This window comes from Rhea pennata, chromosome 5 (genome assembly GCF_028389875.1).
Source record: "Rhea pennata isolate bPtePen1 chromosome 5, bPtePen1.pri, whole genome shotgun sequence".
Taxonomy (NCBI): Eukaryota; Metazoa; Chordata; class Aves; order Rheiformes; family Rheidae; genus Rhea; species Rhea pennata.
This window is the reverse complement of record NC_084667.1, coordinates 40,002,443-40,107,756: the sequence shown is the minus strand read 5'-3', so window position 1 is coordinate 40,107,756 and position 105,314 is coordinate 40,002,443. Positions and strand designations below refer to the sequence as shown.

The window sequence follows — 105,314 nt, the reverse complement described above, 5'->3', positions numbered from 1 at the left end:
CAGCGTTAACACTAGAGGGCTCTAGGCTCCCAGTTTACAAGCACGTCTGGAAAGGTTTATTTCAGAAAGGTTTCTTTCACAGTTCAATGAGAGACATATTATAACTGTTGCATTAGTTTCAAATCACTGGCATAAATTATGCCCTTAATTAACTCTTGAATTTGAAAACATCTGGTTTAAATAGCATAGAGAGACTTGCTTAGATATCTAAGACAGAATCTGACATGTCCTATAAGCTATCAGTATTACTTCGTCCCGTCCCCCCACCCCCATCTGATCATCTTTGGAACACAAATAAATCACAGTGAGGAACCACTGACTTAGCTCACAACTTATTCCAGCTGTACAATAAGCATTGCAAGGTTTGGGGTCTAATTTCAATACTGGCTATAAAGGTCCTTCCTGGAGCATTCCACACGCTTCCTCTCCTCTCCGGACTTTTGTTAGCCTATTGGATGACCAGTTTATTTTTTTTTTCCTTTTCTACACAGTGTTCTAAAACTCAGTAGTGTAAACCACTGATCACTAAGAATCAATTTGCAACTCCTCCTTGAAACAATGAGTAATATGAAAAATATAACCTGGTCATTACCTGAAATTCTGTGCCTATATAGATTTATTACATAGGAGTCCACTCTGGGTAATTAATTTGATTCTTAAAACATATGACAGTCAGCTTTTAAGCCATATTATATTCTGAAGACAGCTATGGTAAGAGTTAGGATTGTTCATAGCACAATTTGGCTGATTCTCTTATTTTATTTTAGTGATTTTATAATCTCATGTGATTTCAACTGACTAAGGAAGCAGCACTGATAAAAGACAAATTGAGAATGGCAGCCACATTTAATAATAAGCAAAATCCAACTGGAAGCAGGGAGTGCTCATCCTCCCCAGGAGATTTTCTATCATTGCAAAAGAAAAGTAGTTCTGTTGGAACTAGGTGAATTAAAACAGACTTTTTTTCAGATATAGTAGAAGAGAATAAGATACTAGTTCTATTATAACATTAATAAATAACAATTCTGAATGCACAAGGAAAATGCATTTTTGCAACTACGGTATTCGTGATTGTGAGATTTGATTTTGCTTTTTACTCTCAGTTTCAAAAAGTACCTTCCTGACGCTCAGATTTCTTTTGACATTCATTATAACTCTCATTTATATCTACAGTTTAGTCATAAGCAACCAGAAAATGCTTGCACTATTACAATGACTGTTGTTACTATTACTCACATGGTTAAAATTTTTACAAAAGGGAACTTACCCTGTCAGCTTACTCATCTTCTGCTGTATTCTGATGCATTTGTCATGAGCAAACTATAGATATCTCATATGCTACGTCTCACAAAATGCCCTGGTCAGCTAAACGAGTCCAGCAGCCAATCCTGAAACTACTGCTTCACTAATCGCACCAGTTTAACTGCAAGGATATCCCAATGATTGTTTTTCCTTTTCACTGATTCCAAAAAAAACCCAAACACCAGAAATACTTGAGGCGAACCAAATTCCAAAGCAAACTTGGCACTGCTCTCAATTTTGGAGGATATCAGACATGGCCTCTGCAGCTGTTCCCTGTCTCAGCGAGCAGTTAGTAGAAACTTCTCAGTTCCACTTCATTGAACTTCAGGGAGGTTTGGGGCCAAAGCTGAGCTTTTTCACATGGTTCCATGTTGTAACTGCTGAGTCACATGACTCACTGCAACATAGACAAAATATGAGAATTGCCAGACAAAATAGGGCAGCAGACAATATGAAATCTGCAGAAAAGGTGCAATAAATGCCGTCAGGGACATGGCGTGACCTCTTACTATAGCAGAACTAACTTTCCAATTCCCATGAATTGGTGGTTGCTCAGTATTCTGGAAAGTAAGATTATTTTACCTGATGCAATTCTATCACTTGCTCAGTTGTTAATCCTTTCATGCTTTATGAATTTGCTGTAATGGAAATCCAGGTCCATGTTCACCTATCTGTTATTTTACAGGAAATGAACATTATAATTGCATAGAATTTGTGTTGACTGAAGATACGTAAGACAGTACTGAATACCTTGTGGCAAGATGCAGTTACATAGCATTCATAGTAGAGAATTTGTCACAGTCTACTTGATCTGACCAAAATATGTAAAAAAAAAAAAATTACTTTGTCTTTAGCAAGGAAGCTTTGAGATCAATATAATCTATCCCTGAGTAATCCTAGACAGGGTTTTAATGACTAATATTCCAACACACAGTCTTTCAATGTTAGTTGAGATTGCACCAGAGGTAAACATAAACCATTCTCAGATTTCAAATGTACTTTAAAAGCAAATAAAAAAGTTTGTCAGTCATACATATATACATATATATATGTACCTATATTTGTGTGTGTGTGTGTGCACAAGTGTATACACATACATATAGAAATATCAGCAAAGGGATATAAAGGACTCATTCTTCTACAATCTTACCTCCTATTTATCTTTTACCTTCAATCTAAAATGGTTAGCTGGGCCGCAGGAACCAGAAGCTTCATATACAGCATGCTAATTCAGAACAATTGCTAACTAGAAGTAACAGAAAAGCTTACCATTTTGTTTCAATCAGCAAGCTGGAGGTACTGAAGCAAAGGCATCACAGAAGCAAGTTTCCCAGCAGAACAGAAGCATTTAGCAGAGAAATCACAAAATCTGGCTTTTTATGTAAACCAAGAGTAGCCTCTTACCCACCTTTGCATCACCATCTTTGTGCCAGCAGCAGTGGGTTGGAAAGAAAAAAAGGAATCGTAGAATCATAGAATCAGTGAGGTTGGAAGGGGCCTCTGGAGATCATCTAGTCCAACCTCCCCACTCAGCAGGGTCACCTAGAGCATGTTAGACAGGGTTGCATCCAGGTGGGCCTTGAATATCTCCAGAGAACGAGACTCCACAGCCTCTCTGGGCAACCTGTTCCAGTGCTCTGTCACTCTCTCAGGGAAGAAATTCCCCCTCACGTTCAGGTGGAACTTCCTGTGCTTCAATTTCTGTCCATTGCCTCTTGTCCTGTCACATGGGGCAACCAAAAGGAGTTCGTCCCCATCCCCTTGACACCCTCCCTTCAGATACTTACACACATTGATAAGATTCCCCCCCCCCCCCAGTCTTCTTTTCCCCAGGCTAAACAGGCCCAGCTCTCGCAGCCATTCCTCATAGGGCAGATGCTCCCGCCCTCTGATCATCTTTGTAGCCCTATGCTGGACTCTCTCCAGTAGCTCCATGTCTCTCTTGTACTGGGGAGTCCAGAACTGCACATAGGACTCGAGATGAGGCCTCCCCAGGGCTGAGCAGAGGGGCAGGATCACCTCCCTCGACCTGCTGGCAACACTCTTCCCAGTGCACCCCAGGATACCGTTGGCTTTCTTGGCCACAAGGGCACATTGCTGGTTCATGGTCAGCTTGTCATCCACCAGCACTCCCAGGTCTTTCTCTGCAGAGCTGCTCTGCAGAAGGTCAGCCCTCAGCTTGTACTGGTGTGTAGGGTTATTTCTCCCTAGGTGGGAACTCCCACAGCAGAGCAACCACAGCCTCATTTGCATCAGTGTAAAAGAGAAGTAGCTCCAACAAAATCAGCACCATCCCCACTGAATTGCACCCTAGAAAAGAGAGGCTTCTACTCTATGAGAGCCCTTGGAGAGCCACCAGAAAAGCCAGAGAGCAGAGAGAACATCATAAAAAAGCACACCATAGGAATACTTATCTTACTGCTTGTCTTATTGTGTTAAATGCATTCTGCCTGTGGGATGTTTCACAGGGATAACATTTATTTATGAATTTGTGCAAAGTCTGGGCCAAAGATCCTCCAAGTCCTCCTGTGATCCAACAGCCCTAAGGGGACATACCTGCCACAAGGAGGACTTCAGCTGATTAAAATACCACATGGTGTCCTTTGTTTTGCCCCCTCGTGGCACTCACCTGGAATTATACAGAGCACACATTAGGATGATGCACTTTCTTATGTTTACAGTGGCCACAATAAAGAAATGACCCTCTTCTTATAGATAATTCCAGTTTTTCAAATTACAATTCATTTCAAGCAATTTAAGATTAAGCTGACTGCCAATAAAAATAAATAAATAAATAAATAAATAAATAAAGCTGCCTGGGAGCAAATTGCTTCAGCCTAGAGTCTGTGTTTTTTAAAGATTACATCGAAGACAGAATTGGTATAATGCATTAAAAACCATTTCTCACACACACTTTAGTCACTGGTGCTATTGAACCAAGCCTCACTGAGCCTCCCCAGTGCCCTTCAACAGCTATTTTTACAATAAATCCATCCCCATAGAGGTGCCACGGTACATTCACTTATTTTATATGTATAATATATATACATACATATACATACATATACTCATACACATATTATATATATGTTGTGTGAGAGAGGGAAGAAAACCACTATCCGCTGTCTTTGGAGACACTTTCAGCTCAAAGCACGGCCACCGCCATTGCAACAGCCAGCGAGGATGCCGCAGGAAGATGGTGGCAGGCCTGCGAGGGGCTGCGCCACCCGCCCCGCCCCGCCCCGCCCCGCACGCACCCAGCGAACCCAACGGCCACAGGACAGGCGGCCATTTTGAGCTCGCTCTAGAGACCTCAGGGCCTCTCTGCTTTATATGCCCTCAGCTGACCTAAAATGAAAATAAACAGCAGGGAGGCTTTTTTTTCTTCCCTCCCCCTCAACTTTTCAGGGGGTCACGGTGGTAATGGGGCCAGAGGGGGGGTGTGTCACACCACACGGTTTCACACTACTTCATCCCCTCCTGCCACTGCCACTGGCCACCACTGCAGGGCAGCCTGGACCCCCTCCCCCCAGAGACCTCAGTGATGCTAGATGAAGCAAATGTTTGGGTGTTGGTTTCTTCCTTTTTTTCCTTTCTTCTTTTTTCTCTTTTTCCCTGTTTTCCCCTTTTCTCTTTTTTCCCTTTCTCTCCTTTTTCCATTTTTCTCCTTTTCCCAATATTTTCTTTTTTTTTCTTTTCCTCTTCTTTCCTTTTTTCTTTTCTCTTTTTCTCCTTTTTTAAACCTTTCCCCATTTTTCTCCTTTTTTATTTTTTCTCCTTTTTCCTTTTTTTCTTCTTTTGTCTTTTTCTCCTTTTTCTATTTTTTCCCTTTTCTCCCTTTTTTGTCCTCCTTTTCTCTTTTTCTTTTTCTTTTTCTTTTTCTTTTTCTTTTTCTTTTTCTTTTTCTTTTTCTTTTTCTTTTTCCTTTTTTTTTTTTTTTTACCTTTTAATCCTCTCTTGCAGAATCAGGGAAGCCAAGGCTGCAGGTTTCATTCCCATCTTTCCTGCAAACCTGAAGCAGCTTCTTTTGCTTATTGGCTTTTCCAAGGCATTGCCTGAATGGTGGTTCACCCCATGCAGGCAGTGTCACCCCACAGTCCCAGCCCCGACCACATGCTTTGCCTCTAGAGTCATCCTAAATCTTCATATTTTTCCGCTTAAATGGGCCCTTGAGTGACAACCACGTCACAGCTTTCTGCCTCGTGAGGCCCTGGCAGTGTGCAGGCTACACTGCAGCAAGGTAGAGCTCTGGTTGCTTGCAGGATTCAAGGAGGAGAAGAGAGCAAGGTGGAAAATGTCCCCAGCTGTTCCTTGAAGGCCTTTCTTCATTTTTTTCCCCATCTCTTTCTTTCCGTGGGCAATTTGCTGTCTTACTAACACACCAATTCTGTCTTCACTTAAATTTCTTGAGGCCATCTCTTCCTTCTCATTATTTATTCTTCATTTCATTCTTCGTGTCAGTTTGTCATTCAGCTTTATGCCTATTTGTGGTGCTGTTTGTACTGCATTTCTTCTGCCGCATGAGATGGACCACCAGCTGTTTGATTGTGTCTACTGACATGTAGATGTTTGGTAAAAAGTTTCCAAATAAATATCTTAAGCATTTTTTTTTAATAATAATAGGTGTTTATATTTTAAATAAAACACCTGAACTTTCAGTTTTCTGAAGATGCTGAAAGCATGTTGTGAGGATTCAGGAAATACAGCTAACTGCTTTCAGACCCATATATGAAGTTTCACAGCTATGCATTTGCTTTATTCACCTACTAGCACTTGCATAGAGGACTATTGTTCTGTCCCATCAAACTTAACTTTTGTACAACATAAAAGAAAATCAAGCATTTTGTTTGAGGGAACAGATTATTTTGTTCCCTTCTCCCTAAAAGTCCTGTGTAATCTAAGATGCAACTCGGATATCTCAGCTGTCCGGCAGTCTGTATCAATCTATTTAAATTTTCATGTTAAAAATACTTTCTGTGGTTAACACACAATGAACTCCTCAAAGGTGAAAGGATCTACAGAGAAAATGTAGGTTTGTTATCTCTTCAGATCTGTTCTATCAACCACTCACCCCCAACACTTATTTTTAGTAATCAATCTAGAGATACTTTTACCATTACTTTCCTGAAATTTATCTAGTCTTATCTGCCTCAACTGAAGGTCATAGGCAGCGTAAGGTTTCTAGGTAGACATAATATGTTTTATTGGCTTGGCTGGTATAATTAGAAAAATTAGGCAAGCTTTTTGGCAGACAAACCTTTCAGTCAGTCAGACTTGCCTATCTGAGGAAATGGATGAAATCCAGCCAAATCCTGTGCTTCTAGCCCATTCAGCTGAAGCCAGGAGGACTGAATTTGTGCAGTCAGGACAGAGTTTGGCCACCAGTAAGGATCACTTGCATCATTGACGCCTGCAGAGGAGTTCTGCACTACTTTAGCAATAAGTGTAAAGGGTTGCTTCCTCCGCATGTTTTTATACCACTACAGACACTCTAAATAAGCAGTAATGCTACTGCAGTTCTGTAACATATTTATGCTGCTAGATGTTGAAGGGACTTGCAGGTCTCAATCACACCAGCTGTACTAGTGTAAGGATTTTTTCTTTTTTTTAATTCCAGTTGTACAGTAGTTTTACATTGACATGACTCTATGCTGCTAGTAAGACATATATATGCAACAACCCTTGTAGACAAATTCTAAGCAAAAGCAGCCAGCATTTTATCTGTAAGCACATCCTAACAAGGTTCCTGGCCTCCTAAGGGCCTGTTCCCAGTGAAGGAATTTGGTCCCTTTGGCATTGACATTGGGGTGGTTGGGAACGAAAGGGATGATTATTATTTCTACTGAATCTGGTTTCTCAGTAGCCTGTTTCAGGATCCTCCATCCGTGCTGGTGATATCATTAGTTGTTAGTAATGGACAAAGTCCTCATCCTAACAGGAAAAACTGCTTTGCCCTCGAGTTCTGCAAAGGTTGAGAGTAGTCGTCATTTTATTCCTGCTAATAAATCTCCTATTCGTTTTCACAAAGGCTTAGATATTTAACAGGCGTCACACAGACCGAATCCATACAGAACAAACAGTCAGACAGAGACTGCCATTGTGGAAAAGTTGCATGAGCTTCAGCCTTGTGCCTAGAAATGTCCTTGAGGTGTGGTGTTGGCTCTGCCCCAGCACAATGCCCACATTGACAGTTTGCACACCTTGTAAAGTAATCACTGGCAGCTAACGTAAATCCTCATCAAAAACGTGCTCTCTGATGAAATGATCACAATGTGAGTAATGGGGATAGCTCAGAAACTACGTGAAGGGTACAGAAATACAAGACAAGGACTAGGAGTTCTGTCTAGAGTTTTGTTTGAAAGATTTCCATAAAAATTCATGCAACAGCTTGAGTAACATTCCTTTATAGGAGGGACTGAGTAGCAAGAAAACTGATCTTATTTTTTTCTCTCTCCTTCTTTTTTTTTTTTTTTTCTTACTTCCCTTGTGCATTTATTTTTGCTTGTTTTCTGATTCATATTAAGAATATTCTCATTTTGTGGGTGTGGGGTTTTGTCTTTTGCCTCAGATACTGTCTCTCAGCTGATGGGTGCTCAGCAAAGTTCTTAATAATTTATTAAACTGTAAACTTACAACAGCCATTCTAAAACAAATGGGATTACTTTGATCTGTAGCCAGATTACACTTCACGCCCAATTCCATTTTGCGTAGTTATTCACAAAGATTGTTTAGGCACATATGCATCTCAGAGTAAACTAACCCTTTTTTGGCATTTCCATTACTCTAACAGCTATGAATCCTACTCACACAGACCAGGATTTTCCTGTGCTGTAGGCACCATAATAAACTATGCTCTGAATCAATTTTTTTAAAACTTGTACATATACACTCTGCTGAATTAGATTAGAGTTAATTTTGCTTTCATCTCTCTGCATTGTCAGTGATTATTTATCCAAATATTTATTATGCCATGGTAGCGCTGGTAGTAGAATAGCATAGGATTAGGGCCTGCTGTGTTATCCAAACATTAAATGTGAGAATTCTTAGCGATGAAAGGTAACATAAAGATACGGAAGAGAGGAGAGGGAGAACAGTAATAGGCATCTAAAGTTACATATGATATTTATAAAGCTTAAACGGAAGAGACAACTACCTGGAACTGTGATTTTGCAAGTTTTTTCTGTAGTAGTATGGCCCCTGCTCTCCTAATTCTGGGACACAAGTTACAGTGTTTGTGCAGTGGACAGTTGTCAAAAAATGGGAGGGAGTCAAAGCTAACTAGGGACAGAACCTTTTCTTAAAGTCCAGCAAGCAAGTCACTTAAAGGAGACTCCAAGCTACAAGGATGTCCGCACACCACCTCCAAGACAAATAAAATTCAGTAGCATGACATCCTCTCCATGGGTTGCCCAGAACAGTATTGAAAGGAATCATTTACAGAAAGATATTTAACTCTTTCAGTCACAATGGCCAGCTAGTAACTTTGGCTGAGTTTCATTTAGTTGACCTCCAGGATCTGGAGGTACAAATAGCTGTACTGTCCCATTCATTTTCTAACTTGCTACCTCATACTCATTCTCAGCTTCTCATTTATCCATACATACCTATTCTCCTCCAGCACCTCTCTGCTTTCTGTTTCCTCACTTACTCTTCATAGGTATTCTCCCTTCATGATCCTCAAACCTCACTCTCTTCTGCTCTCCCACACAGTGCTCTACTTTCTTTCTCTCCTTGGCTTCTGTAGGATGAAGTTGCCACCCTCGTGGTCCAGCACTGATGGCAGCAGCAACAGCAAAGGGAGAAAAGAAAAGGAGCAGCGAAGAGGAGGCTCTTCTGCTGGCAGCAGCTGAACTGCCACGGAAAGTCATAAACAGATGAAATTGATCAGTCTGTAAGGAACTTTAACTCAAATTTTAAGTTTGCTTTTCCTCCATGTTGACTGTAACCATGATCCATATGTTCTTTTAAATTAAAAATAATACTAACAACAACAGAAAGCCCTAGAGATAGCCAGCCCAAAGGCACAACATCAGAATTCCCCGAGCCACATGGAATCTGGGAGGGTACTACCCAGAATTACCAGTTTGTGCTTGTTCAGCTCTTCCCTTGACATCCACCATTGGTCACTACCACCAATAGAGTATTGGCTTAGATGGACATCTTCTCTGATCTACTGTGGTCCTCCTCAAGCTAAATGAACAGAATGAATGTCCCTGTCATGGTGGGTAAAAGCAGCAACCACTTATCTGCTATCCTTATTTTACATTAGCATCGGGGAAAAAAATCCCAACACATTAGCAAAGCAAACAGATATTTACCGGAAAGATTTGATTTTATTTCCTATTATCTGGGGTTTTTTTTCCTCCCACTGAGTTACAGAGAGGTTGAAAGTTTGACTTGGCATCCATTAAATGCTTTAACACACAAAAGAAAAATCCAAGATCTCTTTGAGCTTGAAACACCTTAGGACAGCACCAGAAGCTACATGAACAACTTGAATTCCAAAGTTTCCTAGTAAATCAGTGTTTTGCTTTGCCAGTATAATTGTTAAGCTATCCTTTCTGAACAGAAGGAAAAACCCCCCAAATTCCCCTGTACTGCAACATGTTGACAGGTTAAACAATGAATCAAGCTATTTCTTCTTTTACCACGTTCTGAACAGCTGGATCATTCCAGCTGAAGTATTTCCCTCTTTTCCTTCCAAAAAAGAATTTGCCCATGTAGATCAAAAGTTTGTAGAAGGTCAGCTAAATGACGAAATGCCTGACAAAGTCATAAGCAGTTGGAAACAGGATCTTATCACGGAAAATGTAGTTTAATCAATGCTGGCAGTACTAGAATGTAAATGTATAATAAGAACAATTCAGGAAAAAATCAAAATTAGAATCATTCCTCTTCTAGTTTAAATATAATTGATGGTTCAAGATAATAATTTGTATCAGCAGATACCCTCTCATTCAGCTTCAAGGAGTCTGCACAATACTCTGCCTCAGGATAGGAAGAGTTTTGCCTGCTTAGTAAGCCAGTCTGTGAAAAGATATGATTGTTATCCAAGTATATATTTCTATCAGCTTTCACAGAAGTCTCTGCATTGACTAGAGTGAGAATTGAATAATATTCTATATAGATATCCTCTATTCTTCACAGTTTGGCAAAAATTTAATCTAAAGCTAATCATTACAAATACAAGTGCTAATTATTACATTTAACAAATTAGCATCTTAAGAAAAAATTTTAATTTGCATACTTTTTTGTCATCCCTTTCATTATCTGGATCTCTGGTCCATGGAAAAAGTATCTGTAGACAGTTCTTCTCCCAAGTGTTCTTCCGTAAATCAATTCAGCAAATGTTCCTGCCTCTAAACCCATGGGAACAACTTTACTATACTAAAGACTATTGAATAAAAAAGACTTAGGAAAATGATTTATTTAGTAAGTTTTAATGTAAAACTGTCTGAATTTCATGCATAAACGCACTTATGTTCCTTTCTGTTATGAGCAAATATTAGCTAAAATAGTGACTGATTAGCAGTTACGTTGAAAAGAACAATCATGGGAGTTTCCTGACATTCTATTCTACTCTCCTTGGTTTCAAAATATAACATACCAAATACTTTACTCCATTCACAACTTTTATATGGTTTTGAGTCAAAAATATCCTAGCAAATAATTCTAGAGTCAGAAGTCTCCTCAGGTGCATTAATGTCTCTGATATAAAGAATGAATTATTTTATGAATGGTCAAACTGGAAACGCCTTCCCAAAGCCTTAGTTGCACTTGTCTCTGATCTTGATATATACAGGGTATTGCTTCTGTTAGAAACAAAGTAGCTCAAAATGGAAAAACCCGTTGGATTTTCCAAAGTGTGTATAAAGCATGCTCAGTGGTTAAGAACAGTATAGTCTTCACACTTAAGGTGCTTTTGATAATAATCTAACAATATACTTCATCACATACCAGCATCCCAAAAGATTACCTGACAATTGCTATGATTATGTTCAAACTGAATGGTAAAACTCCTTAAAAAGGAGCAGAAAAGAATTCGTGTTACCTTGAATGTATAAAATGCACCTAGCATGTCCTTGTGTTGACAAAGTTTATGCTTTAAGACATTAAATATTATTTTGAAATCATGTAGTAAAAGTGAAGTTTTGAAGTGACATTGAACCACTGTATCGAGAGCAGGTCTGGTGTGATATGGACCTATGAAGTACAAAAGATTAAGGTGATGCATTGCACACAGTTCCATATATAGAAGGACACGGCAGGGCAGACATTTGGCTTCATCTGAGGATCACTCAATCCAAGAGGGAGAGGGAACACTGCTTCCATGAGTGCAGCCAGAAAGGACTGGTTCCTCTGCTCAGATTAGAGCCAAGGAAAAACATAAAGATGTTTTAATTTGCTCCTAGTGCCAAGATACAACAAAGTCATTGCAGATACAAGAGCCCAGTCATACCTTCTCCATACCAAAAGCTGGAAAAAAGAGGTTAGTATTTTTAATTAGTAATTATTAATAATTAGTATTTTTATTCCAGTAGCAACCAGGACTCCAACTATTAGTAAGTTCCTACTGTACTTGTTGCAGCATGTAAATGTTAAATTTGTAAGCTCCTTCTCAAGGCATTTATAATCAAATTAAATTGGACAGACTAAATACAGATGGGTAATAAAACACACAGAGTAGTCTTGTCCAATGGCATTCTGCAAGTGAATCATAAAGCTGAAAAAAATCCAAGGACTCCTGACTCTCAGCAGGAGTGTCCTTCTAAAGGAGACCATATAGATCTCCTTCCATAGAGGATTATAGCCCCCAGCAGATTCCTGTGAGGATTCATGACAGTACTTTAATCCTAAATTAGAGCCAATTTATTTTGTTATTTTTTCTAGGAATACCATTTTTTCAAGATACATCAAGATGCTTACTGTAAGTTGCATCCTGTCTACCTCCATGCTCAGGCAGAAGTACCCAGCTTTTGTTTCCTAAATCCTTCCAGTGAGATGCAAGTGGTTTGAAACTCAGTTCAACTGTTTCACCTACCCCATCAACAGATGTGTTGGGAGAGCTTTGCAGGTTGTTTAAAACACTTCATATTGGTCCTAAGCACTGGGCACATGAATTTAAATATTATGCTCAGCATATACAATAAGCTACACCATCACATGATAGTATGGATATGGGACACCGTAAGAAACATAGTGAAAAGATACGTATCCTCATTTTTTCGTTAGGAAGGAAAGTTTCATGTAATTTTATATGTGACACTAGTTAAATGAGCTATTTTGCATACTTACTTATGACTTAGATGTTCTCAAAATAGTAGAGTTACTAGTTTTTGAGTAGTTCGTTGAGCTATAATATGCTACTGCTGGGAGCTGTTGTGAGGGGAGCTGGAAAAAAACGTCTTTATGGGACAGAACTGTATTTCTTTTTCTCCAATTCCTTTCTCCTAATATTTCTTCTTCTCTTGTCCCCAGATTATACCCCTCTCCACTTCCGCTTTCCAGAAGGGCAAGACCTTGTGTGTCTACAGTCAGAAACTGATTTAGAAGCAGAGAGATTGTTTTAAAAGTATATGCAGGGCATATATCCAGGGATCTTGTTTCTATGAAGGGTGGGAAAGTATGAGACACTGGTGTGGAGGGACTTAAGCAATAGACAGGATGAGTACTGGAGTACAAGGACTGGTTTTGCAGCAGCCTAGCTTTTGCTGGGGGTTGGAAGGATGAATAAGTCAGCACAAAAAGCTTAGCAGTGCAGAGGAGGCTGTTTGCTGTGGGACAGCACTTGTGGCATTGAAGAGTTAGGTGTGAGGGCTGCTGTAGAGTATGTGGCTGATGTGCATAGAAATGCATCAGCAAAGAAAAATGAGACAGTGCTCGAAAAAAACCACAGCAATGTGTTGCCCTTCATACCACTGGCCATTGTTTGTTGACAGAAATCCAATAAGCAAAACAGTGAGATGGCAGAAAGACTTTTATTCCCAAGGACTGGTTTCAGTTAGTCTGCCCCTTCCCCATGGCAACCAAATACCAAATATCCAAGATATATCCAGATATTCTGTGATATTTTCACCTGCAAATTTGAAGAGATCCAGTGTGCAGGGACATGAGTTTGCTAAAGAGGCCTGTGATGGAACAGCTATTTGGACCTCAACGTCCAGGATCTCAGGCCAGCTCCTAAACATTTTGTAATCTTCTGTCTGCACTAAGCCACTTAATATCACACTATCTGCATTTAATCTTATTCTCAAGTTTCTTACCTGTCAGCAGGGTATCCGAGCACCCTTGGCTATAAGGTACAAGAATGGAATTATGATCAGAATCTGGCTCATAAAGTTTAAAAAGCCACAAGAGTAGGTTTTACTGTTCTTAGTAGTGTTTTTCCAGATCAGCCAGCATTGTTCTTGAACTTGGTCCTGAAGTACAGCTGGGTTTGGATGAAATGCAGTTATCATCAGAGATGTTAATATTGCCTTCTTTGCTAATGTATGCCACAGGGATGAGAACAAATGAAGACTGGTTTATTTCAAATTATCTTTGGGAATTTGAAGCTAGAAATGAAAAAACAAACTCTCTTACAGCTATTAGGTTTGTTGCCTACAGCAGTTGCAATGTGTTAGTTATGGGAAACTAGCAGAGCAGCACGTATATACACACATATACCAAAAGGTAATGATGTGCAAATACTAAATAAAATGGGTGACCTACAGCTTCACCCAAAGCAAAGCCTGATCACGTAAGATCCTGTTGACATTCTGCTTTGGCTGGTCCTTAAATACCATAAGAATCATAGAATCGGTAAGGTTGAAAGGGACCTCTGGAGATCCTTTAGTCCAACCCTCAAACAAGTGACCCATGTGGAGATCAGGCCTGTGACACTGGCATTTTTTAGCACCATGCTCTAACCAACTGAGTTAAATCTAACCCCTAAGCAGAATGGCAATTAATTTAAACCAAGTTTGAGTTGCTATGCATGTTCTTTCTATTTGTAAGGTAAGATATTTAAAAACTCATCTCAGTAATAAATAGTAGTAGCAATTAATACGTATTTTTGGAGCTTTTCTCTACAATTGGAAACAATCAAACAGGGCAGTGTGAGGAACATCCTGAGCAACAGGATTCCATTCCAACCACATTCTTCTTGCTTGATCTCAAAATAAAGGATAGTGCTGCAGTCCACAGAAAGCAGAAGTTTGCTTACCCTTATACTTGCTTGGCTTCTTTGTCTGATTAGACTGGGGCAGGAGGAAGAACACCAAACTCTCATCCAATCCTTTACTCTCTTATTCTTGCTGGTTGCAGAGCATATTCAGAGAGCAGGGCTGGACTCAGTACCAGGCTGGACTCAGCAGCAGGCTGGACTGTTCTAATGGTTAATCCTTATTCCTGTTTTAACAGATAGCATATGGAGAACACTGTAACAGGATAATGTATATTATAAAATAACACATAGGGATTTGCAGTGAGGAAGAAAGAAATGCTGAGATTTGCTGAGCCAGTGTAGTGTGTAGGCTCTCCTGTTATGTGATGCAGCCACAGCTGCATAGATCACAACCCTCTTCTCCATGGCTATGGAAGCCTTTATGATGACTTACACACAAGACAATGCCTCGATATTCAGAAAAACATATTTTTTGGAAGTGTTTGATGAAACAACACTGTATATGTAGAAAGACAAATAAAACCAGAATGTTGATTCCCTGTCCCTGAGCAGACAGACATGCACTTAATAATCTCATGGTGATTTTTAAACATTAAAGAGGAACTCCAAAATTGCAATAAGAATGAGTAAGGAATAAAAAAGACTGATACAGAAATTGTTGGAAGGTAAAAAGTCTTACACATGCTTATACAGCATCCAGGTGTGCTAAGAGCAGATTGGGAAGACCTGGATGAAATTCTAGAAGATGTCCAAAAAAACTTGCAAACCGCAAATATGTCATCTACAAAAGGTGTATTTTCAGTGTGTGTACTCAAGAATCTGGAGAAACAATAGATTGCTGTATTGGCAAACCACACAAAATGATTGATTGCTATGACTGTCAAACTTCAGAAAATAATTGAATTCATGATGGATAAACTTGCTCAAAAGTGCAATGAAATTTTGGAGCCAGGTCATTCACTGAGCTGGGTCTCTGTGAGGGCCATAAGAGTGCCAAGGCTGGAGCAAGGGAGGAAGTTGATACATGTGGCCAGTGCAGGGGAAGAGGAAATCACAGCAGCTTTGCCTTAGGTGAGTTTGAAGTACTGTCGAAGCCCTTTCTTAAGAAAAGGATATCATGGAGGAGAGCAGCTGGAGGAACCACACTGTGGATGTGTGCACTGATCAGACATCCTCAAACATGGTCTCCATTGCACACTTGGTAACCCACAACAAAACTATCTATGTTCTGCCTTTATTTGCAAACTGGGGCTCTTTAAGGAGTCCATCTATACAAGACTTTTCTCCACTCTCTATGGGCATCAGAGAGGAAGAGAGAGCAGACAAGCCATGAACTGAAAAATATAGAATTGCTTGTGTGTACAGCATGGATGCCCAGATAGCTTCCAGTAATCTAAAGAACAAGGCAGACAAGGAGATAAGGGATAATAGGCCTGACTTATGCAGGAGTTCAGCTGAGCTTCTAGACTCGTTCAATGGTATAGACAGGAGTCAACCTGAAAGTCTGGTCCCTGCATACAGTTTTCAAGCTGAACTTAAAGTTACCTTTCAGTACTGGCATAAACCTATTCTGTCACAGGTTATGGGTATGTGCAGCACTAACAAGCACACTCAAATCTGGACAGTTTTTGCTGGAGTGATGCAGAAATGAATCATCAAGTCGCATTAGGAAAGCCTCACAGTACAAGGGAAAATACACCAAAACATTCCCAAAACATTCAACAGCAAATTCTGAAGTGGAAAAACAAATTCAAATGAAAACCTGAGAGTACTTAGGGGGAAAAAATAATGAAAATGATGTGTACAAAGGGCTACATACAATTACTGAGGCAGGAGAAATAATTATGCCAAAGCTTATGGAGAAGAAAGAGGGAAAATAGACCATATCTAAGTTACCATCCATGGTTCAAAGAATCAGATTTTGCTCATGTGTGATACTAGTATCCCACAGAACAAAGACAGCAACATACAACAGATAAGCTATGCTTTCAGCTGAACTATATCTGTGTATGAACTGTTCACACACATACATTTTCTCAACTGAAAAAATAGTACCCAAGACCCAAAAACCTAAAATGCCAAGACAAGGCATTGCAGCTTCCTAGGAACAAAGCTATTGAAAGATTATCAAGATGATTTTGAAGTACTGGGAATAGATTAAAAAAGATTCAGACAGTAGAACTGAGTACTCATAGCATTAAAACCCAAGAGTGAGAGTCACGGAGAGAGAGAAGGTGTTGAGCTCACTTTGGATCTATATTGGCCACATAGAAGCTAAAGAGGCAGTACACCTTAGAAGAGCTCCTGGCACTGAAGCAGACAGCTAGCAACCAAGTGCAACATAATGAGACTTGACCAGGAAGACTTACTAAATTTGAAAACCACAAGGTGAATGAGTACATTTTGTTACTTCAAGCTGAAATGCAGAGGAAGGCATTGTTATCAAAGTATTAGGTAAGAGTTTCATTTATTTTTCCTGCATCTTTCTTTCCCCTTAGTTCGGGTGAGCAGAGTAAGAGTTGGGCTCTTTCTTGTCTATCAATATTTTGTAATTCCAGTTATAGACTCCTCCTCTAAAGACTTTAAAACACAAGCAAGAAAAGGGAAGACATCATAACTGCACTTAAGGTATCACTCTGCAATTAAGAAGCTGTGACTACTGTCATGGACAAATCAGCCAAGTTACTTCATTTCCTCTACACTTCATTAGTCTCAGTTCTCACTTGCTTTCCAAACAGATGATCTAATCTCCACAGTAAGAGTTTTCTTCCACTTTCCACAGTACCTTGCATAAGCAGATCTAAAGCTCATTTGGGGTCCACCAGTACTCCTGTAATAGACTACAGAATGATAAGAATTATCTAAAATATGCAGCTCATATAGTATTCACTGTAAGATTTTAACATTCTCCTCAAAATGCTCTTCACCATGAGGCGAAAACACAGCTTTGTTTTCATGAATAAACCTCCCAAGAGGTGTGACATTATATTAACCAGGCAAAAGGCTGCATCACCTATTCCAAAAAACAACAAGGGGTATCTATGGGCAGAGCATATGTCTACCATATCCTTTCACAGTGGCAGTGCATATATTTACTAAAGGGAAGTCAACAGGCTATTTAAAAAAGGGTGGAGAGCAACGCATGAATCCCTGGGTAGGGCTGAGAAGCACAAACCCTAGTGAATCAGCTGTAGATTGATGGTAGGCAAAAATTATGGAACCAACAGGGGAAGGTGAAAATATTGTGAGCAGGACAAGTCAAGGAGAGCAACCAGATCTGGTAAGAGCTAGGTTGGAAGGGTGTGCCGGATCCTCTGCTTAAGTTAACACCAACTCATTTTACATTAATTGTAGCGCCTGATTGTCACTTTCATTGCTCTCTACACCATAATAAATATTCTCTTCTTTTGACTCATCCAGCTAGTCACTCCTTTTCCTAGTCCACATAGCAAGTAAGGACTTCACAAGTTTGTAATGCAATATAACATTAGTGAGGTCCCAGATATGCCTGTTCACTCACTCCCTGTGATGGAAAGGGAGAAAGAGAAAGAAGCTGGGTAATGTGGCTGCTGGAACACCACTTGAATGTTACTGTTCTTTGGAGACCTGTGAAGTAGCAATCATAGCAATTGCAGATTAGGTGAAGTTTTGAGTAAAATAGATGAGCAACATCTTTGGAAAAATGCCTACAAGGACAGCTGGGACAACTTTTTCAACAGTTATACAGTGTAGATCACTTTTAAATGCTTGGGGAAGTAGAATATTCAAGGTCGATATGTATTGCTCTAGTCACAAAGAGTTATGATAAGCAAAGACTAAAAATTGCTTAAGAAGTGCTTGATGCCAGCGTGCTGCTTAGCAGCAACTCCATTAAAAAAGACAAATCAAAAGAAAAAACAGTCTTGACTCCATCCTAGGTAGTGAAACCTTCCCCAGATGAGTATTGAGACTGCTAATTTATCCATCAGAAAATTCCTCCCTTTAACAGCACTCTATTATACATGGTAGGAAGCAAGAAATCTCTCCAGGTGTTCTAAAGAAACCGAAGACAATTCTGATTTGTTACTCCCCTTTGCAGAGCTGAGGTGTAGCTGAGATGGGGAGTCCCTGTTCTGGGGATCCTTACGAAGTGAACAAGATGAGAAGCATTCACTGGCCTTTGAAGGTTCATTTCTTTTCTGCATTTAACTCTTAAATCTTTCTCTTCCTTGCTGAGATGCTGGGCCACACCAGGGTAAAATAAATACAAAAATAGGACAATGCACAAGACACAGGACAATGTATAATATGGTCTCTGCCCTGTATTTTTATGAACATTTTTGTCTTCATGCTAGAAAGACATGACAATTATCACCTTTTCCACTACACAATTAATATTATCTTATGAAGTACAAGGATCTAAATCACCTCCAAGAATATCTTTACATGAATGCCATCAACTTCCATATTTTTAAATAAAATCTTCTGTTCATGAATGGTGTGCTTGTATTTTCTCATGATTTTCTGCATTTTTGGCTTTACTCCAACAGAATTCTAATGCCTAGAATTTTCTGCTTTCTTAAGTGTTTGCAGAGTCTGCTTTACTGGAATAAGTTTATAATTATCTTTCAGAGATTAAAAAGAAAAGGATCTGCTGCTCAGCTGTGCAGGGGACGTCAAGTATGATGAAGAAAACCTCTACCACTTCTGAGCATTATGTGTAGCCCATTGCTATAGGTATATGCAGAGAAATAGCTGAAAGCCTAGGTTGTTGCATAGCTTGTTTAATTGCTTAAGTGAGACTAGTGTATATTTATTTAAAACATCTAACTGGTCACGTAAACAAGATATCATTTGCTTTCTCTATGTACAGATGAATTTACATTCATTATGAGTACTGGCACAGAATAAAACAACATTCTATGGGCAGGAAATCCAGTCTTTTCTTTTCTCCTGGTTTTCTGAACCATGAAGATATAAATCTAGGGTGTGTAAACAGCTTACTACTGATTCTGAAGATGTAACTTCATTAAACATCCTGGATATTTTGATAGGGATCATATTCTGTGCTATAGCAGCCTAATATGTTGATTTAAGTACCCTAACTTGCCACAGTAAACTGCCACTGAGTTCAACTGAAAAATTAAATCCAGGTAACACTCGAGAAAGGTGCTCTTTTTGGTTTCTTTTATAATAATAAAATGAGTGAGTATCCAATATGTTCAGTGTTAAGCAAAAGTGGAAGTAGGGGCAGTAAATGATCTGGAAAAGATCGACAAAATTCATTCAGTAACATCTGAATTTAATATGCTGTTATATTCCCCTGTTCTTTTAGGAAAATGTTTCTTAACTTATAATTGCAGGCTAGGATTTTGATAAGAGCACAAGTGAATTAGGCATCCAGCTGTGATCGTATTTTGTCTTCAGGACACATAACTGTCTCCTTCACCTGTTTCAGCAGTAATGACAAACATCAGTAGTTCCAAAATTCAGCAGGTGTGCCAGGAATGCCAGAGATCACTGATCTGAATCTTCTTAAATGTGCAGAAAATGAAACTGCCCCATTTTATTCAAAACATGTCCTTTCTGCCTCTCTACACAGTTTGATATACATGATTTTTTTTTCTTTTGCTACTTCTCATGTGGCAACCTCTCCTTCCCAGTCACATGTCCCAGCTGCCTTGTACTAACTTCCCCACTAAACAGCAGTCTTCTTGTTCCATTTTTTATGGTGAAGATTTCTGGATCCATCAGCCATCTTCATTCTTGTAAACTAGAAGGAGGCTGAAGATGAACTAATGGGCAAATGCACACAGTTATATGTATACCAAGTGCTGAACTGTGCACTTTTTTGCCAAACTTAACAGCTTTTTAAAAGAATGGTATCATTCACTTTGAACATTTTCATTCATCTTTAACCATCTTAATGTAAAACTTCTAGTCTAAATTAGTTGTCTATTCACCTTGGAAAGAGAGAAATCGGCACAGAGTAACTTATCCTGCCTACCTTTAATGCCAATCGAAAACAGAAGGATAAAGGGACATAAAATAGCAAGCTGGCTGTGTTTTACAAAGTATACATTCATTTATGCTTTTGAAATGATAACCCCATAAAACAAAAAAAGCAAACTTTCAGAAAAAAAGAATGTGTTAAACACATTTAGTGGCAAGCCTTATATGCCTAGTACATTGTCTGTTTCTCCAGTTTGTAGTCCCCATGACCCAATGGATATGAATAGAGTTACCAGGACCGATGCTCGGATAATATGATTGTGGTTGGAGGTCATTAACAGTTTAACTTTTCTCTCCCACAAAGCTGGTATAAGGCTGGTTGGACTGGTCAGAAATTACTCCTGATATTTTCTACCAGAAGGCAAAATCAGATTCTGAGGAGAATTCAGAACTAGATTTCAAGGTTTGAGTCCATCTGTAATAAACGTAGGATACAATCTGGATAAAGCTGGATTAATGTTCATCAGAACTGTGCCTAATGCTTGCCAGTGCCACACGAAGGGGTTTTCACAGCATGCACTCAATGTAACTGAATGACAGTGCAGGATCCTTCAAGGGTATTAGTCTGTTCTTTTTACAAAAAGATTAGCTGCACCAAGAGGCACAGTGACTTCTTATTGCTGTGTCCCCACACATGAAGTACTCTACCTCTCCTCAGATTTAAGAAATCCTTTTTTTTTTTTTTTTTTTTTTTTTTTTTTTTTTTTTTTTTTTACAAAGGAGGTCCTGGCATCACTTCCAGTATTGAAAACCTTTAATTAGTTACTTATATGCTGCCCGCATAACTGCAAAGCAACCCTAAACCCAGTTTGTTCCAAGACCTGTTGTTAATCCTGTTGTTAGTGGAGGAGAAGCTGTATTTTATTTCAAATCAAGTTATGTTTCCTTATTAGGCTGAACCTTAAATATATATATATGTATGTATACACACACACATATATGTATTTACTCCTCCCAAAATGCAAATACCATCGGCCAGTTGCTGAGGAAGGAAGAGCATCCTCTGTTTACGTATTCATCCACTAAAATCCCCCAAACCCCACCTTTCTAGACTCTCTGAATCAATCCGGGAGTGATGCCAAAGTCACCTGCTATATAATACCAAGAGAGCACAGGTGAACTAATCCTCCTGACCAACTTCGAACCCAGTATCCTTTTGCCAGACTCCACTCAAGATGGGGTTTGGCAGGGGGATACGGGTACCAGAATGGGCTTTCCTGCTAGCAGTTTGCTGTATCCATCAGATAAGTAAGGACTCATTCTCTTTTTTATGGCGAAAAGAAAAAATAGTCTATTTAGCTTTATTAATATGTTTTAAAATACGAACTCATTGTTTCATATCACCAATGCCTGCACTTAGATGAAATTTCTTTGTTCTTTTAAATGAGATTTCTTTATACTTATTTCAATTTTTGTTAAATATTTAATATTGGCCTATCAATTGGATAGATTTGATTTAATATTGCCTCAAGCCACTGTATATGACTGCATTTGGAAGGTAGCCAAAGAATCATTATTCTTCTCTCAAAATGTCACTTTTTCAGTATCACTTATACCTTTCAAAATCATTTTATTTCTGTTGCATTTTGTATTGATTTTGAATGTTATGTTTTCTGTGAAATCAACATGCTGCATTTTCCAGTCGCTGGATCAGACCACTGCTCGGTTTTTTCCAGTATCTTGTCACCTATCAGGAGCTAATACCAGATTCCTCAAGATTTCTTGCAACATCCATTGAAAAGGGAGATTAGAAGGGAACTCCATGATATTCTGTGGCAATGATTTTCACAAACTAATTGTGACTGTTAATACATTATATATTATATAAATTATTGTTTTTTGAGTATGAAAAGGGACTAGCAGATTATCTGATGCATGCAATCCATCATTTTGTATGTTTTTTTCTCTTGACAGTATTATATGGATCAGGGCCAATATTGGCAGTTTTTATTAATAGAAGTAGTCCTATTAAGTCAATGGGACCACTCAAATAGAGATTACTTGCATGAGTACTGGCTTGACAGCTCAATCTCATTCATGTACAGTACTTACTTTGCCTATGTAAATTTATCTATTTATTGTTTTCAAAACACTGACAAGTGCAAATACAATTTTCAGTTATTTTATATTTCATGAAATAAGCACTGAAATACTGGTAAGCTGATTTAGCACAAAGTATAACAGGTACAATGTAAGTTTACATTTAGAGTTATGCAATGTCAATCAACAGCATCCTTATACATTCAGCTATAATGTCCTTGAATAAGAAAGTTATTTGTACTGCATAATGCTAAACTGATAAATTGTTTTGCAAAATGGATAGAGGTTAGACCTAGTCCATCCAACTCCTCTTTACTTGAATCACACGCTGTGGAAAATATTTCAAATGTCCTGGGTGACTACAAAATACTATTCCATACTATTTCCACAAACATTCTGTGCTTGACTCTGTATATTGAGTCAAATTCTAATATATGTATATTGACTTCGATGTGAATTGTATATGTGGACTGACAGTAGGATACAGACCTGGCAAGGTGCATCCAGAAATATTCTTAAATATTAGTTCAGTTCCCAAATACTCAAATAGTGAATTTTCCTAGACATTCTTGCAAGTAAGATTGTGATACTTAGAGGCACTTACCTTCATAATGGTCAACAACGTGTATTGTGCAATTGCTAAATAAACTAATGCAGCTAGAATTTCCTTGGGAATGATATATTTGCTAAATGAACAAAAGCGCTTGCTATTTCCTTGAGAAAAATTAACAGACCAAAATACATATATACACTTTTTTTGCTCTGTTACAAAAGTTCTTGTGCTAGAATAAACAAACATTCAAAGTATTTTGAAGACTGTTGTCTTCTTATATGAATTCAGAATGGATCTATGCCTGCTGAGATTGCTATAGATATATTGAGAGCCATATCTGGCCTATTACTAAGACTTGCAGAGGCATTTGTTAGATTTTCTCACCCGATCAGTATCTATTATAATGATATGAATGTATTTATCTGGTGATATTATCTATGATGTTGAGAGACCAACAGGAAATTGAAATTGCTTAAGTTCTGTCCCAGCTACTTTTGTATACACCACCAGTGGCCACACATAAAGGTAAATGAGAAAAGAGTGAAAGCTCAGGTCCAAAAAGAAAATTCTGCAGAAACTGCAAGGACTTCTAGAGGAGATGGTGAGGCTGCCCAGAGCTCTGTCCTCCAAAGCTGGCTGTCTTCTGGGGGCTTCTCATTGATTAGGGGCTTCAGAGAGGTGTTTTCCACCTCTGGGATAGAGTAAGCAACCTGCTGGCATTGTAGCATTTATGTTGGGGGAAAAATCTACCTCACTCCAGTTATATTTTTGGCAAAGGTAGTTGCCCAAATTTCGTGCAGGTATCTGGGCTGAGATTTGTCAGTGGAGGAAATACTTGCCAGTTGAGCTCAGTAAGGAACGCAAACACCAAATGGGAACGACATTTGCAACCCAGCCCTGACTTCAGCACTTCACTCCCTCTGCCTCTACGGCTTCCCACTCAACGAGACAAGTTTTGGGTATCCAGTTTGAGCCTGTGACCTCTCTCCATCTATTGTATAAGGAAAGAAGAGGCTTTACTTTGGGTTAAATTACATATACAGTTTCTCTTTGACTGCGAAATTACCCAGATACCTAGAACACTCAGGTGGATAATCCTAATCAGGAGCCAGGTATTAGTCATTTTGCTGCCTAACTCCTCTGAGGATTTAGACTTAGCAAGTGTGCAAGTACATGTTAGTAGATCAGTTCCAGGCATGGTTATCGCATGCTGGCAGGATCCAGTCCTTCACAAAATGAAGTTACGACCATTTTACTTTAACGAGAAATGCCCATCTTTTTCTCTTACAAAAGATAAGAACTTAGAGCATAAATCTCAGAACTCAGGAATGGTTTTCTTCTCAGCCTGAAAGCGTTCAGGTCAGTATGTCTCATTTCTCAAAAGTCCTTGCTACCACCTCCTCCTACAATTTGGCCATGCACAGAAAAAAGCTCAAAACTCATGCAGTCAGAAACAGGACAGCCAGAAGGAGAAGCACACTATGAGTGAGCAAACTCTTCTGGAAGACAATTTATGTAGTTGATCTGCTAACCATTTAACTGGAGGTACAGAAATAATCCTTGAAATGGGGCACAAGAATAGGAGTTTTCTGATGTGGCTGAGTGCCCTAATCATTTGGCCATGTGGTCGCAGCCTGTCTCCTTTGTCCCTGTCCCATTATTTTCTGCACCATATCTTAGCTTCAGGTGGGGTAGCAAGCATCCTTGGTCAAATACACTTACAGCCTGATGCTAGAGGTTTTCTCCAGCGAAGATACAAATTTGAACTATATCAGACTGAGAAGAGGGTAAAGACCTTTTTTTTTTTTTTTTTTTTTTTTTGCTTTTGGGGTGAATGCTCTACATAGAAGGTTGTTGTATGAAACAGTGAGGGAAGTATCATCTCCTCTAACAGTTGTATTTTAAAACAAAAGTATGAGAGTGTCTCATTTTCACATATCCTGACTGCAGGAACCTGCAGGCTCCTGAATAGATGCACGATCTTCCTTTAGCCTTTAGTCAGGTAATGATGCTTAAAATGTGTGGGGCTGTAGCACTGTGCTACAAAAGTGTTTCTTTTGGTTACTTCTCCTGGATTACTGTTCAGCATATGCGCCCTTCAGTTAGCAGTCTGAAGTGCCTGTTTGCATCCTACTGTCAAGCAAATCAAGATCCCTAACTGAGGGGTCTGGACTGGCTTCAAAGGTAAAGGTTTTATATTTAAGCTCTAGAGAAACTGATGCATAAAGTTCAGTCCCCATTATTGGATCTAGCCTGAAGTACCTTGTTTGTTTTAACCTGCTCTGTGTTCTTTCTTACCTACTTCCCAGAAATTTTAATAAATAACTCTTGCAATCTGTGAATTCTTCCTGTAATTTTTCCCCGTATTAGTAATATTTAGTACAATGTTGAAATAAGGGCTGTGATCCAGTCATTAGTCTTTTATATAAGTTTTAAGGGGTACAAAGAAAGCATATACATAGGAAAAGTTCATCTGGATTTCAAACTCTATCTATTTGTAATAGAAAATTTTATTTCCATAGTTACGTTTTACTTTTCTGCTTGGGTTTGATTCATTTTCTCTGATGTGACAAAGGACTCTTCCCTTTGTCTAAACAGAGATATTGTGTCTGGGTCCTTTGATCCTATCTGAATGCTTCACTTGAAGATTTCAGATATAGGACATTTTACTTAATATACTTTCAAAAATCTATTCACAGGAGCCCAGAGTCAAAGCCAACAGGAAACAGGAAACAACTACCCTGAACTTGTTCAGCAGGAACAAACCAGTAAGTTGGTTTATACTGTGTGCATGTGCATTTGCATTTATTTTCTGCATCTCTACTAAATAATAAATAAACCAAAAAAACTCTTTAGGATATAGATGGTAAAGTAGATATATGTATTTGCAAGCTACTATAAATAAAATAATTGTAACACTTAGATACATATTAATAAACATACCCAATATATGGTTATATTTCTATAATAGCAAGTAACTAAGAGATGTATATTCATAGGAGGTATATGCACATACACGTGTTTGAATATATGTATGCAGGAATGTAGGTGCTGGATATTTTATTCCTTATACACATGGAAATGAAAATCTTTTGGCAGTGGCTATTGTTGAGAAATCAAAATGACAACCCACCTTCACTGATTTTCACCAGTTAATGATTTGTCATCATCCTATACAATGGATTTATGGTCATTTCAAAGAGTTTTCACCCCTTAACAGAAAAATAACAAAGAGTGATTAAAGGGAGTAATAACTTTTTACCCTTCTTTAGAAAGAAGAGAGGTAATAAGAAGACAACTATACTTTGGTATTAGTAATAGACTAATTCAGTGTAGCTTAATCCTTTGTATTGTGCAGTGTGTCTGAAGCACTCCAGCATGTGGAGTGACAAATTTCTGTCTCTCCTAACAGAATGCAGATTTTCATAAAAGGATCAAAATTACAAGGTAGAAAAGGCAAATCATGACAATTAAAAACAAAACAATTTCTTATGATTTAACTGTCCTAATTTTGAATTTTAACCTGATCCAAGACTTAATTAAAACAACAATAGACTTAATATTGTTTCCCTGGATCATACATATTAATTTTCTAGTCTTTTCTATGTCAATTTTAGGTGGGAGTTTTAGAATTATTATCCTAATTTTAATTTTCTACTTTTTTCTAGCTTCTTCTAATAATTCATCTAAGGTGAATGTCATTCCACCAATGCTGACAAATCCAATAGTAACACGTAAGTAAAGAAAATAAAAAGTATTTTAAAAGTATACAATTTTATGTGATGTAGATGAGAAAGTTAATACAAATAAGGAAAGACATTGGTAAAAGAAATCAGGAACTTCTAAGGGGAAAAATAGAGAGACAGGTAATCAAACCTGAGGAAATATTGAATAGTTAGCTGAAATATGAATAGTTAAATAAAGCTGTAGATTAACATAACTAAAACCATTTATAGGTTTATATAGGATGAATAGTAGATGATGAGGGAAGAATTAATACCCTGTTACTAGTTTTATAATGGATAAGTGGACAGAAAATAACAAATAGAGGTAGGCAGGGAAAATTATTCAATGACAAAATGAAGCTTGGACAAGTTGATATATCATGTTAAGGCTGGGAAGTTTTAGTAATTTTTTACAGCTAGTTTTAAATTCACAGCTTCCAACCTTGCTCATAACGGCCGTGTGTGCAGCACATGGGGCAACTTCCACTTCAAGACCTTTGATGGGGACATCTTCCACTTCCCTGGGCTCTGTAATTATGTTTTTGCATCCCATTGCAATGCTGCTTATGAGGACTTCAACATCCAGATTAGGCGCACAGTGGTGGGAAATTCTCCAGAGATTAGTCACATCACCATGAAACTTGAAGGTGTAGCTGTTGAACTAACAAAGGAGTCTGTTACAATCAACAGCAACAGGTAAGTTTATTTGTAACACTCACATGCTAACCACAAATAATTTTCTTAAACGGGCCAGATAATTCCATGTATTTTAGGGGATGGAAATGATGCATACTTCAACAAATCTGACAATTTTAACCAGGTAAATAATGAAATAAGTTGCTATAAATTTATTCTACAGTAAATCATCCTTCCCTTGCAGACGATCTCAAAACTAAAAGTTGGATCAAGGTTGGATCCAAATTCAGCTCCTCATTTGACTGTTTGGGACCATCCCATTTTTTGAATACCTTTATTTCCACACAACTGCATGGCTGAAGTATCCCTATAGATACCGGATCACACAAGCCATTTTTTCTCTTTATCAAATATCTGAGTCAGAAAATTCTTAGGATTCCTTCTACCTTTTCTCAGGGTTCAACTGCCATACAGCCGGTCTGGAATTACGATAGAGAGAAGCAACGTTTACATGAAAGTAATCAGCAAAATAGGCATTGTGTTGATGTGGAATGAAGATGACAGTATCCTGGTAAGAACAGCTCCTGAAGACAGACACTTCAGGACAGCTTACACAGAAGCATGTAATGTTAATTTTGTTAAGCCAAAATGTTAATTTTCTATGTTTTTTTTTTTTAAATCTGATGTTATATTTTCCATGGGCCTTATTTTTCTGTGGGCCATTTGCAGATCACAGAATCACAGAATGGTTGAGGTTGGAAGGGACCTCTGGAGATCATCTAATCCAACCTCCCTGCTCAAGCAGGGTCACCTAGAGCACCTTAAAGTCCCCTAATCATCTTTGTACTGGACAATCTCCAGTAGTGCCATGCCTGTCTTGCACTGGAGAGCCCAGAATTGGACACAGTACTCGAGATGAGGCCTCACCAGGGCTGAGTAGGGGGGCAGGATCACCTCCCTTGACCTGCTGGCAACACTCTTCCTAATGCAGCCCAGGATACCATTGGCCTTCCTGGACACAAAGGCACATGCCGGGTCACTGTCAGCCTGTTGTCCACCAGCACTCCCAGGTCCTTCTCTGCAGAGCTGCTCTCCAGTGGGTCAATCCCCGACTTGTACTGGTGTATGTGGTTATTTCTCCCTAGGTGCAGGACCCTGCACTTCATTGAACTTCATGACGTTCCTCTCTGCCCAACTCTCCAGCCCGTCCAGGTCCCTCTGAATGGCAGCACAGCCCTCAGGTGTATCAGCCACTCCTCCCAGTTTGGCATCATCAGCAAACTTGCTGAGGAGGCACTCTGTCCCTTCATCTAGGTCATTGATGAATAAGTTGAACAAGACTGGATCTAGTACTGACCCCTGGGAGCTACAGGCCTCCAACTAGACTCTGCACAGCAGATCACAGCCCTCTGAGCTCTGTCATTCAGCCAGTTCTTAATCCATCTCACTGTCCACTCATCTAACCCACATTTCCTGAGCTTGCCTATGAGGATGTTATGGGAGACAGTGTTGAAAGCCTTGCTCAGGTCAAGGTAGACAACATCCACTGCTCTGCCATAATCTACCCAGCTAGTCAGTCCATCATTACTTTCATAACTGTGAACATTCAGAGCTTGTGCATGTGCACATCAAGCTGCTAAATTTGAAAGAAACAAAGATTGTGTATAAAAGGGAAACTAGGTATGTAGGCCTAATGTCTGCATATATAGCCTAGGTGTATGGGCCTAACATCTACGCATTCAGAGACCAAAGAGCTACTCTTTGGTTAGACTATACCCCATCTGTTTGGAGTTACTATTGCCTTCCTATCTGTTACTGTCAAGTAATTCTTCCTTAAGATAAGTTTTTATACAGACTATCCTGAAGAAAATTACATGGATTTGCTTCTAGTAGGTAGCAGACTTTTGCTTTAAAGGTGAGGTGAAAAATCACTTTCATTATACCACTAACATATTAGCATTGTTATAGAAGGACTCACGTACCTCCTCAAATGTCATTTTCTAGTAGAATTCCACTTTCTTTGGACTTCATTTTCATCATGGATTTGATTTTCTTTCTGAAAAATTAGTATAAAGAGGCTGAGAATAATATAGATATTACAAAGAAAACTATTTGTCCATGAATAGCTTGGACTCTACATTTTTAATTAAATCCAACCCAACTCTTCATTCTATCACCCAGGTTTGAAGCAGATTGCACAGATTAGAATTAGAATGCAGATTAAATTACACAGCTCTGATAAAAAATACTTTATGGCATCAGGTGCAAGTGCTTTCACTGGTCTTGAATATGTTTTAGAATGTGTATACTAACTTCTGTCAACTTTTTCTCCACTGTTTTAGCTGGAATTGAATGAGAAATATGCCAATCAGACCTGTGGGCTTTGTGGAGACTTCAATGGCATTCCAATCTACAATGAGTTCTATTCAAACAGTAAGTTTTTTAAATAATAAAAATTGTTTTCTGATATCCTCAACATTTTTTGTTATTTTTAGCTCTATTCTCACCAGAATTTCTCTTTCCTATCCTGCTGAAGGATTTACCCAGAAGTATGATCCAATCTCTGTAGAAAAATATGTAGTCCAGAGATCAGATCACCTAATTTAGTATTTTAAGTATAAATATATTACTGGTGCTAACAACTGATTGCATGTTTCTTGTGTGCCATTCATTTATTTACCTATTCAGCTAACCCCATAGAGATGAGCCAGGTTCACATATACGGGTATAAATAAATATAGAAACACATCCAATGAAACAAAAGGTAATTGTAATATCTAGTCAGTACATTTATTGTTTAAGTTTCTGTCTTAAAATTAGAAATGCTTCTAATAATAAAAAAATTATTCTGATTTGTGATGCCTAGCAAATGGCATTTTTTCTAGAACTAATGAGCTGTTAAGCACAGTGCCACAATCTTGAATATGTAATCCTGTTCCACAAAGTAAATTCATGTTTGCCTGCTCATTTGCATAAAATCTTCTCTTCATCTGTCTCTCTTGTCTCAGCTTGAGCCTTTTGCTAAGCCTTATGTCACAGCTGTCTCCATTGTCCAAATCCATTTAAAGTATTTTCTCTCTTACTTGTATGGGCTCAATATTATCTGAAAACAGTTCATTGTTTTCCAGTAAAAGTCTTAGTTTGCATGTAGATATAATAGACAGAATTGTTTTCCAATGTACTTTTTCAAGGGAGCTGTGCAAGGTAAAATGAGACTGTGATGTCAGTGTTTATTTTGGAAGAAGTAGTGATTAAATGAAAAGACTTAATTAAGGGAGCTAGCTGCATTGACCAGTCTACAACAAAATTCTTGAGAGCAGAAAAAGATAAAAGGCAGCTGCAATTAAAAAAAAACCTCATTATTAAACATCTTTTATACAGATATTAAGATGACAGCCTTACAGTTTGGGAATATGCAGAAAATTGATGGACCAACAGAAAACTGCGAAGACCCTACTTCTTCCCTCCCAAATAATTGCACTGAAAATTTTGTAAGGATCTTTTTGATTGTTCCTTTGTTTTTCTTTCAAATATATCTGTTCCCTTCTGCAGCTTTGATAGGAAAAAGCCATAGGGTGATAGTAAATTGAAAAGGGAGCTAAGATTCTTTTAAATAATAATTTAACAGAATAACAATACTAAAAAGTTGCTCCTCTTTGTTTTGTGGAAGTTATAACTCTTTTTTTTCCTTCAAAGGGTAACATATGCCAGAAAACATTGACCAGCTCTGCATTTGCAGAATGTAATGATCTTGTTGATGTTACCAAGTACATTATGGCTTGCCAAGAAGACTTGTGCCGCTCTGAGGTGTCTAAGAACTCCTCGTGTATCTGTGATACCTTTGCTGAATACTCTCGGCAGTGTGCTCATGCAGGTGGGGAGCCTTTGAACTGGAGAACCTCAAAACTATGCCGTAAGTATCACTGGAGTTAGTCTTATTTCATGCTCAGTGATGAACAAGCAACAAGGGCCCAAATTATGCTGAGGAAGCATGGGAAATTACAGGAAATTCAAGACTGTATTCTCCAGGAGGTTCCAATATACAACCTCTAGCATGCAGACTTCAGGAAAAAAATGAAGCTTTTAATGCAAAATGGATTAAACACTGTCAAACACTCATGTGGACAGTCTTATTCAGAATTAAAGTGTAATACAATTAACTGGGAAAGTAAAGGGAAAAAATAAAGGAGAAGAGAAGGAGAAAGAATGAGGGGTACATGATGACTTGTATTTTTGTTCTCTTCCTTTTCTCATGGTGGCTACAGTATTTTTTTATCCTCAGTAATAACTGATCAAGTCTTCACTGGTGTTTGGCTGGCTAGGTACTTGTTTACCATCTCCTGCTTGGCAATAGGAAGTTTGCACCATTGTAATCTTCACAGAAATTTGCACTGAATTAAATACATAGTTAATTAAATATATATAGTATTATATATATTTATATATAATTAAATATATTATATAAATTAAATATATACTAGATTATGGGGTATAGCTGCTGAAACTGAGGTCACCAAAATTTCTTCCAAAATAAAATTCCCTGTGGCACCTGTGTATCTGCTCTTCCAATGATATCTGAAAAATTCAAATACGCTAAAGCTTTAGGAACGTAACTCCTATATTTCATTAGCAATGTTCTCAAGAAGGATGTCTTCAGTAGAAACACAAGCCTTGCTGGTTTATGGGGACATTATCCTGATATCCCTAGAAATCCAGTCAGAGAGCCACCAGTTCAGCACCAGACAGTTCATTTTTGACACAGTCATGGGAAGCAAGCCTAAACTATGAAATACAGATCTGAGTGCAAATTTCAAGGAAGTCCGAGGGTGGATCTGCAGTTTGGTGTGCCTTTACCTCTAGCTGACAAACTCAAATGAATGCATATTTTCATACACAGTGAACTAAAAATACTTTTGACTGAAAAGAAATCTTCTCCTTTAAAATTTTAGCCAAGACATGTCCTCACAACATGCAGTACCAGGAGTGTGGCTCTCCTTGCACTGACACATGCACCAATCTCGAACGATCTCAGTTTTGTGAAGAGCACTGTATGGATGGGTGTTTCTGCCCGACAGGCAAGTCCTTATGTCCTCATATCTCTGATCTCAATGAACAACAACAGCCTAGCTGTTGGATTTGGACAGATCTGATAGGGCTTAACGTTCCTCCAGTTGCATTTTTCACAGCTGCAAGTGACAAGTTCATTATTTATCGACTAAAAAAAGGCATCTGAATTAATTGCCAGCATATTTGCAACATTCAAAAGCAAGAAAAACAGAACAGCATATATAAATCAAGACCCCTCTCAACAAGCTAACTATACTACAATACGTCCCACATTCAAACCAAGTTGAATTTAGGGATACAAAAGTTGAATCCTTCATTGTGCAAGCTGATACAGTCATGCTGTCCTCAGCAGAACTATGCTCTATTAGGACAGCTGCAGATCTGTCTCCGAAACCATCTTTAGGATTTGTAACAGACTACGTAAAGCAAAACAAAACAAAACAAAAATTTCCCATGTATGTGAAAGACCTCTTTAAATGATCAATGTGTTTTTCTACTTAGGAACTGTGTTTGATGACATCAACAACTCTGGCTGCATCCCCCTTCAGCAGTGCCACTGTATTTATAATGGCAACACCTACGCTCCAGGAACATCTTTTTCAGCCCACTGCCATTCCTGGTAACCTCTCTTACTACTCTAACTTGCTGTTTCCTCTCATTTATTTAATAAGTTTAATGGTTTATGCTTTGCAATTGCATCATCGATAATCTATATCTGGCTTATGCTTTGCAATTGCATCACCAATAATCTATCTGTTTATTCTACTGATCACTACAATTCCAAAATAACCCTAAAGAATATACTTTGTTTTATTAGTAACAGTCTTAACCTGGCTTTCACTCTAACTGAAGTTGATCAAAGTAAGGTTTTACAATGTTTAGATTTCTCACCAGTGATTTGAAATGCTTCTTCTTTGTTTACTTTGTTCAAGCACTGGGACTTCTCCAAGGTAAATGAAGTAGCAGTCATTTATGTATCTGCAAATATTTATTTTCTCTGGAGAAAACAAGGGATGACACAATACAACCTTGATTTCCCAGTAATTAATCTTCTACCTGTGCTTTACCATATACCGCAGAAAACAGATTTCATCTGCCTCAGAAGCAGATATGGAGTTATGCTTCTGTCAGTTTCTGACACATAGGTATAACAAAGCAGAAGAGAAATTTTTAATTTGGCATTGTGCTTTCATGTTAGCTGGAAAGGACAAGAAATTGCTCATGTAGTACCTATTGCGACAGAGTCCACCTGTCCAAAAGAGGAAAAAAATTGAATGAGCAATGTAACTGCATACCAAGTCATTCGCTTCAATGCTTTGCATCATATCGTCGCAGCATTTTGGAAAGTCCTAAACTTAGGCTTACTTTGCATTCAAATTACAACTTGAAGAGAAAAACAGTAGCAAAAGAGCTGAACCTGACACTGTAAATTAAATCCTTTTACTCTGAATTATTGTCACTAATTTCAGCTAACTTCATCCTCTCTCTTCCAGTACCTGTAATGGAGGTCAATGGAGTTGCCAAGACCTGCCATGCTCCGGAATATGTTCAGTAGAGGGAGGCTCACACATTTCCTCATACGATAAAAAACATTACAATGTCCACGGAGACTGCACTTATGTCCTGTCTAAGGTGGGCACCGTTTGATATTATGAGGGCATAAACATCACTGTACATTACTGTTTTCCTGAAAAATGTTTTATCTGAAACTTTTGTCTAGAATCGATACCAGCTCCAGAAGATGAAAAAAACAGTAGAATTGAATAAAAGTTTAGGAGGGCATGAATTTGGACATCATGAAAGAAGATGCGGAACAAGATTAAAATTCTCTCATTGTTCCTATTCAGTGCAAAAGGCAAAACTGAATGTTAGGCCAAGGAAGGCCCAGGATTTGGGAGAGTCTGGATCTTCTCCAGAAACAGAAAGACTTTTTTAGAGCTGAAAGGGAATCTGACACAGAAAACTTCTGTAATTAGGCTTTCATGAAATAACTGTTGCATTTTTTTCTCAGCTCTGTGAAGATGACCTGTTCACCATCCTGGCAGAAATACGCAAGTGTGGCCTAACAGACACTGAGACGTGCTTGAAGACAGTGGCCCTCAGCATGAATAAAGGACAAACTGTAAGAATGCAAAATAACTGTGGAGAGCAAGTATAAAAAATGTGGGGAGCAAAGAAGCTAGGCCTTAATCAGTCAGCCTTAATCAGCATTTCTCCCTCCAATGGTCAGCACATGATAAGTACATGTTATTTTTTAATCAAGAAATGTATTTTGTTATGAAAACAAGATAAGTAGTAAATTTGGCTTTGTGTAAGTTCATTGATAAAAATATTGTATTCAATAAAGCAGCAGAAAAGCTATTTTTTTCTCCCAATTACATGAAGAAACTATAAGCTTTTAGGTTAGAGACTACAAAAAGAACAGTAAGGGATGTAATTCATCACAAAGATGTAAGGCCCCCCCACATTTGCAGAAACCAAGATGATATAATTCGCTAAGGAGGTGAGAAGACTCTTTAAAAACAATTCTTTTATAGCAAAGAAAATTAATAAATAGAAAATGAAAGGATTGTCAGGGAAACAGGGAGGAGATGAAATCAGAAAAACAACTCCCTTTAAAGAACACCTCAGAGTGCGCCTAAGTCATCACCATTATTACTCTTTGAACCACAGTAATCCTTTGCACTGCTGCCTGTTGTTGCTCTTACTTACCAGCTCATCGTGGCCAAAGCTGATGGTGGTGTATTTGTGAACTCGATCTACACTCAGCTGCCCTTCTCAGCAGGTATATTTTCTCTAAAAGTTTATAAGCAATAAACTCGGAACTTCCCCTCCACACCTGCTTGTTATTTTACATCACAGCAGAGCTGAGTACTCTGCGTTGTTCCAAACTCATATTGTTCATGCCTTGGTTCTCCCTGGGATATTGCCAGAGTCATACAAGTGATTTTAAAGCAGAAGTGTGAAGTTCGGTGTCAGAAAGAAATGTTAGGCCATACAGACATAGGCAAGAGTTCAAACAGAAGTAAACAGTATTTACACTCTTCTGATTTGGTCATTGTAAGAATTTCTTCTTTATCACTGCCCAAAGAATTACTTCATCTCCTGCTTGTTCAGATAGAAATTCTGATTTTTTTGATTTTTTTGATTTTGGTTTTTGCTGTCTATCTCAGTAACTAATGATTCTACCTGATATCTGTGACATCTCTATGATGCTTATTTTCCCTTCCCAGCAAAGTAATGGCTCGAATGTATGCTATACAAGATTGGAAACAAGAATAAAAGATTTTTTGTTAATATTCAGTGCCATCCAGTTTTTCTTCTTCTTTTCTCACAAGAAGTAATCTCCAAGTATTTAATGTTGGGACAGCAAATAAAGTTAGCAACTTGGTAGCTGCAAGCAAATTCTGAATTGTAAATTTTGATTTATATTTCTGATTCTTTTTTAACAAAATGTTGACTTTATTTCATATCAGCATTGCAGTGATTGCAATAGAAATTCAAGAATAATGAAATGATACACTGTTTCCAGCATTTACCCTCATCCAGAAAGTGATCATTCTATTTTTCATCCACAGCTAATGTCACCATCTTCAGACCTTCATCATTCTTCATTGTTCTGCATACAAATTTTGGCCTCCAGCTTGAAATCCAGATCACACCCATCATGCAAGTGTTTGTGCGACTTGATCCTATTTTCAAAGATCAGACTTGTGGTAAGTGAAGGAAGTATAAAACTAATCTCTTGATTAACATGTTTTGTCTAGTGTGAGTAGTATAAACTTTTCATTGCTTTTCAACAGGTCTCTGTGGAAATTTCAATGATGTCCAAACTGATGACTTCAAGGCCATTACTGGAGTAGTGGAAGGAACAGCAGCAGCATTTGCTAATACATGGAAAACTCAGGCTTCATGCCCTAATATCCAAAATAGTTTTGAGAACCCTTGTGCACTCAGCATTGAAAATGGTAAGTGTTTCTTAGAATTTTTCTATTCCTTTTCCTCACAGCAAAACAATTCTATTGGCAAAAGAAAGCAAAAATAAGAGAACAAGGAACTTTACATGGTCAGTAGACCATAAATGTATGGTAAAAACATTTGAAGTCAGAAATACATATTAACAATGGAACCACTAGGGATAGGTAAAGAAGTAAAAGAGGAGTCATGGAAACATTAATGAAGGAAACTATGTGGTCACCAAAATCAGAGAGTGTCTAAGCCCACAACTTGGTATCAGTGCAGCGGGTTGCAGGAGTATTTTGGTAATCCTTTGTTCATCCTCTTCAGCAAGTCTGTTTCCATGGTCCTTAGGTCTTAGCAACCCTAGCCAACAAGCTGAGTGAAAAAAGAGAAGAGAGATTTGATGTAGTTTCAGAACTGTCTTCACAGACCAAGTCAGTGGGGTTTTGTGACTAATGAAATACAAAGGTTAATGTGAATTGGTATGGTTTGTTCTCGTCACAGAAAAGTATGCTCAGTATTGGTGTGGACTCCTAACCAACAGCAAAGGACCTTTTGCTGATTGCCACTATGCAGTGAATCCCTCAATTTACCATACGGTATGTTGTTAGACTGTTTCTCCATTTACAAAGATTAAAAATAGTATAATAGTGATGATCAGTCAGTAAAGAACTGTCCCTGACATGTTTCTTGTATTATGCCATGCCTGTATTTTAATTTCCATATTGCAACATTTCCTTCAACATGTATTCCTATTTGTGTTGTAACCTTACCTTATTTCCATTGACAATCTTGGCATCATCATGCTAACCTGCTTGCAAATGCGAAGGCTGCTTACAACGTATAACAGGAAGTTTATGTAAAAGCATGTCAAATGCTTGTTTGAATATTACAGTGAATTGTTGTTTTCTCCTCAGCCTTGTATCTCATTAATAACTACTTGGCAGAGAAAGCCCAATGTCTAATTAAGAGGCATCATTGTGCTGTCCATATCTTGCCCGTCTTTCTTCTTGCTATGAATCATCTAGATATGGATGCCAGTGAGATGACACAGCTAGATTGTGTACTATGAACGGACTATGCTGTTGTGCAGCATATTTGTAAATACAGGTTCAGGTAAACAAAACTGTTAAGATCACTGTTTCCCAATAACTGCAGACACTAACTGAATTTCTATTACCTTCATTCTCCTCTACCAGGAAACTTACAGGAAGAATGGAAAGTAACAAAGCTGTGTTTGTATTGTCTGTGACTAAGTATATCTGAAGAAGGATGTAACGAATTAGGCCATAAACTAGCATCCATTTTCTTTGAATTGACAGTTATACAAATGTTGAGACTTTATTTTTCCCTGTATTATCAGAACTGCATGTTTGACACATGTAACTGTGAAAAGAGTGAGGACTGCCTGTGTGCAGCTCTGTCTTCCTATGTGAGAGCATGTGCTGCAAAAGGAATCCAGCTGAGTGGATGGAGAACTGATGTCTGTTGTAAGTGCTGTAATCATCTCCTGTTCTAAGAAAGCCCATCAATAAAACCTGTCCATCAAAGATTATTTTATATTGATTTCTAGGCAAACATAGTGTTGAGGAAGGGATTTGTATAAGTGCACTCCAGAAGTAATTTTCTACTGTTCCTTAGAATCAAGCCATTACTAGCAAGAGTGGATACAAATTGATGGGAGATGTAGCTAGCTGAGGAAAGAGACAGTTGTTATAGAAGTGCCTCTACCTTTTTCTGAACAACTTTGAATTAACTGCAGCCTTGCATATCACAAGTTACAACAGAGATAAATGTGACATATTAGAATAACAGTATCACCTGCAGAACACCTGCAAATGAGTTGTCTGAAGCCACATGCTGGGTTTCCAACAGGTCTGTTTCTAGGATACTGGGAGATATTCAAGACATAGTGTCTCACACATCAAAGGTTTAGAAATCTCAGTGATGAAAGGCAGTGCCTGGTGGAGGTTTCTTTCTGAAATTTCATTTGAAAAAGTATTTTCTTGTTTGCATACATCCCTTGACTTACTCAATATGTACTGTAGGTTTTCAGGTCTAGTTTCAAAGGTATTCAGAAATACATTTACAAGAAAGATGCAACATAGGCAAAGGAAAGTACAGTAATGTTTGTCTGCTGCTTCTACTGCCTACTGTTTCTTTCTTCCCATCAGAGATTACCATCTAGAATTAACACATCTCTTCTTCCTTTTTCAAGCAAAATACACCAGCTTGTGTCCCAGATCCCTAAATTACAGCTATACCATCCATTCCTGTCAACCCACTTGCCGGTCTCTGAGTGAGCCTGATGTCACATGCAGTATCAAGTTTGTCCCTGTTGATGGCTGCACCTGCATAAATGGAACTTACATGGATGATAGCGGCAAATGCGTGCCTGCTAATACATGCCCCTGTTACTACAGAGGATCTCCCATACCATCTGGGGAAGTTGTCCATGAAAATGGGCTTGTATGGTAAGTGGATCTTCTGCAAAACATTCAAACTATATTGTTTATATATTTTTTCTCTTTAAAAATATGCTGTATTTAAACTGCCCTGTGAGTTTCAATATAGCATTCTTGGATAAACAGTCTTGTCAGTTTTCAGGAATGATGCATGTTTCCAGCTTAGTAAAGCAATTGCATTTAGGTGCATCTTCTGTTTAATTCAGAGAATTTCCTTATATAAAGTATATCACTACATCAGCAAGAAGAGATTGTATAAGAAAGAAAATGACAAACAGGGACATATTCCCATTTTAAACTATGTTTTTTCCTGTTAAGCCATAATAGATGTTGTATGAAAGCACCCCAGTAGTTGTGCTGAGGGGAAATTCTTCTCTGAGATTCCAAGTTAGCATCTGAAATTCCGTGTATTCCTATAAGCAATAAGTAACTCTCAACACTTTTAGAGCTCAACACTTTGTTTTGGAGGGAAAAAAAAAGTTTTTCCTCTCTTGCAGCACGTGCATCCAGGGCAAACTGAACTGCATTGGAGCACCAAATACAGGTAAAAATGCATTTTTGGTTTGTCTTTTTCTCTATACCAGGTTTTGGGTAGACAGAGTAGAATTGACCTTTCTTAATTTATTTTTTAAAGAATATGAGCGTTTCTCATTCAGTTAAGGCACAACAGACACTATAAAAGGCAAAAATGAACACAGAGGTAATAGAATTAATGGTAAGACCTCTTCTTCCAAAAGATTTAAAAAAAAAAATAAATAAATAAAGCTATTTTCCTGGAAATTCACAGCACTCTGCTGCTAAACAATTAGATTCCCATTTAGCAGACTGAACAGGAACATCACTCCGTAGTAATTAAAATGCGCACTCCCAAAGAATTTCTAGATATTTCATATGGCTCCAAATGTGGAATAAATCTTGTGCCATTTCATACTGCTCTTATTTCTAGTTTGTGAATATCCCATGGTCTACTTTGACTGTAGAAACATCACTGCAGGAACCACGGGAGCAGAGTGTCAAAAAAGTTGCCATACTTTGGATATGCAGTGTGTAAGTATGTCATGGCTGGATCAGGTGGTGTTTCCAGGTTTTGTCCATAGTCTTAATGCTACAGTCATTCACTGCTAATGCATTTATTCTACTCTGAATCTACAACAACGATACTTTATATAGTGAAAGCCTAGAACTATGTTATGAAGCATGAACAATGGGATCCTTAGATCAAAACATTATAAACTGATATCCAATTTAGTTCATAAGATTAGTGTCAAACTTTCTTCATCTACTGCAAGTAACAGTAATCAGTGAAAACATCTAGGGCTGCTATGGATGCTAGAAAACATCTATGCTTTACCATACATATTACTTTTTTAGGAGAAAATTACTGGCTATAATTTGGCTAGGAGCAATATTTCTTCCTCACACCACGGTGAAGCTGTCTTCATGAATTTCTTACATATCTATTTATGCTCCATCTAGGTGCATTGTCATGAACCACATGCCACTTGGTGAATAAATACCCCACATGAGAAATCATATATCAGTGTAACTCACAAAAAAATAAAAATATTTAGTCTTCTTAAATCTCCATTCATTCAATCACACATCACCCAATACAAAGTACAAGGTTTCTTCCAGTAACACATGCCAACACGTAAGATTCAATGTGTTTCAGATTTCAAAAACTCCACTACAGTAATCAGGATTAGCATGTGAAACTTCTACCTTTAATAGGCTGATATTCTATTAAATCAATGTCTAATAACTTCTTCTTTGTTCTATTGCCTGTGGCTTCAGAGTCCTCTCTTATTTAAGCTGGACAGAAATAAGCTCCATATAAAGATATTTCATAAGAATTTAATCTTTCTTTCTCTGTTGTGATGAGTTCATTCTGAAATTATATTTTCCTCTTGACTTTTCCAGTATAGCACACAATGTGTATCTGGCTGTGTGTGCCCAGCTGGGCTTGTGTTAGATGGGAAGGGTGGTTGTATTCCTGAAGACGAATGTCCATGTATTCACAATGAGGCCATGTATCAGCCTGGGGAAAAGATCAAAGTTGACTGTAACACCTGGTAAGTATTCCCTGGGCAGCAGCATTCTTGGTTCCATTTTTTGCCTTTCCAAAATCTTAAATAGTACAGTAGTGATTTGAATTGTGTATTCATCAGCTGATGGATCTTTCAGTTTTGGATTCGTTAGAATGAGCAGGTTTTCTTCTATTTATACACAGATGGCAAAAACAAAATACGGGAAGAAATCGGGACTGTTCTTGAAGTAGCATCCTATTTTGCAGTTAATTTATTCAGGATAACAGAACAGAGTTTTGCTTTAATTCTTCAAATGAGAAATATAAAAGACTACTTTAACTCCAGAATCAGTATACACTTACTGTGGATGAGATTCTAAACAAATGCTGAGGTGTTGGGATGTCCCTGCACAAAATAGTGAGTTGTTCTATTATTAAAATGCTTTCTTTTCATTCCTAGTGTATGTAAGAATAGACTGTGGGAATGTACAAATAATCCATGCATGGGTACTTGTGCTGTTTATGGAGACGGACATTATATCACCTTTGATGACAAAAGATTCAGCTTCAATGGAAACTGTGAATACACACTTATCCAGGTACTAATAATTTGCAATAGTAAACGAGACATAACCTTGATCATGTCTGTGACAATAATACATTTTTAAATATTATTCTCTATCCAGAACCACTGTGGGAAGAATGGCACAGTAAATGGGACCTTCAGAGTTATCACTGAAAACATTCCCTGTGGCAACACTGGGACAACCTGCTCAAAATCTATCAAAGTTTTTCTAGAGGTAAATAGGTTTTGCATGCAGAACAGTTTTGGTCTATATCTGTTTAAAGCTTAGCAGAAGCCAAGATATCCATTGCTACATGCAGAAAATAGTTTTAAAAGTAAAGCAACTTGTATATTAAAGCAAAACCAATGAAATCTTTGTTAGAGCTTCCTACCATTTTCATTCCCCACCCCTACAAGACTATCTTGTACTATTATTGAGCAAAGTACAACTCTATAGGAGAAATATCTCTGGCAGAAATTTAGTGTACAATGTCAAGAAATGGTTTTATTCTGTGTACTGTAGTTCCTCCATGACCACATATATATCCTTTTTTGACCTACGTCATTTAAAGCACACTTATTACCTCAATTCCAGGAAAGTGAGATTTGAATTATGGAGTTTAGCTTTTATCTCATTTGGATTTTTCACCTTCTTTATGTAAACCAGTTGTAGCACTCCTAAAATTGGAGAAACATGTTTGAGGACATAGCTGAACTTACCAGGTTTATTTTTAATTACCTTTTTTTCTGTTTCAGAGCTATGAACTGATACTTGGTGAGGAGAATGTAAGTGTGGTAAAAAGAGGACAAAAAGGTCAGGTGCCATTTACAGTCCGCTACATGGGTATGTACTTGGTAATTGAGACCACTGGTGGACTAATCCTCATGTGGGACAAGAAAACCAGCATCTTTATCAAGCTCAGCCCTGTTTTTAAGGTGTGTACCTAGCAGTTAAATGGCAATGTACAGTCCAGATTTGGACAGGAAGTGAGTTTTGCTTAGACTCTAAGATCCCAAACAGGAAATGCCTTTAGCATTTCTGCAGGAGATTCCATATTATTTTCCATTTCTCTGGTACCTCAGGAAGCCATATCAACACCCTGCTGCTGTTCTGCGCTTTGAAGGCAGCATTCAATACATTTTTGGTCTGACAGAACTCAAATGAGTATATTTCTTTTTGCTGATTTGATTTTGTTAAAATTACCCAGCGAACCTTGGTAAAGATTATGAGACCTCATTATAATTACCTAGCTACGGGAGCAAAAATCAACTGAGTAGTCTTGCTTTTGAAGGTAATCCATTGTTTCCAGCTATCACAGACACAAAGATCAAATTATCATACTTAGAATATAAGAACAAGAAAGTGGAATACCACTAGTGAAAGCCTCTTGTAAAAAGCTAGCATGCATTTTTCAACCACATACCTAAACAGGCAATAAGGAAAGTGTATGTCTGTTATCATGCCCTTTTTCCTAGCTTATGACATATAAGTAGGTACCAAAAAGTGTAGAAAATGAGAAATTTGCTATCTTAATTGCATACCACACTGACATTTTATATGGTATACATATCTGGGTATACCACCCAGATGTGTTGTAATTTAGAATGAATTTATTTTGCCACCATAGGTTTGTTTGCTGTGTAGACTGGAATTTCATGAAAAATAGCAATATGGAAATATATATCTTAGATTCATAAAGAAAGCATAGCATCTATTGTAGCATATCACGGTTTCATATACCATATAAATCTGGAATGAAAAATATTTTGGGATGTGCAAAGAAAATCTTGTTTCTTTTTATCCCTGTTAGCAGTCATAAAGGCAAAGACTCAGTGAGCGGATTATGTGGCTTGACTGGTAGTTTTTAAATGACAGATTTGTAAGGGTGTTTTATATATGCGCACCTATGGTATAAAGCAAGGCATAAATTAAAAGCTGAGTCATCTGAGTTCTTGTTTCCTTAATAAAGATATACTTCAAATAAAGTAGGATACAACAACCAAGATGGTTTTCATCATTCAGATTTAAAAGAAGAAAAATCAGTAACAGTATCCTTCTAACCTTAGTGGTCATTGAAGGTGCTGGGGAAAGTTAGAATGGAATGACTCCATTCAAAGAGCTGAAAGTCAAGTATTCTTTCCGTCTCAGATGTTGCTTCAAGTTTGCTCATATCCATCATTATTTTATTTACTTCCTTTTACAGGGCCAGATCTGTGGCCTCTGTGGAAATTATGATGGCAATGGCATCAATGACTTTACTACAAGGAGCCAGTCTGTGGTAGAGAATGTCCTAGAATTTGCAAATAGCTGGAAAGTATCCTCGATATGTCCCGATGCTGACTGCATAAAGGACCCGTGTTCTACCAACCCTTATCGAAAGTCCTGGTCAGAGAAGCAGTGTAGCATCATCAACAGCAACATCTTTGCTGCCTGTCACTCTCAGGTATCATCAAGACTGGAGTTTACTGTGTGAAGATTACGTCTATGTATCAATGAAGCTTCTAATGCATTGAATCATGTCTACCTACATTCCTCTGAATATACATGACCTGCATATTTCTAGTCCCTACCTACAGAAAATAACAGCTTATTTAATTCATAGGAAATAGCATTGTATTAGTAAGAAAGAATAAAAATTTCAGAATGACTATACATTTCCTTGTAGTGTAACTTGATTAATAGCTCTCATATGCCATGTACAGAACACAAGTTCAACGAAATAGTAACATATTGGTGTGGTAATGACGAAGTCTCAGCATAGCCTTCAACTGCTTCTAAGTACATACCAAACGATATTGGACAGATTCATGTTGTTTTATTGCCTTAGTTCTTTCCATGGATAGACACCTTCATTTTCAGTTGTGGTTACCTGGGACTACTTGGGAACATGAATCTAATTCTTTACTGAGACATGACTCTAGTTGTCTAAAAATGTGGCAATACTAGTTACTGGATATATGACTTAGATTCACTATATGGCATCACCTCTGGTGTTTAACAGTGTATACAAACATAAGAAAAATAAATAATTGATTTAAGCCTTTTTTCTGATATATTACAATTTTAAGAAAATTGGTCTAACAAAGCTAGGAAAGAGCTGAGAAGGCAGGATGTATATTATAACTTTTCTTTTTTCTAACAGGTTGAACCAGGAAAATATTACCAAGCATGCGTGACAGATGCTTGTGCATGTGATACTGGAGGAGACTGTGATTGCTTCTGTACCGCAGTAGCTGCCTATGCTCAAGCCTGTAGTGAAGTTGGCGTCTGCATAGCCTGGAGAACCCCATCAATCTGTCGTGAGTTCTTTCTCAAACACTTCTTCGGAGAGTGCAGTTAAATATATGCCAATGCTCTGGTACATGTCCTTCAGCATACACTCTAGGTATCTTTCCAGGGTGCACTATAATCTCACTGTGTAGACTTTTCAAACTAAACTGTCTTGATAGTGACCCAGTTTCACCTATTCAGTCCTGGGTTCCAAGACTGTTCAAGCAGCATGGCAGTGATATGATGAGCAGACATGAATCAAATGAAGATTTTTTTTTTCTCCTGCTGAACATGTCCACATTTCTATTTCTCCTTAGCACTGTTCTGTGATTACTACAATCAACAAGGGGAATGTGAATGGCACTATAAGCCTTGTGGAGCTTCCTGCATGAAGACCTGTAGGAACCCAAGTGGAAAATGCCTTCATAATGTGACAGGTTTAGAAGGTAAAAAAATCTGCAAGTACTGTTAAGTGGGCACATACTTTTAAGTGGGTACATTTTACAATAATTTTTAATCGTTACTAATATTTCCCTCCTCAGCTCCATTTGTGCCATTCAATTCTCTTCAACATCACTGCAACCACATGAATGGAAGCGGAGTATAGAAAATTGAATTAAATATACTTCTAGGACTAAGGCCTTGGAAGTTCTGCTAATGATAGTACTCTGCATTCTATAATGTTTATTGCTTCCTAGGATTATTGGAAAAAAGAAATAGTAAAAAATTGACTTTTAAAAATAAGACCTGCAAACACATTTCACACAAATACAATTTTTGCTAATGGTATGTAATTCTCATTCTCACTGCCTTCTGTATGTCCTTTTCCTTGCTTCAGGCTGCTACCCAAACTGCCCACCAGACAAGCCATATTTTCATGAGGATCAAATGACGTGTGTCAGTCTCTGTGACTGTTATGATAATGAAGATGGGAAGATATATAGACGGGATGAATGTCAGTTATGGTAAGGCTTAACATACTGACATAACTGTGTACAAGGAGATATGATCAAAGCAGTACTGGGAAATTGCATGTTGCTGTTACATGGCAGGATGAGTTTATGCTGCCTGTAAAAAAATAATGCCCATCAGATGCCAATTTTCATACTACATCTATAATAAGAAGTTCTGTTATGTGATTTTTCTCCTATTGAATTTGTTCCTGATTATACCGTAAATCCCTCAGCACAATGCTATAACAGGAACAGTAAGTACTTTATGACCAGGTTTCCTCTAGTCCCCATTCCTGTGGCCAGAAAAATACTGCTACAGGAGTATATATATTATCAAATAGGGATCTACACTGTTAAACTGCTTCCAGTCTTTAGAGTCTTTCCCTTTTTTACTACAAAAACATTACAGGGATAAGCAAAACAGTACATAGCATTCTTTAAGACCTTGAGCTGTAGCTTCCTCTAATCCTAACTTCACTTTTATTTATAAATTCATTTTTAACATAAAGGAAAAATTTGGGGAAAAAATGGCAAAAAAAGAAAGCCAAAATGAACCGGACATTCCAGGAATAAATACAAATAAAGTGATGTCAATTACAAGAAAGAGGGTTAGGAGTGGATCCTATCATGATCCAGACTGGGTCATTGTCAGAAATGACTAAAAAAGAAAAAGTGAACACCAGCATTTAGCTGAGTCATATGCTGGAAGCTATGGAGAGGGAAAAATGGCCTTCTACTTATTAATCTGGAACCAGGAATTATTAATTATCTGGAATGTGGATACTCTTCTGAATCTGAGTATCTCAGTCAGACAATTCTCATTTATGAATTCTCATTCATAATTATCCCATCCTGCTTCATATTAGTATCTAGCAGAAAGACAACAGTATTGAATTTCCTCATAATTACAAGACACATGTTTTTATTTGTTATTTATTTCAGTGAATGCACTTCAGAAGGTTTACATTGCAAGTTTGATGATAAAGGTAAGATAGCTAAGATTTAAGAAAATGAAATACTGTAGATTATTTTCATAGGCTGACAGTAACCTTTTTCTGAATTACAGCATGTCACTGCATTTACGAAGAAAACAGCTATAAATATGGTGAGCTGATTTACAACACCACAGATGGAACTGGATGGTGTTTTAGTGCAACTTGCGATGTCAATGGAACAATAAATAGAAGCATGTTTAGATGTGGCATCTCAACAACAATCCCATTTACGTTTTCTACAAGTCAGCCCACATCTACTACTGCAGGTACTCATGAATATTTTCAAAATACCTGAAAAATCTGTGGAAGGGAATGAGAAATACCTAGAAGGGAGGGTCATTTCATCACCTAATGGCATATACTTTTACTTGAAACTGTTGACTTTTGCTGACAGCTTCCATTGCAAAGATCATAATCAAGAACACAGAAATGAATGCAGCATTTCTTACAAACTCAGTCTCCCTGATGTTTGATCATAGTTTTTCCAGGGAGAAAACGATATGTCTTATTAAATGTTGCATTCTGGAGAATCCTCACTTTCCTGCACACAAAAAAACCAGCAGTTCAGAACATATGGAAGACAATTACTGCTGCTTTGAAAATTAATGACCATATTAGTGCAAACTGAAGATAAATCCAGTGCTCAAAGTATTTTAAAATATTCTTTGGAACCTTTCCTAAGTGTTAGTCTTTAACAATCAAATCAGCAGATCCATTCTCCAGTGGTACAAATTTTATGTTAACTCATTATACTGACCAAGCAATTGTGAGAAATATTTTTACAGAATTATACAGCACTATACTATTGCAAGAACAGCTTAATCAACTTCAGTATTCTCTTAAGCAGATGTATCCATCATATGAAGAAAGTGGTATATATTTCACATTGACATTTTCATAATACTAAGAATATGAAAAAGAAATTTTATTAAAATAAGTAATTTTTGAGGTCAGTAAACTGGTAAAAATACTTTAGAATTTGTGTAGTTATAGTAACAGGAGTGATTAAAATTTTCCAATTTTCCAATTTTCCAAGAACAAAGGGGATAAATAAGTACAGAGACAATAGTAAGGAATCAAATCTCACTGTACTTTTCCCATAGCAAATATAAATGCATTTCTCAACATAGCATTATCCCATGCAGCGACATTCAACACAAAAAGATATCTACTATGTTTAACTAAAAAATTACAAAAAAAGAGTCATCTTAAGTGCCACAACAGAAAATATAGACATTACATCAAAACCTGCATTACAAATGAAATTCTAGCTGATAGAAGTACGTTCATTAAAATGCATGGAAAATAAGTAATTGCCTCTTGGTATTTTCTTAAGTATGAGTGCACACGACTTACATTTCTACTTTTTAATTTACAGGAATTATAACCACAACACCAGTGACAACTGTATGTGTGAAGAAAATATGTACGTGGTCGGAATGGTACGATAGCACACAGCCTGAAAATGGAGAGGACAGCGGAGACTATGAAACATTTGAAAATCTCAGATACAAAGGATACAGCGTATGCAAAAATCCAAGCAGTGTTGAATGCAGAGCCAAAGAATCCCCAGATATATTACTACAAAACCTGAACCAAACTGTAACATGTAGTCAAAGCACAGGACTGATATGCAATAACAAAGACCAAAAAAATCAGCACTGCTATAACTACGAAATACGAGTATCATGCTGTAGTTATATACCATGTTCTGAAATACAAACTACAACACTAGGAAAAACAACAGCGATAAAAACAACCACTGCTGCAGAATCAACACCATTTACACAAACAATTGTCACACTACAGACAAAAATTAAACCAACAGCAAACACACACACCGAAGCCCAAAAAACAGAAGTACCTTCCACAACACCTGAAGAAAGAGAAAGCACAACTTCTCTACCTCAAACTTCAGCCAGATCAGCAACATCACATGTCCCAATGACAAGTTCACAGCCAAAGACGTATCCTCCGGAAAGCACCACGTCAGCACCTGAGACTCCAGCATCAACTACTACTGCCTCCACCCTCCCCACGTCAAAATGGACAACCACTGAGGGCACAACAGTCATACAAAAAACCTCGGCCACTCCAACAGAAGGCACCACCACCACCGAGTCCACACCAAGATCCACCACCACATCCACCATCACTGCTCTCTCCTCCAGGACCTCTCCTCCTCCAACAGAAGGCACCACCACCACCAAGTCCACACCAAGAGCCACCACCACACCCGCCAGCACTGCTCTCACTTCCAGGACCTCTCCTCCTCCAACAGAAGGCACCACCGCCACCAAGTCCACACCAAGAGCCACCACCAGCACACCCGCCAGCACTGCTCTCACCTCCAGGACCTCCCCTCTTCCAACAGCAGGAACAACCACCATCAAACCCTCACCAACAACACCCATCAGCACCACCACCTCCGGGACCTCTCCTCCAGCCACAGAAATCACAACCACCAGCTCACCAATAACCACCGTGCCCACCTCACCTACAAGCACTGCCACCACCTCCTCCACCAGCTGCCAGCCACGATGTGCCTGGACACAGTGGTTTGACGTGGACTCCCCTAGCTCTGGCAGCGAGGGAGGAGACATGGAGACCTTTGAGAACATCCGAGCTGCCGGCTTCCAAGTGTGTGCAAAGCCTAAAGACATCGAGTGCCAGGCTGAAAACTACCCCGACACCAGCCTGGAGAACCTGGGCCAGAAAATTCAGTGCAGCCTCGATGTGGGGCTGGTGTGCAGAAACGAGGATCAGATCAGCAAGTACCCCATGTGCTTCAACTACCAGGTCAGGCTGTACTGCTGTGACCAGCAACACTGCGAGACAACTGTGGCACCCCCAGGCACCACCACAAGGTCCCCAGCCACACCGTCTCCCACAGAAACCTCCACTCTAACAACTGAGACTCCAGCATCAACTACTACTGCCTCCACCCTCCCCACGTCAAAATGGACAACCACTGAGGGCACAACAGTCATACAAAAAACCTCGGCCACTCCAACAGAAGGCACCACCACCACCGAGTCCACACCAAGATCCACCACCACACCCACCAGCACTGCTCTCTCCTCCAGGACCTCTCCTCCTCCAACAGAAGGCACCACCACCACCAAGTCCACACCAAGAGCCACCACCACACCCGCCAGCACTGCTCTCACCTCCAGGACCTCTCCTCTTCCAACAACAGAAGGCACCACCACCACCAAGTCCACACCAAGAGCCACCACCAGCACACCCGCCAGCACTACTGTCACCTCCAGGACCTCCCCTCTTCCAACAGCAGGAACAACCACCATCAAACCCTCACCAACAACACCCATCAGCACCACCACCTCCGGGACCTCTCCTCCAGCCACAGAAATCACAACCACCAGCTCACCAATAACCACCGTGCCCACCTCACCTACAAGCACTGCCACCACCTCCTCCACCAGCTGCCAGCCACGATGTGCCTGGACACAGTGGTTTGACGTGGACTCCCCTAGCTCTGGCAGCGAGGGAGGAGACATGGAGACCTTTGAGAACATCCGAGCTGCCGGCTTCCAAGTGTGTGCAAAGCCTAAAGACATCGAGTGCCAGGCTGAAAACTACCCCGACACCAGCCTGGAGAACCTGGGCCAGAAAATTCAGTGCAGCCTCGATGTGGGGCTGGTGTGCAGAAACGAGGATCAGATCAGCAAGTACCCCATGTGCTTCAACTACCAGGTCAGGCTGTACTGCTGTGACCAGCAACACTGCGAGACAACTGTGGCACCCCCAGGCACCACCACAAGGTCCCCAGCCACACCGTCTCCCACAGAAACCTCCACTCTAACAACTGAGACTCCAGCATCAACTACTACTGCCTCCACCCTCCCCACGTCAAAATGGACAACCACTGAGGGCACAACAGTCATACAAAAAACTTCGGCCACTCCAACAGAAGGCACCACCACCACCGAGTCCACACCAAGATCCACCACCACATCCACCATCACTGCTCTCTCCTCCAGGACCTCTCCTCCTCCAACAGAAGGCACCACCACCACCAAGTCCACACCAAGAGCCAACACCACATCCACCAGCACTGCTCTCTCCTCCAGGACCTCTCCTCCTCCAACAGAAGGCACCACCACCACCAAGTCCACACCAAGAGCCACCACCACACCCGCCAGCACTGCTCTCACCTCCAGGACCTCTCCTCCTCCAACAGAAGGCACCACCACCACCAAGTCCACACCAAGAGCCACCACCACCACACCCGCCAGCACTACTGTCACCTCCAGGACCTCCCCTCTTCCAACAGCAGGAACAACCACCATCAAACCCTCACCAACAACACCCATCAGCACCACCACCTCCGGGACCTCTCCTCCAGCCACAGAAATCACAACCACCAGCTCACCAATAACCACCGTGCCCACCTCACCTACAAGCACTGCCACCACCTCCTCCACCAGCTGCCAGCCACGATGTGCCTGGACACAGTGGTTTGACGTGGACTCCCCTAGCTCTGGCAGCGAGGGAGGAGACATGGAGACCTTTGAGAACATCCGAGCTGCCGGCTTCCAAGTGTGTGCAAAGCCTAAAGACATCGAGTGCCAGGCTGAAAACTACCCCGACACCAGCCTGGAGAACCTGGGCCAGAAAATTCAGTGCAGCCTCGATGTGGGGCTGGTGTGCAGAAACGAGGATCAGATCAGCAAGTACCCCATGTGCTTCAACTACCAGGTCAGGCTGTACTGCTGTGACCAGCAACACTGCGAGACAACTGTGGCACCCCCAGGCACCACCACAAGGTCCCCAGCCACACCGTCTCCCACAGAAACCTCCACTCTAACAACTGAGACTCCAGCATCAACTACTACTGCCTCCACCCTCCCCACGTCAAAATGGACAACCACTGAGGGCACAACAGTCATACAAAAAACCTCGGCCACTCCAACAGAAGGCACCACCACCACCGAGTCCACACCAAGATCCACCACCACACCCACCAGCACTGCTCTCTCCTCCAGGACCTCTCCTCCTCCAACAGAAGGCACCACCACCACCAAGTCCACACCAAGAGCCACCACCACACCCGCCAGCACTGCTCTCACCTCCAGGACCTCTCCTCCTCCAACAGAAGGCACCACCGCCACCAAGTCCACACCAAGAGCCACCACCAGCACACCCGCCAGCACTACTGTCACCTCCAGGACCTCCCCTCTTCCAACAGCAGGAACAACCACCATCAAACCCTCACCAACAACACCCATCAGCACCACCACCTCCGGGACCTCTCCTCCAGCCACAGAAATCACAACCACCAGCTCACCAATAACCACCGTGCCCACCTCACCTACAAGCACTGCCACCACCTCCTCCACCAGCTGCCAGCCACGATGTGCCTGGACACAGTGGTTTGACGTGGACTCCCCTAGCTCTGGCAGCGAGGGAGGAGACATGGAGACCTTTGAGAACATCCGAGCTGCCGGCTTCCAAGTGTGTGCAAAGCCTAAAGACATCGAGTGCCAGGCTGAAAACTACCCCGACACCAGCCTGGAGAACCTGGGCCAGAAAATTCAGTGCAGCCTCGATGTGGGGCTGGTGTGCAGAAACGAGGATCAGATCAGCAAGTACCCCATGTGCTTCAACTACCAGGTCAGGCTGTACTGCTGTGACCAGCAACACTGCGAAACAACTGTGGCACCCCCAGGCACCACCACAAGGTCCCCAGCCACACCGTCTCCCACAGAAACCTCCACTCTAACAACTGAGACTCCAGCATCAACTACTACTGCCTCCACCCTCCCCACGTCAAAATGGACAACCACCGAGGGCACAACAGTCATACAAAAAACCTCGGCCACTCCAACAGAAGGCACCACCACCACCGAGTCCACACCAAGATCCACCACCACACCCACCAGCACTGCTCTCTCCTCCAGGACCTCTCCTCCTCCAACAGAAGGCACCACCACCACCAAGTCCACACCAAGAGCCACCACCACACCCGCCAGCACTGCTCTCACCTCCAGGACCTCTCCTCCTCCAACAGAAGGCACCACCGCCACCAAGTCCACACCAAGAGCCACCACCACCACACCCGCCAGCACTGCTCTCACCTCCAGGACCTCCCCTCTTCCAACAGCAGGAACAACCACCATCAAACCCTCACCAACAACACCCATCAGCACCACCACCTCCGGGACCTCTCCTCCAGCCACAGAAATCACAACCACCAGCTCACCAATAACCACCGTGCCCACCTCACCTACAAGCACTGCCACCACCTCCTCCACCAGCTGCCAGCCACGATGTGCCTGGACACAGTGGTTTGACGTGGACTCCCCTAGCTCTGGCAGCGAGGGAGGAGACATGGAGACCTTTGAGAACATCCGAGCTGCCGGCTTCCAAGTGTGTGCAAAGCCTAAAGACATCGAGTGCCAGGCTGAAAACTACCCCGACACCAGCCTGGAGAACCTGGGCCAGAAAATTCAGTGCAGCCTCGATGTGGGGCTGGTGTGCAGAAACGAGGATCAGATCAGCAAGTACCCCATGTGCTTCAACTACCAGGTCAGGCTGTACTGCTGTGACCAGCAACACTGCGAGACAACTGTGGCACCCCCAGGCACCACCACAAGGTCCCCAGCCACACCGTCTCCCACAGAAACCTCCACTCTAACAACTGAGACTCCAGCATCAACTACTACTGCCTCCACCCTCCCCACGTCAAAATGGACAACCACTGAGGGCACAACAGTCATACAAAAAACTTCGGCCACGCCAACAGAAGGCACCACCACCACCGAGTCCACACCAAGATCCACCACCACACCCACCAGCACTGCTCTCTCCTCCAGGACCTCTCCTCCTCCAACAGAAGGCACCACCACCACCAAGTCCACACCAAGAGCCACCACCAGCACACCCGCCAGCACTACTGTCACCTCCAGGACCTCCCCTCTTCCAACAGCAGGAACAACCACCATCAAACCCTCACCAACAACACCCATCAGCACCACCACCTCCGGGACCTCTCCTCCAGCCACAGAAATCACAACCACCAGCTCACCAATAACCACCGTGCCCACCTCACCTACAAGCACTGCCACCACCTCCTCCACCAGCTGCCAGCCACGATGTGCCTGGACACAGTGGTTTGACGTGGACTCCCCTAGCTCTGGCAGCGAGGGAGGAGACATGGAGACCTTTGAGAACATCCGAGCTGCCGGCTTCCAAGTGTGTGCAAAGCCTAAAGACATCGAGTGCCAGGCTGAAAACTACCCCGACACCAGCCTGGAGAACCTGGGCCAGAAAATTCAGTGCAGCCTCGATGTGGGGCTGGTGTGCAGAAACGAGGATCAGATCAGCAAGTACCCCATGTGCTTCAACTACCAGGTCAGGCTGTACTGCTGTGACCAGCAACACTGCGAGACAACTGTGGCACCCCCAGGCACCACCACAAGGTCCCCAGCCACACCGTCTCCCACAGAAACCTCCACTCTAACAACTGAGACTCCAGCATCAACTACTACTGCCTCCACCCTCCCCACGTCAAAATGGACAACCACTGAGGGCACAACAGTCATACAAAAAACCTCGGCCACTCCAACAGAAGGCACCACCACCACCGAGTCCACACCAAGATCCACCACCACACCCACCAGCACTGCTCTCTCCTCCAGGACCTCTCCTCCTCCAACAGAAGGCACCACCACCACCAAGTCCACACCAAGAGCCACCACCACACCCGCCAGCACTGCTCTCACCTCCAGGACCTCTCCTCCTCCAACAGAAGGCACCACCGCCACCAAGTCCACACCAAGAGCCACCACCACCACACCCGCCAGCACTGCTCTCACCTCCAGGACCTCCCCTCTTCCAACAGCAGGAACAACCACCATCAAACCCTCACCAACAACACCCATCAGCACCACCACCTCCGGGACCTCTCCTCCAGCCACAGAAATCACAACCACCAGCTCACCAATAACCACCGTGCCCACCTCACCTACAAGCACTGCCACCACCTCCTCCACCAGCTGCCAGCCACGATGTGCCTGGACACAGTGGTTTGACGTGGACTCCCCTAGCTCTGGCAGCGAGGGAGGAGACATGGAGACCTTTGAGAACATCCGAGCTGCCGGCTTCCAAGTGTGTGCAAAGCCTAAAGACATCGAGTGCCAGGCTGAAAACTACCCCGACACCAGCCTGGAGAACCTGGGCCAGAAAATTCAGTGCAGCCTCGATGTGGGGCTGGTGTGCAGAAACGAGGATCAGATCAGCAAGTACCCCATGTGCTTCAACTACCAGGTCAGGCTGTACTGCTGTGACCAGCAACACTGCGAGACAACTGTGGCACCCCCAGGCACCACCACAAGGTCCCCAGCCACACCGTCTCCCACAGAAACCTCCACTCTAACAACTGAGACTCCAGCATCAACTACTACTGCCTCCACCCTCCCCACGTCAAAATGGACAACCACTGAGGGCACAACAGTCATACAAAAAACCTCGGCCACTCCAACAGAAGGCACCACCACCACCAAGTCCACACCAAGATCCACCACCACACCCACCAGCACTGCTCTCTCCTCCAGGACCTCTCCTCCTCCAACAGAAGGCACCACCACCACCAAGTCCACACCAAGAGCCACCACCACACCCGCCAGCACTGCTCTCACCTCCAGGACCTCTCCTCCTCCAACAGAAGGCACCACCGCCACCAAGTCCACACCAAGAGCCACCACCAGCACACCCGCCAGCACTACTGTCACCTCCAGGACCTCCCCTCTTCCAACAGCAGGAACAACCACCATCAAACCCTCACCAACAACACCCATCAGCACCACCACCTCCGGGACCTCTCCTCCAGCCACAGAAATCACAACCACCAGCTCACCAATAACCACCGTGCCCACCTCACCTACAAGCACTGCCACCACCTCCTCCACCAGCTGCCAGCCACGATGTGCCTGGACACAGTGGTTTGACGTGGACTCCCCTAGCTCTGGCAGCGAGGGAGGAGACATGGAGACCTTTGAGAACATCCGAGCTGCCGGCTTCCAAGTGTGTGCAAAGCCTAAAGACATCGAGTGCCAGGCTGAAAACTACCCCGACACCAGCCTGGAGAACCTGGGCCAGAAAATTCAGTGCAGCCTCGATGTGGGGCTGGTGTGCAGAAACGAGGATCAGATCAGCAAGTACCCCATGTGCTTCAACTACCAGGTCAGGCTGTACTGCTGTGACCAGCAACACTGCGAGACAACTGTGGCACCCCCAGGCACCACCACAAGGTCCCCAGCCACACCGTCTCCCACAGAAACCTCCACTCTAACAACTGAGACTCCAGCATCAACTACTACTGCCTCCACCCTCCCCACGTCAAAATGGACAACCACTGAGGGCACAACAGTCATACAAAAAACCTCGGCCACTCCAACAGAAGGCACCACCACCACCAAGTCCACACCAAGATCCACCACCACACCCACCAGCACTGCTCTCTCCTCCAGGACCTCTCCTCCTCCAACAGAAGGCACCACCACCACCAAGTCCACACCAAGAGCCACCACCACACCCGCCAGCACTGCTCTCACCTCCAGGACCTCTCCTCCTCCAACAGAAGGCACCACCGCCACCAAGTCCACACCAAGAGCCACCACCACCACACCCGCCAGCACTGCTCTCACCTCCAGGACCTCCCCTCTTCCAACAGCAGGAACAACCACCATCAAACCCTCACCAACAACACCCATCAGCACCACCACCTCCGGGACCTCTCCTCCAGCCACAGAAATCACAACCACCAGCTCACCAATAACCACCGTGCCCACCTCACCTACAAGCACTGCCACCACCTCCTCCACCAGCTGCCAGCCACGATGTGCCTGGACACAGTGGTTTGACGTGGACTCCCCTAGCTCTGGCAGCGAGGGAGGAGACATGGAGACCTTTGAGAACATCCGAGCTGCCGGCTTCCAAGTGTGTGCAAAGCCTAAAGACATCGAGTGCCAGGCTGAAAACTACCCCGACACCAGCCTGGAGAACCTGGGCCAGAAAATTCAGTGCAGCCTCGATGTGGGGCTGGTGTGCAGAAACGAGGATCAGATCAGCAAGTACCCCATGTGCTTCAACTACCAGGTCAGGCTGTACTGCTGTGACCAGCAACACTGCGAGACAACTGTGGCACCCCCAGGCACCACCACAAGGTCCCCAGCCACACCGTCTCCCACAGAAACCTCCACTCTAACAACTGAGACTCCAGCATCAACTACTACTGCCTCCACCCTCCCCACGTCAAAATGGACAACCACTGAGGGCACAACAGTCATACAAAAAACCTCGGCCACTCCAACAGAAGGCACCACCACCACCGAGTCCACACCAAGATCCACCACCACACCCACCAGCACTGCTCTCTCCTCCAGGACCTCTCCTCCTCCAACAGAAGGCACCACCACCACCAAGTCCACACCAAGAGCCACCACCACACCCGCCAGCACTGCTCTCACCTCCAGGACCTCTCCTCCTCCAACAGAAGGCACCACCGCCACCAAGTCCACACCAAGAGCCACCACCAGCACACCCGCCAGCACTGCTCTCACCTCCAGGACCTCCCCTCTTCCAACAGCAGGAACAACCACCATCAAACCCTCACCAACAACACCCATCAGCACCACCACCTCCGGGACCTCTCCTCCAGCCACAGAAATCACAACCACCAGCTCACCAATAACCACCGTGCCCACCTCACCTACAAGCACTGCCACCACCTCCTCCACCAGCTGCCAGCCACGATGTGCCTGGACACAGTGGTTTGACGTGGACTCCCCTAGCTCTGGCAGCGAGGGAGGAGACATGGAGACCTTTGAGAACATCCGAGCTGCCGGCTTCCAAGTGTGTGCAAAGCCTAAAGACATCGAGTGCCAGGCTGAAAACTACCCCGACACCAGCCTGGAGAACCTGGGCCAGAAAATTCAGTGCAGCCTCGATGTGGGGCTGGTGTGCAGAAACGAGGATCAGATCAGCAAGTACCCCATGTGCTTCAACTACCAGGTCAGGCTGTACTGCTGTGACCAGCAACACTGCGAGACAACTGTGGCACCCCCAGGCACCACCACAAGGTCCCCAGCCACACCGTCTCCCACAGAAACCTCCACTCTAACAACTGAGACTCCAGCATCAACTACTACTGCCTCCACCCTCCCCACGTCAAAATGGACAACCACTGAGGGCACAACAGTCATACAAAAAACCTCGGCCACTCCAACAGAAGGCACCACCACCACCAAGTCCACACCAAGATCCACCACCACACCCACCAGCACTGCTCTCTCCTCCAGGACCTCTCCTCCTCCAACAGAAGGCACCACCACCACCAAGTCCACACCAAGAGCCACCACCACACCCGCCAGCACTGCTCTCACCTCCAGGACCTCTCCTCCTCCAACAGAAGGCACCACCGCCACCAAGTCCACACCAAGAGCCACCACCAGCACACCCGCCAGCACTACTGTCACCTCCAGGACCTCCCCTCTTCCAACAGCAGGAACAACCACCATCAAACCCTCACCAACAACACCCATCAGCACCACCACCTCCGGGACCTCTCCTCCAGCCACAGAAATCACAACCACCAGCTCACCAATAACCACCGTGCCCACCTCACCTACAAGCACTGCCACCACCTCCTCCACCAGCTGCCAGCCACGATGTGCCTGGACACAGTGGTTTGACGTGGACTCCCCTAGCTCTGGCAGCGAGGGAGGAGACATGGAGACCTTTGAGAACATCCGAGCTGCCGGCTTCCAAGTGTGTGCAAAGCCTAAAGACATCGAGTGCCAGGCTGAAAACTACCCCGACACCAGCCTGGAGAACCTGGGCCAGAAAATTCAGTGCAGCCTCGATGTGGGGCTGGTGTGCAGAAACGAGGATCAGATCAGCAAGTACCCCATGTGCTTCAACTACCAGGTCAGGCTGTACTGCTGTGACCAGCAACACTGCGAGACAACTGTGGCACCCCCAGGCACCACCACAAGGTCCCCAGCCACACCGTCTCCCACAGAAACCTCCACTCTAACAACTGAGACTCCAGCATCAACTACTACTGCCTCCACCCTCCCCACGTCAAAATGGACAACCACTGAGGGCACAACAGTCATACAAAAAACCTCGGCCACTCCAACAGAAGGCACCACCACCACCAAGTCCACACCAAGATCCACCACCACACCCACCAGCACTGCTCTCTCCTCCAGGACCTCTCCTCCTCCAACAGAAGGCACCACCACCACCAAGTCCACACCAAGAGCCACCACCACACCCGCCAGCACTGCTCTCACCTCCAGGACCTCTCCTCCTCCAACAGAAGGCACCACCGCCACCAAGTCCACACCAAGAGCCACCACCACCACACCCGCCAGCACTGCTCTCACCTCCAGGACCTCCCCTCTTCCAACAGCAGGAACAACCACCATCAAACCCTCACCAACAACACCCATCAGCACCACCACCTCCGGGACCTCTCCTCCAGCCACAGAAATCACAACCACCAGCTCACCAATAACCACCGTGCCCACCTCACCTACAAGCACTGCCACCACCTCCTCCACCAGCTGCCAGCCACGATGTGCCTGGACACAGTGGTTTGACGTGGACTCCCCTAGCTCTGGCAGCGAGGGAGGAGACATGGAGACCTTTGAGAACATCCGAGCTGCCGGCTTCCAAGTGTGTGCAAAGCCTAAAGACATCGAGTGCCAGGCTGAAAACTACCCCGACACCAGCCTGGAGAACCTGGGCCAGAAAATTCAGTGCAGCCTCGATGTGGGGCTGGTGTGCAGAAACGAGGATCAGATCAGCAAGTACCCCATGTGCTTCAACTACCAGGTCAGGCTGTACTGCTGTGACCAGCAACACTGCGAGACAACTGTGGCACCCCCAGGCACCACCACAAGGTCCCCAGCCACACCGTCTCCCACAGAAACCTCCACTCTAACAACTGAGACTCCAGCATCAACTACTACTGCCTCCACCCTCCCCACGTCAAAATGGACAACCACTGAGGGCACAACAGTCATACAAAAAACCTCGGCCACTCCAACAGAAGGCACCACCACCACCGAGTCCACACCAAGATCCACCACCACACCCACCAGCACTGCTCTCTCCTCCAGGACCTCTCCTCCTCCAACAGAAGGCACCACCACCACCAAGTCCACACCAAGAGCCACCACCACACCCGCCAGCACTGCTCTCACCTCCAGGACCTCTCCTCCTCCAACAGAAGGCACCACCGCCACCAAGTCCACACCAAGAGCCACCACCACCACACCCGCCAGCACTACTGTCACCTCCAGGACCTCCCCTCTTCCAACAGCAGGAACAACCATCATCAAACCCTCACCAACAACACCCATCAGCACCACCACCTCCGGGACCTCTCCTCCAGCCACAGAAATCACAACCACCAGCTCACCAATAACCACCGTGCCCACCTCACCTACAAGCACTGCCACCACCTCCTCCACCAGCTGCCAGCCACGATGTGCCTGGACACAGTGGTTTGACGTGGACTCCCCTAGCTCTGGCAGCGAGGGAGGAGACATGGAGACCTTTGAGAACATCCGAGCTGCCGGCTTCCAAGTGTGTGCAAAGCCTAAAGACATCGAGTGCCAGGCTGAAAACTACCCCGACACCAGCCTGGAGAACCTGGGCCAGAAAATTCAGTGCAGCCTCGATGTGGGGCTGGTGTGCAGAAACGAGGATCAGATCAGCAAGTACCCCATGTGCTTCAACTACCAGGTCAGGCTGTACTGCTGTGACCAGCAACACTGCGAAACAACTGTGGCACCCCCAGGCACCACCACAAGGTCCCCAGCCACACCGTCTCCCACAGAAACCTCCACTCTAACAACTGAGACTCCAGCATCAACTACTACTGCCTCCACCCTCCCCACGTCAAAATGGACAACCACTGAGGGCACAACAGTCATACAAAAAACCTCGGCCACTCCAACAGAAGGCACCACCACCACCAAGTCCACACCAAGAGCCACCACCACACCCACCAGCACTGCTCTCACCTCCAGGACCTCTCCTCCTCCAACAGAAGGCACCACCACCACCAAGTCCACACCAAGAGCCACCACCAGCACACCCGCCAGCACTACTGTCACCTCCAGGACCTCCCCTCTTCCAACAGCAGGAACAACCACCATCAAACCCTCACCAACAACACCCATCAGCACCACCACCTCCGGGACCTCTCCTCCAGCCACAGAAATCACAACCACCAGCTCACCAATAACCACCGTGCCCACCTCACCTACAAGCACTGCCACCACCTCCTCCAGATCCATAGCACCTGCAACTGGAACACCACAATCAACTCATCTTACAACAAGCACTTTGGCAACCTTCACTTCTTCCTTCAGCACACCTTTTACAACAGAAAGTGCATATGTTACATCAAGTCAAACAACTCAATGTTTTTGTCATGTGTTTGGTGATTTGTTTTCTCCTGGTAAGTCTTTAATTGTTTGGGTATAAAAATTTTCAGGCATTGTATGAACCCTTAGTACTGTATTCAATTAATATAACACTCAACATCATCTAAAATTATAACTTCTTAGATGTATATTTTTGCATTGTTTTATTTTATTTTTTCCTAAATACTTTCATTGTTCCTTTAATTTCTCCTCTAATTTTCTTCTGCAGGGGAAGTTGTATACAACAGAACAGATAGTGCTGGCTGTAACTTTTATGGACTTTGCAACACGAAATGTGAAGTTGATGCATTTCAAGGGCTATGTCCTTCAACAGCTCCTTTCACTTCAGCAACCGCCGGAACTGCAACACAAGCCTCATCATCTGCACTACCTGTTTTTTCTTCTGCCTCACCAATCACAGCAACATCCCTTACAACTTCAGTTGAAAGAAACTGTACTGATGTCAATCCTCCACGAAAGGTGGTTCCCCTATTTTTTTTCTAATATATTACTACTGCAAAAACATAGCCTCATTTCTGCCCTTTTTTTATCCAGTTCCTATTAACTTGCATGTATTTCAGTAGCAAATTTGTTCATCTTACAAAATGACCTGATACTGTATATTTCTTCAAGCTGGCACCACCAGACTTTCAAGTAATAGAGATGAAATGCTCACTAATACAATAGCAGAGACTTTAACAAAAGAAATTCATACATCATAGCAATAAGTAGACCAGCTATTAAAGTGTTAGAATTTTATTCCTTCCACACATAAGATAATTCTGTTAGCCATGATTCAGCTTGCCTGTTCTTAAGGACTGAAATCATATGCGAGGAAAATGTTAATCTGAAAGCCCTCTCGGTTTTGAGAGTCTAACTCAAGCTGACTCGGAATAACAGGAGTGAAGGAATGCTTATGAGTGAATCATTCATGTATTTTCAGCCTGGAGAGAAATGGAAGAGTGCATGCCAGGAATGTGTCTGTGACCCACTTACTGTTACTGTGCAATGCCAACCACCCCCCTGCCAAACAAATGAGCTACCTGTTTGTCCAGAAGGATTTTTTGCCATGTCTGTATTACCAAAAGATCCATGTTGTCCTGAATTTAAATGCGGTAAGTATTAAAAATGCATCATGTATATGTATATGTATATGTACATATATACACACACACACACACACACTCAAAAGCATATCACACGAGGCTAGATATTTTGGTAAATTACACTTGCACTTCTGTCATCATCTAAGCAGGTTTTGCACATATCACAGTAATGTCAAAGCTTTCCTTAAATTGTTATGGCTCAGTGAACAAACATCCATTTTTTGCTAAAAATAATTTAGATGTTATTTCAAAAACAAAATGTTATTTTCAATGAAAGTTTGCTGACAGAACTGGAATGGGTTGGAGAGCTAGATAATATTTGGAGACTTCAGGTAGTTGATATTGCTCAAATAGCTCTTTATCTGCAGATAATAAAGGTTATTAATGTAATTTATCTAATGTTATTAATATTACATTGCGGCACTCAAACATTAACCTAACTAGAGCTAAACAAAAATGCATAAACTTAAGAATAAGCAAGTAACACAGAAGCAACAATTCCAAGTGAATCAAATTCTTTTTCAGAAAGCAGTAACTATTTTTGATACATCAACAGTTCAATTATATTTACACTATTGTGGAATGCTGATAAATATTTAAAAATCCACCAGCTGGATCCATACTATATGTTGATCTATATACAAGAACGAAGAAATAGCCATAAACTAAGCCTGAAACATGAAGTTCAAAACAAAGGAATAACCGATTTTGAAATGATTCTCTGAAAGACATAAATGGGTCTGTCATGTTGTCAAATTATTTATAGTACTCCAGTAAGAAATACGGCCTTTTCCACTCAATCTTCTGTCCGAGCCACATTCTAAGAAGACATAAAGAATCAATGGCAAAAGCATGTTTTGAGGTTACTGGACTTCTAGTTTCAACAGGAAAAAACTAACTAAGCTTTAAGTGAACCAGATATCTAAAAGGAAAGAAAGGCGTTTCTCAGGTGTAAGTATCGTTTTTCCTCAGCTTGCCTAGTTCATTTCAAAGAAAAGCCTTTTACTTCAACATCCAGTCATAATAAAAATGAGGTTTAAGCATATGGTCTTTGTGTTCTCCAAAAACACTTTGCTGTTAACATGTTAACAACCTTTGATAACATCTTTCTATCTTGCCTTATTGGTTAATCTCAAAGTTTGAACTTATTTTGGATATTTTTGTTGTTTTTTTTTCAGAAATGATACCTGGTACTTGTGTGGTTAATCATACAGTTTATATGGTGAGAATACTATACTTACAATAGTATATATTGCTAAGACTGACACGTGCAGCCTTTCAATCACACAAAAAAGATTTAGAAAATTATTTTCCCCATGCATCACCTTTCATTTCTAACCCAGAACTGAATGCTATTTTTTTTCTGATGTTAAAATCAAAACTGTTATAGAAAAGTTCCTTGACAAGGAGTGTAAAGTAAGAGTGTACCATTTCTAGTGACATATTTTTTCATACTTTCTCCCACTTTTGGAATTAAAATTTCCAAGGGAGCAGATTAATTGTCCAAACTCACCTCTTCTTTTAAATAAGCTCTGTGACCCCCTCAAAAATAAATCCAGGAATTTTGCATGAATTGATATCTAAATCTTCTGCTCTAATTGATTTCTAAGCTTTTTAGTCAAAATTTAAGCACTGGAACCTCTTTCAGAAAAATTGAAGTCCAGGTGTAAATTGGTATTTCTCCTTATGTATCCGCATAGGTAGCCAATTATTATACTCTCTATTTTTAAGTTGTTACTGTTTTATAACAACTATGGCTTGTAGGGAAAAATTCATCTTAAATTGAGCACTGACAAACTAGTAAAATAATGAGCCAGCTCAGAACAGTCTTATCTGCATTTTGCTTTACTAGATACTATTTTATAGTGTTTTGGTTACTCTCCTCCTAACATTTGGTTTTTTTAAGGCACACAGCAAAACAACTTTATGTTCCAAGCTAGTTGAGCAACTCAGTCGCAATTGCATTTCAGCGAACTTAACTCCACTTATACATTATACAGAAGTTGTTTTCATTTGACTATTCTTCCCTCCCCCTCCCCATCTTCCAGGTTGGAATGTCCATGGTAATCGACTCGTGTAAGAATTGTACCTGCACTTCCGAAAAAGATCCCGTGAGTAACAACAACATTCTGCAATGCGAACCAGTTCACTGTGAAACATCTTGCCCTCTGGTGAGTTCCGATTCTCTAGGCTCTGCAGTTAGCCTTCAGTTGCAGGATGACAGGAATCCCCTGTCACGTCTTCAATATACTTTCTTTTTCATCTCCTTGTGACTAGGGTTATGAGTATAAGCTAGAGGATGGAGAGTGCTGTGGGAAGTGTGTTGAAGCAGCCTGCAGAATCAGACTGAGTAATAACACTGTTCAGGTTCTCAGTGTAAGTATCTCTTTTAATTGTCAGATCTCTGTTTTAGTCAATACAAGTTAGAACAGCTAACTGTCAACTCACATCCCTTTCTAGTAAGAACTAATTAACACAGAGATTACTCTGAAAACTACAGGCCAGTTTTCACAACCGAACGCTTAAGCACAAGTATCAGGGATTTGTTTTGCCAGTGAACTAGGCAGTGAAAAGAGGACAGACGTCAATTACAGATTTCTAATCTGTAGCCTGAGTGTTGAGATCCAAGATGTAAACTTGCAATCAAGCCGCAGTTTAAAGTTTGGCACTTTGCATTTGTCACTTAAAAGAATTTTGGAAGAATCTGGTAATCTTTGGGATGTAAAAATGTAATTAATTCAGTCTTTTTTGAAATAAACATTCTATACTTGATAATAATGCAGAAATAATACTTATGTTCTCTTCTCTTAATCTTAGCTTGATGAGATCCTGCCACTTGACCTCTGTAGCTATTACAAATGTGAGAAAATTGAAGATCAATTTGTTGCAGTCCAAACTAAAAAAACATGCCCCGAATTCAAGCCAGGAGAGTGTGATCTTGTAAGTTTTAATCAAGTTTTCATCTATTGAATACAACATCAAAGAACAAAGAGGAAAGGATAAAGTGGAACATGATAAAATTGTTTTCCCTACAGTTTCAGGAATGCCTTAAGTGTTATTAATCTTGCTGCAGCCTTAGTAATAAGAGAAGCTTAATACTTTCATATGAGGCTACAGGGATGCAAGACTCTTACGGCAGGGACACAGCCATCAAGACAGTCATGGTTTCAGTCAGTGTTCATCATAGAGGAGCCTTCTGACTAGTAATAATAATGCTAACCAGTACTTATAGTCCTGATTTTGTCATCTATGTGCTAAAGCAAACCCTCCCTCTATGTTTCTGCAAAGGATGAAGCAGAGACTACTCCTGATGGCTGCTGCAAGATATGCAAACGTAAGTAAATCTGTGTACAACTTTTCTGCTTAAAGACACGACATTCAGCTTCTGTTTTTGACCAGAAGGGAGGATTGTTCCATCCCCCCAGTTTTTATTTATTCTATTTATCAAGATAATGTGTTTCACTGATCATCTCTTCAGAAAGAAAAGCAATTTTGTTTGCTTGATTTTGAACTTACTAACTTAAGGCATGAATGCTCAAGCCTCAGCATTGCTATGTTCCAGGACAGCACAGATAAAAAAAATAGTAATAATAATCTAAAATCTCCAGCCACATCACACAGTGTTCCTTAACTACTGTTTCATACTATACGTGGATTCTCAATAATCAGGTATCACCCACTTCAGAATAAATTGTTTTAGTATTCATTTAGTTCTCAACTAGAGATCTGGACATCTGTTTATTTTTCCCCTTTTTCTGAAGCTCCAAACTGCAAAGCTTACAGCAAAAAAACAGTGATCCGCCATGGTGAATGCGAATCTTCTCAACCTGTTGAATTGGGATACTGTGAAGGAACTTGTCCTGGCTCCTCAGTGTAAGTTCCAAAAAGTTAATTGAACATTTCCTTGGATTTGTTTACATTCATAGTCTCTCTCTTCATTTAGAGAATCAATTGTCACTGATAACAGAATATCAACAAAAGCGATGTGCTTATGAGAAGTGATTCAACTGAATGAGCTGAATCTCAGATCTGAGAGTTGTTTCAGAATTTGGCGGGGTTAACAATATTGCTACACAAATAGATTTCCACTCACCAGCTGACAGCATGATAATAACGCAATCAAGTTCTCAATGTTGTATGAGTGATGGCAAAGCAGAGAAATGATAATTGCAGAATCCTGAGAAACTTTTATGTCATGGACCTTCTCCAATTCACACCATCATAAAACTAGTATAATTTGTACAACAGAGTTATTTCTAATTTCCCGCAGTGGAAGGAGGACACTGGGTTCTGATTCACACCTATTCCCTTTCTTCAGTTTTGCTAATAGGAAAAGTAACATCTATAAACCGGTCCATAATTTACAACTATTTATTTATAATGCATTCCTGTAAGTATAAAGATGACTAAAGATAGATTAGCAAAAGTTTTATTTCATATCAACAATTGGTATACAGCTTTCATTTTTCTGATCGACTTCTATGTGCTATGAACTAAATTCAGCATAAAAGAAAGATGATTGTTAAAGAACTAAGAAGTACCTCATTAACAGCAACAAAAATTATCTGTTTTTGGTTTTGTATCTGGAGCTATATGTACATAAAAATAGATTAACCTATTATTAACAACAGGTCTAAATGTGCCTAATAAAGTGATAAGGAGCTTTTTCTCAGACTCAATGGAAGCAAGAATAGTTTCACTATTGAAGGGACAGGTTATTAAAACCATGTTTGTGTGTGTGCGCGCGCATGTACATGCGCCTGTCAGTTTTTAATGGGAGGATATGCTTTTTTTCTGGCGGGGCACAGGTATTCCATCGAAGCAAACCAGATGCAGCATGACTGTAGCTGTTGCCAGGAGCTCAAGAGCCAGACAAGAGAGGTGACCCTGACGTGCCAAAATGGAACAAGCATCAGTTATAACTATGTCTATGTGGAACAATGCCAGTGCATGAACGCATGCATTTCAGAAGCCCCTGGAACAGGAGTTTCCCAATGGAAGAAAAGCAGCGGAAGAAAGAGATGATCACTTGGAAAAGCAGAGCCCCTAGGAAAACTAGAATCATGTAATCCCCAAACTAACTCGTGCTCCTGCTTAAGCTATCCAATTTTGGTTTCCGTTATCATCTTTTCTCATTTCTAACATGTTAAAAAGTAAAAGCTGAATAATTAAATCTTTGTATGCACTTTTTAAGTGATACAATTTGAGGGGAGAAATGGAAGACCATGTAAAATAGTCTGTGTACCTCATGGAAATAAGCAAATATGTATCAGTTCAATCAAAAAATTGGTATTTTGGACAAAGTTGTAAGGGCTCTCTGAAAACAGAAACATAAAACATTGTGGCTACACTGGTCCTAACTCTTGTAGCTAGAGAAAGTTTTATTGCATATCATTTGTAGGGATGTAATATTCTTACCAGACATCTCATACTGACAGGGAAAAGACTGTTTTCCTGTTCATTTTATCTCTTATTTGATCAATAAAACTTTCAGCATTTTTCAGTTTTGGTGACTGGTGACTTTTTGACACTCATTTTCACCATCCAGAACATGGGTAGTTAAACGACACCAGGGAGTTTTAAAACTCAGATGGGTGTAACCTCCAGTGGCCTTTGGGAATGAAGACACTCGTAACCCTTTTCTTAGATGAGGTTAAATTTCTTATCCATGGCTAAGTAGCTCTGCTCACTGGCATAAAAGGTACTCACAGGAAAAGTTCTCATTTGCTTACTGTATTCTAGTTCCCAAGACAGTGGGAAAACGTGTAGGCTGTGGTTTGTTTTCCTTGTAATTAGAGGTGATGTGCAGAAGACAAGTCCATTAAGAGGAAGAGGAAGCTTTATTCATTATTGTTATTCTGTATGCTGGACCAGAATGCATCTTGCTTTAGAAATCAACAGTGGCTTTTTAAATTATCTTTTTAAATTATGCATGCTTCCTCCATTATCTAGAAGATTTTGAATGGATTTACACTACAGTTTGGCTGCATTTTCCCCAGAGTAGTCCATCATGTTTACCTGAACTGCTTGAAGCATTTACTGTATCAGTAGCTGTTGCAGTAAGTGTGAAATCTGACCCAGAGATTTAGTTCAGATCCAACTTAAATCTTAAACTGCCCCCTAATGGTCATTATTTGCTTCTCTAGGGAAAACTAAAACAGGGAACTATTTCCTTAATTCCGCTGGAAACATTAAGCTTTGCAGAGCGTCTTCAACCAGAGATCAGTATTGGCAATATTACTAGTTGAAAATATTTTAGTAGAACCTAAATTATGGAAGATGCAGAGGCATATATACCAAATAGTTTCCAGTTAGCTGATCAGCAACCTGTGAATTAAATTTGATGATCCCATTGCAATCCTCAGTGGGTATGTACTGCCTTCATGAAAAAGATCCACATCATAATTCACTGCCCAGAAGTGGTTATTTTCTGAGATAATCTGAGGGTTTTTTTGCCCTTGAAAATTAGCCTACTGGAAAATACCAGAAACCCCTGCTTCCTGATCTCCTTAAAAAACAACTTCCAAAATTTTAAAGCAAAATCTAATCTTTTTTCTCCCCCTCAAGCCTAAACAGAAAAAAACCCAATGGACTCATACACTTTAAGGGGACAGAATTCAGCAGGAGACACATGGGGAGGTTTGCTTTGAAAGGAATGCTCTAGTGGGCATTATAGAACTAAGAAAACTCTAGAAGTGGATACTTTAATACAGAGAAATTAACTACAAAAAACCCAATGACATATTTGTTTGCTGTACAAAAGGTTACTATTTATCTTAAATATATTTATTGTCTATTCTATCAAGCTCCATAGAACTCAAAATAAAATTTATGCAATGCAGGTCTCAATTTTATAGTAAAAAATTCCCATATATGTTAAATATACAGCCAGTTTCCAGTTATGGAACTACAGATTAGTAAATGACTTAATATTTTAAATGAGTAGCAGTATACAATATAAAAATCAGTCCTGGGCTCTTTTCCTGTGATTTCCACAATGTATCAAGTTTATGAGAAAATGCAAAATTTTCACCTTTGATATTTATCATAATCAAATGTTATATAGGTGTTCATAGAGTGGTAAGGTTGGAAGGGACCTCTGGAGCCCATCTAGCCCAACCCTCAGCAGAGCCCATACAGGGATTGAACCCGTGACCTTGGCATTAGCAGCACCATGCTCTGACCACCTGTGCTAAACCTGCCACCCTGTTTCACTGGAAATTACCACAGAAAAGCATTTACCTATAATCAGGGAAAATAGAACACTAACTTGTCCAGTCAACAAACTTGTCAACTATAGGGACTTATGCAGTAGGGAACTGTTATATAGTAACTTGCACAGGTATAGTTGAACTACTTAGTGTAATATACTGATATCGCTACATAAAGCCTTTAAAACAAATCCATGGACCAAATTAAGCAGCTCATTGAATAAAGTAACCCATCAGCAAATAACAGGTTTTATGGTCTGACAATCTAACATCAAAATTGAGCAGATATGAAGGTTATGTTGTTCTTCTATAAAAGTGCATTTGTGGAACTGTAGTATTTCAACAAATGAAAGACATTCATAGATTTTAAACGAGTGTGTATGATATGTACCTCGAGTTCATAAGCAGGAGGACAGAATTTAGCATCAGTGAACAAGCTAAACTGGATGAGATATCTGCACAAGACTTCTACACAAGGCCTTTTACTTCCCAGTCCACAGTAGTCACTTATGCTTGCTGTAGGCTTTCCAAAATAGAAACCAACAACAATATCCAATCAGCTGGAGGATCGGAAAATGGCCAAATATTTTCATCTAATCTTTGAACTTGCCTTTAGTCCAATTCCTCTGTAAATTGAGGAATAGCTCTGAATTAGTTCAGTGAATAAAGAAAAATAGTCCCCTATTTGTCAGACTTTCCAAGTCTCAAACATATTTTTTAAAAAATTATTTCTCCTGTTATTTAACACTTCTAGATCATTATTTCACTCTTTACGACATTCCCCTTTCCTACCTCTCAGTGCAATTTTTGTTTCTCTTTTGAAACAGCACCTCCTAGTGGAGATTTGAAGAGAATATTTCATTAATTTCAGCTTCCATTTGCTTCCCTTCCTCTATTGATATTTGATAGCTTTTCTCACATTTTAATACAATACCATTATGTGCAAGGACTTTGATTCATTCATATCACCTACTTGTCTATCGACAAGGCTTCTACATTGTTAATTCTACTACTACACAAGATACTACAGATCTTGGATCACTTCCCAGTTAACCTAATTTTTAGAGCCTCCGCCTTTTCCACTTTAGACAAGGAAAAGGATCTTAATTAGGCTTTGCCTCCAGAAGGAACGGATTGACAATTTTTCTCTTGCATAAAGTTCCTTATCCCTCTCCCCAACCCCTATTATAGCACAAGCAAGCATTCTCATTTGAAACATAAAAGCAACATCAAGGAAACACAGATGCTGCCTTCTAATATCTTGCATCTGTGCAAGAACTTTGCAGTTGTTTATCAACAGATAGTCACAACATAGGCCCTAGGGTCATGCTGTTTGCCGATAGGTGACTATGCTGGTGTTCTTTAAGCTCCCCTGATTTTCTCAGTTGCTTTAACTAGTTTGGTGGTGGGGGGGGGGAGGGGGGTTGTTGGGGTTTTTTTTTATTCCTCCCGCTTAAGATGGCAGCAGTGAATCACCTTCAATACACAAACACGCTATCAGAACAGCTCATCGGACTGAGTCATCTCCAGGATGCATTTTACCACTTCCAGTGTATTTAAGATACAGACTATGTTAAATTCTTTGGAAACATTCACTCAGCAAGAAGGTTGAATCCTAGTCCTATAGGAATGGGAATCTCCATTACGTGGAGGTAAGCCCTAAAGTATGATAGGAAGTATTTAGCTCCTTCTTCCTTCCATGCTGTGTTAACATGCTGAAGCCTCAAGAGCCACACAAATCATCCTTCCACTTCTTTCAAAGTGAAATATGCCCCACAGAGGTTATCAGGAGATTAACTCACAAGCTGTTTCACTGAAAATATTTAAATTTTTATTTTAAAGTATTCCCATACTACTTTGTCATGGGGGGGTGGGGGAGAAGAACAAAACAAACCTACAAAACAAAAAGCAAACAGAAAACATGTTTCTCTCGGCAGTATCCTGCTAAGATTTTCTGATTCAGGCATCCATGTTTTAGTAGTTTTAAGTGGGTTTTTTTGGACAAAAACAGCACTTAAATACATGCGTTAGGATGAAGAGTTCTCAATCCTGCTACAGGCCATATGCTTATTTTTAATTTGACCTGGGGCGAGCAAGGAGATGAGGAAGACAACAGTAGTTCACTGTCTCAGAAGATGAGTGAAAGTACCTAGCTTATTTTAGAATTGGGAATAATATTAAAACAAATTGAACCCATCCTGCATTTGCTTCCAATGACAAGTGCATTACAATTAAGTTGCCTATTTATATCTTCCTGCTTCATACTCCAAGATAGTACAGTGAATCTTTTAAAAATATGTTCTAAGTAATTTTTTTGAATATTCTGAACAGCAGCATTTCCACATAGTTCTCCCACACATTGAAATACAGATACAGCTAAGATAAGTTTTAATTTATTTGCTTTCCTCCACTTCTCTACTTTATATGTGAATTTTACTTCAGGAATTAGGGTATATCATAATTATAGTCTATCTATTCTTACATAATTATGCATTTCGGAAAGATAGTAAAGAAAATGTTTCTGATGTATACACATTGTTGTACGAAAATAGATCAATTTCGTTTCTAAACAAACTTCCTGAAGATCTTGGGTAGAGAACTTGAGCAGTCTTCAGTAACCTATGACTTAAAACTGAAGCACAAAAGATTGTTAGTATGGGTTTTCTTTTTTTCCTACTTATTATAAAAAAAAGTATTTACATTTCTTCCTGGATGCCCTGTTTTCACTAGCATACATGAACGTTTTAATAATTGAAATTACACTGATTTCTCTTTATACCTCTACACACCATGACTACTGAATTAGCATTGAAGTGAAAATGCTAAACAGATGCTTTAACACTCACAAGAATAGAACATTTTCTTCAATCTCTCAGTGCAATGGAGAAACATGAAAGACTGTAGTGGTTTCTATCCCACTTTATGATCTAAAGGTTACTACATGGAAACACAATTTGAACACAATTTCATTTGATATTAGGTGCTAACAGTACATTAGGGAAACAAACCAAATGAAATTGAGTTGTGAAAGATTTCTCAACTATCATTTGTTAAAAAAAATTTAACTTCCAATTAAAAAAAAAATCACACCGTGAACTGGACAGTAAACGTTAATTTGATAATGTATTAAAAATACAAGCCATTAATGAATTCTTATTGAGCACAGCACTGCTTTGAAATGAAGAAGAGGACTTGGGCTGGCTTTGCAGTCAAACATAGCATTAAAAAGAGATGCTACCCATAAACCAAATCATTAAACTTCAATAACTTAAAAGATTAAATATTAGCAGATTAAAAAAGCCATTTGTTATAGCTAAAATAATACAGAAAGCCTTCATCATCACTTTTCTTTCATATGCCATTCTTCTTTACAAAACTCTCACTCCATTCACATACTGAAGCATCTCCCCCACACCGGCACACCCCCCCCCCCCCCTTGACTCCCCCCTTGTCCTTCAAACAACGCAGCCTCACTGCTCCCTTACTCTGTCCTTCAGGCCCGCAATACTGCAACACATTCTTGAAAGAATGACGTCTAGCCAGCTAGAAAAATTAACTAATGATGGAACAAAAGATAGCTATTGATACATGATACATATGTACATCAGTCTATAGACAAAGATTCAAATAATCCCCCTTTCAAACAGAGACATGATACATTCATTTAGATGATACATTTATTAATTTATAATGAAAACGTTAATGCATTTCAGAGTGCAAGAAACACATTTGGACACTGGACCTCAATACAGAGAGAAACAATGTCTTCAGAATTATTACAGCAAAAAACATCCTCTGTATGGTATTACAGATCAACCAAATAAGCAATAACATTTGTAAGGGGAAAAAAACATTCAATACCATCAGCAGAGGCAAACAGCAGTACAGAAGAAATTAGCAAGGATCTAGCTAGACAAAAAGTGTTCCTATCTTTAGCAAGTTTAGGCTCTTAGCAAGATTCAAACTAGTACTCTAAAGCACTAACTTTTAGCAGATGCCAGTCCTATACAGCTGGCTTTGTCTCCAGGCTGCTTGAAGCTGTTGAGCAGAAGAGCAGTATCAGAGTATCATCCTGTTAGAGTTTGTCAAAAACTGCAATCATAATGAGTGACAGTTTGTTTTAAATCACAAAAAAGACAATCAGTTCCAACGCCTTCATTTTACAGGTCCTCGAATAACTACTCCCTGCCTTTTTGCATCCCTCTCCAATTCAAACCTGACAATAAATAGCTTGACTGAGAGGATATGTATGCTGAAAAGCTGAGTAGGCTCATGATCAGTGTTTTGTTCTATTTAAGAAGATAAAAAGTGCATCTTGACATAAGAGTTTCAGCTATGACGTTTAATTAAACCAAAAGTCCCCAGAACAATACATTAGTTTTATGTGTTAAAATCCATTTACTGGTCATACTGCTTCTATGTTTCCCATCTGCAACTCATACAACTACTGCTTTGCCTAATATTTGCCTAAAACAACAACAACAAAAAAAAAAACATTTAAGAACAGGAGCTACAGCTCCCTCAGAGGCCTGAAGTCCAATTTATGAATGAATCTGGCTAACTTAACAGTTTTCTCCTTCCCCTCCTGAATGTTCAAATTGAAAGGTGTTTATTCTGTGCTTGAAATTCACCTGTAACAGGAGGCAGCACAACTTACCAGTCATTAAGTTCAACCATGATCTCTTGCTTTTACAAAAAGCTGTTATTACAGACTCCAACATTTTAATATAAAAATTTATATATGTACATTTTCCCTGAATTATTCCACCCCTAACAATTCATGCTATCTGTGTAAAAGTTAAGCAAGGGACTCTTCCTGCACATGGTATCTAAGCACTAAATCTTTACCAAGATTTATCCTCTTAGGTGACATGCCACAAATCACTATGCTAGGAAGATAAAAACCAAATGCCTCTGCACCCATTCAATCACAAAATCACAAAAATTTAACACAATTGTAGGGAAGGGGCAAGACCAATTTCTTGATGAATATCTGGTTTGTCTTAGAAAATAAAGATATGGTTATTGGAAAGCCAATAGGAGGACGCTATAAAGACACTTTCAAAGGGAAGTTTAAGACAGTAGGGGATTCAAAACAAAACTTAAAATTACGCATTATGAAAAGTGTTTTAGAAAATCAGAAACTGGATGATTATGACACTGTATTTTAAAAGTTTCAGTATCACTTTTAATCATAAAAAAATAAATATTCATACTCTACCAATGCTACTTAGAGGCTTCTTGAACGTAGTTGGAAAAAACAGCTTTTCAGCAGATAAGAAAAAGTATCTTAAGTGTGGGAAATGAAAGTACGGGGAAGAAGAGAATAAGGGTCTGTTTTCCTTATTCCAAACCTGGCTTTAAAGTTCTCATGAATCACTCAAGAGCCTACATTTCAAATGTACATTCCAACTCTTGAAAATATAAAAGTCTATGGCTATTGTAGAAAGTATTTGAAGTCAAACATTAAAAAGATAAAAGAACAACATTGCACATCACTGGTAAAACAAACCGGTGCATACTACTTAAAGTGCATTACTTCACCATGTACAAAAACAGATATTGCAGAATTTATCCAAGAGGTGTAACGAGTGCCTACTTCAAAATTCTAGAGCTCCAAGAAGAACTGATGTTTGGAAAACAATAATACTAACAATAAATATCAGCAACCTGTAACCTCTTCTGAGGATCAGACTAATTCAGATATGTTAAATTTTCCTCCCACAAGGAATTTATTTCCATTTGCATCAAATAGTATTAAAAGTAACTCAGTAACCATAATCTAACAAGTCACTGGGCAACTTTAAATACCATTTGAAGATTCCAAAGCTACTTTCCATGCTTATTTCATATTACATGAAAAAAAATACTGACACTTTTCCACAAATGTAAAATGACAATTTGGCTGAAATTTAAGTGTAAAGAAAGAAGTCTTATAGACAGATAATAGGTTTCTGCTTTTTTTAAATATAACACAATGCCTCAAATAATTGTTTGTTTACTGTGTCATTAATTTTCCAGGTATAAAATCTTTACATCTGCATTCATCCTTTGGAATAACTGTGAGAATGCAGAGTAGTAGTAAGAGTGTAACTAGTTGCAGGAGCACATTAGGGCTCAGTCCTGTCCTCTGCTACAGCTGGTACAGATGGTACAAGTTAAAAGTTATCTGTTACAATTTTATAGATACATAACAATACTATATGACAGGATAAAGCCCTAACTAAACACACACCAGACAATACATTACTTTGGTGCCCAATGACTAGGTTGAATAGAAGATGCTCGTTACAAATACGCAACCCAAAGAATTTAGCTTATTCGATTAAAAATTTTCATCAAGGACAGTTGACTATATTACAGCAATAATTAAACACCACAGAACAAGCAGAAGGGCCTTTTTTTTTTTTTTAATTTCTGGTAGAAACAGGCTGCTTGATGAAACTAAACTCCTCAACAAATCAGTTATGCTAAGAAAGAAACCCTCCACGGAAAAAGTTTTTCCAATCTAATGAACAGTAGCATATTCTGTACTGCATAGCATCACTTTATAAGAACTTGTTTTTTGAAAAGAGGGAGAGAAAGAAAAAAAAAGCAGCATTACTCGCCACCCTAGTCAGAATACAGCAACACAGGGCATGGCTGATAGTAAAGAGGATTCAATGCTGTTGTAAAACACATGCTAAACTGAAAACGTATAGACTGAAAAAGAAAGTGAAAAAGCCCCAAATGTCCAAGGAGAAAAGGGGATACAATCTTTCACAAAGGGGTACGCTAACAGAAAACTGTTAGGAAATTCTTCCTCTAGCTAAATCCCTGGCTTGGCAAGTAAAAATAAAGGTGGCATCAAGGATGGGGAGATTGCAAGAAGTAGGGATCTATGATTCTTCAGCCATCTGAAGCAAGGAGTTGATAGCTGCATCCTTGTTCCCCCTCTGAGCTTCTAGCACTGAGCGGATTACTTCCCTGTCCATGTTGGGAAACATATCCTGGATAGATTTCAGGTCCTCTTCGTTACAAAGGTGCTGAGGGTTTACTGCAGGAGGTGGTATTGCCACTGGTACCATGCCAGGATTACAGACTGCAGGCATCCCTAAATACAAACAAACAGAAAATCATGAAAGCAAATTAAAGACTTTGGAAAAAATGAAGTGGCTCATGTCTATCTCCCCCAGCCTGTCAACTTCAACATACTTTCAAACATGTACTCCAGAAAAGAGGTTGCAAAATTTGTCTCTGGACTGTTGCAAGCAGAAGACATTTTTCTTGAATGGGTTCTCTGCCTCATTTCCAATCTATTCTACAAGTACTATAGTACAGCAACAGGCACAACTCACAATTAGATACAACCAATATAAACCAGGTTTATGTTAATCACTAAACAAACACCAAGTGCACCATAGATGTATTTTTCTAAATCAAAACAAAAAAAAAAAAAACCCAAACCACCCACACCGAGCAATCATTGTCCAGTTAAATGCCCTTTAGTGTATTTAGGCTGTGATGAACAAGATGTATATATTGCCTGTGCAAAAGCAACTGATACACAGTAATTCAATGAATGCAATCTCTGCTACATTAAAAGGAAAGCATTAAAGTTATTGGATTAGCATAAAGTATTCTGGATCAGTAACTGACCTGGAGACTGGATCACTTCAACATAAAGAGAATTCTATGCAAATATTTTCCCTGGCTTAAGTTCCATCTGGCTCACTGTGCAACTATACCATAAAGTAGCGAGCACAATTTCACTTAAAACTAAAGGGGCACACATTGCTTTTCCCCATTTCTCTGCCAGAGGACAAATTTCATCTGACATTTCTGATGGACTTTTTGTATTGCTAACTTGTGAAATTAAAGCAGCATTAGTTTTTTTAAAAAAAACGTTTTCAGAAAATCACAGAATGGTTGAGGTTGGAAGGGACTTCCGAAGATCATCTAGTCCAACCTTCTGCTCAAGCAGGGCCACCTAGAACATGTCAGACAGGATCAAATGAGTTTTTTCAAATTCCTAGAAAAAGGAATTACTAGAGAGGAGTCCCTTTTCATCACCTGACAAATTTTATCATTAACTCAGACTAGATCTATTGCTGAAACCATCTGTTTTTATGTACTGAAGCCAGACATACTATACCTACTGGCTGTCTTTATCACTTCCAAAAATAGTCTGTTTCTTTTCTTCTCTAAGCAGTTCTAGACTCTTCATTATCTTAGTCTTATATGTTCATGTGTTACTTTTCCTGCTCTGTGTTTTCTAAGGTAGGGCAAAGAGAATCATCTGCATCCAGATGCAGATACAACATTGCTTCACACAGCAATATGATAAAGTTTTCAGGTTTTTCTATTCTCTTTCAGACATTTTATTTTGCCTGTTTGAACAATATTTGCCTGGTATTTTCAGTAATTCAGAGACCTTTATGAGCCCTAATGGCCAATCAAGAAAGCATCATCAAGTAGGTACTAGTTAGGGTTTTTCTTTACACATAAAACTTTGTATTTCGTCCCAACCTTAGTAATTTTACTTCCTGATTGCTTTTCATCATGAGATTCTTCTGCAGTAGCCAGATACACACAATAGTTAAGTTTTCATTTTGATTCATTGCCTATTGGTCCCCCTTCTTTTGATTGCTTGTTTGTAAATATGATGCACTCCACTAAAAGTCTCTACCCATTAGGGGAAGACTAACTGTTTCTCTCTTCATCAGGTTTTCAAAATACCTATTAAATCACAATAGGACCTTTAGTCCTATCCTACAATATATTAACACAAGAGTTCTCAGCAAATGACATTGTCAAAAATGCAACTGACAACTGGATATACATAACACCCTCATTCACATACTCTGACTTCTACAGTTTCCAAGGTATAAGTTTTCCCAACAAGTTAGGGAAAACTAGTTCTAATCTTCAGAGATTTTGATTAGTTTATGCAGAGAATCATGTCTAAAAATTTTAATTTTGCTATCCTCCACTCCTCTGTAAGTAAGATCAACTTAACCAAAACGTTACACACTGCATTTGGTGCAAAAATCCAAAATATGAAATTGCAAGAAAATGTTACCTAGTCTGAATTTTCTTGCTGATCATCTTAATTTGTTTTAAGCTCTAATATTATGACTTGATGCTAATCCTCTCTCTCAAAAAGAAAAAAAGCAAATATTTTCTTTCCACGCCACCCTGTTATAGTCTGTTAACACTTTTTTTTTTAAATACTCTCTAACCTACATACACATCTTTCAAGTCCTCCAGTTACCTAAATGATTCCACAATTTCTGCTTCTTTAAAATAAATAGTTCTTACCTCTTTAAGCACGCGATCCTCAAAGGCTTTTTGATCAATCTTACTACCAGTTTCAATATATTGTATCATTTAACAATGTACTTTTTGAACCAGGTTCTATGCATTACTCAAGACTAGATCAAAAGTTGCTTTTCTTATGAATTCTGACTAACTGCTCAAAAGGAATGTACTTCTGGTGGCTAGTACCTGCACCACAGCATTAAGCAGATTTAGATCAGACAACTGACATTATTTTCAAGTGCACATCTTTGCTGCTTCATCTCTCTTAATCTAATGACTATAATACTATACAGCTGATCAAAAAAATGCCCCTATACTATATCACTTTTGTCAAGACTTAACACCTCCTAAAAAATAAGAAAGGTGATTTTAATAGCTATCTTGCCTCTTTAATGTTTTCTATAACATCTCTATTTCATCGCAAATGTCTAACTTCTACCAATACTTTAGTATCTCAGTGATTAACTTCCTTCGATCAGATTTAAAAAGATGCTTATATTAAAATTACCAAATCACTTTACCCATCTTAACTTATATCTCAACTATCATTGACCATGTACTGTAACCAAATATAATCTGACTGCTTGTGTGTGTGGTTCAACTGTTATTTAACACATTCTTTGCTATTGCTTTACTCAACTTGGACATCTGTCTTATCAGATATGCTAGAGGAAACCATTACTTTGAATTTTAAGTATCTTCACAACAGCCAACATTCTTGAATTCTTATTTTAAAAATTCCCCTTGTAATCTTTTTTTAATTCTATCGAAAGCAGAAAGGGAACTTAGATGCTGTAAGCAGATGTACAGGCTGCATCTGTTCTAAAGAGTTTGTCCTTGGAACTAGAGAAAACTTCCAGCACCATTTTATTACAGCCACACACCGAAATTCTGTCTCTGCTCAGCCCTATGCATCACAACCTTCCTAAGGATATGTATAGTCTCTTCCCCAACAGCCTCCAGAGCTTATGCCATCTGAGCAATGGTCCCTGGGGTTCTGCCAGCACAAGGAGATTGCTTAAACATCTGGTAAATTATACCATGCATCTACCCAAAAGGCAAACTAGTGTGCAGTCCTTATCAACACTGCAAATACAACAATCTGCCTAATAAGCATATCCAGCTGCATTTCAGATTGCCTCTTCTATAGCTTCAACAAGCCTCATCTCCTTCCCCACGATTTCCACAAATAATCTTGCTGTATACAACAGACGAAGATTTGTGGCATCAGGAAATAAAGTGCATCACAGTACTTGAAAGAACAAGTCATATAACAGCTGTTTTGCCTTTTACTCAAGCTTCTAACATTTTTTCAGTAGGTCATCAATGTTCTAAGATCATCCAAATGAATAGAATTTTGTAAATAACCAGCCTAAGCTATCCAGGAATTATCAAGACAAGAGACCAGTTAAAAATATTAACCCAAATGAAACATCCAACTCACTTCAAGTACCACAGCAGCCTACTGTAACAAATGGACAAGCTTTCTAACAAAGTTCAAGTATCTTGCCAGTGTCAAAAAACATGCAGGTCACACAACTTTGCTGTTTCATCAGAACAAGTTAATTCTGAAGCTACAGATACCTGGAAAGGCAGTATTCAATAAACAATTTTGATTTAAAATATTCTCAATTTCAGAGTCAAGACATTTCTTTGTAGTACTATTTTTGCCAATGATTTTCAAACTCTTCTCAGCTCTTACAGCTCAAGTATAGTAATTTATACCATCTACAATTACATCATACACACATAAATAAAATGGAAGTACAGTATCACAGTGATACTAGTAAGTATTTCTACAATAAATGCTTACTTTTCATATAACTCCATATTCAGGTTATACAGGTTACTAATTTAAAGAATATCTTGTTTTGTTTTTCAAATTAAAATCCTCCATCATTTCTGATTTACAAAACAGTAAGGAACACTCCTTGCATAAACTTAAAGAACTAAATACCATGATTTAGTGTGTATGCAATCGTGACAGTTATAATAAACTTCAAATTTATTAATGTTCAGTAAGAAGCTGTTTTACATATTACAAGTTCATTTTACTGAGAAGTAAAGACTGAAGGTAAAACACATAAGCATCCGCTACAAATGGAACTGCACACATTTGTGAATTGTTCTCAGATACTAGCTAAGTGTCATAAATCAGAAGAATGGAGTACTATTTTCTAATTCAGTGGAATAGCAATGGCAAAAAGGCTGGCAGGAGCAGTGGCATTCCAACACATGAAATGAAATGAGTACATACAATAGCAAGTCAACTGACAGCACCTTGTGATTGCAAAAAGCAGCAACAAAAGCATCAAAGAAGCATCAATGGAATAATTTTTTTCTAACTGCATCCAAGGCATTACACACCTTTTATATTATTGTTCAGCCAAGTACTCTACGTTTAATTTCTTACATCATTACCATTCTGCTCTTTGCATCGTGCAAAGGCATCCTTCAAGAATTAAATTCTGGAACCTTTTTAGCACAAATTCTTCCATTTGACAGAAGAAATCAGGATCACTTGTTTTAAAGATACAAATTCAAATAGGTCTTAATGACATTTCCTTCATTAAAAATAATAATAATAATAATAAGCACTAAAATATGGATGTCTTTTTTTTTTTAAATGCTGCTTCTTTGCATAAACTTAAAGAACTAAATACCATGATTTAGTGTGTACGCAATCATGACAGTTATAATAAACTTCAAATTTACTAATGTTCAGTAAGAAGCTGTTTTACATATTAACAAGTTCATTTCACTGAGAAGACTGAAGGTAAAACACATAAGCATTTCCTTTGCTAAGGAAAATTAAGTCTATGAACTCATGGAAAGGTTTACAATTCCACTACTTTAATAAAAATGATACAGTTTTTTGCAATATATTTAGTTTCATTTACGGCATCTTTCTGAAATTCAGAGCACCAAGAAATGACATTCTCTCACGAGGTATAATTCTAGAATTTTCTGAACATACTTGATTGAACATCAATACTGTATCAAAGTTAAGGATGCCCAATACCTTCATACAACTCAAAATCAAAGGTGGCATAATACAGTAAATAGTAAAATGGATATCCTATAACATAATTTGCTTTTGAAGATCATTCAAAAGCACATTTCAGATGCTTAAGTTGACATGAACCTAAAATAGATCTGTTATTACTGAAAGATATATACCAATGAAAATGTTACCTTTTAGAAAAAAAAGGCTCATTCAAAGAATAACAGAAGGTAGTTGACAGGCTGCTTTCCCAGGATGTCACTGCAGAACTGAGTTCTTCACTTCTGAGTTTACAAATAAATGTAATAAGTAATATTTTAAAAAGCACGACACTACCTCCTTCTCCCTAAATGCTGCAGTAACAGAACAGAACTGCAAGATAAGTTTCTCTAATAGGAAACCAGTATGGTCACCTAAAATAGCCCACTGGCATAAAACAGTTTGAGAAAAATATTGGTACTATATTTTCCCCATTAACACTACTATCACCATTTACTTTAATTATAACAGACTGGAACTGGGCAGAAGCCTTTCAAGACCTTCCAACAAGGAAAAGAGTTTTAATAACTTCAAGAGACACAATAAATCGCCTTATTGTGACATCCACGTGCAGTACCTTGTGATGCAGTGTGCTGTAATGTTTAAAAAAACAAAACAAAAAAAAGCTGTCTGCATGAGTTCATGCAAAAACTGGAGTCAGTAAGGATGACAGCAAGAAAAGAGCTTGGAAACTTACCCAGAGCAAAGTACTCAAGCCCTAAAGACAGGTGAAAATGAAGGGGTGAGGGGAAAGGAATAAGACATGGGAAAGAGATATTAATCTATTTTTTTTTTTAATAGTGAACCACTTAGTCTCTACAACTGAAAGTTGGGTAAATATAGGTAGTTAGGTAAATACTAATCTAACTATCTTATACCAGAAATTACAGGCTGCTAGGATGCAGTCTCACATTTGCTGCAATACTCTGAACAGGTTTCCAAAAGTGTGCTCTTTTTACAGAAATAGCAACTAGAGGATTTTTTTTCAATGTAAACAAACCACCAGGTGTTTGTAGCAAGGATTATATTTTATTGCTCATAAAGGAACAGCATATACCTACAGTATTCTAAATAAAACACAAGCACCCTCACAAACTAACCCATCAAAAAGCACAGAAACCTAAGGGGCTAATGTATTAACATAGTAAGTTAGCCTCAATGGAAAGTGACATTCTGGACTCTGACAGAGCCCTGCCATTTCCCCCACCACCACCCACAGGCTCACTTTTAATGCAGGCATTTTCAAGTCAAGTAGAATGGATTTCCTGTAACCAGAGATATAGCTTGCTTCACTGAGCGACTTTTTGCTTAACTTACTGCCTTTGCTATACTACTAAACATCAGCTTAGACAGTAAGCAAATAGTATACCACAAAATATTCTACAGCATCACATTCACTGACCTTTAGAAGAAGCTGCAAGAGAGGGTAGAAAAAGTCAACTTCTACAACAGCAGCAAGACTGACACAGAAGTTTAAATTTTTCAAAACTTCAAATGTATAAATCCAATGTCAACTACAGTTCATATCAACTAGCATCCTTTCCTCAAAAGTTTTGATTTTGAAAACTTTCAAAATGAACTAGCGCAATGCAAGACTATTCTATTGCCATTTCTTCTTTCATCAGTTTTGCAACATCTACCATCAAATATGAGGGAAAAAACAGTGACTAACTGCTTGCCTCTGTTCATACAATAAACAGGTGAGAGCAGAAAAGAGGTTTCTTTTACTTTAATTAGAAGGTTAATTATGATGTATACAAAGTTTTGAACAGAAACTTTGTGTTACTTACAGTCGAAAAACCACAGCTTGGCTTTCGTGGCACAACTAAATTTGACTAAATGCCATTTCACATTAAAGCTGAATTATTTTGCAGTTTTCACAAATAACTAATAAATTGTTCCACATACACATTTCAGTTCTTCCACTGTATTTCCACCATAGATAAAGCTTAGACTCTCTATATATTGTCTATATGGCAGAATTTCCTTTATTTCAGGTGTAACAGATTATTTAGTGCAACTCTTGCATTTTCTGAAGACAAGACATAAAACTCACTTATTCACTACATTGTTAACTAGACATGTAAAAAATCTGAACAGAGAAGATGGGAGAAGATATATCCCTATGAAACAAACTGATGTCCTATTACTACCCTGCCTGAAGTGGACAGGGATTCTTCTTTTTGAGGCTGACTAAGGTTCTAAAGTTTTCCCAAAAGGTAAAAAAATCAATTCAACTAGCCAGTGAAGGTTATTAGTCTGCACGGCTACAAACATCTTCCTGAAAGAGTTCATGGAATCCAGCAAGAGCATCTAGATCAGCACAGGGGAAAAACAAAAACAACACACACACACACACACACACACACACACACACAAAAAAAAAAAAACTTCTATTCTTCCAAGGTGCACTATCAGTTCCTTTCACCATTTGAAATGACTTTTGTTAAGCTATGTAACTAAGAGCATGTTACAGTAAGAAGTCAAGTCACTTGCAAAAAGCTAACTTAACCATCTTTCTAATTATTATGAGTGGCTAATTTTTATATTTATGAAGTCTAAGGAGTGCATTCAAGCTTTGTCAGAACTAAAGAACAGTTCAAAGGGAGTGGTAGGACATCACAATATTTTCAATATACAAGTAGTAGAAGCAGGAAGAATTTTTCATATAGAAGAACACGATACTTAAAATAAACATACTGTATCTTTGCAGACAGTGATACTCCAAAATATACATCAATAAAACTGTTACAAAATTTATCACATAAGAATTGTGTTTATGTCAGTCATTACTATTATGTGCTAAATATTAGTTGTATCTCTACTTGTCCAACTAGATTTCATAAGTATTCCCTAAAATATTCTCAAGATCAATTAAATTATATACAGAATACCAAGATCTGAACATCAAGATATAGCACTGTGTACTTGTTTTACAATTCTGAAGGTCTAGTTTCAGTTTTAAATAAAACTAGCCTCCATTTAATTTTTACTGTTCCTGGTCTGACTGGCAGAGTAATTTTGCAACGTGAATACTGCTATTTTGATAGGTCTGCTCAAGAAATTCTAGAGCACCTTCTATTACATTGCAATAAGTACACGTCAGCTATTTTTCCCACTTTAACCACACATACGATATTATGCTTCAAGTTTACCAAGTGCTTCAGCCTACAGGGATGTGATGAACCCACAAGATACAACATCTAATGGGAATGCAGAAGAGCTACACAGAAGTTTGGCCTACAATAATGGAATCACACTTCAGGATATACACATTAGTTGAGACAAGTCCACTCGCAAAACAAGTAGAATTTAATCCTGAGAACTAAGTTCTAGAGATGAGAGCACTCGAAAGGAAGTATACTGCATGTTTTCACTGAGGAATAAAGTAAGTAATTGAACGTTCCCATGTTTTGCTTTAACTTTACTCCGTAAAAACAGAGCACTAAGTACCATTCCTTATGTTACTTACCCAATCTTTTACACACTTCTGTTGTGAAGTTTTGTTTCTACAAAGAATTTAAGTTCAATCAGGAATTAATTTTAAGAAAGTCTGTTTTGTGTCAGCTCTTAGTATTGTAATTACACCCCCTACACTCTATCACCTGTTCATACACTCATTATAAAAAAAAAAACAGTATATATCGATTATAACCTTATTTTCCCTTAAAAAGCACATAGATTGCTGAATGCACATCTATACAATAAAATGGAGTTTAAGAGCTGTAAATAAAATCAAAAAAAAAAAAAAAAAAAAAAGCCCAGCAACTTCAAACATCTATCAGGTATCTAAGTATTGCAAGTCCAAGCTCATTGACATATTTCAAACTTTTCACCTCTGATAAAAAAAAAAAACTTAAGACCGCAAAGTTAAACATATCTTTGCGTACAAACCTAAAACTTACTTTACAAAATAAGACAACTGACCATATCTGCCATAAATCTTACGATGTATTTAAGTCTTAAACTCCATCTGAGCAATCGCTAGCAGTTTTCATTCAGTATAGTTAACGTACTGTGCGCAGCAAGTATGCACAAATTGTTTCAGTGACCACAGAAGAGAGAAACACTTTATAGTCCATCTAAGCTGTAGTTCTAACAGCATAAGTCATTTGGTGCTCTGAAGTCTGAGCAGTCTCACATGGATTAACACCATCTAATAAGCACACGTTATATTAGTGTAGCCTGCCAGAGTCAGTTATTCAATGACTTGACATAAACCAAAACTGGGGGAGGGGGAGTGGGAGCACGAGCTTTGAGCTACTTGTTTCAAACTAATCTAGCTCTTTAAGACAAGGTACAAGACTGAAATCAGACCTACACCTCGCTTGTTCACTCTCCTTCTTCTCCCAAAATATATCATAGGAAAAAAGATCAAGAACAAGATAATTTATAACTTCCCTTTATGCTCTGAAATACACGAGAAAGGTAATAGTTATTTCTGCAAAAACCTTGACTTGTGTTTCTAAAGTCCTCAAGAAAATAAAACATACCTGCTATAGGCACATATCCAACTCCTTGCTGGTACACAGTGGGCATCAGGACCACTGGCTGGGGCTGCATCATCATGGCAGCTGGCAATGACTTGACACAAAAAAGCACGACAGAGATTAAAAGTACTTTAAGAACAGAAAAAAAATTGTAATAACAAATAAAATTAAAATAGTATTTGCAAAAAATTCACCACACTGCAAATCACTGCTCCACAGTTGATATGACTATACTAAGTGCTAATCTACATAAAATAAGATCTCAGGCAAATCAAGTGAACTACCATTCTTTTAACTGACAATTCATTTGAATGTAGCTCAGTATAATTACATCACATCAAACTAGTCTTGCAACAGTTCTTTGATAAAATTGGCTATTAAAATTTCATGTTACTGAAGCAGATGAATCTAAGAGATGGCTATATGCGTTTTCATGTCTTGCTCTTCTGGAGTAAGAGCAATTGAAATGTTTACATTCATTGTAACCATTTAAACAAAGCTTGAACGTTAGTTAAAGCAGTATACTGCTGCTAGAAACAAGTTAAAGTTCAAATTAATTTATTTTTGAGGTTAAAAGGTATTTTGAACAGAAACACCAATTTAACTCCATTCCTTTTTATACTAAAATTTCTATTCAGCTTGATCTTCGAAAACTTTAATAGTAAAAGGTAATATTCTATGTGTATTATATCCACCGGTTACAGACAGTTTTAAAGTTCAGCCCCAGGAAAAAAAAATTGTGATTAAAAGAACAACAGTTCACATGTGAGTCAGTATGTTAATTTCAAACAGCAGAGAACAACTATTCCAGCTTGTACACTCAATAGCAACTTGAAATTTTTGATCACGTACAAACACAGTAGAAAGCATTCAGGGCAGGTAGCTGTTGAACAGCACGTGCTAAAACAAAGGTGACAGACTAGAGAAGAGTTCACATGCTGCTGAATGGATCAGCTAAGTCAGCAGTTCAACAGGAAGCAAGACCAGGAGCACCAACAAAATATAGATGAAATTTAAAACAGAAATCATCAGAAAAAGAATTCAAACTATTCAGAAAAAAAATAGGACAGCAGAGTTTCCATTCCTTTTGTTTCTAAATTAACGTGACATTCTAAAGCATTAGGAAAAAAAAGATTTCTACTACTGTTAGATTCTATGAAGCCTCTTTTTTATTTAATTTTATTATTATTAAATTAGGAATTACGATGGATCATTTGAAAGAGATTTTTTTTTCCTTCTCCACTTCTGTCAGCACAGGAATGAGCTGAATTTTTCAGAATGACAAAACCAAATTCAGAAATATCCATTCATTACTTCACCAAAACAGATTTACTGACTTAAGCATTAGTTAAATATAATTAGGCCAGAAATTCATTTGGCTTACCGTGTATGACATAACCAGATTGATCATTCCTTCTTTATCATCACCCTGCCTTCCACTCAGGCTATACCATTCATCCTCCACATTTCCTTGTTTCAGAGACTCTGGAATTGTAATATGTGTCCAAGCAATGCGATCATCCATTGAAAAGGCCCGCTAGAGTGTATTTAAAATAAATTTTAATCAAGTTAATTGTCCTCAGAAATGGTTCTTGATTAGTATCTCCTTAAGTTTTATACTACTGCATTTTTCCAATTTTTAAATCATTCCTTTTGATAGAACTAAAGCATCAAAAAAGTATTTTAGTCATCATCTCCCTTCTACCAAGAATAAAGGGGTTTTTGCTCTAAGTGGAATCATAGATTGAACACAGGCATTTAACAAGAAGAAACTGAAAACCTCAAGCAGCACACTTCTAGAAATCCAACATACTAACATCAACATGGTTTATGTGAATTTAGTGACATCACATCAGAGGATGCTAAATGCTAAACAGTCTGAACACTCTCTGTCGCTTCACTGCTATTTATCTGTGCATGTTATATGTAGGATGCTATTGCATATCATCACCACTTACTTCATAAAAGCCCTACCTAATATGGTTTTCAAAAGTTGGAACTTTTAACAGCACAGAATACAGTATTTCAAATTTGAAAATTCCCAAAAGATAAAAACAATTTTATTCAATGCCATGAAGACACCATTGTGCAGCATTACCTTCTGGGGCCTGTGCTAAAAGAAAAACAGCTTTCAGAGATGTCTTGAACACTTTAGGTTATAGTTTAAAAGTTTCTAGCAGTTGAAAGCATCAGAGAGCAGGCTAATTAAATGATCAGGAAGTTGCTGCTGATTTTCCCCTTTTTATTTTTTAAGCATTTTCCTAAGGTAAAAAACATTTAGAAGAATACTATTTCCTACTACTGAAAGAATTCTAATGGGATTTATGCATGTCAGAAGGTAACGTTTCAGGCTGTCTGTATCAATAAATATGCCTCCTCAGATAGTCTTGCCCTGTCAGGTTTTACTTTTCCCCAATAACACTAGAATATAGGAACACAAGACACTTCAAGACTGAGGAAAGTAGATTATCTTGTATAGCCTGCAAAAGAAGTTTGACCAGCTATAGCAATTTTTCCTTGAGCACATAGCTATGCTGAAAAATATCTAAAAGGCTGAACCTAAAAGAAATGATAAAGAACCAATGCAGATAGGACATAGTATCAGAAGAAAAGCCCCTAAACTCAGTCTACACATTCAAAGCCCAGAAGATAAAACTTATCAAAGAGCATCAAGTTAACTGAAGTTTTTAGGCATGCACAACTTGAAATGCCATATATGTACTGTTTCCATCCTATCAATTTGTTGTTTGGCTGCAATTTAAGTTATATTCTTAAGAGAGCTGCTAGCAAAACTAAGGCATGACAGCAGCTTTAATAGATTTATGCAAGACTGTCTTAGACAAGGTCAGGTACAACTTCAAGCACATACCCCAGCAAAGGTTACATAAAGCCTGATGAAAAAACTAGATAAATACTGGAATAATTATCCCATGTTAAATTCTGACTTTATAGTCCTACCTAAGTTTTTTAACAGTCCATAGTTAGTGGACAGCAGTGGATTTTGCCTGATCACTTACAGTATTAACCTATAACCAACAATAGTTTTCGGAATATTTGCATTAACTACCTCCAGCTATCCAGTCAATAAGCATGTAAGCGGTCCTATCTGAAATGCAGATGCATCTGAATAGGCACGTATCAGTAAAAAGCAATCACTTAGGAGCAATCAACATATTACTAAATGAGAATTTATTTGTGTTTAAGCTACTATGGTAGGCTGTAGTCTGTCTTGCCTGTTGTAGCAATGGAACAGACTTCAACTCTATGAGCTAAACCTCGCAAAAGAGGATTCAAAAGCCTCACTTGTGTAACAACCACACAGTCAGTCAGTCAAATTTTACTACACACAATAACAGAGTCAGCAAAAAAGGCAAACCACAGATCTAAGCCTCACTTGCCACTTCTTAGGTTAAATTATTCAAGAAAATGTGTTTGTGCTAAGTCAACACCAACAGTCTGAACCGAAAAAGCTGAGATGCAGGTACTAGAATTCAAGTTATCCTCTTCCAGGGACCTGAGTACAGAAGATTACCTACCAGAGCTGTTAGCCAGACCTATTAGATCTCTGAGAAAACAAAGTTCTTTACAAGCTAGGAATTTCTTACCACTGCATCTTAAGTAAATCAGAGACAAGTGCCTACATGCCCATCTGCAATGGAATTCAGCCAAATATAGAATAAGTTAACATTCTACCTATAAATCCAGGTGACTATGTATATTTTATACTTCATATATCCCCAGCATTTGTAAGAGCTCGTATGAAAGTTCTTCCCAGATCAGAGTAATACTGAATAATACCAGAGAAGAACTGTATTAACAAGCTATCTTTCATCCAGATAGTACAGAAGATAAGGTTGTACGGCATCTTGATAGTGAAGAGGAGTTTAAACACTACTCGGACTCTTGTTCCTCTTCCTTTGTACATGCAAAAGAGCAGCTCTGCTAATGCTCAGTAGCCCTTATCAGCTGCCAAGGGAAAGGTAATAGTTATGACATTCTTGGGGACAGAATAACGCACTGCTGCTCTTAGGATTCTGAAAAATTTTCATCGTCTCGCAGAGAGCACAGACAAGAAACAGCCTTTAGTAACTCAATCCTATCTTGCAAGACTCCACCAAATCCTCAGCCTAAATTGTGGACGAGGAAAAAAATATATAGTAATTCTGACCTCATCAAATATCTCTAGATAAAAGGAGTCCACACCCGGGGGAACAGTGCATTGAATAACTTTGTTCCAGCGAGGGTTCTTGGCTCCATTATGTGCTGTGGGAGTTTCATATACAGCATAGCCCAGCCGTATTCGACAATATGGATCCATGCGGGTCATTCCATAGTTCTTTGCCAATTTTGCCTGGAAAAAGATGAAAACCCTTAAATATGTAACATTTGCATTAACTTTAGTTCACAAAGAGAATTAGACATTGAGTGAAGGACTATGTTCAAATATGACATAGAAAAAAAACCTCAAGAAAAACAGCGCTCTAAGACAGAACAGTCAAGGACACCATTAAAGAGCTCGAAAATGTTGAGAAAGGGCTTCTCTTTTTAAGCAGTCTGCTGTACAAAATATGCACTTTCATCATAACTAAAATAGGTTATTTCACAACAGATCGACAAATACATGATTACAACAAAAACAGTAATATAAATTCAATTTTTGCCTAGGTATTTGCTCTCTAATATGTTATCATGAAGTTAATGCAATAGGTAGCCAGGCCCATTTCACTGAAGTACTTTTAAAGGATGAAACAAAACCAATAGCTCTTTTAAAGGATGAAACAAAACCAATAGCTCTTTTAAAGGATGAAACAAAACCAATACCTTCAAGACTATCACACAATGTTCACACTGCTAAAGCAGTTCAATTCAGTAATATCTAGTTGCTTATACTTTTCAGAGATTAAAAAGAACACTTTGGCATTACTTAATTCAGTGTATCATTTAGTACTTTATGAAGCAACTTAAGTTTACTATAAGCACAAGTGTTCCATAGAATCAGTATCTTTGTAGCAACACACTTTTTCTATAAAGACCACACAAATAGAATGAAACAAGTTGATGACAGTGCTTAAGAAAACATCAAGTATTGTTGTATAGCTGCATCAAAGTAGAATTCAAAAAAATTTTTTTTGACATGATTTATCTGGCCTGTATTAAGAAGCTTACAGCTCTTCTTATAGCAAGAAAACACATAGAACATGGTACCTAGGATGCCTCCAACCCACATGGCATTTAAAGGGCTGAAAGAGTCAAGATTTCCACAGATTTTAGTCACAGTGGTGCCAACTCTGGCCTGGAAAGCCCTGTTCCCATTTAGGGCACACACTTGTTCAGCAATTTATATAGCAGAACCAGTGAGACATGTCTCAAAATGTTTCTTATAAATGTCGGCTTAGCAATTAAAACATGAATGTTAGCACCCAGATTATTCTATTCTAGACTGAAGCCCTGAGATTAAAGACCTTACTGTCAAACTTTACTGAGAGAGAGTAGAAAATTGTCAGCCCAGTAACTTAAGCAGACACAATCAACCCCACCTAGATACATTCATCACTATTTCTCCACGTCTGCTAGAATAATAATTAAAAAAAAAGTAGTAAATCACCTTCTCAACATTTTCTGATCTTCTACCAGTTTATTAGTAGCAGAATTAGTGCATGCTGTTCCATATGCTTAATCAACAACTGTTTAAATAAATAAATAAACCTCAACCAGCTTTTCACGCTCCATAGCTTAACTACATCACAGTAAGTCTCATCCAGAACGCCCTATGCCTCAATCTACCGCCAAGATTTCCAGAGCACCTTTACATAAAGTCCCAGATAGCCACAGAGCATTATCTCTTGACATACCACATGGTTGTGCTGCCATTCAGAAAGACCTTAACAGGCTGGAGAAGGTGACAGACAGAAATCTCACAAAATGCCAAGGAAAATGCTAGTCACACATCTAGGAAGCAGTAACTCCATGCACCAGGACAGGCTGGTGCTGACTGAAAAACTGCATTGCAGAAAAGGACCCAAGAGTCCTGGTGGATACCAAGTTGAACACAAGCCAGCAATGAGGAAGGAGTATATGAATGAAGTAGTATAGAAAGTGAGTAAGAATATAGCAAGCAGATGAAGGAAGACAATCTTTCCCTTGTACTCAGCACTGGTGAGACTACATTTGGAGTACTGTGTCCAGTCCAAGGCTCCCCAGTACAAGACAGGCATGGACCTACAGGAACAAGTACAGCAAAGGGCCACTAAGATGATTAAGCATTTCACAGAATCACAGAATGGTTGAGTTTGGAAGGGACCTCTAGACATCAGCTAGCCCACTCCACTCTGTTCAAAGCAGGGTGATCTAGAGCAGGTTGCTTAGGACTGCATCTAGTCAGGTTCTGAACATATTTCCCAGGACAGAGATTTTACAACCTCTCCAGTCAAGCTGTTCCAGTGTTTGATCAAGAAAAAAGGGGTTTTGTACATTTAAATGGAATTTCCTGTATCAGTATGTGCCCACTGCCTCTTGACTTTGCACTGGATACCATCAAAAAGAGCCTTGCTCTGTCTCCTTTACTCCCTGTCACCAGGCTTTTATACTGATTGGCAAGATTTCTCCTGAGCCTTCTCTTCTCAAAGCTAAACAATCCCAATTGTCTCAGCCTCTCCAAGTAAATCAAATTGTCTGATCCCCTAATTGGGATTAAGGGCTGGCCTCAAGGGGCAGAGTAGTGGGGGTATTGGACTAAATGACCTCCAGAGGTCCCATCATACCTGAACTATTTTATGATTCTGTAACAAGTTGTAACTTACAGCCATGGCATCAAAAACTGCCATCAAGCTTTGTTCTTCCAGCATAATTTTTCCTTATCTGCACAACAATTTAAAAATAAAGGAGGACTGAACATTATAATTACTGTACCAACTCAAACAGTCCACCAGTCCAAACACAAATAGTCTGGATGCTTCTGTATAGAGCTACCCAAAGTAAGATCTGACCTCTTATCAGCTCCAAGAAATTATACAATCTATATGCTGACAACATCCCACAACAGAAGGTACTTTCAGCAGTCCAAGTAAACAGCCAAAGATTAAAAAAAAACTACAGGCTAGCACACAAGTTTTTAGAAACTAAGAGTTAACGGAGATATGGCATGTCATCTGATAAACGTTTCATTTTCTTTTAGGTCTGAGGTTTAACCTGGATCATCTATTATTATATCTGAAAAAAAGAATTGATATTAAAGCCTCTTCCCCTGTGCTCTAAAAATAGTAATGTTTTTCTGCTGTTCAAAAATGCAAAACAAACTTCACATTCTATAGACAATCATTGAACAGAGATTGGAAAACTAGTCAGAAGCTGAGCAAAGACTGTAACTGAATGCAACGTACCAGCTCTGGACCTCAGAATAAACAAACTCTGCAAGAAGTGTCACTCCCATTTTTCAAAAAAAGGATACAGGTTGTGAAGGTGTGAGCTGACCAGTGAAGGATATAGCAAGGAAAGATCAGCACTTCTTTTCCCAAGAGATCCTAAAGTTTCTCTCATTGATAAGAAGCTCCACCACAGAAATAGTAACCATAAGTGTTCCAGGCTTGGTGTTAACTTTAAGGCTAAATGCATCTTCAGTATGTTTTTAGAGAAAAACTTAAAAACGCTATTTGCAAATTGATGAAGTGTATTGAGTTAATATGAAGGACATCTGGTGAGCTAGTGTTGATAAATACAATTATGTTAATACAGACAAGCTTTAAAACCTGAAATCTTATGCTTAATGAAGGCAACAATACAGTACTGAGAAGAAATCAAAGATAATGAGGGAAAAGGAAGAAAATAAAAGGCTAGGACTATGCACTTGTGATTAATAAGAAAGCCTGCAGAAAGCACTTGGAAAAACAGCACAAGGCATTAAAGGAAATGGAGATGGAGAAATAGTCACCTAGGAAAAATACATAAGGCAACCGCAGTTCCCTACAACATATAATATTCTCAAAATTGCTAATATCCTCCATATTTTTGCACAAAATCTTATCAGAAGTTTTAGAGAAACTGTTCCCTATAAAAATAGTATGAATTAACTTGATTACATGCTAAAATAGTTAGGTTTGTAGGAAATTACTGCATTACTCATGGTATAGCTATGAAACAGGACACTAGAAACAAAACAGTGATGTACAGAATCACTAAACTAGGAAAAAAAAAAACTTTAAAAACTACTCATTCCCTATACACAGATGGTTTAGTAACTCAAATTACAATGCAAAATTCTTTTGTGACCACTGATGAAAAAAAATAAAGCTTGTATTACAAAGACAGTGCAATTTATACCTGTACTATCGTAATGCTGAGTCTGCCTATTGTACCCATTGGTCCTCCATACTGTAGCTGCTGAGCTGCCTGGGCATCCAGTTGGATTTGCTGTTGCTGCTGAGTTGGCGTGATACGAAGAAAATCCTGAGGAAGCTCACCGACATACACCTGGGGGAAAGAAAAGAAAATTTTTACAAAATGAGAAAACCCAAACCTTCAAACTTGCATCTTCCACTTTCATAACAAAAAAGAATATAAATCAAAGAAAGCTTATCAAAAGCATTCAGCAGAATTTTATTCCAGATTTGACAGCACGAACAAGAAGTTAAATTCAATGACAAAAATACCAACTCATATAAAAACTATTCTCCTGCTCACTTTCAAAAATATTAAGTTCCAACATAAAACTCAAAAATAATGCGATATACAGAGTCTAGGCTGCTCTCCAACTGAACATTCAGCTGCTTAATACAAAAATCAGAGCTACTAGATTTTACAGCCCCTTCAAATAGGCATCTGATGACAGTCATTTCTTTCACTTATCCATCATACACATGGTCTTCAATATTTCCTATGACACATGAAGACTGAAAAGTCTAACTTGCTTTCATCTAGCATTAATATAGGTTGTTGCTCAATGAAGTTTCCACTATTTTTTACACATGCTTGTGTACTTCAGTGTAGAACTTGAGTTGCCTATTTTTAATATAAATGGTATAATGCAACCATTGTAAGGGTCATTTCCACGATCTTCAAGGCAGATCATAACCTCCTATGAACCAAATCCTTCAATGTAAGAGAGAGGCCATAATACTTTTCCAAGTTAAACTGTTTGCAACCACATTGCCAGTTTTGGGATAGAATCCCATCATGCCAAAACAATAATGGAGGAATTCCAAGTCTGATCTACCATAAGAATGAAACATGAAGGAAAAATGTGAAGTAGAAAAATTTTAGAGAAATTCTGTCACAAGGATGTGTGTGAATCAGCCGTCAAAATGTATTTTATTTTAAAGTGAAAGAAGGGAAAGTTGTCTATCATTTACTTGTCAATTATTTACTTGAGGTTATTTCCAAGTTTTAAATGCTCATTGAATACAACCCATTGCACACTTAAAGGGATCTTCACATTAAAATTTATTGTTATAGCATATTTGTTATTTTAAAAAGCAAATAAAATGGCATAGAAAAATTATAATTGAGCTGTACTCATGTGTTGCCTACAGAGATGGTTATGAATTTAATACTGAACCGCCCACTCTCAAGAGAAAAACAGTGCAATTTCTTATGTTGTTATCCCAGGCAAAATTACTCAATTGTATGTCTGGCAAACGCATGTCTACAGAACGACATACTTTAACATGTTAGAAGGCCCCTAGGACATAGCTTTTGAAGATTACCCAACACTTATGTTAAGACTGCATCTCTGAGATAGCAACAGTCATATGAAATGTGATTTGGCAAGAGCTGTAGCTTCTATTTGAGAGCCTCAGGGATCCTGGCAACTGGTGTTACAGACCAGAAAAAAAGTTTATCAAAAAGAGCTAAGGGAAGTGTAGTGACTACCTGCTGCTAAGCTGCTGAGAGGGAGGGAAAAGAGCGAATCATTTTTACCTACAAGTGCCCTAGAATCTTATAGTTAAAGCAAATATTACAGGTTTGGGTCACCTTTAAAAGCAACTAACTGACAATATCCATTAAGTACATTCCTGCCAGCAAAGCATTTACTTCAACAGAAATAATTATTGCTTTCTTCAAAGAGACTCCCTTTTGATGGAGCATCACTATGCATTGGAAATGCACTATCACAATGCATTCAAAATACCTTTCAAATGACAGACCGAAGAACCATAAACAATATTCTTTATATCCAATGTGCAACTCAAGCATTGTCTTCTTCCAACCAAATTCAACATTTGGATTCTTCATAAAAGCCTACTATCCTAAGCAAAGAAGTTACTCAATAGCCTTTTATTTGTAAATTTACTTACAAAAAATATATATATTGGTTAATAACACTTCAATGTTGCCATCAACTAGTGTAAACTGATGAACTCTTAGATGACAGCTGAACTTTCATCGTTAGTCTTTCCCGTCTGCAATATGCTCATCTATAACTATTCATATATATTCATTAAGCATTTGTCTTATTGATCTATTACTATTGACTAGTAATGTCTAGTACGATAAAGCCAAGCAAATGCTGATCTCTAGAATGTCAAGGAAAGTATTGCCATTAGAAAGAGAGTGCAAAGAATGCCAGATTGTTGTGAGAGTTCATCTGTAATATGGTGTAGAATTCTGGTCATATACTTTCAAGCAAAAAAAAAAAAATCCTTCTCAGATAACCACAGAATTAGAGAGTGCTTTAAGACAGCAAGACAGAAAAGCATGAATTACCTTTTCAATACTAAAAAGACAGCAACCACATGCTCTTAGAGTATCTTAAATAAAAAGTGAGAGAGAAAATGGGAGCAGAGAAAGAAAAGACTAAACTAAAAGACAGTGTTAGTATTTCAAGAAAATTTATTTAAATTATGTTGAAAGTTAGGCAAGGCCTGGAAATAGCCTTTTCTTTAGAAAACACAGAAAAGAAAGGAATTAGTTTTAAATAATGTATACCATCAATTTAGGAAAGATATGAAATGACATCAGAACTAGCAAAGTAATGCCCTTAAAATGCAGTAGGTCCACTCAAATCCTTCACCTCCCAGAAATTTCACATCTGGCGTTATTAGCATCTCCAAGATTCCACATCATGAAGATTTCCCATGGTAAGAAGTGGTGAAAACAGCCTTAACACTACATTCCCATATGCACAAAACTCTGGATGCCAGTTTCTCAGAGAAGGAAAAAAATAAATAAATAAATAATAAAAAAAACATGTTTTGTCTCAACCATCTGATATGGGCACTGAGAAGTTTAATTCATTCATGATGTTCTTTAAAACATACCCAGAAACAGAAAACAGTGTAGCTTTCAAAAGACTAAATCCTAAAAGACTGGAGCAGTAAACTCCTCCGTAAGTAAGAATGGAAAAATGTTCATACACACACTTACACCCTAAACATTCTGCTTTAACAGAAATCTGATACATATAAGTCTTGGTGATATCTTCCACAAAGTATCTAGCAGAGACATTTATATAGAAAAACACATTAGGCATTAAGTTTTTATGAGGATTATCAGTCGATTCCATATTGACGGAGATAAAAACAGCTGTGGGCAAACTTTTTATTTGTAAAGAAAAGCTAATTCCCTCTTCAAGGATTTAAAAGCAGGAAAACAACTGCAAACTACCTACTATACTCTAGATCAAAAATCCAATTTTGTATAACCAGAGTTTAACCTGTTTTTGTTTTTAAAGCAAGGAGAACCTAATGACAAGACTGTATCAAAATCCTATTCAACATCTACTTTGCAATAGATGTATTTCCCTCTACTACTATCTTAATATATAAGGAAGAATATGTGAAATTCAACCCCACTCTACTATTAACAATAGAATAATACAGTCTATTTAGCATTTGAATTATACATGGATTTACCTTTCAAGCAAGAAAGAAATACGACAGTATTACAATAAAACTACAACTCTGAAGAGAAAGGTTAAGCAGACATTCATAAAGACAAATCTGTTCTGTAATTACTTCTTAATAAGCTTTACTGTCATCACAAACATGAATTTTCTAGAAACAGGTAACATTGTCCTTGCAGTCCACTAAAATTGTCTAACATCTAGCTTAAAGATCTTCAAAGAGAAATATTGCAGCTGTAAACTTCACATCAATTTTTTCTTTAAACCTAAGGTGGTGTTCTACAGCCATATAAACTAATTCAGGACCAATTTGTCTCAGTCTCACCTCATTTCCTCTCATCACCATTTTCTGGCCAAAATAAAACGGTGCAAATGCAATTGTCACAGGAGCTAGTGCAGGAGGCTGATCAGAAGAAAATGAACCACGGGCTGGGGGGGGGGGGGAGAAGAGGAGTAGAAGTAACCGGGTCCCTTACCTGGCTCACTAACTGATAATCCCTGCCTAAGGAAGGTCAAGGGAACATAGGGATAAGGATGATCACAATTGCTCTGACTTATGGAACCATATGCTGAGATATGATACATTCAGAGTACTATAACTAAGGTTTCCACACTGGAAAGTAGTACTAGAAATGCTGATAATAGGTTCTAGAGAAGTTTGAAGTTAAAGAGCTATAAAACACCTAGCTGCTCAAAAAGTTTTATGTATTCTCCTATAAATGATTTTACTGTTTTTAAGAAAGAGGAAGTGAGTGACTGAGAATTTAGAACTGTAATTCTACACTATGCACATTAAAGAAAGAATTGGGACCAGACAGAATGCATCTAAAGGTTAGATGATGTTATTGCAAGGTTGCTATCATCTCTGAAAAGATGTGTAGGTAAGAGGATGACTATACACTCAAAAAAGCAAAGATGAACTGAGAAACAACATGCCTGTCAGTTTCACTTTGGTCACTGGGAAATTCGTGGAGCAAGTCCTCCTTCTTAAAGACTCAGGCACATAAAGGATATACCAGGAATAACCATCCTAGATTTACCAAGGGTTTAAAATAAATAAATAAATAAATAAATAAGGCCTGACCAACACAATAGTTTTCTACAATAAAATTACTAGATCTGTGGATGAGCGAAAATAGATTTATGTTGATTTTCACAAGGCTTTCAAAAAGGTCACCTACAGCACTCTTGCATGGGTTGGTACAATCCAGATGGGTGGGCCATTTGATGGATGAAAAATTAGTTGGATCACTGGGCTCAAAAGTTGAAGTTCAGTGGTTAACAGCATATACTCTATTTGGAGGTTACTTACAAGCAAAATTTTTCAGAGATCTATACTGGGACCTACCTTTCATGTCTAATATCTTTCCTTATTAGTGATCTAGAGGATGAGGAACAATGCAGCCTCATCAGTTTTGCAGATGACAACAAATTTGGGGTGAAATGGTTGGTATATTTTAAGACAGGACCAATACTCGGAGATGGAGGAATGCACTGGCAGAAGTCTCAAATTCAGCAAGTCCTCTACTTAGGAGAGAGCAGTCCTTTCCCCTGGTACTGGCTGCAGAATAAATGACAGTAGCAGCTCTGCAGAAAAAAAAAAAGGACCTGGAGGTCCTGGTGAAGACCAAAGTACACATGAATGAGCAGTGCAGTCTAGCAACAACAAAGGCTAACCTACTGTGCTGTATCAGCAAAAGTGTAGCCACGGGACTGAAAGAAGTTATTTCCTTTACTCAGCAATAGAGCACACCTGGAATACTACATACAGTTTTGGACCCATCAGTACAAGAAAGATGTTAAACTTGAGTGAGTCTTGCAAAGGGCCACAGAGACAGCAGAGGGCTGAAGCATAGGACCTATGAGGAGAGGCTGAAGATTTGTCTACACTAAAGGAAACTTACAGAATATCTAATAACCTCCTCAGAGATGCTGGAAGGCTACTATCAAGAAAACAGTCATACTCCCTTCTGAGATGCAGGAGGAAAACAAACATTTGTCCTAAACTGGAACAGCAGAGATTCAACTTGAAACAAGTTGAAGCAGTGGGGCATGGGGAAATCACCACAGGGACAGTCAAGTATTGTAATAAGTTACCCAGCGAGGTTGCAGAATCTCTGTCCTTGGAGGTTTTGAAGACCCAAGTGGACAAATCCCTAAGCAACCTGGTATTCAACACTGATCATGCTTTGAGCAAAACATTGCACTAGGCAGCCTCCTGAGGTCCCTTCTAACCTGAATTATTCTATGACTATATAATTCATTTTGTAGTACAACATCTTCACTTTAACTTCTACAGAATTTAGTTACTTGCTAAACTTCAGCTTTTCAGTTTAGAGTTGAACAAAGGAAGGAACATAACTGCTGATTAAGTTGATCAAATTTACAATTTACAAAAATTGTTTGTAAAATGACACCAAAAATGAAAACCATAGTAGACTGAAAGGTTCCAGACACTTATTACTCCTTCCTGTTGCTAGAATCTCCCATTTACTTTGCTGCTTCCATGTGTCTACCTGTAAAGGCTTTGAATCTATAATGTTCATCTTGATAAAATTTTCTCCTTCTCCCAAGTATTCAAACTGTGTTTGGTCCTGACTGGATATTTAACCATACGCTATTTCTTCTGGATTTTCTCAGCACACCTAGATTAGTCCAAAACACTAACATTCTAGGTCTTTACAAAATAAGTTCTATAGTGCAAAAACACAATCATTAATAAAGGAGGAAAAAAAAAAGAAAAAAAGATTTGGTTTTGTAGAAGGAGAAATTGGGAAACCAGCAATTGCTGTCAAAGACTCTTCTTTTCACTAAAACAGTAATTTGAAAGCTAAATGTGGCAGAAACTGATTTAAACATGAGTTACAAAATAAAGAGAGGATGAGCACACACTGATATCTCATATTCAAAAATTATGCTTACAGTATTCTTGAACTAAGTATATTTGGTTCACAGTCAATATAATAAAGAAATAACACAGGTAAAAGTCAAAAACAGCTCAAAATAAGGAAACACATAAATTCACACCAGGGTTAGCTTTAAGGAGAAGAATAACCAACATCAGTTCCAGTAACAGGTTTCTAACTTCTACACTACCACTAGACATATCAATACAGATTTTCCTTTCTTCCAAGTCTTAGTTAAAAGAAAATACCAATGGATACAACAGAAAACAATTCACTTCGAAGGAACTTTACAATACTTTTCTTATTTGTAAGAGAGCAAGAACTTTAAAGCATTGTCAATACCATCCTGAACCCTTTGTCAAAGGAATGTGCCTCAGAGATCAAAACATCACAGTTAAACATTAATTCACATTTTCCTTAGAAACATTTGCTGAAGTCTTACTCCATCAACTTTTTGAAAACAACTTTTGGAATCCAAATTGATTGATGTGTGCTTACGACAGTTCCACCTCAAAAAACTAGAACTGTAATACTACATATACCTGCATTCTAATAAAAAATGAAATAGCTAATAAAATACTCAATTGTATCCAGAACTAACAATAGCATTTCAGAGACAGGACTTCACATTAGAAAATGTTCCTGAAGACAGCATACCTTATTGATACCAGACAACACAAACAGCGGGGGGGGGGGGGGGAGAGGGGGAAGAGAAAGAGAAAGAGAGAGAGAACGCACACACAAAGATTTAAAAGATGTCAAAAACAAACTTTATGCCGTTAAATGTTAGTATTAGACAAGAACAGAGAAGTAAACATAAGCATAGCCTGCTAATTAGAAGATTTAAATAATAAAAATAATAATACTTATGGAAATCACCAGAACAGAAATCTAATTAGCTCTAGGATGGTACTTGATCTAATTTTAAAGGACATGACATATTTGCTAGCACAGTGAATGATGAAGGGGATCCATTTGGTGTGTTTGGCTATGTAAGGAACCACAAATACACAGTTTCAGTCTCCCAGACCTGAAGCTTAATTAGACTAGTTAGTGATCTCTCAAAAGATATCATTTAATAACCATTACATATTCAGCTATAGTTTTAAGATTTCAAAAGCTGCACATCACACAACATGAAATTATGCTAATTCCCTACCTTCATGAAAGTAGTTAGGGAAATCTATATTGCAGCAGAATATTTACAAACAGGCAGAAGGAATTCTGTTTTCTTAACAGAGCAAATCAGAAGTGGTGAAATTTAACAGCAGATCAGAAGCGTTAGTCACCAAGCAAGTATCGCTAAAAAAACTAGAAACCATGGGTTTAAAAACAGTATTATCACAAGTTTAGCAGTATATTTTCTTTTCTGCTGGAAACAACTTTGAGTGTTTTCTTGCCTGTTCAAACATCAAGAGACAGGAAGAACATTCTCTGCAGCATCAAGGAGAAACTATTTTTAGTCCTTTAGCACCATTTAGCGGCTATTCATTTGTAATGCAGTCTTACATATAGAAACTAGTGAACTGCATCTTCTGCTCCAAGGAAAATCAGGAAAGGAAAGAACGTGCTAAACGAGCATTCTCACCTTCAAATAGCAGTTTTTTAATACTGCAGGATTTAGTCATTCATTTGAAAACATTCAAACTTCTGAAGTGGTAAAGACCAATGAGAAAAACATGCACAATAGTATTAGGAGAAAATAAGAAAAAAAGACAGTAAACATTGAAGTTGTAGAGGATGTCACCACATACCTTTCATATTGGCAGGCCTACACCAATTCTAAGTAACAAGTACTTTCAAGAAATTACACAAGACTACCATGTGTAATTCTAAAATCGAATGACATCTAGAAGAGTATTAAAAACGTTCCTTTAAAATACTTGAGACAGACTAGACAGATATGATTTTCCAACTGCAAGCCTATAGCCAAGACCAAGAAGGTTCTCATTAAACTTCCAACTCAACACGATGATTTCACCAAACTAAAGCAAGCAGAGATTAGAAGTATTCTACTGAATATCAACAATTTATCACAACAGGCAAGCAGAACTTCTCTCAAAAAGAAATGCCACTCCTGTAGGGATAGAAACGTGTACAATTTAATCTCTCTGCAAATCAGAACTTCAGTCAGGCCTACTGTTCCAGCTTTAGCCAAAATCACTTTAAAGTCATTAGCACCTCCTTCAACCCTCACTCCCACATCGATTCTCTTCAATCTCCCCACTCTTTTCCAAAGACAGACTAAGGGATAACTAGAAGGGAAGTTACTTTTAAAACAAACTTGTATTATTTTGTGAAGTAGTTATATTATTTTGCCTTTTTGAACAGATCTATTACATACTGACAGAATTGTGTTGGATGCAATTACACAGTCAATTCAACCACCAAGCCTCTGGAGGTAGCAAATATCTAATCCACTACAGATTCACTTGGAACAGCAATCTCTATCCTGCCATGATATCATCCAGAAAGAGCAGAAAGCTGGATTCATCCGTTTTACCTTAACTCTCAATTTTAAACTTTTATTCCAGCAACAGAACTATCATCAAAACGTATTGTAAAAGGAATCTATTTTTGAAGAGCAGACAAACAAGGCATTTTAAAGAGCTATATTAAGAACCAAAGAACCTCACTATCATGAGATAACATCAGACATAGATGCAGCTTTTCGAGATTAGCAATTTAGTAACTCATGCCTCTGGCCTTTCAGCAAGGCTACACAGAAAAATAAAAAAATAGCTTTCTAAGAAACAAAGAACAACAGTTTAAGTCTTAAAAAAAAACGAAAAAAAATTCACTAGCAGAACAAAGTATTGTCCATTGCTAGTGGATCCTCCCAGAGAGGGGGAACAGACAGAAATGAAGGGCAGGTGTTATAACAGCAGTGTTTTGCCTCATATCTACAGTAAAGCGCCCTGGCATGGGGAAATATTTTCCAAGGCATAACTAGATCGTAAGACTTCCCAATAAACAATCAAGACAAACTTCTAGAAGATTGTCAAGCTGTTTTTAAAACTGCTCAGTCCCCCCACCCCTGGTTACATTACCATCGCATGTATCTCTCAGCATCCTATTTCACGTTCCACCTTTCAGTTGTCAACGCACGATGGCGATTTCAAAAACAGCCGTTGGAACTGTGTAGACCACTCATGGTGCTAGAAAGCTCTGCTCCACTTTTAAGAGAAAGTGGTTTGGCTTTGCTTCCCTCCTTTAGAAGGGCCGCAGACAACACGCAGAATAGCCTCTCCAAGCCCTGAACGCACATAGGTGGGACTTCCCCCTCTCTTCTTTCCCAAAGACTCTTCCAAAGGCGGACAGCTAGGAAAAAACGCAGACGTTCCTCTCACACACACCCGGCACTATCACGGCAGGCTGGAGATAGACGTCTTTTCCCTCCTCTTCCCTGCACACCCTTGCCACGGGCCGCCACTGGGGGAAGGGAAGGAGGCAAGAAGGGTGAGTCACCCTCCCACCGAGGTCCACTGGCAGAAGCTGTGCCTCAGACTGGAGCGACAGATCCCGAGGCCCGGCAGGGTCCCAACTGGGCCTCACCAGCCCAACCGGGAGCACCCGTGAGGATAAGAGGATAAATTCTGCCCCAGCCCCAACGGCGACCTTCTCAGCCGTAAGGACCTCACGCGGCCGCACTCACCGGGCCCCGCTGGGTACTGACAGTGGTCGCCATAGCGCCTCCCTCGGACCGAGACCCTTCCTTCCGCCCCGCCAGGCCGCCGCCGCTACCGTTACTGCTCCGGCCGCCGCCGCTAACCGTCACTCAGCGCGAGGTTCCCGAGTCAGCTGATCCCGGCCCTACCCCGCCCCCTCCCTCCCTCGGCGCCGCGCGTGCTTCCAGCACTGCGCTGCCCCCGCCCCTTCTGGTGGTTTCCAAAGCCACGGAGCACGCAGCGCCATGCGCATGCGCCAAAGAGCGAACGGGCCGGGAGAAGGGAGGGGGAACCGGCCGCCCCCCTTTTTGCGCATGCGCCCACCACCCAACCGGCAGGAGAGCGGTGCTTTCCCGCGCATGCGCCCCGCTGCCCTGCGTCCTCCGCAGGGGGCGCAGCGCGGCGCGAGGGTGGCGCGGCCGCGGGGGGGCGCTGCGGCCGCGGCGGCGAGCGGTGGGCGCCGGCGCCCTAAGGGACAGCGGTGGGGGGCGGGGGCGCGTTTCCCTCGCTCTTTGCCGTGGGGCCGCCCCCCTCCGAGCCGTGGCGGTGCCCCCGCCGGGTTCCCCCGTGGG

The 105,314-nt window shown here is 39.6% G+C and overlaps 2 protein-coding genes across 4 annotated transcripts; one reads left to right on the top strand and one right to left on the bottom strand.

Annotated features, from left to right (window-relative positions):
• Nucleotides 1-15,833: 15,833 nt before the first annotated feature.
• LOC134140776 (mucin-5AC-like) lies at nt 15,834-67,313 on the top strand. Its single transcript, XM_062576343.1, has 53 exons — nt 15,834-16,053; nt 25,751-25,819; nt 26,720-26,785; nt 27,211-27,472; nt 27,869-27,983; nt 29,755-29,845; nt 30,794-30,903; nt 31,109-31,325; nt 32,362-32,487; nt 32,981-33,098; nt 33,973-34,111; nt 34,491-34,601; nt 35,195-35,264; nt 36,058-36,195; nt 36,283-36,447; nt 36,944-37,038; nt 37,803-37,929; nt 38,658-38,913; nt 39,402-39,448; nt 39,851-39,951; nt 40,825-40,976; nt 41,391-41,529; nt 41,617-41,730; nt 42,252-42,431; nt 43,700-43,939; nt 44,639-44,795; nt 45,084-45,212; nt 45,605-45,731; nt 46,662-46,705; nt 46,786-46,980; nt 48,093-48,818; nt 48,906-49,733; nt 49,821-50,704; nt 50,849-51,656; nt 51,744-52,571; nt 52,659-53,486; nt 53,574-54,311; nt 54,399-55,226; nt 55,314-56,141; nt 56,229-57,056; nt 57,144-57,971; nt 58,059-58,886; nt 58,974-59,801; nt 59,889-61,217; nt 61,412-61,662; nt 62,126-62,297; nt 63,467-63,510; nt 64,337-64,459; nt 64,566-64,664; nt 65,106-65,228; nt 65,577-65,622; nt 66,050-66,161; nt 67,097-67,313. The coding sequence occupies exons 1-53, from the start codon at nt 15,834-15,836 to the stop codon at nt 67,311-67,313; spliced, it is 17,244 nt and encodes a 5,747-aa protein (XP_062432327.1).
• A 5,845-nt stretch (nt 67,314-73,158) lies between these two features.
• TOLLIP (toll interacting protein) lies at nt 73,159-104,861 on the bottom strand. Of its 3 annotated transcripts, none has more exons than XM_062577806.1 (7): nt 104,730-104,861; nt 94,649-94,798; nt 90,501-90,683; nt 87,717-87,869; nt 86,336-86,426; nt 82,540-82,560; nt 73,159-76,592 (listed from the first exon to the last, which is right to left on the bottom strand). In XM_062577806.1, the coding sequence occupies exons 1-7, from the start codon at nt 104,760-104,762 to the stop codon at nt 76,378-76,380; spliced, it is 846 nt and encodes a 281-aa protein (XP_062433790.1). In that variant the 5' UTR covers nt 104,763-104,861; the 3' UTR covers nt 73,159-76,377. The 3 variants fall into 3 exon arrangements, with proteins under 3 accessions (XP_062433790.1, XP_062433792.1, XP_062433791.1); XM_062577808.1 differs by lacking the exon at nt 104,730-104,861 and adding an exon at nt 104,125-104,237; XM_062577807.1 differs by lacking the exon at nt 82,540-82,560.
• Nucleotides 104,862-105,314: the final 453 nt, after the last annotated feature.

Bases quoted from the DNA above. Each gene is read 5' to 3' on its own strand.
- TOLLIP (XM_062577806.1), bottom strand. From the start codon at position 104,762: ATGGCGACCACTGTCAGTACCCAGCGGGGCCCG. The intron at 90,684-94,648 runs GTATAAATTGCA...ATCTTTTTCCAG, and splicing joins TCAGCATTACGATAGTACAG to GCAAAATTGGCAAAGAACTA. The intron at 76,593-82,539 runs GTAAGTTTCCAA...GTTTGTATTTAG, and splicing joins GCTTGAGTACTTTGCTCTGG to GGATGCCTGCAGTCTGTAAT.
- LOC134140776 (XM_062576343.1), top strand. From the start codon at position 15,834: ATGGATGCCCAGATAGCTTCCAGTAATCTAAAGAACAAGGCAGACAAG. The intron at 45,213-45,604 runs GTAAAAAAATCT...TCCTTGCTTCAG, and splicing joins TAATGTGACAGGTTTAGAAG to GCTGCTACCCAAACTGCCCA. The intron at 65,229-65,576 runs GTAAGTTTTAAT...GTTTCTGCAAAG, and splicing joins AGCCAGGAGAGTGTGATCTT to GATGAAGCAGAGACTACTCC.